At 52.6% G+C, this 137,560-nt stretch overlaps 8 protein-coding genes and 3 long non-coding RNA genes across 13 annotated transcripts; 3 read left to right on the forward strand and 8 right to left on the reverse strand.

Annotated features, from left to right (window-relative positions):
- Nucleotides 1-32,527: 32,527 nt before the first annotated feature.
- HOXC4 (homeobox C4) lies at nucleotides 32,528-92,458 on the reverse strand. Its single transcript, XM_052640486.1, has 4 exons — nucleotides 92,336-92,458; nucleotides 35,218-35,334; nucleotides 34,135-34,579; nucleotides 32,528-33,651 (listed from the first exon to the last, which is right to left on the reverse strand). The coding sequence occupies exons 3-4, from the start codon at nucleotides 34,571-34,573 to the stop codon at nucleotides 33,296-33,298; spliced, it is 795 nt and encodes a 264-aa protein (XP_052496446.1). The 5' UTR covers nucleotides 34,574-34,579; nucleotides 35,218-35,334; nucleotides 92,336-92,458; the 3' UTR covers nucleotides 32,528-33,295.
- On the reverse strand, nucleotides 53,245-54,611 carry HOXC5 (homeobox C5). Its single transcript, XM_052640493.1, has 2 exons — nucleotides 54,158-54,611; nucleotides 53,245-53,459 (listed from the first exon to the last, which is right to left on the reverse strand). The coding sequence occupies exons 1-2, from the start codon at nucleotides 54,609-54,611 to the stop codon at nucleotides 53,245-53,247; spliced, it is 669 nt and encodes a 222-aa protein (XP_052496453.1).
- Nucleotides 57,011-59,254, reverse strand: HOXC6 (homeobox C6). 2 transcript variants are annotated; one of them, XM_052640489.1, is made up of 2 exons: nucleotides 58,855-59,254; nucleotides 57,011-58,127 (listed from the first exon to the last, which is right to left on the reverse strand). In XM_052640489.1, exons 1-2 carry the CDS (start codon nucleotides 59,252-59,254, stop codon nucleotides 57,820-57,822), a joined length of 708 nt encoding a protein of 235 aa, XP_052496449.1. In that variant the 3' UTR covers nucleotides 57,011-57,819. The 2 variants fall into 2 exon arrangements, with proteins under 2 accessions (XP_052496449.1, XP_052496448.1); XM_052640488.1 differs by having other exon boundaries at nucleotides 57,011-58,151.
- LOC128048040 (uncharacterized) lies at nucleotides 67,408-81,692 on the forward strand. The gene is made up of 3 exons (XR_008199374.1): nucleotides 67,408-67,507; nucleotides 80,732-80,813; nucleotides 81,415-81,692. It is a non-coding gene; the product is annotated as an uncharacterized LOC128048040 (long non-coding RNA).
- HOXC8 (homeobox C8) lies at nucleotides 74,991-78,104 on the reverse strand. The gene is made up of 2 exons (XM_052640490.1): nucleotides 77,666-78,104; nucleotides 74,991-76,285 (listed from the first exon to the last, which is right to left on the reverse strand). The coding sequence occupies exons 1-2, from the start codon at nucleotides 78,099-78,101 to the stop codon at nucleotides 75,993-75,995; spliced, it is 729 nt and encodes a 242-aa protein (XP_052496450.1). The 5' UTR covers nucleotides 78,102-78,104; the 3' UTR covers nucleotides 74,991-75,992.
- HOXC9 (homeobox C9) lies at nucleotides 84,026-87,747 on the reverse strand. The gene is made up of 2 exons (XM_052640487.1): nucleotides 86,660-87,747; nucleotides 84,026-84,932 (listed from the first exon to the last, which is right to left on the reverse strand). The coding sequence occupies exons 1-2, from the start codon at nucleotides 87,195-87,197 to the stop codon at nucleotides 84,688-84,690; spliced, it is 783 nt and encodes a 260-aa protein (XP_052496447.1). The 5' UTR covers nucleotides 87,198-87,747; the 3' UTR covers nucleotides 84,026-84,687.
- Nucleotides 91,158-92,961, forward strand: LOC128048039 (uncharacterized). The gene is made up of 3 exons (XR_008199373.1): nucleotides 91,158-91,527; nucleotides 92,161-92,259; nucleotides 92,352-92,961. It is a non-coding gene; the product is annotated as an uncharacterized LOC128048039 (long non-coding RNA).
- Nucleotides 92,962-97,088: 4,127 nt separating this feature from the next.
- On the reverse strand, nucleotides 97,089-102,178 carry HOXC10 (homeobox C10). Its single transcript, XM_052639744.1, has 2 exons — nucleotides 101,339-102,178; nucleotides 97,089-98,210 (listed from the first exon to the last, which is right to left on the reverse strand). Exons 1-2 carry the CDS (start codon nucleotides 102,087-102,089, stop codon nucleotides 97,933-97,935), a joined length of 1,029 nt encoding a protein of 342 aa, XP_052495704.1. The 5' UTR covers nucleotides 102,090-102,178; the 3' UTR covers nucleotides 97,089-97,932.
- Nucleotides 102,179-102,535: 357 nt separating this feature from the next.
- On the forward strand, nucleotides 102,536-104,380 carry LOC128048588 (uncharacterized). Its single transcript, XR_008199397.1, has 3 exons — nucleotides 102,536-102,632; nucleotides 103,410-103,431; nucleotides 103,509-104,380. It is a non-coding gene; the product is annotated as an uncharacterized LOC128048588 (long non-coding RNA).
- Nucleotides 104,381-110,987: 6,607 nt separating this feature from the next.
- Nucleotides 110,988-114,189, reverse strand: HOXC11 (homeobox C11). 2 transcript variants are annotated; one of them, XM_052640373.1, is made up of 2 exons: nucleotides 113,497-114,189; nucleotides 110,988-112,212 (listed from the first exon to the last, which is right to left on the reverse strand). In XM_052640373.1, the coding sequence occupies exons 1-2, from the start codon at nucleotides 114,176-114,178 to the stop codon at nucleotides 111,980-111,982; spliced, it is 915 nt and encodes a 304-aa protein (XP_052496333.1). In that variant the 5' UTR covers nucleotides 114,179-114,189; the 3' UTR covers nucleotides 110,988-111,979. The 2 variants fall into 2 exon arrangements, 1 of the variants encoding a protein (XP_052496333.1); XR_008199366.1 differs by lacking the exon at nucleotides 113,497-114,189 and adding an exon at nucleotides 112,588-112,717 and having other exon boundaries at nucleotides 112,075-112,212.
- Nucleotides 114,190-130,786: 16,597 nt separating this feature from the next.
- On the reverse strand, nucleotides 130,787-132,372 carry HOXC12 (homeobox C12). The gene is made up of 2 exons (XM_052641436.1): nucleotides 131,772-132,372; nucleotides 130,787-131,025 (listed from the first exon to the last, which is right to left on the reverse strand). Exons 1-2 carry the CDS (start codon nucleotides 132,370-132,372, stop codon nucleotides 130,787-130,789), a joined length of 840 nt encoding a protein of 279 aa, XP_052497396.1.
- Nucleotides 132,373-137,560: the final 5,188 nt, after the last annotated feature.

A 137,560-nucleotide genomic window follows, 5' to 3' on the forward strand; every position in this document is an offset into this window, starting at 1 on the left:
CCTGGAAAATCCCATGGACAGAGGAGCCTGGCGGGTGACAGTCCATGGGGTCACTTAAGTCAGACACTGAGCAAAGAATAAACAAGTCCCACTTAATCCACTGCCTTCCCTATCTCAGTCTCTCCCCTCCCCAACCAACCCTTTCCCATTTTCCTCTTTACCCGTAAAGAGTGAGAGAGGTCACCCGAGCTGCCTTGCTCCGTCCCTGGAGCCCTGTGTGTTCTGGGTTCCCCTCCCCCACCGCTCCCGTGTCCTACAGCCCCCTTCCTCGACCTTAAGACGCCAGAGCCGGGAGACTGGAAGACCCCCTACAGCTGCCTCCGCCTTGCCCCTGCAGCGGCCCCACTGCGGGAGCCCAGGTCCCCAGCCCCCCAGCGTGGCCAGCCCGCCCCTCTCCCAGCAGCCGGTGCCGCTGCGCGCCCTCACCCCACGCTAATGCGATCTGGAGAGACCCGGGCGGGCGGCGGGCAGTCTGGCCGAGCGTCCCGGGCGGCGCTGATGGATGGTCCCCTGACAGTAATCGCGGAATGAGGACGCGCTGGCGACGCTCTCGCCCGAGGCCCCGCTGTTCGGTGAGCCCTTGAGTCCCTCCCTCCCCAGCGACGGCCTCCCGGGCGCTGTCCCCATCCCACTGGACTTTGGGGATGCCTGGGACCTCCAGGTGAAACCCGAAGCGGGGCTTTCCCTCCCCTGTCTCCTCCTCAAGGCACTGGTTTCTGTTCGGGGTTCATCCTTGGATCTACTGCTTCTGTGATTCAAGCTACCCATCTCCTTGAGCCTCAGTTTCCCCTTCTGTATAAGGGGAAATATGGTCCTTATAAGACTGGAAGGAAAGTGTTAGCAGCAAAGGAGGAAATGCTGTGGAAAATTATCACTTTTCCGGAAGTAGAAATCGATTTTTACTTTTTATTTCATGTTGCTCAGAATCATCTGGGCTAATGCAGGAAGCTGAATGAGAGTTGGGCGGATATTCACATGTAGACTGTATGTTCATACAAGAACACAGGTCACAGTGCTTAGGGCTGTCTAACAAGTGTATCTGAAGGTAAAACACAATAGTATCAGTGTTGCTTCCATGTCTTAAGAAGCAGGTCAGCAGAGATATTCCTTCTGAGGTGACCACCTCAAGGCCCACCTACCCATTTAAGCCCCAATCCTCTCCAGTCTTGGGATCCCCTTCAGTCAAGGGCTGGGCTGACTGAGGGCCATGAGGAGAAGATCCCGCTTGGGGAAATGTTCCTGGGCCACCTTCCAACCCCTTGCCACTCCAGGTGACCTTGAGCTCTAAGGCTCCTCTGCTTCCCCCACCCCAGGGTATCCCCCTCAGGCAAGGGCCCTTTTGAGAGCTGGGGGCAAGGACCCAGAACCGATTACCATTCTGAGAGCACACCCAGACGCCTCCTCACTCCCTTTTAACCTTTCCCTCTCGTAGGAAGCCAAATTGAGTTAGTCTTGAGTTTTGATTTAATTCCCGAAATGGAGTCATAATCTGTTTAGTGTCCTTTTTCCCAAGTCCTGAGTACTGAAGTGTGTGTGGGGAGAGAGGGGGAGTTAATGAGAGAGCAGCTCTGTGGCTTGTGGAGAACCTCACACACTTAACTTCCAAACACCACTAAACAGCAGGAGACACCAGGGCTGAGCTGCCGAAGGCCACTTCTGGTATAATGGGGATCAAAATGAGGATGACTAATACTTGTTGGGCACCTGGGAGTGCCAGTACTGAGTCAGGCACTGCCCGTAAATTTCACACTTAAGTACCACAGTTATCTTCCAGGTAGGTACCATGAATCCCTGGAGAAGGAAACAGCAACCCACTCCAGCATTCCTGCCTGGAAAATCCCATGGACAGAGGATCCTGGCAGACCACAGTCCATAGGGTTGCAAAGAGTTGGACACAATTGAGGGACTGAGCATAGGTACCATGAATAGTCCCAACTTACAGATGAAGAAACTGAGAGTGGTTAAGTAGCTTACTCCGCAGCATCCTATAGCTATTATGAAACAGCAGAGCCCAACTTTGAAACTATCAAAGACCACAAAGCCTGTGCTCTTAAGCCCATCCTGGGGTGACCCTGGGCTAGATACTCAACTGCTACAGGTACCAGTTCCCTTATTTGCATAATACAGATAATAAATGGAGGTAATACTATACTCCCTTCACAGAGATGTTGTGTTGATTAAATGAGGTAAGGTATTCACCCCATTCACAGGAAGCATTCGATTGAGTGCCATAAACTTTGGGGTGGGGTTGGGCAAGGGAAGAGATACAATGCAATGTGATGCAATGGGGTGACTAATCATCATACATTGTCACTGTTGATAACAATAGTTATCAGGTGTAATACTCCTGGGCACAGGCAACCCTACAAGGAAAAGATCGCTATGCCTGTTTTACAGATGAAGAAACTGAGTTTCAGATAAATTGAGTAAATTTCTTAAAAACCAACTGGTTAATAAATGACAGAACTGAGCTTATATTCAAACACTGGGCCCTTGGACTCCAAAGCAGGCAGCTCCCAGCGCCCCAGGGTCACCAGAGACTGGCCTCTTCTGGAGGAGGTCAGTGCTAAGGCCAAGAAGCCCAAGTTACATCTTCTGCCACCTGGGACCTACCTGATTTTCTCAGATGAACAATGTTTCTTTAAAAGAACAGGAGGAAAGTAAAGAAGCAGCTGAGACAGTTTCTCCCTCCCTCAAAGCCAATGTGGGGCCTCCCTCCCCTCCCCTTTCCTCCCTCTCTCTTCTCCAGTTTCCTCTGTGCTTAAGTTTGTGGCCATTAAATAGAAGAGGAGAAAGTTTGAGCCAGGCATGAAATATTTATCAGTTAATTACAATATGCAGATTCTGTTCCTGGGGGTGATTTGTCTTTTTGGAAATATAGGAAAAGATCCTGGAAACTTGTATCCTAATTGCTTGGCCTATTATTGTAGCAACCAGGTAGAAACTCCATTTACTATGTAACTACAGATTTTCCCCACGAGCTGCCTCTACCTCTGTCACTGGTGGTCTGGGGATCTTATACTTTTCTGATGAGGGAGGAACCTTGGAGGGGTCCATTGGTCCATGCCCCTGTTTTCTCTTGGCGTGGCCCCTTTCTAAATCCCAATAGTTATAAGAAATGAAAAGGATCAAAGTCTGAAATTCTGCGATCTCAAGTCAATCCTAAGTGACAGCCCCTTGCCAATCCCACCTGAAGCGATGTGGCTGCTGAGGGGCCCCCAAGTTGAGAAGAAGTTCTAGGCTGAGTACCCTTCCTGCTGTACTTCCCGTTACACACCGGAAAAGGGCAACATGGCAGCTTTCTAGCTCCTCTCGTGTCCCAGGGCCTGTACCTAATCCCTGGCTGCAAATTAGCATCACCTGAGGGGTTCTTAACAATCCAGAAGCCTGGGCACTACTCCAAATCAACCAAATTAGAATCTCAGGAAGTGGGACCCAGGCATCAGTATTTCTTAAAGCTCCCGAGGCAGTTCCAATGTGTGGCAAAAGATGTGGCCCTAGAGAGCTAACAGAAGAGAGTGGCTGCTGGTGTAGGGTGCTGCTTATCTGCACGACACCATCATTGTTATCCCTCCCTTTTAGATGCTGGAGGAGGCAATTCCTTCACTTTTATTGGAATCTGAAGAGCATCTTTTTCCCTCCTTACAAGAAGCTTGATATTAATAACCACCATTTATCAAGTTCCTGCTGAATGCTTGGATCCATGCAAATAAAATTTAATCTGATCCACACAACTGTTCCATAAGGTCAGTGGGTATGTCCATTTTGTGGATGTCTAAGACAGGTTAGGGAGTCTGCCTAAGGTCGTACAACCAGCCAGTGACAGAGCTGGGACTTGAATCCAAAACCCACGCTTTTAGCTACTCAGTTTCTCAAAGCTGGAAGGGAAGTGCTTCCTAGCTGGTATCTAGGGAAGGTCCTAGGGAATGTATTGGGGAAAAGGGTAGAGAGGGGCTACACGTGGATGGGGCATGAAGGAAAGAGTGGTGGTGGGTGGAAGAGGCTGGACAGGGTCTGTGGGGAAGGGCTGAGGTACCTGAAGGAGGGTGTGGGAAGGAGCTGGCAGTCGGAGAACAGCAGGACCAGGACTGCTGAGCAGAGCCCACCATCAGGACCGGGTGGCTGGGACAGGGAGGGAACTTGTGTCAGAGGAGGGGTCTTTGTGAGGCCCGAAGCAGTGAGGAATGCCCGCCATGAATACTAAGGGCAAGAAGAAGAGAAAGGGCCAGAGGGGGCTGGGTGATGTTTAGCTGCTGGGGTGATTAATGGGGGTGAACGGAGGGTGAAACTCAAACCCTTCGAACAGAGATGGTGGGGAATGGTTGTCCAAGAACAACAGTGCACTGTTTCGTGGAGAAAGCCAATGTCCAGAGGAGGGGCCGCTGGGGAGGATGCTGGGCACAGTTGCTCCTTCCCTTTTTTCCCAAGGTCTCTTTATTTGCCATCAAACAGTAAATTAAAATATACTTGCCAGCTCCAGGGGACTCTCTGGATGGGATTCCTACCTGCCTCCTGGCTTGTGAGAGACCCAGGGACGCTGGGGTGGCCTGAAGGAAGAGCGAGTGAACTTTGGGGTGGTGGCTGAGATGCCTCCACGGACCAGCTCCACTGGGGCAGGAAGCGGTGATGCGCTGGCTGGGCCACTGGCTTACCTGGGACCAGGCAGCATGGAGAGATGCATGGGGGCCGGTCCCCAATGGTGGTGTTCTCACAGTAGCCCTTGCCTCGGGGAGGAAGAGAGGACTTCTTTTCCCTGAGAGAGAGTCGGGGGGAGGGAGGTGGGAGGGCCCTGCTACCAGATGTTAAGCTGGGTTTGAGGAACAGAGGGACAAGTCATGGGAAGTAGGAAGTCTGAACCCCTCTCCTCGTTCCCTTACTTCTCTCTCTCTCTAGGTGCAGCTGGGGGAGCTGTCTTGCCCTCCCCATCGCATTTCCGCATTTCCGGAGGACAGGAAAGGCAGGAAGAGGGGATGAAGAGAACTGTCTCAGTGCAGAGGGAGGTGAGCTGCAGGCAGGGATTTAAAAGGAAATTCTCTGGACAGTTTTCTCTCTAGGCCATTACAGATGTGAAACAACTGATGGATCCTACTTCCCCACCCCCAACCGTCCCAGGGTGTGGTGCCTCCTACAGGGGAGTGAGGTGGGGGAAAGGGAGGTCAGGAAAACAGCCCAGCGTGCCTTCAAGGGTCCCCACAGGGCTGACAGAAGCCATCATCCCCTCAGGGCAGGGGAGGCAGACCACTCATCCCTGATCCCAAATCACTTGAACATTGCACCTGGGAGTCCTGTCGCCAAATCTTAGTTCCTGTCTCCACACAAGGTTGGCCAAGATGCTTTTCTTGTTGGAGTCTTACTTCTAGTCCCCACTCTGTCTTTCTAAGAGCCAAGCCTACAAAGCACTTTGAAATCTGAAGTTCCTGGGAGGTGGTTTATTGAGTGCAAATACTCTATGCGGTGCACCATGAAGCGATCATTCCACATGGAGGCTGAGTTCAAGGGGCTGGCCTTAGTTTGCTTGTTCTGAGGGCAGGGGCTAACAGAGGCTGCCCTGTGCTTCACAGGGGAGAAGGAAATCAAGGAGCCCACTGGAGGGCAATGGTCAGCACCAACAGTCTTAATTATGAATTAATAATTTATAATTATTCCCCACTTGCAGATAAGCACAAGCCCACTGAAATGATTTCCCAGGGAGGAATACAGTTGGAGGGGATGGGAGGGGGACTTCAATACAGCCATCACTTCCCTAGAGGCCCTTAAGTTCATTCCTTTGCTTCCCTAGCCAAACATGGAAGGCATTCATTAGCTTCCTTGGCCTGTTCCTCCCAACAACTATCCCCACCTCCCCCCCCCAAGCCACTAAACATAGTACCACACTGCCTCCAGCTCTTCCAAGGCCAGAGGGCCATCCATGCCAGAGAGACCTGAGAACTGGGATTCTGGACTTCCGGGAGTCCCTCTGTTCCCTGCTGCCTGTTCTGCTGTTTATATATGGGGTGTGGGAGGGGCTGATGTGGCTAGCCTCTGGCTCTCCTCCTTCTTCTTTCCATTCTCCTGCAGATTGCCTAGGAGCCCTCAGAGGGTGGCAGAAGACCTCTCCAACTCTATGCAGGAAGGGAAACAGGAAGCACCCCTTCTAGTGTGGATGCCCTTAGTTCCTGCTTCTAAATTAGAGAGCCTGATCCTGACCTCCTACGAAGATATCTGCTGCTGCTGCTCCGGGGAAGTCTAAGTCACTTCTACACGGCATCAATCATGGTGAAAGTGTTAGTCGCTCAATCGAGTCCCACTCTGTGTGACTTCATGGACTGTAGCCCACCAGGCTCCTCTGTCCATGGAATTCTCCAGGCAAGAATACTGGAGTGGGTTGCCATTCCCTTCTCCAGAGTATCTTCTCTACCCAGGGATCGAACCCAGGTTTATCTGCATTACAGGAGGCTTGTTTACCATCTGAGCCACCAGAAAGCCCAGCTATAGTGGTGGGGTCCAAACAGGGATAGGGAGGCATACCCAGCACCAGACCCAGCTCTCTGCTGCTCCTCTTCCCAACACCTACAACCCCAAATTCCCACTTTGGGGGATTAAAAAAAACTTAAAGGAACCTCAAAGAGCTGCTCAGAAACTCTCAGCTCCAGGGAATCTTCTCTCTCTCAGGGAATCTGAAAAGGAGAGATTGGTTCTTTTATGCATTCACTGCCTTACACCACGAAGGGGCCTTATCTTTTGGTCCTTAGGTGATCCTTGACCACCATCTCTGATGTGGAATCACCTTCACAGTACTGGAAGAAGGAATGAGAAGATGGTGGAAGTGCATAAGGAGACCTGGTATTAGAAAGGGTTTCCAATCCCAGTTCTAGAGTGTTCCCATCAGCTTCACCATGTACCTCAAATGTGCACGTCAGGCTAAATCTACAGGTTGAAGGGAGTTGGGACAACGGGAACTTAAAAGCACCCTTTTCCAAATCTGTGGTACAAGGGTGCCCTTGAAAAACTGCTACAGGCAAGGTGGACGGTCAGCCAAACACACTGGGTGGGCATCACACACCCACCCACCTCAAGCTCTCTCCTTCCCTGATCCCAGTTTTGGTCTCAAGAGGAGGATTAGTTAGGTGTGATCCAAGTTATCCAGATAATTAACTGTGGAAGCACGAGTTTGTGTGTGTGTGTTTTAATGCCACTCCTTTGGCCTCCAAAGAGGCCAAAAAAAAAATCTGTTCCCTAGCTCCTCCTACTTTCCATGCACCTCCTCTGCTTATACCCCAAATCCTAGTTCCGGAAAAAAATCCTAGAGGGGCAAACTTTCCTGATTTACCATTTTCCCCACCTGCAACCCTGTCCCCTCCCCCTCCCCAATTTTTTTTTTTCTCTCTTCGCTTCTTTAAAAAAAAAAAAAAACGAAGAAGAAGGAATTTTCAATAGTCCCACTTGTCAAGCGAAGACCATCTTTTAACCTTCAACAGCAGCGAAAGCCGTGTGAACTCTCGGTGAACCAAGATTGAAGTCATAAATCACGCGTACAAAGGCGGCTGCGGAGGCTGGCGCGGGCTGCTGCACCTTTAACGCTTTCTGGGGCTGACAGGCGGCGGCCCAGCTAAAGTTCACAGCGCCCGGGGAGGGCCCGGCCCCGCCTCCCCTCCTCCCGCCGGCCCCGGCCGGCCCCGGCCAGCCCTGGCCCGGCCCGCGCGCGGCCGCCCCAGCCCCGCCAGGGAGGCCCCTGAGTTGCTCCCGCAAGGGGAGAGGGAGGCGTTTTCCCTCCCGTCAGCCGGCTCCACGCCGGCCGGTGGATCTCCGTCCCCCGCGCCCCCCCGCTCCCGCCCCCCGCCTCCCGCCGCCAACTCAACCCACCCTCGTCCCTCCCTGCTTGCTTTATTTAAACAGGCAACTAGATCCACACGGACACGATAATTCAGCTGGTTTTATCTTTGGCATTTTCTGCAGGACCCCAAGAGAAAGAACTTCCACTCCCGTTCTCCCTCCAGAAGTGGCATCCTTCATCTCTGTCTGTCCAAGCCAATTATACAGATCCTTGGAGTTCCAATAGGGTCTGAGTCATTGGAACCGAGAACACCTGGCTGAAACATGCCCTGTAATTAGAAAGGATTTTTTTCTTTACCGTTTCTTTCTTTTCTTTCTTTTTAAAAGAGGTCTGGAAAGACCGCCCTTGACTAGGGTGGAGAAGCTGGGGTGAGGAAAGGGAAGACCATCACCAGGGCCCAGCTTGCGGCCTTTTGCAGACAGATCTCCCCAAGTCGGTCTTGCTTCCTTTCCTCGGCCTCTCGTCTGCCTCGCTGCCTCCTCCTCCTCCGTTCGTTTGGTCCTTCCCCCACTGTCTTTTCCTCTGTTTAATTAAAGTTCAGCGACTCCACTTGCCTCTCCTCTCAGAAAGCCGAAACCAGACAGCCCAGCAACCGCGGGCCGAGCGGTCCCAGCACAAGCACCGGCCCAGCCCGCTGGGCCTCCCCTGGCCCGCCTCCCTTCACCAGCGCTGATCTCTGAGACCCCGGTCCCTGGGCCATCCACCGTCCCGCAGGTGTGCAGCCGTCGGCCTGGGGGATCTGAATGCTGGGCCTGGGACAGGAGTATCCTCTTACTCTAGACCCTCATATTGCACCAGAAGGTTAAGAGGGTGGGTGGGTACACCCTGACTCAGGCATCCCGCTCCCCAAAACCCGTTGCTGACTAATCTGATATGACAAAAGCCCCGTGATGGATTTGGTATATGTTAATTCACAATGCCCTTTCCTCCAGAATTTAACTATAAGTTAATACACACCGGAAACCACGCGCAAACACGCTCGTTAATGGGCTTAGGTATTAGCGAGTCCTAACGATGCATACAAATGTGCTCTGCCTCTGTAGGCCCCTCAAGATTTATGGGCCTTGAGCTCTCTGAAGCTGTAAACAAGGAGGAAAAAAAGAGAAAGAGAGAGAGACTGGGGGCGGGGGGGTGGAGAGACAGAGGCCTGACTCACCCCTCCAGATTCTGGGAGAGAAGTGATCTTTGCAAGTGGATTCTTACCTATTTCCTTTCCTTGCAAGCTTGCTGTGTGGGTTTTGAAACTGGTCTGGGGGTGGTGTTTGCGGCTGAATGCTGGCGTGCGTGGGCAATGTTTTGTTTGTGTGCTAGGGTAAGAGCATGCCAGCCTACTGTGAATTGCTGTTCCAGGGCCTGACTATAAACAGGCATTTGTGGATGTATACCTGTGTGTGCACCATGCTAGGGGTGTGTGTGTGTGTGTGTGTGTGTACATGTGCACGTGTGACAGGCCTCCCTCTGGGCCAGGCTGCTGCTCCCCCCACCCCCAAACCCAGTGAACAAATCTCTAACAACAATCATAATAACGATAAATAATAACAATAAAAACAGTAGTTAACAGTCCCTCCCTAGCAGGATAACAATAAAATGCAAGAGGAGATATTTTGAGGAGGGGACAGGAGAAGGAGTCATGATCACAGCAACCCAGGGAGAAAGAAAGGAAGGAAGTTAGCTTCTTCCTATGCCCTTGTGGGGCTGGGTTTGGGAACCCCCTCCCCAGACAAGGTCCTCCCGCCAGAGGAGGAGAAGGCGAGCCTGCAGGCCGCTCTCTCTTGTTTCTCTTTCTCCGCTTTTGCTTTGTCTGATCGGGGAGGAACCCCACGTAAGAGGAGGGTTAGTAGCTCTGGGGATTCTTTGGAACCCCTGTTTTAAAGACGAATTAAAGCATATAGGGTCAGGCCCTACAGGAGCAGAAAGGAAAGAGGCGATGATCACAGCCAGGGTCCAGGCCCAGCGAGTGAGCTGCCGAGGTGCCCAAGCTGGAGTTGTCCGAGAGGACCAGCCGCGGGCAGAGATCTACGCTGAAAAACATCTATGGCCTTGTCGGAGAGAAGGGAGAGCTCGAGGCAAGACCAGGGAAGTTGCCTTCCTGGGGTCTTAAAAAAACAGAGTGAGAGAGGGGGACAGTGAAAAAGAAAGAAAGGAGGGTTTGAGGCACGCAGAATTTTCCTTCGCGGGCTTGGAGCGGAGAGGATTTCCATAAAGGAAGAGAAGCGCAGAGTCCCGGATACGTCCACGTCCGCCTCATTCTATGCAGGTACAATTTTCTGGTCATCTTATGAATTTATGTATTGGGGGGAGGATGGAATTAGAGGGGTAGAGATGCGACCTACGCTCTCTCGGGGAAGGAAGCCGTCCCACAGTTTCGGGTCTAACGAAATCCCCCTTTAAAAATAATCGTATGCAAAAAAAAAGAAAAAGAAAAGAAAATCAAAAAAGGAATACAAAAACAAATTAGCCAACTTCAAAAAGAGAAATAAGATAAAATGTTCATAACAAGTGATCTTTAAAAAATGATCATAACAAGAAATGATCATAACAAGAAAACTTTAAAAAATTTTAAGTCACAAACCTTAAAAGGGGTTTGGATTCTTTTTTTAACAGCCGGTGACCCATCTGGTCGGAAAAGAGACGGAGAAACACTTTTCACTGAGTCTCTTCTTTAAAGCCAGTGTAGAAACACAAAGATTCGAAAGAGACCCTCGGGCGTCCTAGCATTTGAGAACCATGCGGAGTGGAGGACATTGCCATAACCAACCGGGCAAAATAACAATAAGAGGAAAGAACTGCGGTCGGTGGAAGCACTGAGCGCGGAGCGCGCAGAGGGCCCAGGTTTGGGCTCCAGGCAGCCGCCCGCCGAGGCAGCTGCTCCGGGCGACGGGGCGCGGTGCGGGCCGGCACCGGCAGGCGACCCCGCTGGGTCTCAGCCTCCCCGGGTCGGCCTGCAGCCCTCTTCTCCCAGCCTCCGCGGCTCTCCTGGCTCTCTCGGCTTGGCTGCCCGGTCGGTCGGGGGGTTTCCTTGATGCGAGGATTTGGGGCCTAAGACTGGGGACAGTGACTCAAGCCAGACTCTGCTTCGTTTTTTCTCCCCCAGGCCTCTCCACTTGCCCAAGCTCTCAGCCACCGGTCGGCTGACTTAGAAGGGGCTTCTGGGCTGCTCCCACCAACTCCTGCCTGATTTCCCAAAGTCCAGCGACCTCCAGTCCTCTTTAGGGGGGAAATAGCACCACCCAGACACCTCTGCACTGTGTTCTCAGCAGGAAACTTAACGAAGAAGAAGAAAGGCGGCTTAGAGTCCTGTTTACATCTCGGTCTACACATCCCTTGGCGGCTGGAGAGTTTATTTATACCTCCCACTATAACTCTCTCTGTTTGGAGGCACTGGTGGCTCTATTGACAGACTGATGTCTAGAAAATATTGCTCTGTCTCGAACCATACCTAAATGTGCTGTGGTTGTGTTTACAGATTTATGCTTGAGGAAAATATAATTATTTCCATTGTATTTGTGCATATACAGTAGTTGTAAGAGCAGATTTATATATAGGAAAATATATGACTCTCTTCTAGCCATCCAGCTTTATGGACATTTGATATCCTGACAGATTTACAGCTCTGAGCAGCTATATAGATAAATGTATATCGTTGGAATTATGTATCAGGAGATATATACTTATTGATTGTGATATAGAGTAGTTAGAGCACTCACTTAGAGCCATATATGGCTTGGGAGATATTTCTATATTATTATCACTATATATAGGCATATCTATTTATAACTACATAGTTATAAAAATAGACATAAGTAATTATAGTCCTATATGTACATGCTGCTATCTCACGAGAGTTATAGACACTTGCTAATATAACTCTATAGAGATATCTGTATGTATATAAGGGTGTAATTATCTCATGATGTGTGTGTATTTGGGCTTAGGTCAGTCTATCTCTGTTCAGGCATATTTATACGCAGGGGCTGGGAGAGACTTGTTCAGGAAATGTTTTCAGAGGGCCAACAGAGCAGCTGTATCTGGCCAACTAGGAAACCAGCTAGCAGAGTTCTTTACTTATGGAGGGATGGAGTTACAGGAGGGTAAACAGAGCATGGGAAGTCTCCGGGAAAGGAGGCAAAAGGAGGGACACTGGGGCTCAGCAGGGATAGTCAGGGAGGAAAGAGGTAAACAGCGAGCACCCACTGAAAGTGGGACCAGTTTTGTGACGGGCTGGCATAGATGGCACGGAAGGGGAGGCAGTGAACTGTCCTACCACCCAGATGGAGGTAGGATGCCCTACCATCACCACTGATGGAGTCAGGGAACAGACCTTGAAGGGCCTTAGGTTTGGCTTTTGATGAACCAAAGATTGGCTACCATTCAGCCCCTCTCATATGCCTGGTGCCTTTCTCTTGAACCCTAATTTTGGGGTCTCTAAGAAGTAGGCTTTAGAGATGAAGACATTTAGGAGGGATGGAGCAGGAAGTAGGCACACTTTTGCCCCTGCTGCTCTCTGTTAATACGGCCAGGAAACCAAGGTAATGGGACCCCATACAGCTTGCTTTAGCCTGGGCCTCCTTGCTCCTGAGGAGTCTGGTGGATGGAGGGGTGAGTTTTTCAGTATTGGGCCTATTCTGATAGGAGTTTGGGGAGGTCCTCCCCACCCTCCTTCTCTGAGGCCTGGGCTTGGGCCTAATTCTCCTCCTTTGGGGCCCTTCTGATTTGTTGGTCCCCAAATTGGGATTCTTAGGGGCCCCTTTAGCTCTCTAATAGCCCTGCCTTGAGCCTTTATGAGGAGAATTTGACCTTAATGAGGAGGGAACATGGAACTGAACCTCTGTCCCTCACTTCTTTTCATCCACACAGCTCTCCAAGCAGCCCCTTCCGGATGCCACTGAGCCCAGGCTCCACAGTTCTTCTGCACCAACCATCCCCTGGGAAAAAAGATACTGTCAACCTCATTTCATTATTTTTTGAAAACCTGGGAGTTGCAGGCATGTTTGCTGAATGGTTTGCATGAAGGAGTTTCCTGGCTCTTAGTTTCAGCGGCCAGCAGGGCTTCCAAGATCTTTAGGACGCTGGAAGGGAGTGGAGATCCCTCAGCTGGAGTTAAAAGCCAAGCACCAGCCTCCACACACCCCTACCCACTAGATTGGAGCTTCAGAGCATGCACTCTCTCTGACGCCTGGCACAGAGGGGTTGCCCAATAGGTACTTGTAGTAAACTGAATGGCAACCAATTCAAAGGCTTTTGGCAGAGGGAGTCTCACCTTTCCCAGCCACTGGCCACCACAGGCTAGGGCATCTGGGTGCATGGACTGGAGCCTGGCTGGGGGATCACATGGCCGCTGGCCACAGTGAGCTCCGCTGGGGCCAGTGGTTAGTGCCAGGGCAAGAGAGTAGCTCCAGCCCTAAGATGGGAGGTTAGGGACTGGAGTGAGGCACCTGGAGCCAGGAAATAGGGGAGGGGGCAAGTCAGGCTCTGCCCTCTGCCCTCAGTCTCCTGATTTTCCAGAATCCCAAATATATATTAAAACTAAACCAGAGTCAAGACCTGGGCTGGGCTAGAGCTGCCAGTGGGCCTGAGAGGTCCAATGAGGAAACGCCACCTGATCTATTAGGAAATATACAAATGAAATAAACATAAATCAGCTGGAGGCAGTTAGCCTGGCTGAGGAAATGCCCGGATGCCTCAGCCCTGCTCTGTGGAGCTACCAAACTGATCAGAATTAATGTTTAAAAAAATCTGAGGTGGGGCTTCCTGGGTGGCTCAGTGGAAAAGAATCCACCTGCAAATGCAGGAGACGAGACATGGGTTCAATCCCTGGTCTGGGAAGATTCCACATGCCACAGAGCAACTAAGCCCGTGCACCACAAATGATCGAGCCTGTGCTCTAAAGCCCGGGAGCCTCAATTACTGAGCCCAGGTGCCACAGCTACTGAAGCCCCCACGCCCTAGAGGCTGTGCTCTGCAACAAGAGAAGCCACCACAATGAGAAGCCTGTCTATCACAACTAGAGTGTAGCCCCTGCTTGCTACAACCAGAGAAAAGCCTGTGCAACAGCAAAGACCCAGCACAGCCAAAAATAAAAATAAATAAAGTTATTAAAAAATTTTTTTAACTTTAAAAAGGTTCAGATTTTCTGCTGCAGTAACATTTAGGTTGTTTCATATAGTTATTTCTTAATTGTCATAATCCCCCTGCTTCCTTCTGGGAGTTGAGGGCAGGCAGTCACTGGCATGAGGAGAAGGCGATGGCACCCCACACCAGTACTCTTGCATGGAAAATCCCATGGACGGAGGAGCCTGGTAGGCTGCAATCCATGGGGTCGAGAAGAGTTGGACAGGACTGAGCGACTTCACTGTCACTTTTCACTTTCATGCATTGGAGAAGGAAATGGCAACCCACTCCATTGTTCTTGCCTGGAGAATCCCAGGGACAGGGGAGCCTGGTGGGCTGCCGTCTGTGGGGTCACACAGAGTCGGACACGACTGAAGCGACTTAGCTTAGTAGCAGTCACTGGCATGGGGTGAGAGAGTCAGGTTCAGAGATCCCCATCTAGTGAGGATCCAGGTCTGCAGGATCCCATCAAGGCTTGAAGCAGGGAGGCCCCTGCTTTGGTTTCTATTTCCTCTAAGAACCCTTAGAGGCAATCTGCCTGGGGTCTGGATAAGGGACTGGTCTGGAGAGTGGACTAAGTTAAACCTGGAATCTCATTTCTAGTCCCCCAGTTTTTGACAGTTTCCTCTGCAGACAATCTGTACCCCCACCTTCCAACACCTAATGCCCACCAATGGATTGTGGCTACTTTCTTTACGGAAATGCACAGAGAGAGTTGAGGGGCTGACATTTACATATGTTTGCCTAAGCTGGACTCTGGGCAGGTGTCTCTAGGCTCAGGCCAGGAGGTGGGGACGGTTTGCTATAAACCTCAGAACCTGCAGGGTTCAAATAACAGCTGTGTTTGGCCAAAAGGCAGGAAACAAGAGACCCAAGCAGTCAACTGTACATTGTTGAGCCTGGAGAGGTTGGGTCCCTTTACCTGGGCTGGAATGACTGTTAGCTGTTTCTGGGTCCCAGAGCCCCTTGAGAAGCTGATAAAAAACAATCTGCTCTGTCCCCAGCAAAGGCACATACACAGTGTGAACGGTCGCCAGGATGATAGGGAGCTGGGAAGACCAGGATCTCTGGGTTGGGTGTCCCTAATTGATATATTTATTTACCCTTTCTTTCTGTGACCCATCCCCAGTTGTCTGCTTGTTGTCCTCTCTGAGTCCCCTTGCTTGGGAGTCAGAAAGTTCCTCTCCAGGTACAAGCCCTGCCTTTCTTGGCACATCCCTTTTCCTGCTCTCCAGCCCGATCACAGGCACCAGGCTGAGGCCTTGCACGTTTCTGCAAGCTCCTTATCTGCTCTCCTGCAGAAACCAGGCAGCTGGCTGTTAACTGAAGCCTGGTCTCCTCTGCCCAATTACTCCAGTAATTCCTGAGGGTGGGGAAGTCTGGGGGCATCTTGGCAGAGTGGAGGCCTGGCTATAAGGGGACCAATTCCCATCTCTAGTGGAAACTTGGATGCAAGGAGCAAGTTGCAATTGCTATAATAATAGTCATAATAATAATAATAATTTATTTAGCATATCATTAGATGTGTATTTACTGTCTTCCCTCTGCTTTTTTACAAGTGTCTCCTAAGGAATTCTCACAACACCCAGGGGAGACAATAATAAGCTAATTACCACCCTTCAGCTCCCTCTCCTCCTCCCATCCACAAAGTCACCCTCTCTGAGATGGAGTGTTTACAGAACCCCTCCCCCAGTGATTTACACCTGCTTAACAGTCTCTCCAGTCCCAATTCTTCTCTCCTGTTCCCAGACTTTTCCATTCCTGTTCAGGAAGTTTCTCAATAACAAGGAGGAGAAGAGTTGTAAGTATTAATATTGTCTTCCTGACATCACAGTGATATTTAGGATAATGTGGGAGGAACCCAATTCTTACTTCTCTGATTGCCCTTTTAGGTGGCAGAAACTGCTTTCACAGTTTCTAGGCAGATCAGGTTAAAGAGAGAACATGTGCTGCCATGATGCCAAAACATGTGAATCAAGTGTAGGAGGATGGCCAGTCCTGCAAACATAGCAACATCAGGGGCCTTCAGACCTGTTCAGACCAGATCTCGGAGGTGCCAGGCCCCACATGCCTATTGGCTTTTTTGGCACTAGAAGCCACAGGGGCTTCCCTGGTGGCTCAGATGGTAAAGAATCTGCCTTCAATGCAGGAGACCTGGGTTTGATCCCTGGGTTGGGAATATCCCCTGGAAAAAAGAATGGCAACCCATTCTAGTATTCTTGCCTGGAGAACTCCATGGACAGAAGAGACTGACAGACTACAATCCATGGGTTGCAAAGAGTCAAATACGACTGACTGACTAACAATTGTTTTTTTCATCTTTTCACAGATTATAATTAAAACACAAACCAGACACATGTTTTTGGATGACAGATTCTAAAAGGCCCCCAGGAATCCCAGTAATGTGCAGAGCACACTCCTAGTTACTCAGTGCTCAGCCCCAACCCTGGGTGGAGAACTGACACTGCTGTCGTGGTAGTCTTGGTCAGAGACAAAGCGGCTCGGCCAGTCATCGGGATCCTGGGTGTTGCTGCTTAGACAGCCGGAACGCTGAGGGCAGCCCTCCACCTCTCTCTCCACCCAAGTACACAATTGCTCCTGGAAAGAAGCCAGTCCAGGGTGGAGGGTGCAAGACTCAGATAAAGTCAGTATCAAGGCAAACTGGAAAAGTTAGAATTGCACTTATTTTTTGCCTGTTAAACCCTAGGTGACACAGTGGCCCTTCTCAGCAGGTCCCCTAGCTCACTGGGTGTCTTTTCTTCTTTCTCTGGTCCTCGTGTCTTTCTGCTGCCTATACTTTCCACTGTATGCCTCTGGCCTTTCTATATCCCCAGTCCTATCAAAGCTTACTTATCCTGAGTCCCAGCTCAGGATCCACGGGGTAAAAGCCAGATTGCCAGATTAGGAAACCTTAACCAATGTGTGCACATGTACATCCTCCCAGGAAATTGTGTGCTTTTAGGTAGGGGTCTGCAGGAGCCATTGCCAGGTGGAAAGAAGTAGCTGTGATGATGGAATTTCAGATCCATGGCAGGTGGCATAGTACAGATTTGTGTGAGGGTGGTGTACGATTTTTCTTAAAACCGTATCATGAAAACAGCCACCCATCCTGTCTCTGGGGAAGACCATCTTTGCTCTAAACCTAAGGTTTCCAGGCTGCTTAGAAGAGTCCAGAATGCATTCTTCCTCTTTTATCACCCATTTTTGAGAGGTCAGACTAAGTTGGGGAAAGACTGGATTCCATGCAGTGAGAAGATTATGCATGAATTATCAGGGTCGGGGCTTCTGATTTGTTCCGAATATGGTAATTATTCATTCCATGACTCAGTTCCAATTCATGGGTAGTGTCCTGAAGCCCTCTCAATACTCATAACTATAAGAGCTTCCATTTATAGAGGATTACTATATGCCAGGTGCTTTATACTGAATTTGGTTTGGAAATGTAGTCTCAGAAAGGTTAAGTCACCTGCCCAAGGTCGCTTAGCCAGGTTTGAACCCTGGCTGTGTGTTTCCCCATCTGCTAGGTTTTCATAGTTCCAAATCATGCCTCCTGGGTTAAAAAAAAACAACAACAAACAAACAGAATATAACCAGGGAAAGGAAAAAAACATTTTTTAAATAGTCTGACATCCTTGGGACGTGCAGAGGTGGCCCTGTGAGGAGCTTCTGGCTTCTGCAGTGGCAGATCCAAGTGCACATACGCTCAGGATTCCCATCGCCCTGAGTTCTACTTTATTGGCAGTCTCTGATTTTTTCTTTCAGCATGATGACTAGCCTTACCGCTTAGAGTCCAACCCTTTCCCAAGACTGGAAATAGACCCAGAGTTGAGGCACCTCATCTCTAGTGGAGTCCTTGAGTTCCCACTTCCCCAGGCAGAGTCTAGCTTTCTTGTAAGGCTCAGCCAATGTGAAACTGAGAAGCATCTAGAGATTAATCTTCAGAGCCCCTCGTCTCCCTGAGCATCCCCGCTAAGCACTACTTTTCTGGTTCTAGCCTTGTTTGATAAAGTATCCCAGCGGTGCTTTTGTATTTTAAAGGATGTGATGTGCAGAGGACTGCACTTAACACCATGTGCTCTAACGGTGGAACTTAAGGCATTTCAGTGGCGGGATAATTGGGGAGGGGGAAAACAGAGCTTTCCCAGGGGCTTTATAGTGCATCACTGCATAAGGCTGATCCTGCATCTCATTATCCATTAACTTCAGATGAAAGCTATAAAATTGGATCCCTTTATTCTGATTTTTGAAGCTAAGCAGAGAATGGGCTGATATCTCTGTTTTTACCTGGCTGCTGGCATCCTCCAGACACCCTCCCCATTGTCCTGCCCCATCTTGTCTTTGCCTCCCTCCGCTCAGGGGCAGAGTCCTCAAGGGAGACAGCTCCCCATGGTGTGTCTGCAGGGGCCCTGTGCGGAAGGTTGAGTTGTCAAATGAGGAGACACCACAGCTAACACCCCCACTCCTCCAACCCCCACCAACTCTGGAATGAAGATGGAGAGTTTTCTGTGCCTGGTTTGGTTCACAGAGACACATAGTCCATCATTTGATTTGCTACAAAGAGTATTCCTTCCCTGCCCCCCAGCATCCTCTAGTTTTTGCTTAGAGTTTCAGAGCTGGAAGGATCTGAGTGATAACCTAATCGAACCACTTCATTGTAAAGGAAGGGAAACTGAGGCTCATACAGAGACCAGAACCCAAGCATTCTGATCCTCAAACCATCCTTCCCAGTATACCACCCTGTACCTGGCTCTCTTTGCATTTCAGCTAGATACTTTTGTAATTTCTTCCTCCAAAACCCAGAATTTGAGCTTGATTCCCATGGCAGAGAACAGAGACCGACCATCATGATAATGTGGACTTTCCTGTTTGGTTATGGCCACTTTTTTGGCACATGCCTTATCATACCCACACCACACTCCACAGTCCCATTGGAGCCCATCTGTGATTTCTGTGGAATTAGAAAGTGTTCGTCACTCGGTCATGTCTGACTCTTTGTGACCCCACAGACTATAGCCTGCCAGGCTCCTCTGTCCATGGACTTCTCCAGGCAAGAATACTGGAGTGGGTAGCCATTCCCTTCTCCAGGGGATCTTCCTGACCCAGGGATTGAACCTGGGTCTCCTGCATTAAAGGTGGATTCTTTACTGTCTAAGCCACCAGGGAAGCCCTGTGAAATTAGAGGGCCTCTCTAATAAACAGCGGAAGACCCTGTTTCTGTGCCACCGTATGTGTCAGTGCCCCTCAATCCACTCTCTAGAGCTGCCCAAGACCTGGAGAGGGGCCGAAGATCTCAGGGCAAAGAGCAAAGGGATAAGTGCACATTATATTTTGCCTCTGACATCCTACCTCCAGCCTCAGATAAGGAAAAAGGCTATCTTGAATAGAAAGTTTTTCCTTAATATATCATCAAGCCTTCCTCAAGCTCCCAAGGAAAAACTCTCATTGTCCAGTTCTGAGGACTGGAGGCAAGGGAAGAGGGTTGAACTTAGCACAAAATGCTGATGATATATAAGAAGAATTTGCCAGTCATGAACATTGTTAGACACCTGTGTTCTCTGAGCATATCAGGTAATTCTCAGCCCCCCGAGACAGTCAAGTTAACCTTACATGGTTCCTTCTAGTCCACAGATTCTGGCTGGAGACTTCCTTTCCCCAGTGTTTGGTGGTCTAATTCCAGAGTCCTCAGACAGTGCTTACTCAGTTTACCACTGGGCTTTGGCTCCGGAATACATTTTAAAATCTCATGTTGGCCCCAACCAACTTTCCCACCTCTAAGGAACCAAACAAAATTAAATCAATTCAGGAACAAAATTCACCAGATCACTTAGTTTGATGTGGGCACAATAGCACTGGACTAGGGGGTCTAGGGACTTGATGTCTGTTTTAGGCCTTGTGTCACCCCAGATTCCTGTGTTGAAGTCTTAACCCCTCAGTACTGGAGAATGTGACTGTATTTAGATCTGGGGCCTTTAAAGAGAGAATCAAGACAAAATGAGGACATAGTGGTGGACCTTAATTCAACTTGGCTGATGTCCAAGGAAGAGATTAGGACACAGAAAGACCAGGTGGACCCCAAGACCATGTGAAAAAGACCATGAGAGAGGCCTCTAAAGGATTCAGCCCTACCAACACTTTGGTCTTGGACTTCTAGCCTCCAGAAATGTGAAAAAAAAAAAAAAAGTCTATTGTTTTAGCCACCTACTCTGTGGGTAGTTTGTTATGACAGCCTTAAGAAATATGGTGTCTAGATGTGTCTCAGCTGTTCATTCACTGTGTGACTCTGGACAAGGCATTTAAAACTCTCCACACCTTAGGACTTCCCTAGTGGTCCACTAGTTAAGACTCCGAACTTCCCATGCAGGTGGTGCATGTTTGATCCCTGCTTAGGGCACTAAGATCTCACCTGCTGTAGGGTGTGGCCAGAAAATAAATAACGAAACAAAAAAACAAAAACCAAAAGCTCTCCAAATCTCAGTTTCTACATGAACTCTAAAGGTTCCTTCAATACCTAACATTCGTGATTCCACATGAAAAGAAAGTGCCAGTTATGATATACAGCTTTTACTGTCTTGCCAGTGTTATTTATAAGTAGACACAGCTCCAGATACAAGCATTCATGCAATCACACACAGCCTTGCATCACAACTTTTTTCTTCCAAGTGTACAGCCGCGAACACAGCCCTTTCCTCTTTTAGATCTTGGTATACATCCAGCTTTCAATGCAAAGCCTTTTGGGTTCCCTGACCCTCAGGTGCTGCTGGTGCATCTTGCACAAATTGGTTGAAATGAGAACATTTTAATCAGTTGATTGGTTTGGGTGAACATAGTGCCAAAGAGCCCCACTGGTTTCTTTCTGTTTAATTGATGGATCCTGTTTTTAAACTGTCAGAGTCTGCCCATCGTTTTTGACTCAGAATCACTGTGTGGCCATGTGAGGCCTAGTCAACCACCTGATCAGCTCGGTTCCATCACCATTATTCTTTGAATTGATTGGTAAGTTCACTCAAAAAAATCAAACCCAGACAACTGACAGCCTCACTCAGGCTCACAAAGAAAGCACTCTCAGTCATGTCTATAAGATGCCAAAATACCCACTTGGGTCAATCAATTCCCCCAAAATATCAGGCTAACCTATAGCTGCAGCACAGAGTAGGCAAAGCAATGTTCACTCATCAGCCTGCAGTGACTTGCAGTCTGTACGTGGCTAGCGCCCTTCTGTTCTCATCAAGCTGACTCATTAGAACAAAGAAGCACACGTTCATATGGACACATACATACCATGCCATACTACCTTTAGCCTTTGTCTTTCTGGGAGAGAGAGGATTGAGAGATAGAAACCTTGTCCTAGCAGGAGCAATGGGAAGCCCTTGGGACAGTTTCTGTTAGGTGCACATTTGCATGAATGTGACTCAGAGTGTAGCTTTGGCCAATATTTGGTAAATTTATAGGCTGAGAGGGAAGGAGCCAGCTAGAATGGGGCTTGGCCACGTTAACTGCTCATGTGTAAAAATGGCCCAAAATGCATTTGCATGTCTCTGGGCTTTTGTATTTGGCTTTTTGTATATTTTTTTCCATGACTTGCATGTTTCTGTATCCCTGCATACTCACATATGTCTGAATGTTTGGGCTGTGTCTCTGTGTTTTCCCACACACCTGGGTGTACATCTACTTGTACATTTGCATCTGTCTCTGAATGCTTGCATGTGTTTGTACATGACCTGTGTATGAGCGGGTGGATTTGCCTGTGCCTCTGTGCATATCTCCTTTTGGGTTTCTGTATAAGGATGCTATTACATGTATCTGCATGTCTTTAGAGATCAGTAACTCCAATGAGACTTCAGACATCTCTCAAATGCCTGGCAAGCCAAAGGTGAAATCTGATGCTGGAAATGGTTGGGCAGGCCCTCTGCTCAGACTCCCTCTGGCTCAACAACTATTTTCTTCCAAGATGAAGTCTGCAGAGTCTTCCAAGGGCCCCTTCTGGCTGCTTCTAGCAATCCAGACCTCCACAGTCCCCTCTCAGTCCATTTTTAATGGCCCTAAAGAGTAGAGGGGAGTTTCCGGAGGTGAACTGGGATTTTAAGAGAGAAATAAAAAAGGAAACTTCATCCTTTCCTTTCCATTTTCCTCACTTTCCCTTATTAACATTAATCAACCCTGAGCATGAGGCATAGGGAAGGCAGCTGCTCTACATTTTTTAGACCTTTCTCACACTTTAAAAGCAAAAAAAATTTGCTGACATTTTTCAGGTCAGTATGATCATCATACTGTAGTTAGGTTGTTAAAAATGATTTTACCTTTTAGAGATATTTATTGAATTGTTTACATAAGAAACAATGTGATGTCTGGGGTTTGCTTAAAAGTGTATGAGGACGTGTTGAGCTCAAACTAGGTGAAATCAGATTAATCATGGGTTGATCCCTGTTAAAGTGGGGTGATGAGCATGTGAATGTTTGATTATATTATTCTCTCTTGATTTTGTTTTGATATTTCCATAGTATGAAAGAATCACATTCTCACAGACATCTCCTATTCTTTCCCCACTGCACTCTCCATCTGGAGATGTAGCTGAAACTCTCATTATTCCCCCCATTATGTGGATGAGGAGGTGGAGGGCCCTCACCAGGTAAGTGATTTGTCTAAGGCAACTGGGAGCAGAAAGCCCTGACTAGAATTCCAACAGCCTGCTCCCCACCTAGGGTTCTTCTCATTGGACTGTGCATAAACATGAACCTCATGCAGTCATAAAACATAGAATTTGTGAATAAATCCCTATCAGATTAATGAAATTACTGAGGCTCCAGTTGCTCATACATTTGCATGGTGCTTACCTAGACAAGTATATGGACACCCAAGGGTTCCACATTTGCATCTGCAGAGACACATACACACCTCCATTCATACAGCTATGCGTCTCTCGGTTATACACTTGTAGATCACTTATTTTGAAAATACAGGAGGTTGTGCATGATGTCTATGGTAAAAAAAAAAGAAAGGGGATCAGATTGTTACCTCCAGGTGTGCCTGTTCTGCGTGCTCATATGAAGAACTAGGCTATCTGCATACCCTTTGTGAGAATGTACCAACAGAGGACTTGAAAGGAGTAAGTGTCCCTAAAATGAGATCAAGCCCAAGACCACAGACACACAGTGAGTTTTGTAAGGAGGGAAAACCATTGGCAAGCTGGTGCCTTGTGCCTCTCAATAAAATTGCAACTTCACACACAGGGGTACAAGATTTTTTTCCCTTTCATACATAAATATGTTCAGATAACTAAAACCATCACATATACTTTCATAAACAGTGTATGGCACCCAGCTACCTTCATGCACATGTTATACAGCCATGTCTTCAGAGGGAGGATTCCTGCACAGTGAGCACAGGTGCTGGAGTCAGAGGACAGGAGTTCTGATCTCCTGTCCACCACACCCTGAGCATGTCATCTTCAGCAAGTCACATCACCCTTCTTTGGCTCAGTTTCCCCCTTGGAAAAACAAGATTGATAGGAATAGCTAAGTTGCCCAGGTCAAACTATGCTAAACATAAAAACTATTTTTTTCTATAAATCTATATTTTACTCTACATATTCACAATAAAATAATGAATACCCACCAATAACATGTATAACATATAAATATTTGTTTTCATGCATGGCAATCTATTTATCTATCTAATTTTAAAATATGGGATAGAAAAAATGAGTAATTGCCTAAGATAACGCAATTCGAATACAGCCCGAACACTAGTGAAATGACGATGAGTCTTGGAGTTAGAAGCAACAATCAACAGCGAAAAAGATGTTCAATATAGTTATTATGGAGTGAGTTCTGGTTCTTCAAGTGTGGCCCAAGGATCCCTGGGGGTCCTGGATATCCTTTCAAGAGTTCTGTGAACTCTTTTCTTTTCCAATATATATCTGCATGAGGCTATGTACTTCATATACTTCAAACAGACATTGTATCACAACAACTTGAAAGGAGAAACAGATATGAGGATCCAATCACTTTCTATTAAGCTAGACATTTAAAAGATATACTTCAATGTAAAACAATGATATTCTTCTCACGAAATTGTTTTTTAAAATATTTTTTTCAAAAAAAGTTATGACATCCAATTAAAATTTTGTTAAAAGTTATGACAACATGTGACAGATTATCATTGTTTTAAAAGACTTTTTTTTTAAGTTCCAGTTTTCGTTTCTAGCAAGGTAAATATTGATAGGTATGACCCATATAAAAAGAGCTCTTGGAGATTCTAGTAATATTTAAGAGTATAAAAGGGTTCTAAGACCAAAAAGTTTGTGAACAACCGTCAGAGCCTGTTGCTGCTGGGGTCAAGAACCTAAGCCAAGACCAAGGCAAGTAGCAAAGCCCAGGTTAGGTTCTGCTCACCCTCAGGCTGCTACTGTACCCACGTCCTCATCAGTGCTCCCTGCCAAACTCAGTCTCAGCCTAAAGCAGTGTCCAAGTTCATCAAGAGCAGAGAAATGGTTCACAGTGCCCACTCTGGGGTCAGGCAAGTCTGATTGGAGTCCTGGTTCTGCCGATGGGGCATATCATTAGCCTCTTGGGCCTCACTCAGCTTCCACTTGTGTAAAATAGGGACACAACTTCCTTGCAGTGTTATTATAAGATTCAAATGAAATAAATTAAACACAGCACCTGGTACATAGTAAGCACTTAAGAAAATGCCTATTATTGTTAATAATAATAACAGCTAGCACTTACTGAAACCTTACTATATGCCAAGCACTCATCTAAGTGCTTTTTGTACATTTATCCACTTAATCCCAAGGCAATTAAGAACCCTAGGAGACAGTTACTGTGCAGTTGCTGCTGCTATTGTGGTGGTGGTGGTGGTTTCCCAGGCCCTGCCTATAAGCAGAATAGTGTAGATTGAAGGGTTAGATAAATGTTTGTGGTTTTGATTTAACTTTGACATGTAAGTGAGAGCATTAAGTGAGGAATCTGATCTTCCAGATATCTCTGACTCCTGCCTTCCTCTTACATAACCACCCCAGGCCTCTGGAGCCAAGTTGTAGGATCAAGAGTGTGTCCTCAGGCCACATGGCCTTCAGCCGAAGGGGCAGGCCTTTTAAAGCAGTGTATGAGGAAGAGAGGACGGCAAAAACCTCTGTCACCAGTAACATCAGTGATAGGTCAAAAAGCCTACTTCATAGGTGCTATACTTGGGATGTTATTCTTCTCTATCACTCAGAGCCTCTCCGCACACACGCACACATACACACATGCAGACCTTCAGCAAAATCACCTCCCATGCATTTATAAACAGAAGAAATGAATGTGTTGAGGTCCATGCCTCATGCTTGTTTTGACGGTGTACCTCTAGGCAAACACACATGCAGAGAGAAAGAACTGTATGAAATTATAGAGTGCAGAGAGAGACTCTCTCCCCAGTTTTCCCCCTTCCATCCTGACTAATTAGCAAAGATGCTGTAACAAAATACAGGCTTTCATCTCCAGTGTCTTTCTTAGATCAGGTTCCCCCAGAGACCATCCTGGCTGGTCTGGGTCTATCCAACCACCTGGAGTGGGTGGGGAGTTCAGTTGCCTCTTATTGTCATGGTAACCGAGTGGCAGAGCAACGGGAGCATGAATCTGGGGCTTTTGGCCAACCACCGATCTACAAAGAGAGAAGAGGGGCAGAATCCCAAGCAGGGCTGAATCTCAAGACAGAGCTAGAAGGAAGGGACGGAGAAGGATTTAATCGTTTCTACTGGTTTTCAACTGTGGGTACTAGGGCAAGGACCTTGGGATTATTCCAGTCTGGTGCTCTGGGATATAAGGTGGGCTCTTGCTACAGACAGGTCTAGCAGACAGAGTTCAAGAGTCTTGGGCTGGCATTATCCAGACTAAAATCCAACTGGATTGACTAAGAGGATAAGACAAGCTATTGTTCACCTTGATTAAGTTTACCACCCTCTCCATCAAGCTTTGAAGACCACATATTCCTGGATATGAGTGGAGGCAAGGAGGATGTGAGGCAGTCATTTCTTGGCTTCTTTTTTATTTTTTGGAAGACAGAGAAAAGAGACCCTTCCGTGTGTATAGTATGGACAATGCCTTGGCCTCCTCCATTAGATTACAGAATTCTGGGAGGTACTGAGGGAAATGCTAATTGCTCAGAAAATGAGTTTGCAATCAAGGGAAGAGGCAGGGGAAGGTAATAAAGAATGACCAGATAGAGAGGTTAGAAAAGGCCATCTCCCCTCTATGGTCAGAATATGAAGATATGTTCAAAATCCAGAGTCCAAAAAAAGCCCAGCAGAGAATTGGGGCAATAGTCTAAATAATTCAGCACCAAACCCTTCGACTACAGTGCTTCTGCCTGAATTTAATGGATAACTGACCCAGTAAGAGAAGAGACTGGTCCCTGGGGGCCAAGACTCAAACGGTGCAATTCCAGGACCCTCTCCAGCTGAGAGAATGAAATGAAAGGGACCGGGGGTTGGAGGGGTCTCAAGGTTTGGCCTCAAAGGTCTCTGGGCTCTGAAGTAGCAGAACAGGCTAGAGGCCAGAGGCCCTCCATTTGGGGGCTTCTTTGCTAGAGAGGGAGGGAGGGAGAAGGAGGGAATGAGGGGAGGGGGAGGGGCAGGCAGGAACAGATGCTTCCAGATCTAAAGGAATAATTTGAGGGGGGAAGGCAGGATCAAACGGAGGAAGAGGAGGTGGAGGAGGGGAAAAAGGAAAGAGAACAAAGGTGTGGTGGGGATTGGAGCCTCTTTGGTGGAATTTGGGTGAGACGGCTAAGCCAACATCTGCCCTGGGGCTATAAAAGCTTGTTCTATTTGCTGCTGGCCCAGGGGCCACTCTGGAGCAGTCAGATCGGTCCCAGAGGTGACCTGGACTGGAAGCTCAGCCAGGAACCTTTGAACCTCAAATGTCCCTCCCAGATTGCCGCCCCCTACCTTTTGGTTCCTCTTCTGCATTCTCAGTGGAGGGGGAGTTCCAGGAGGAGCACTGGAGCTGGGGGCTGTCCCAGAGGATTACTGGGGGATGAGAGGGCAGAGGAGCAAGAACCAACTGGAGGAAATACGGAATATAGAAAGCAGCAGGAACACTAGGCTTCCTTGAAAATGCTGAGCAGAGACAGACAGACCCGGATAGAACTTGAGGCAGTCACATCCCAAAATGGTTCAAAATCATCAGAGACCAAGTCCAAGAGAGGTTTCCAGCTGGGAAGCTCAAATCTCCCCGTTTCCCCTCTGAGCGGGGTCAGGCAGCAGAGGGATGAGGTGAGGTGTGGAGAAGGGCCGGTAAAAGCAGGAGCAAACGCCCATGGGGAATATTCCATACCTCCTCCGTTTTTTCCTCTCCCCAGCTCTTCTCTCCTCTTGCTGGAACTCAACCCCTGTTCTGTAACCTTAATTACCAAGGTCTGTTCCAGCTGAGTGGAAAAACTCCACATGTAGAAAGTTACAAACACTGTGTTCCTGCCCAAAGGGACAGAGTCAAAACAGAAGGCAGGCAGTCCTGGGAGTGGGGTGACACCTCAGAACAAGAACAAACTGGTTGGGGGCCATCTCCCAAATGACTCATTCCCACACCCCCATGGATAACCCAGCCCTGTCCCCTGTCCATGGGATTGGAGAAGGTGCCTCCCGTTTTGTAAGAGCCCTAATCCTAACCTGGCATTCAGAGACAAAGGCCAGGGGAGGAGGAAGGCAATTCTTCACAGGATTTGGGGCTGAGGTGCGGGGTGGACCCACTCTGGGCCTGGAATTCCTCTGACACAGGAGAGACTGTTGGTTTGATGACCTGGGATTCTTCGGGGTTTGGAAATGTTTCTTCTACTGACTAAGATCTCTCGTCTCCATCGGTCCCCGCAAAAATCTTGTGAGAGGGTCTCATTTCCTGCTTTTCTAAGTCAGAGAAAACTATCCTTTCCTTTCCAAAGGAAATAAAGTCTCCTTATTTGGTGGTGGGGAGTTGGTCGGTCGAAGAGCAACCCAGAAGCCCGCTCCATTTTCCACGAAAAAACGGAAGGTGGAATGGGGGAAGCAAAGGGAGCTTGGGCTCTGAAGGGTGAGTCCCGGGAGGTGGAGCGGAGTTCACCGCTCAGTGAACCCGCTCGGCGGGCCACGCAGCCCCCGGCCCCCGCCCCGCGCCCTATTGTCCTCCGTGAGAGCTGGGGGTCGTGACCCAGCTGAAGGCGACACCGCGCCCGCAGCGGACGCGGCGTGGAACCCCGAGCAGAAGCCGGGCCGCCTGTCGGCCTCTCGCGGTCTTTGTCGGGCTGGTCCCATTTCGGCTTCCTCCAGACCCTGGCCGCTGCCAGGAGGGGAGCGAGGACCCCCGAATGCAGGCAGCTGCTTTGTGCCCTGTTCTCTTAGGCCCGGCTTCCTGGGAAGCCAGAGGCACCTCTGGAAGCAGGAACCTAGGATTGAGCTGTTTGCAGAGCCTTCCACATGCTGTGATTTAGGGTTTCTCCGCCCCAAGTTCAAATATACTTCCCTCTCCCAAACTCTCACACTTGCAAAGACAGGGTCAGAGAGGAGTGAGAAGAGGAGCACTTCTTTGGACTGGACTCATTCCCATCACGGTTGCAGAGTGGATCCTACAGGACCCTACATCTCAGGGAATCTGGCAATTGCTGATGGGGACTGGGAAGTTAAAACGGTCCCTTTAGGTTTATTAGACTATGTAGCCCTTACTCTTTCTCAAACATCCTCTGAGACTCTTCCTACCCATCCTTGTCTCCCCTGCCTCTTAATTCATCAGTTAGCTGGGCCTGCAGGCATGGTTGTGGTTGTGGGCTTTGCTTCTGGAAGGACCCTGTTGTTCAAAGAAACTACAGAGCTGACACCAGAGAGAAGAGCAGGAAAATCCTGAGGCATAGAGGAGAGCCAAGCCAGAGAAGAGGCTCCTGGACTTGGGAGGCAGTGAGCAGACCTCGGTTTCTCTCTGCTCCCCAAGTCCAAAGGGGATCCGAGTTCCGGGAACCGTACAGATTTTAAGGCGGCTGAGAGAACCTTCCAGGTGTCCGGTTCAAACAGTGCACATTACCCTTTTTAATTCTCAAGAAGCAACGAAAACTTGGATACTCAAAGCTGCCACATGCTGCAGGAGAAAAATTAAATTGGGGCTAGTGAGATGGGATGCAGAAAAAGCAGGCCAAGGGGGGTGGTCAGTTCCATCAGAAAGACTGGTCACAGGCAAAGACTTTTTTTTTCCCTACTAAATCCCCTAAATGTTTATTTTGGGCCACTACCCATCCAGATAAATCAAGCTAACAGATTAGGAAGTTCATAAAATTGTATTCTTAGGTAATGATATCCAGAGAGGTAATAAATATTCCCGCTGCGCTGATGGCCGCTGAAGTTGGGGGTTCCTCCATCTCTTTTTTCCAAGCCTAAGAAGAATTTCTTGAAAGGGGAACATTTTCATAAAAATTAGCTCTCCAAAGTTGGGGTGCAGATAGAAGCTGTGGAAAACCATGAGAAGTGGCTTTGTGAACCACACTTCCCCAGGACTGGGCAGAAAGCTGAGAAAAAGATGGTAAAATTGCCCCAGCAGGCTTCTCCTCCCAACCATAGCACCCCCTTCAGAGTCAGTGTCTCCAATCTTAGAAAAGCAGACAAACCGTGCCTAGCAGAGGCTACCCTGGCCCCAAGCTCCGGAGAAACCCTTAACTGTTGTCTTCCTTAGCGGTCCCCCAAATACACACAGATACATACATCTAACAGCGGGAAGGCGTCCCTGGATTGCAATCGGCCAAGTCTGTGCTCAAAAAAAGCTAATGCATAGATTGCAGAGAAAACTTTGTAGGAAACTTCACACAAGCGGCAGTGAGAGGCCCTCAGACAAGCAAAGTTCCTCAATCCTTCCCCCCACCCCCGCCCCCACCCCCAGGCTCACTTTCTCCACTCTTTCTCTCCTTTGGGAGACAAGTTTCTTCGTTCCCCAGGTACACTCCTTGGCTCAGATACTCCATTTTTTCCCCAAGCAGAAGTTCACCGCTCCTGATTGGATTTCCCACCTTCCCTCCCCAAGACGCAGAGTTGAAATAAAAATTGAATGGCAAACAGAGACAGAGTTGAAACTGCTGTGCTCCTCGGCCCCAGAGCATATGAGTGCTAACTACTTACATGTCAAGGGGATTTTTGACCTGTGGGGATCTCCTGGTGCTTGGAGAGAAGGACCTTGGAAGATTGGTGTTGCCGGTTTCACCCCGTCTTCTTTTTACTTAGCCATTGGAGAGACACACACAATAAGCTAGCAGGCATTCATGCGCCTTGCCTCTCCCATTACTCGGGGCAAGAAATCCCCAGCCCCACAGAAGCTGTGGCATCCTGTCTGGAGACAGGGGGCTGAGCTAGGGCTGGCTTGGGAGGGTCGGAGCTGGGGGTGGGGGAGAGGTCAGAGGCGCTGCCGAATATAAAGGCGATAGGAGAGAAAATGCTGTGTCCTCCCCGTGAACCTGGGCTGCGTCTTCCCCACCCTCCCCCAGGCTTTCCCCCACTGTTCAATCCAACTTCAATAAAAGCCCCGACCCTCAGCTTCCCAGTGAGGCTGTAGCAGCATCCAGTGGGTCAAGGCAGCTAGAGCTAGGGGCTCAGGTTGGCCCCCTACACTGGACATCCCGCTCATCTCCGAGAGCCTGATCTCATTCCAGGTGGTCAGGTCCAAGGCAAAGGAAAGTTTTGGGGAAAGAGCAAAGAATGGAACCCACTGGAGGGAAGGCCAGAAGCCAAATTTTTCCAAAACTCAAATACAAGAGGGTTTAGTTTTATTTGTCAAACTATGGATGTCTGATGTTTCTGCTTTTCAGATCGAGAAGGACAGAGAGAGATACACAAAGAGTGACTACATGTGGATGTGTGAGAAGAGAAATTTAAAAGGAAGAGGAATTTAAAACGGAAGCTCCTAAAGAAGGAAAAATAAAAGAACTGTCCCAATCCTTTTATACTGCTTTTCTTGAACAAGAGTGTGTACCTTTAGCAAGTTCATCTTAATTTCCCTCCCCTGTGTTCATCCCTTTCACTTCAGGGAGGAGAAAGAATACATTCCCCTGAAACCAAGTGAGCAAAGTTAGGAAAAGATTATGAATCTTAATTTCCATTGCCCCCTATTTCCATCTTAACTTCCTTAAGGGATTGGAAAGACTTCCAGGTCCCCCTCTCACACCTTCCCTTTTCCTAAGAACAGCTAGACCCCCTTTTCCTGCCCCAAAGCCAATTGCATCAAGATGATGGGAGCTACAGTCAGATTTGGCCCCTAATTCACTTGATTACATAAAATCACTCCAGATAATTGTTGGCCCTGCTTCCTCACACTGTAGGCAGCATGTTTTGCTGTCCCCAGGGCACCATTGAGGGAGGGGAAAATAGACCTACAGGACCCCAGCACACACACACACACACACACACACACACACACACACACCCAGCAAGTGGTTCAAGAGGAAATAAATCCAAAGCATATCAAACAGATATTCATAACTTGGTTCCTCTGTTGCCTTTCACTCCAGAATTTGAGGAGAGAGGAGAGCGGTACCCAGGGCTTCCCTACTTATCCCAGATCTCTTCTCCCTCTCTCTTCTACTGCTGACAGCCCTCCATCCTGATATATGGATAAACTGTCGGAGAAGCTCACCAACTACCTCTTCACCTTCTCCCAACAAACAAGCAAAAATTCGAGCAGGCCTTGCTCAGAGCCTGGTCTCCAGGACTAGAATTCTTTGGAGACTTGACTTAAAGTAATCATTCAGGCAATCCAAATCAGTTTTTTTTTGTTTTTAGCCCCCAAGGAAGCAATTAAAAAAATTTTTTTTACAAGCAGGAAGCCTTGTTCCTCCAATCTCCAAGCCCTATGGAGACCTGGGAGGTTGTAGGAAGAAAGGTGATCACCCTGCCTCTCCGTGTGTCTTTTCTCAACATCTAGCAGGTCCACGATAAAAGTTGGGGGGGAGCGGGGAATAAGAGTGCTTCATTATCTCCAGGCATCAGGCTTTGAGGCCTACCCATGCAAGAGGGCCTCCCAGGCCTCTGGCCTCCACTTCACCCTTCTTTCCAAGTCTAAACAAACAGAAAAGCCATCCTGACAGGTCACTTTGCTGCTTTAGAATCACCAGCTCAAAATGTTTCTTCTTTTATGAGAACAGGCATGTTGAGAGGCATCTTCCTAATCCCTCATCCCCAAAGAATGCCCCAAAGATGAAAACTCTTCTTCGTCCCCACTCCCTAAACTTGCCTTCTAATCTGCAAATTAGGCAGGCCTACTCACCACAGGGAAGGGAGAAGAGGGGAGTCAGGAAGAGACAAAGGAGGCACCGTGCTTAACTCTAGAAAAGTGAGACCCCCAGGAGAGTCTGGCCCCTACAGACTCAGGGAGGGAGTGCCCTACTCTTCCACATCCCCTCTTCTGACGTTCTGCCCCAAACCTTTTGCTGGATCTTCTAAGGACCTTGGGAAACTGGAGTTGAGAGTTAAGATTTGTGTATTTGCTTAGAGTAAACTTCAGCAACTCTAGAGAGAAGGTGGGATGTTACCAGGCCAGAAGGAGGAGGGGGAGAAAAAGAAACCATCAGACACTGACGTAAAACTAATTCACATCCACTGGTTTATTATTGATCACGGGGCATTTCACATCGACACTAAAATTCTTTATTGCAAGTTTTACAATAATCAAGTAAATTCAGTCCAAAAACACAATAACCACGATGGGGGGTGGGGTGGGGTGTTCTACCTATAGACTGCCTCTCTGAACTGAAAGTTCATTTTTATTTTCTTTTGGCTCCTCAAACTGAACAGCTCTGAGAGGCTCTCCAGATGCATTTAGCTTTGTCTGCTGTCTTCCCCCTTATCCTCCCAGCTCCCCCCAACAATAATACAAAAGAACTTCATAGCTTTGTTCTCCTTAAAATGACTTCCCCCTCACTAACCTCCCCTGGTGCATTTTCAATGCAAAAGGCCTAAGGAAAGAGGGGGGAAGGAGGAGGAGGAGTACTGGCTTAAAAATCTCTTTCCTTTTTTCTTTTCCTCATTTCCCCTGAAATGCACCCAAACCAGACCATCACACCTTGCAATATATAATTTCTGCAGTTTTTTTCCCTTAAAAAATAAATAACCCCCCAAAATGGCCTTAAAAAAAAAAAACAACAACAAAAAACCAGCAGGTACCATGCTAAGACAACATCACATGCTTAAAAGGGTCCTTAACAGTGGAAAGGAGAGAAGGGCAGGGGGCTTGTTTATCTGTTTTGTCTGTTTGGAATTGACAAGGGGGAAGGTGGGAGGAAGAGAGAAAAGAACCAAAATATATATATATATTAAATTCTATAAATAAGAGTCAATTTGTGTGTGAGGGGAGGATGGGGGGCCTGGGATAGGGGCAGGGTGTGAGTTATGTTTTATAACCTGGTAATGTCCTCTGCCCGTTGCTGCTCCGGCGGCGTGGCGCTCTGGGAGTGGTCTTCAGAAGTGCCCGGGGTGGCTGCGGAGAGGGTGCTGGGCGCAGTGCCGGCCGGGGGCGCTGACCTGACTTTGGTGTTGGGGAGTCGGTGGTCCTTCTTCCATTTCATGCGACGGTTTTGGAACCAGATTTTGATCTGCCTCTCAGAGAGGCACAGCGAGTGGGCGATCTCGATCCTTCTTCTTCGGGTCAGGTAGCGATTGTAATGAAACTCTTTCTCTAATTCCAGGACTTGCTGCCGGGTGTAGGCTGTCCTCGAGCGCTTGGGTTCCCCTCCGTTATAATTGGGGTTCACTGAGGGGAGGGGGGAAGCAAATAGTGGGGTTCAAAGGCAGCAGGCTCCCCGCCCCCCACCCTCACCCCATCCTCAGCTCTGTTGGAACAGGAGGAGGGGGTGATGGAAATAAAGTCATCAAGCTAAATGGGTTATAAAGAAGTTGAAGGGAGCTGGAGACTTTGTAGTGTAATAAGAGGGGAATCCTCATTGTAACGACACTGAATTATTTATGCGCCCTTAGAAAGCGAGCATAGTTTTCACACATACATAACAGATCGTAGCACATGGCTCGGACTGCCCAGAGTAGCTAAGCCATAAAATTTATGGGGGATGTAATTACCCATTCTCGCTCGTAAATCCAGTTCAATTGTGCTAACCCAGAGTCGCTCCTGGAGAGAGAGGGGGAAGGAGAGAAAGGAGGACGGGGCCGGCGGGGGCCGAGGAGGGTGGGGAGCGCTGGGGAAGAGGGGAGGGGGAGAGCAAAAAGCAAAGTTGCCTACCCGTGCTAACGTGGATTTTTTTCATCCATGGGTAGACTATGGGTTGCTTGCTGGCGGCGCTGGAGGGATGGTCAGGGGCTGGCTGGCTGCAGGCTGGCGGGGCTGGGGACGGGGAGGCGGAGGCGCCTGAGAGAGGCGCCGGCTCGCAGAGCGGCTGTGATTTCTCGGGGTGGTGGTGGCCCGCCTGGGCCGGCCCGTGGCCTCGCGAATTGCCCGGCCCCTGGAGACTGGTGCAGCTATACTGGCGCTCAGGGTAGCTAGGGCGCGGAGGCGGTGGTGGGTACAGCTCCTGGTGGTGATGCTGGAATCCCGATTCCCTGGTCCGGCCGTAATATTCCGGACTGTGTTCAGGGATGTAGCTATTTTGCGAATATTCTTCGCATGGAGGAAATTTCGGATCGATGTAGTTAGAGTCCATCAAATACGAGCTCATGATCATTAATTTCTGGAGTGGAAAATAATTTTTCTCGCTTTGTCGTTTTTCTGCTCCATAAAGCCCTCCTACTAGCTAGCGACCCTGTAAAGTTACTTTCACCATGTGACTCCGCCGGCCAATCACACGGAGCAACCCAGTCCCCGGATAAGGAACCGAATCGCTTTATTCAAAATGTATCCAATTTTTTTTGTGTGTGGTGGTGGTGGTGGTGCTGGGGGGTGGTGGTGGTGATGTGGGGTTAGCTGGCAGGGGCTGGGGTGCCCCCAGTATACACCCCTCCGACTGACAACGCTCCCCTGCAAAAGGAGATGGGAAGCCCCCAGCTCCTTTCCAAAGCCTGGGCATTGGGAGGCTGTTGGGAGGCTGTGATTCAGCCCCCTCCCAGAGTCTCCCTTTGAACCTCCGGTGTACCCCTCGGGCCTCGGCTCCTGAGCTTTTCCAGAGGTCCTCATTCATGGCGATTCTGCCTCAGTCTGTGTAGGTCACGGGGCAGCGCCCCTCTTTCGCAGGAAGAGGAAGTTGAATGAGGACTGGAGTGGAGGTTGGATGGGGAGGGGCCCAGGCTGAGCCCAGGAAGCTGGTGGGCCTGTGGTACCCTCCCCATCCAAGGAGACCAGAGTCCAGCCCTCTTCTCCATACACACTCACCCAACCCTCTGGCCAGGGGGCCGGCGAGGCAGGGTCCCAGCTGGACCAGGCAGGTAGAGGCAGCGGGATGCAAATGATTCTGACGTCATTTCTGGAGGTCTGGGGGTTCAGCCCCCGCTGAAGAGAGACAGGAAGTAGTTGGCAAAAGCATAGTTCAGAAGCCTTGCCCTCCCCAAGTGCCCACTGACCCTCCCTGCCCAGCCCAGAGCAGAGGATCTCTTCCGCTGGCAGTTGTCTCTGCTCTCCTTTCTGCCTGGCCCGCTGCTTTCTGACAACTACCTCCAAGGCCGGTTCCCAAGGACTTGGGGCAAGGAGGAGAGCACTCTGCCAGGGGCCAGTCCCCTGGGATGGTGCCCAGCCAAGGCCCTGGGAGCTCTTCCTTCTCCATCCCCACAGAGGGCAGACCTAGCTAGGAGGAAGGCCTGCGTGAGTAGAGCCTGCTTCCAGCCAGGGATTGTATCCATGTAACACATGTGTTTACATGTAAACACGAATCCCCAAGGGTCAGCTCCAGGCTGCCTTCCAAAAGCTGAGGGGTAAGCTCACGAAGCCAGGGAGGCTGGGCGGGCCTTGGGGGTCTCCAGTCCATTCCTGCGCCCTCCCCTCTCTCTTGCCACCCACCCACAGGAATAGCCTTGATGGTGGGGTGGCAGGGCCATGGAGGAGGGAGGGGGCAAGAAGAACTGCTTTCTGACACTCCCCACCCCCCCAGCTAGGGGTGGCCACGTCATGCCACCAATACTAATTAACTGATCCCATAACTCAAGAGTTGGTGGGGGTGGCAGAAGGGAGAGCCCAGGGAGGGAGCTGGGTCCCCTTGTTGCACTTGATAACAATTATAGTTTAAAATCATAGCTTGCCGGGGCTCGGCTATATTTTACTTGATAACAATAAAAGTGACACATAAAGTTAACTGTTTATGTTTTATTTATTAGACTAAATCTGCCAGCGGTGGTAGGAGCGCTTGCCTCGTCGCTACAGCTTTTATAGGGCTGTAAAACGTCATAAATCAGTCTCGCGGAATCGCCCGCACTCTTTGTGTCGGCGGCGGCGCAGGGCTGGCGGCCGCTGGCTGCCTGCTCCCTCCTTTCCACGAAAAGTCGTAATGTGATTTTTTTCCCCCTCTGATTTTATTATTATGATCGCCGCTGTGATTAGTCAATCTACCTTTAATTCGCCGCCCTACGCTGCCTCCTCCCAGCCCAGCCTGGTTGACACTTGAATAAGTACCTTTTAAAACGGCATAACAACTATTTGAGGGTTTAATTAGAACATCTGCAATTAAGGGAATGAGGAGGGGAAAGGGAAAAAAATAAAACCGTTGTGAGAGGGAGGCTGAAGGCAGGAGATTCCCAACCTGTCTCTCACCACCTTTGGGATGCCAGAGAGGGTTCTCCCTTCCAAATTAGGGCTCACCCTGAGGCTGGAGAGCTGGGCCACAGCAGATGCCCCAAAGGACTGATTCCCCCTGCCTGGGCCGGTGGCCACCTTTCTTCCTGCCGTGTTCAAGCCCCCCACCCTCACCCTAGGCTCACCAAGAGCCAGTGCTCGGGAACCCCTGGAAACCTCTTGCCCAGAGGTCAGTGCCCACTCGGTGCCACTAGATGGGTGAGAGAACCGGAATTCCCTGGAGGCTGGCCACCTCTTAGAGGCGATTCTCAAATTTCCAAAGTTGGTTGAGAAAGAACTGCCCACTCTTATCCGGGATCCTCTGCGTGTGAAGATTGGCTGGTTTGGTTGGAAGAGGAGCTTGAGACTGTGAGAAGGTGAAGGCTGCTGCTTAGTTGGTAGTGATTCGGGGTTTATTACTGGTGCTGGGGGGTGGGTTAATTACAAGTTGTTAGAAGTGCCGAAGGGAAACCAATGCTGACTGCTGTCCTACATAAAAATTCTGAACCCAGCCCCAGCCCCCAACCTGGGGAGAGGCAGAGCTCCAAGAGCTCAGGTAGGGTGGGGGAAAGGTTGCTGAAGGAGAAAGCCTTCCAGCCCCACCCCCATCCTCCCTTCTAGGCCTGCACCTGGATCAGGCTGCCCCACCCTATGCTGGCCAGGAATAGTCTCACCTCCACCTGGCTCCCCTCCTCCCAGCCCTCACCGTCACCTTCTACCAGCCCTGCCCCCGCCTCAACTTGCTTTTCTTCCTTTTTTTCACCCTCTTGGGCTTGCTAGGAAGTCTTTTCCAAGGCATGGCCCATTTTACACCCCCACTCCCCAGGATTCTGAGCTCCTGCAGGTGGGTCGAGGGAAGGGGAGCACGAAACCCACTTTGGGCCAGTGCGTGTAGGTAGATCCAAGAGTTCAGATGCCTTCAACTGAATGTCAGGTCCATGTGCATTCATACTATTTATATTTATTGATGTATTAAGTGCCTCCTTATGCAGCCATAAATACACGGAGTTTTCTTTCCAGGTTTGCACAGCTAATTTGACATTCAGGTCCAGAAAGTGAAATCTGGGAGATTTCCCCAAATTTGTCCACATGCATCTACATCATTTACCAAAAAAACTCTCTTTGGGCTCCTATATCTCAGTAGCAAGAAAGTCACCTATCACATGAAGAAAACAGCAAGCCAGAGTCCACTACACAGATACACACATACAAACATTTTCACCTGGATATTACTGCGAGCATAGAAATAAGATCTCTTCTGAGGGCTCCTGTACTTAGCATTAGCTTAATGGGTTGGGGGGGCACTAAAGCAGCTCTTGTCCATGATGAATCCTTGTATCTCCTTTTGTGTTTCGCCCTCCTGGCTCCTCAGCCCAGGGATCTCCAACCCCTGCTCTGCCCTCTACCTCTCTCAGCCCCAGTTTTATTTTATTTTATTTTTTCTGATCACCTTTTGCCAGCCTCCAAACAATCACTCTCCGAATGCTACCCGCACCCCCCCCCCCATATTCTTTCTAAATCTCGATCTGGTTTCTCTTTCGGAAACGTGTTTTAGTACAAAGCGCTTCCCTTCTGACACCGCTGAAGAAAAATATGTGTCCATTGTGTGCGAGGCCTTATTGTGCCCGCATTACCATACTGACCGTTGGATAACCCATATTCCTCCCCTCCCCAGTAACAAGCTGCCGGCTGAGAGACCTCAGCGACTCCACTGATTCTCTGCTGCATTAAAATCTCACCTCTCAGACTCCCTGGATTTTCCTAGGGAGAAAAATAGTGAGAGCCAACTCAGGATTTGGCGGGCAAAGAGAGGGAAAATGAGGTGTCATTCCTTTCCCCACTCTCAGAAGGACAGGATGTGACTGTGCGCGCGCGTATATGGTTTTTGTTGTTGTTTTAGAGATTAAACATTGCAACACGTCTCTTTCCTCTTCCTCAAATAAATTTGACTTTTAGATGGTATACCATCAAGTAATTCATTCCATTTTTTTTCTCCAAGCAACTTGCAAACCCCAAAATAAAGCAAGGCTCCCATTTTCCCCGCTGTGTATATATGTATATATGTATGTGTTTTGTCCCCTTCTAATGCCAGCAGGCAGGGCTAATGTATGCAAAAGAATATGCAAATACTTAATTGATTTTTTCTTAAATCTCTTGTCAGTAAAAGTAATGAATTGGTCTAAAATGAATATAATAACCCAGACGTGTCACCAGAAAATACTCAACCTTTTTTTTCTCCTGGAATCGCTTATAGTCTCAAAAAAAAAAAAAAAGAAAGCAATCATGGAATGTTAATTTGCCCCCCTTTAAAATATTAAAGATGAATTTCTCCTGTTTGTTCGGAGACCATAGGCAGGGTCCTCTCTTGAATTTCCCCCTCCTTGCTTTGCCTTCCTTGGAATTCAATTTTCCTCAAATCTCATTTAAAGTGGCTTTTTAAAAAGTGGCCGCATTTTAATATTGGTTAGACAGAGTGACCTGCATTTCACCTCGGGTGTTTGACTTGTTCCAATAGGTCACTGCCATGGGGTTATTGATGGGGAAACTCCATTGAAATTTGTCTCTTCGCAAATGGCCTTTAGATCTTCCAGTGAGTTCAATAACTAGTTATAATGTGGAAGGGGAAAAATGAAGGCCCTGGGCTAACGAATTTGATGTTTCATTTTTATGCTGGAGAAATTGTTAGTTAGAGGTTGGGTTCCCCATCCTCTTCTTTGCTCATCCTGGCCTCACTGACCCCTGCTCCCTACTCTCATCCAAGGCTGCAGGATTATATCTTCTTTAAAACTGGGGTGGGGGTGTCCCTTTCTCTCCTTGATGAAAGCTTTAATTCTTATTTTTGTTGTTATTGAAAAATTCTGACAGTGCTGCAGGAAGCTTGCGCTGCTGAGTATTTCTAACTTGAACTTTCCTGTTAGAGGGGGGTGAAAGGACTTTTACTTTTAAAGCACTCTAAATGTGGTTTTGAAACATTTAGGAATTAGGCTGGCTTAAGGTAGCTTCCAGAGAGCTGACCTGGTGCTCCCAGAATTAAGAAGCCGATAGGAAGGTGGGATTCCTTTTGGGGTTGATGAGGGCATCTCAAGATACTCTAATCTGTTCTTGGCCTCTGAGCTTCCAGGGATTCATGGGTTGAGGAACCCTGGACTAAGGAAGGCAGAGACAAGAATAGAGGGAGAATTCCATGGAGCAGGCAAGAGAATCCTGGGTCTCCTCCAGAGTCAGAAACAGAATTCATTAATAGGGACTTGGTCCGGTAACTGCTTGCTGAACTTCATAAGGGTGCCTGGCGAAAGCCCAGTGCCCCCCAAATGATGCGTTTTCCTGGACAGAGCAGAGGGGAAATGAATGGGGTGGGTGATGAAGATTTTATAAAGTGTCCCCTTTTTTCCTAGAGTTCTTAAGGAGTGGGGGAGGAAAGGGCAGGGAAAGGGAGGAAAGGTCTTCATTTTATTCTCCCCAATTACAGCTAGGTTGGAGAGCTAGTGACTTCTCCAGAGAAGCCTCTGTGAGAAAGGGCTGTGGAGAGCTCTTCTTTGAGGCTGACCCAGCCATACCCAATCATTACCATCATTAACCTCAATAATAACAAGAACATCATTCCTTCACAAACAGAGCTCCCTGTGTGCCTTCTTTCCTTCCTCCAGAAACTGTTCCCTTTCCTTCTCTGGGGTCCCTGGGACCCCTAAGGGATCCAGTTAGCTCAGGCCCAGGTTTCCCCTTGATAAGCCTACCCACATCCCTTCCAAGCCTCCCTCCTTAGATAAGAGTCATTCCAAAGGCAAGCCTGGATTCCCAGGTTGGGGGAGTCCAGACGAGAGGAACATGTAAGTGCCTGAAACTAGGGTACCACCTTCCTCTATCCCCTTAAACCCGGAGGCAATGTCTTGGTGCCACCTGCACTCTCAGACAAACTTGCCTGGACAGATCCGGGCACTCCTGGGATCTGGGGAGCCGTTTTTCACTGCGTGCCGCAACCCCATAAAAAATGAGGGAGCCCAGGAAAGGCCCATCGGTCGGTTTCAGGATCCGGCCTGGAGGAGGACACACAGCCTGCTCTCCCCAGACGAGCGGGAATCAATAGCGATCTGTGATAAACCTCCCCGCAGCCCCTCGCGCTCCGGGCCGTGGCGGGCGAGCCCCATCCCCGGGCCACTCACCCGCCTCGGCCCATACCTTGGCCGCCTCCTCGGAACCCGGGACCCCCCCCAACCTCGGGCCTCGCCCTCTCCCCGTTTTAATTACGTGATTGATTTTCGCTTTGGCCGCGCCGGGACGCCTCTACCTTCAGACTGTTTAAGTTTTTCGGCTCCCTTTTTGCATTTCGGAGTCCTCTTGAAGGGCCGTCATTTAGAGACTGGCCCTCGGGCGGCTGGGTCGGGGCTGGGCTGCGGCCTCGCTCTACACTCCAACGAAATGGTCCTCCGGGGCTGGGCGGCGCGGCCCGCTCTGCAGCCGGCCCACCGCGCGGGGCTCCCACACTGCGCTCCTGCCCATCCGCTCTGCTGAATTATTTTGTGCTCCATTATTCTCTGATAGAAAAATATTCCGGGTTGGAGCACTCCACGCCTAGGCTCGGAGCCGGGCTGCTCGGCTTTTTTGTGTTGTCTCTTCACCGGCATGAAGTGTGTATGTCTGGGAAGGTCAGGATGGAGACCCGAGGAAGCGCTATGCCCAGGCTGCAGGCTCGGCGGGGAACTCCAGCCGCTACCCGCAAAGACCTGGCCCGGCTGGCGGCCCAGAGACGCCGGAGAAGCGGATTCGGCTGCAACTTTCCGCCACTCGGCCCGCGTGGAACCGCAGGGCCGGCGACCCCAGCCCGCAGTGGGCTGTTGGGTCTGATTTTCTCCCCACCCCCAGGCAGAGGCCCCAGCACTCCGGCAGCCCCAGCGGGCACTCGAGCGGCCTCTGGGAGGAGGCACCCGGGTCGGCAACACGCGGGTCATCCCTACACCGGAGGGACCGAAGGTGAGGCGAAGAAAGGGGAAAAGGGGAGGCATTTTCATGGACGGGAAGACCAGATTTGGGGTTGGGAGAGGACGGGGAAGACGCGAAAGTTTAAAAAGGAGCCCCTTCTCCCACCGTGGCTGACTTTCCCTGTCTCTCCTCCGGACAAAAAAAGAAAAGAAACCCTCCTTTTTCCTCCCTAAACTGCTGCTCTCCTGCTTAATCTCTCATCTATTGACAAGTAATAAACACTTCTCTGGTTATTCTCCCATGTCCTGTCCATTCTTTGATCTTTTCCAACGAGGCAAACCATGAGTTACTATTAGCCCTATTTTATGATTCTATTTTTCCCTCAGGGAGAGGAGGGAGTTGGGAATGTCTTTCTCACTGGGGAAGAAGTTCAGGGAAACTTGAATTGATCACAACCTTCTCCCCTGTCCCCCACAACCTGCAACACCCCAATCCTTGCTCCCCCAGCCCCCCTTCCCCCGCAGCAATGTTGCCGGGTAAATAAGAGTCCGCCTGCCTGGCTATTAGGATTCTGGAGACGTTGGCATCTGTAGCAATCATTAGTCAAAGCCGCGGAAGCCGAAGGAGCCGAGGAGTTGGACAGAAAAAATCTTGGAAATGATATACAGGAGCCGCGGAGGCATCAATCCCCGGCCGATAAGAGCTCGGCTGCCGGGAGTGCGGCAGCCGCTTAATTGGGCCCTGGGCACCAAGAACAATTGGCGAGGAGGCATTTATGGGTAGGGCAGAGACCCTGGCACCATTTGGGCACCCTCCAAAAATGGGAGACTTAAACATCTTTCCCCAAATTTCAAAGGCCCAGTTGTGTTGGGGAGACTCATGCTTCCCTCCCTCAACCTCTCCACCCTGGGACCCAAGAGGAGCATAGTCCTAGGACTCTTCCCTTTTCTCTCCCTTCTTAGCTGCTGTTCTGGGAGGTCCTGCAGGTTGGGGAGACTGGGCTGGGATTTCAAGTCACAGGGAAAGCCTGGAGAGAGCTGTGGTCCCTGGAGTAGGTTTTCAGGAGGCAGCTAACTCCTTTGGACTCTATTTGGTGGGAACCTTGAAGACAGCAACAGAATCACTCTCTTTAATAAGCAAAACAGCCAGAAAGATATTTGTTCCCTATCCCCAATAAAGACACTCACCTGATGTCTTTATTGACAGATAGAGAGATGAATTAAGTTTATATCCTTCTGGAGGGAGATCTATGCCCCTACATATAGATACATGTATTATGGAACCATCTCTAAATATACTTTCAAATATTTAAGTTTGCAGCAAAACTGCAAAGACTATAAAGATCTCCAAATATGTAGCTTCAATATGTAGCTATTTTATGAGTTGGGGCTTTTGCATAAATCTAGATAAATTTTTCAAAATAGAGATTGAGCAACACACTCAGAGTTTTTTTTCCAACCAAGGGGAAAGAAAAAGCTCACCAAATATTCATCCAGATATTTAGGGAGTGCTGTACCAATACATCCCAGCCTATACATCCAGCACTGTAGAGAGACTGGTAATGTGCACACAGAAATCTGACAGAGGACTGCTATGTTCACTGTGGATCTATAAATCTAAAGATCTATAAATCTGCATTTAAATGTGTAGTAGAGAGAGATGGAAAACATACATCCTATTATACATGGAGCGATCTATAAATATATTTTCCCGTATACAGCTATGGAAGTGCTCAGCTCTCTTTAAAGGCAGTGTATTTGCATCGAGCCTTAGGAATGAGGGAGATTCTCTGATGCTTGTGGGTTTGGGATGCCCCAACCCAGACTTCTCTGGGAAATGAAAGAGCGTAAACTGGAGCCTGTGCAAGTAAGTGCTAAGAGGGCCCAGGAATTCATATAATCTATGGCCTCATTTCCAGCATATGGGGCATTTCTCTGGCTATGGATAGGAGCCCTTATGTCTGGGCCTGAAAGCATCCTAACTTGTAGCCTGAACTGAGACAGAGGTAGAAGCCTCTTTACTTCTTTTCCCTTTAGCTCCCTAGCCCAAAGCTGGCAGAGACCCTTGAGAAGCAGGAGTGTCTTTAGGAGGAAAGGGTCATTAACATTACAAAATGGAGCCATTTAGATAAAATGCTTTTTTTTCTTTTTTTTTGCTACAGTTCAGTTAGTAGGGAGGCTGTGGGCTTTCACTCACACCCCAGCATGCATCTTAATTACATAAAACCCAGTCACTGACTGCAGAGAGTTTCCTCCATTCATATAATGCTAGACGATGCCTCAGTCCCATCCCCTCTCTTCATGAGCTCTCTCTTACACACCCGATGTCCCACCTTGTCAAGAAGGGTTTGGGGCTCAGGAAATGCATCACAGGGAGACGGCAGCCCCACAAGAGAGTAGTGGCCCCAGGAGTCATGGTATCTACCACCAGGGTCAGAAGCTGATTACCTTCCATGTTACTTCTTTTTTAACCGAGGGGTTGGGGGAACCAAAATCTGCATGGGCAAAAGAAAATGAAAGATGGTATGATTTTTAAATCTGGAATTTTAAGGAGAACTATGGCCATACCACCCAGAACATGCTGAATTTAGAGGGGTCAAATCACCAATGAGCCCTTTTCTTATTGGAGGCAGAGGATTTGGGGGACCCTGGACTTCCTTTGATTTTTCTGCTTTGGTTTACTGGGGAAAGGGAAGTAAGAAGGGCCCCAGGTGGGCTTGGGGAAGCGCAATCCAATCTAGTTGGCCAGTTTGGGGGAGAGTGATTTACAAAGCAAAAGCTCAAATGCTACTTCCTGAGAAGTCACCAGATCAAAACAACCTCCTCCAGGTTTTATGACCCACCACTACTCCCAACAGGAAAAGCACCCTCAATAAAGCCTCAGCCCACGCCCCCATCCTCCACCGAGAGGAGGGGGAGAGACACAATCCAAAATGAGGGACCTGACCCTTACTCTCTTCATTCACACACACACACACACACACACACACACACACACACACACACACACACACTCTGGGTTTTCCAGCTAGAAAATTAACTTTTTAAAGAAGCATTTTCTAGACAAGAATTTTCTCCATTATATGAGCAAAGAAGCAGCCCTGAGATATTTGGAGTTTGAGGCTGAAGAGTGGATTTGATCAGATAAGGATCTGGCCTCATGGTCCCACACTGCCTTCCAACCCCCCTACAACTCAACAGGCCAACAGGACACTAAAGATCACCGAGAGCCTGGCTGCCACCCTCTGTGGAGGCTGCTCCAGGGTTTGGTTTTCCAGGGAAGCAGAAAGGAAGAAACTTAACAGTTGCTTGGGTCTTGAGGGCGTGAGCGTGGAGGGGGAGGACAAATGGTCTTCAGGCTGGGCTGATGGGAAGAATGGGGCAGGACAGGGAAGTTAGTTTAAGGCTGGTTTACTGTGTCCCTCCTGGGCTTCTGACCTCTTTAATTCCATACTTGGCCACATACATATACTTTTGTGTGTTCAGGTGTGATGTTCTGGGCCGGGGGCTGGGAGAAATGGGAATCTTTCAAGGGCAGAACCTAGCCTCCTCTAGCTCTGTCAGAGGTGTGGCACATGCAGAACTAAAGAGATCCCAGGGAATTAAGCCCACACATTCCACCATCCCACCCCCCAATATGGGGCTGCACATCATGGCAGAGCTTTCTCTGTGTTTGAATCAGCTGTAGAGAAGTGGCCTCCTTCCTGTACTTGCTCCCCAGCACACCCAGAGCCTTCTGGTCAACCTTTCATTGTAGCTTCTAAGGCCTGGTCATCAGAAGCCGAACAAGGTCCTAGACAGCCCAACTTCCCCAAGTCCTAAATTTCATCTCCTTCTCACTCCCATCCCCACACAGTGGATCTTCCTAGCAGTGGAAGAAGAAAATGGATCCCAGAGTTCTATAGGCCTCAAGGACAAAGAGATCTCTATTACTTCAGCTCCTCAGTCCAGACTCCTTGGGCTCCTGGGGCCCTATCAAAGCAGTGAAGGGAGGTATCAGAAAAGGTACACCATTCAGGTTTACAAATATCTAGTAAAAAGGATGAGATATTCCTGGCCTCTAACAGTTAGCCTCTTCTTTAAATTGAATCTCAGAAAGCCAAAGAGCCCTAGCTTGGGGTCCTGAATCCAGATTCTCCCCCTTCTCCACAGCTAAGGGCTCCAGGGTCTAAAATCCCATTGAGGAGGAGGCTCAGAATAGCGCTTGTCTCTTCAGGAAAAGAAAGCACAGAACTCAAGGCCTGGACAATGATGTTTCCGCTGAGAAACTCAACCCAAAGTAATTACACAAAGAGAGGGAGAGGCAAAGAGACAGATAAAGTTGACCTGGATATTAGGAGGGGCTGAGGCAATAAAAGCTCTCTTCCCAGTGCCTGCTTAGAAGGAGCCAGCCACGCCCTTCCCCCCTTCTTGCCTTACTTTCATGGAATCTGGAAACTCCAGCATGGGATATCCACACTAGAGGTGAGGATTGGTCTTAGACAAGATTACACCATCTACCAGGGAAAAATAAGTTTGTGTGCCCTAAGTCTAGTTCATGAAAGAAGTCAATAGAATGGTAGGATTGAAGGTAACTTGGGAAGTGAGGGCCCAGTGGTTTCTGAGAAGAGCTGCCCTCCCTCTGGCTTTTCATTCTAATCCTTCCCACCTGGCCTGTGGCATTGTCCCCAAATCAGCCCCACCTAGAAAGCAAACTACCACAGGGATGCTGACAGAGCCCAGCTCAAACTGGGCTATCCCTTGACATCCCCAGAGGAGGTCTTGGAGGTCTGAGGGCACCACCCATCAGAACTCCTGCTGCTCGGTCAGCTCAAAGAGGGCAGGAGATCAGCAGGGAGAAGAGGAGGTTGCTGGTGCGGTTGGGGGCGGGGGGGCGGGGGGTGCCCGGGATGGTGCTGGAACTCAATCAGAAAACTAGCCCTGCAACAAAGCCCTGGAGACTGAGGGATGGGGGGTGAAATGCCTGGGTCTGGACCTGAAAAGCAAGTCAGTTGGCTCAGGGCCCAGTCCAAGTGTTCAGGAGACACAAGCACTCCTACCATACACGCACACTGTCTGCACCATCAGATGTTTTGCTTAGGAATAGTTTATCACCCATTGCTTATTCTGACCTGACCCATGTAAATATAAACACTAAAACCTACATCTTCAGTGGCTGTGTCCTTTGATAGCCATTGGCCAGGACAAAGCAGCAGCAGCAGCGGTGTTTCTTGTAAAAAGAATGGAAAGGAAGGGGACTTAAATCCATCAACTGTTTCATATGAGAGCAGTGAGGCAAGGGTCCTGGTTTTCTGTGCTGATTCCCTTTTCCAGACTTGAAGTTACTCAACAAACTAAAGGTACCAAACACAACTTTCAAAAAGTCTCCACTTTTGCTGCCTTCCCCAACCATGCCAGAGGCACTTTGATAAAGCTAGTGACTTCTGGAGCATTTCCAGGAAGAAAATTGAAAGAGATCGCTTCTAATCACTCCACCTGTGCTCAAAAGGATCGGAAGAGGAAAAAAAATGAAAAGGTGTGCAAGGTGTCTAGGGAATAATCACAGAATTTGAATTCAGGGCTGGAGTTTGCATCCACACCCACTGTACAGCCTAATCGAAAGGGCATATCTATAAAGTGCAGGGAGTTGGGTAGGATCACACAGGAGAACATGGGAGTAATGCAGAGGATGCCCACACAACTTCCAGTCCCAGTACAATTGAGATTGACTTCGAAATACAACTTTGTTAGAACTAGAGGACAAAAGCCGAGGACTCCTGAGAGCTGGGTAAGGGACAGAGGGAAGGGGCTAGAATATTCTCAGCATCACTTATTCCCTTCACATCATAGAGAGGGAGGACCCAGAAACTAAAGAGGGTGTGGGGAGGGAGGAGGAAGAAGAGAGCAGGGAAGGGTGAGACCCTTTTTGGCTGATTGGTTAGTGGAGGCCATGTGACCCTGCTTAGCACATTTCTGATTGGTTGCTTGACCTCTTCTAGGGTTAAAGACCTAGAAACAATATTAAAAGCTTTCCAGGTTAGTTGGGGCACCTGATGGACTGCCCATCCCCCTACTCTAGAGAAACCTCAAATTCCAGTGTGGGGGAGGGGTTGGAGAACCAAAAATTTCAAGACCTGTTGTACTACTACTTCCGTTTCTATTAGTCCTACAAAACAAAAGAAGAAAAAGAAAAAAAAAAAAACCGCTCTGGCAAATTATTTGAGAGGAAGGAGGATCTATTAAGGGGTGATAATTACATGGAACTTTTGAGCCTAAGAAACAGGAAAAGAGGACGAGGAAGCTATAGAAACCCTCCAAGAGATGCTATGTAAGTCTATAAGATAGAAACACGCTCACCCCGCTACACAGAGCTGACAGAACTAGGCCTGAGATCTCGCCAGGAGTGAGGAAGGTGGGAAGTCTTGCCTGGGTGTGGAACTTTGGCCCTGCTTAAATTCTTTATTGAAGACCATTAGATTTGCTCCCTGAGGTATTAGGGAGGCCAGAGGGAGGGGAAGAGTCAAGTTATAGACCAAGGGAGACTCCCATCTCCCTGCTGCTTGAATGGAAAGTTTCCAGAAACTCTCCAAATTGGACTGGTGGGGAGGAGGAGAAGGGAGGAAGGCCCATAAAGAACAGGAAAGTTAATTTTCCATTGGGCCACTGGAAAGAGTCCGTTGGGATCCTACCACTTTCCCGGAACATAAAGGTGTGGGAGGCTGGTGGGGCAGGTGGGTTGTGAGGGACTGAGAACCCAGAGGGGAGGCTTCTGGACTTCTCCACCAGGTTGCCTGTGCTCCTCACACAGGCGACAGTCCCCTGAGGGATGCGGCTCCAGCTCTGACGCCCAGTGCCCAGTGTCTTTGGGTCTCTGTCCCCTTTCACCCTTCCAGAGTCTGCCTGGGCTCCCTGCCTCTGCTTGATTGCCTGCTTCTGCCTCAGTCTCTTGGGCGGCAGGGGCTCAGTAACAGTGTCCTCTTCCAGTCACCCAACCGCACCTCTCCACACCGCAGGCACCCAGAGTTGCTAGCCCCCAAGGCAGTCAGTCCCTCCAGGAGGCTCACTCCCTCTCCCCATCCGCTCCCCTTCCCTTTCCCAAGACTTAGACTCTACACCCTCGAAGGGCCGCCTTTTGGCCCTGCTTCCGAATCCCTGGCCCCGTCAGAGAACCTGAGTTCCTAGGTTGTCAGGTAGGGTACACACTCGCAGGTGTGGAGGACACGTGCCTCCATGCCTGACGACACCTCTAGGAAGGAACATTCCTAGAAATTTGAAGGGAGCCCAAGCCTGAGACTGGCCCCAGGGCGCAAACCCATATTGGGTCCTGAAGGCTCCATCCCCCCGAGGCCACTCTCTCCTCAGAGCTGAGGGACTTCCCTGGCCAGGCTTAATAAAGATGTTGCCTCCACTCCCACACCCATTTATACTCCACTCACAGCAGGAGCCTCCTGGCCTCCCAGGCCTAGTTTTACCTCAGGCCAGTGCTGGGAACACCAGGAAAGATCTCAACAGCTAGAGGGAGAGAGAGGCATGAAACCATACTGGCCCCAGACTGGCTAAGACCCCCAGACTGTGGAGACTGGGACAGCTGCCCATTTAGGCCTGGTGGTGAAGAAAGAAAGAATGTTCGGGGACCCCCTGGGCTCCATCCTCTACCTTTAAAATGCTTCTGCCGTTTCAGGTCGCAGGCTCAGTGGTCTCACACTCTCCTTCCCTGCCCCCCTCCCCAGCTGCCGGCCCTGCCTGGACTCCGGGCCACTGGCCAAGGCTGAACTGGCCCCTCCCCAGGACAAAGGCCCCCGAGGCCCTTTGCGCTTGCGCCTAGAGTTTACACAGTCCTACAAACACTAAACATCCCTGTGTCTGCCGCTGTCTTTCTTCCCAGTTGAGAAGGGAAAGGGGGTCAGGGAGACCTAGTGAAGCTCTAAAGAATCCAAGTCTGTCTTTACCCCAGTTAACTTGCATTTGGAGGAACTAAGGGGCTGGGAGTGGGGAGGGCTGGTCTGGGGAGACAAACTCCCCCATCCTTCTACCTCCCAGCGGCTTCTTCTCTTTCTCTCCCACCATGGCCTGGGGAGGCCTTCTTCCCCTCCCCTTAATGAGTGGGAACTGCCTCCTAGCTGGAGCGGGGTGGGGGGGGGGCCATTAAGTAAATGGGAGAAAGGGTCAGAGAGAGAGAAAATTAACTTACAGCGTTTGCCTGGGATTCATTTGCGAAGATGTAACCTCTCTCACCATCATCCCCAGCGCCGTAATCCCCTCTAACTGCCAGGCCCTCTGTCCTAGCATTAAACCTCACCAGCAGCTGCGTGGCTGGACAGTTAAGATTATATATGATGTAAATATATTGTGGGTTTGTCAGCTCTCCCTACACCATAAAACTTGGTTTAATGACATCACGTGGTCCCCCAAGAGCCACTCACGGGCTTGCCTTCAGGCCATTCACATAAATAACCTCCAAAAGTTTCAAACTCCTAAATTCACATAGAAGCCATGCGTATTTCTCTAATGCTCAGTTACACTAAAAAGCCCTTTTGCTGCTCCTTTGCCCCACCCCCCACACCCCCCTTGCAGGGTGGGGAGGGGGGGAGGAGTGGATCCTTATTTATTTACTTACTTATTTCCATAAGGACCTGTCGCCTTCAAGGTCGTGTTGATATTTTTCTTCCTATTTTTTTTTTCCTCCTCTATCCTCTAATTGTTCAGAGTGGGCCGTGTACCCCTCTTCCCACTCCCCCGGGAAGGTAAGTCATGTTTCTTCCCCTTATTTCTCACTGCCAGAGGGGGTGGGTTCCAGGGTAGAGTGGAGAATCAGGCTCCGTGGTCTCTGGCCAGACCCAGAAGCCCCTCCATTAACTCCCCAGGAGCAATGCCAAACCCTGGCACTTGAAGATTGTCCTAGGAGGCTGGCTGGTAGGGGAACCACCCCAGACTCCAACGCAGAGGCCTCTGCTCACGGTGAAAGCAGGGGTCTGGGCTGCACGCACTCCCAGTGCAGGGGAGTAGACTTGTGGCCTCTGTCTAGGTTATGGTCGCTGATGCCGCTGAAGCAGAGGCTGGGGCCTGAGCACAGGCCTGCAGACTGTGACAGAGGGTGGAAAACGGGCTGGCACGGCTCTGTCTACCCACGTCCTCCAGCTCCTCCAGGGAAAGAGGCCCAAACCCTGTGGGGAGAAGGCATCTGTGCACCCTGCTCAGCAGGTCTGCCACACTGCCTCCACCCCTGGTTTTCCCCCTGGGGTGGTGCATCCCTCCCCCCGCCGCCAATGGGGAGGAAGCACAGAGCCTCTCCCCTGGCAGTCGGGGAGGCTGGGGTGGGTGCTGGTGGGTGCCACGGCCTCTTTCTTAGTTAACTGTTACCCACTGGAGACGCCAGTGCTTCTCCATGCTTCACTGCTCGCCCAATAGTTTTACTCAGCATGGAGAAAAAATTAAAATAACTCCCTGAAGAAAATCACACATTTTATTTGAGAGGAAGGGGGCTTAAGAGAGATGAGTTAGTGCTGGGCTGGGTTGACTGCTGTGAGCTAATGGAAGAGAGACATTACGGGTGCCCTAACCTGGTGAGTGCTCTGAGAAGACGAAGGGTGTAGCCAGGGGTGCAGTTCAAGAAACTTGTGTATGACCTCCTGTGTGTTAGGCATGGAGTGAGGCAAGGCTCTTGGATCTTTCAAAAAAAAAGACAGACTGGCAGCTTAGGCAGTAGGATGCAGAGGAGTCCGTCCTTATAATAAATCCAAGTAGCATCAGCATTAATAATCATAAATATTCCCCTTCCCCCTCCCCAGATCCTCTCTGCTCCCTCTCCCTCTTGGCTGCTGGAACAGCCGCCGAGCCCAGCTCCTGAACTGGCCCCTGCCCCCCAGTGCGGGGGGCCTAGGCTTGGCTCCAGGAAATTACCCCGTCGTGGGAGGCAGGAGAGGAAATGCAGTAAAGTTTTATGGACCCTTCCCACATTTGTTTCTCCCGTAAAGTACTTCTTTCCTTCATCCCAACCCAGGAGCCTGGGGCAGAGCAGTTCTGGGCCTAGGCCAGCCTCAGGCACCACCTGAATTCTCCACGTTTCCCCCTTCTCTTTAGCTCCCCCTCCCCCTCCACACAAAATCTCTGAGACTGAGATAAATGATGGCGGACCAACAGACGCGACTCAGGCACTGGTCTACGCAGCTCTTTTCCCAGCTAATTGTCTGCATAGCCCTAGGCTCTAGGAGGTAGGGAAGACAATCTGAACATTTCCGGCCAGGCAGGTACAAACTGCAGGTTGCCCCACTGCTCCCCCACCCTCACCCAAAGTTCACACACTTCCTCCTGCAGTGCCCCTCTACCAAACAGTACCAACTGTTTCTGAGCATCGTTTGGGAGACCAAATAGGCCCCTAGACTGAGAGCTCAACCCTTCCTCTATGTCCAGCGAGGTCCCTCAGGGACCACCTAGCCTTGAGAGAGCTCTTCGAAGGCCCAGGAGGGCCTGGGTCTGAGCACCTCGGAGCCATGGATCCCTGGTCCCTGCAGATTAGCTCTGGCATGCAATGCGTGCAGCTGCCAGTCTAGAGGCCTCAGATTCACCCAGTCAGGGTGGGAGTGGGTACAGAGGCCTGAATGCTTGGGACAGCCACACACAGCACAGGAAAAGGCAGTAGAGATGGTCTGGGTGCCCTCCCCTTCCCCAAGAGGTTCTTCTTGGAGCTAGGGTTAGGAAAGGAGCTCAGTTTCACCTGCCTCTACTCAATGCTCCTAGACTCTCCTAAAATTCTTTTGAAGGAGCCGCTTGAAGGCTGTGGGCCTCCCCCAACACCCCGCAGCCCATTTAGACACTTTTCCCAATACATGCCCCCCAAACAGAGAGGAGCCACTGTATCTTTCGTCCTGTTCTCTCTTTGTCTTTATTTTGATATGACAAAATATAGTTTCAGGAAAGATGTGGAGTTAATAAATAGTTGGACAATAGCGATGGGCAGAAGGACACCGAAAGTCGTGGCAAGGACTACTGGGCAGCCAAGAGCCTCTAGGACCTTTGTGGGGTCTAGTAGCAGGGAACCCCAATAGTTGAGCTAGCTAGCGGTCTGAGGCTGGGGGCCTGAGAGGGCATGCAGAGAGCGCAGGCTGGACAGGTTTCTGGGTTTTGGGGTTGGGGGGCGCAGGTTTAGAGAGCATAGGGCAACCGAGGGGGCCCTAGGCAGACTGTCATCTCCCCCTTTCATATGCAGATCATTTAAAAAATGAGCATTCAGTTGAGTGGCTAAAAAGAAGCACCCCGAGATGGTGCCGGGGTTTGCCAAGCACAACCATGCTCTCACCAAGCCGGCAGCCCGCCTGGCCCGCCTAAGCCGGAACAAAGGAGAGGGCGAGGCCGCAAGGTCCGGGCGTGGGGCCTGCCGCGGCGGCAGGGCCCACCTGAACCCCGGCGGCCCACGCTGGGGCAGGAATTCTGAGAGGCGGCCCAAGCCAGGTTCGCTCAGCACCAGCTCCTGTGCCACAGCCGTCTGGGGGTCCCCTGCGGAACTTGCCCCGGACCTCGGTGCTGAGCAGAACTGAGGGGAGTCCGGTCGGCGCGGGCAGCCCCGCGGGAACCTGGGGTCGGTGGGGATGCGCAATGCCAAGGGAAAGAGCTTTTGTCTGAGGTGGGGAACCGGCGCTCCAGCCCCCGTTCTTGCCCCCAAGATATCTAGAGAGGAAAAACCGACAGGGAAAGGCGCGGGACCGAAGCGGGCTCGGGGTGCTCTCGGCGGGCCTCCCCGATGCCTCTAGAGAGCCTCTTTGCTTTTCATTTTGGAATCTTTCTTCCACTTCATCCTGCGGTTCTGGAACCAGATCTTGATCTGTCTCTCGTTGAGACACAAGTTGTTGGCGATCTCTATGCGCCTGCGGCGAGTGAGGTAGCGGTTAAAGTGGAATTCTTTTTCTAGTTCCAGAGTCTGGTAGCGCGTGTAACTGGTTCGGGACCGCTTGCCGTCCGTCTCTGGAATATAAACCCCCCCAAGCCAGGAAGGGGTGAACAGCGTGCGGCACCCCAGCGTCCCCATCCCAGCCCCAGGCCCCCACCCGCGGCCAGAGGGAGAAGACGCGACCGCGGCCGGACAGGCCCGGCGGGCCGCAGGCGGGCCCGGCCCAGCCCAACCTGGCCCCGGGAGAGGAGCCTCCGCCCAGGCAGGAAACTTTCCGCCGCAGCCTTCACTCAGCAGCCGGAGGGGCTGGGGGTGGGGGGAGAGGGAGACCCAGGCTCGGACCGAACAATAAGCACCCTCGAGATCCGAGCACCGGGGACCCCCCTCCCGCCCCTCCCGAGTCGCTGGAATCCTCCGGAGCCGCAAGCGGCGGCGGAGCCGGCTCCGCAGGGGAGGGAGGAGGGACCGCGGGGGGATCCCCGCTCTGGAGCCCCGCGCTCCTCACCCTTCAGATCCCTCTATTTTTTTAACTCCCTCCCTCTCCCCCAAAAATTGAATATTGCCTTTTATACACGTTTTGTTCCTATGATCCAATTATGTCGTCGTAAATTTGGGCGCACACAGCCTCTAAGCCTTTTAGTGGACAGTTTTACGAGCCATTGATGCCTGGATCGTAAAATTTATGGCCGCAGGTTTTTTTTCTTTATTTGCCCCGCATGGCCTATAAAACCCAGGCGGACCCGAGCGCGCAAAATGAAGTCCTAAAGTTTACCGTGGCTCATGTGCAGTTTGGTCATCCACGGGTAAATCTGTGGCGCGGCCGGTGGCTGGCTCAGTCCGGCAGGCTGCCCTGTCTGCGCCTGCTCCTCTTTGATCTCCCCACTGCTCTTAGCTCGCTCCTCCAGCGCTGGGCGAGCCGCCTTCTGACTGTACATCCCGGGGTTCAGAGGAGCCGCTTCATCTCTGCCCAGAGCGTGTCCCGGAGCGGCTGCGGCGCTGCAGGCGGGGCGGTCGGGGTGAGCCCGGGGATTGGCAGCCATGTCTACCCCGTGGAGAGAGTTGGAAGGCGCAGGCGGTGGGAAAGTGATGCTTAAGTCCAATCCGCCGTAGCAGTACCTGGATGCCTGCACCTCTGAGGCCGATCCATAGTTCCCACAAGTTTGCATGTTATAGGCAGGGATATTGGGGCTCTGCTTATAGAATGAATTGGCTACGTAGGAGCTCATGGCGGGGAGGGCCCAAAAAAAATTTCTGCACCCTTTTTGATTAAGGGTGATTTGTGACTCTTTGAAGTTGAGGGGTTTTTTGTTCTCCAAAGTGCACAATTTATAGGTGGAGATATCTCTTTCTTTATCCTATGCGCTCTTCCCAAATAAGGGAGCCTTAAATAGAGTCACGTGACTCGAGCGGCCACTCATAAATTTGGCTTGATGACCTCCGGGAGGTTAGTGATGGAAGCCGGCGAAACGCATCTTGATATGTTGGCAAAGCCCAACCAAGGGGGAGAGGGAGTGAGAGAGAGAGAAAAAGAGAGAAGGGGGAGAAAAAAAAATGGTTCTTGGAATTGGGGGGTAGCCGGGACAACAAGCCCACAGCGACACCTGGTGCCTACTTGGGGGAATTGCATCCTGGCTCGCTGGCTGGCCTTCAGGCCTCTCAGGATTTTCTACCCTGTAGAGGAGAAGCTGGGTGCTGCTGCAATAAACTCCTGAAATGGCCTTTTAAATTGTATTTAATTTTAACAGGAGATAAGGCTTCACCAGGACGCGCAGAGCGTTTTTTGATAACGGATAGCCCCATCCTCCACAACTCCAGGGAGTTTCAATGTTCAAAAATGGCTGAAAGGAGATTGAGGTAGGAGAGCCCCAACCCAGACTGGAGGAGTCTTATCTCAGGTTCTCTAAATCAAGGGTCCAGGTCCTTTCCTTTGAGGCCCCGGAGCCCTGATACTACTGAAGAGGTGCCTATCAGGCTGAGAAAGTGAACCCAGCCTCTGGAGAGGTAGACAGGATGCCATGAGGAGTGGTCCTGGGTGGACAGAGCTAGATAGAGGGCTCCTGGGACTAAGATTGCTGGGGACTTTGGGGTGAGCCTGGAGGTAAGGAGCCAGGGGAAGATAGGTAGGCCTCCTCATCACACCAGGGACTCCAGAGTGACATCAAGGCAATTTTCAATTTTGTGGGTGGGTGGGTGGGTGAGTGGCTAGCTTCGTAGGTAAAGAATCAGACATAATGAACTGGAGGACTGCTCTGCATCCCTGTGTATGACCCTCGTGTGGTACCCATGCCAAGTATTTTGGATGGAAATATGTATGTTCATTGAGGGCATGGAGAAGCAAAATTCAAGCTTCCACAAATATTATATGAGCAGGGCAAAGGAAAAAGCCTGTTTTGTGCCCTTTGGGGAAAAGGCCTCTGAACCAGGCTTTCCAGGGACCTGGGTTCAGAAGGTCCAAGGGAGAGCAATTTCTGAGCTATCTGGAGGTCTCCCAAAGGACCTGGCTGGGGGCAGGGGGCTGGGGGTGGGGGTGGGCAGGGCAGGCGCCTGGGCCACCTTCACAGCCTGAGACCAAGGTCTCCGAAGCCATTCGGCCCCTTTCCGACCCCCTCCCCTAGCCCCAAGCTTTATTCTTTCCTGCCTGTCTCTCCCCAGGAAATCTCCGCCCCTGCCACGAGAAGCCCCCCTTCGGCCCCCCCGCTGGTGGAGGCGCTGGAGGGGGCGCTGGCGGGGATCTGGAAGGTCTGGAAAACTCTGGCGGATTTTTTTCCCTCCGGGAGACCCCCTCAATACCTCACCCCCTACATCCACTCAGGTTTCTCTGGCTGGGCTTAGGAAAGACGGCCTGAGCTGGGGAAGGGCTAGGGTCTGGCTGCGCTCCTTGCTGGCCTAGTTTGAGGGGAGAAGAAACAGTAAGGAAAAGACGGGCTGGAGAAGTAAGGAAGAAGGAATTTGGTCCCGGCCACGTCAGGAGTCCCAGAGCAGGCGAGAGCTCAGTTTCCAGGCTTTCTTTTCCGAGATGTCCTTGAATCGTTCAGGCCCTGCAGAAGGGCTCAGATCCCGGCGGTCTTCTTTTTCCCCTCGGCTCTCCGCCTCCGCCACGTTTCGCAAGAATCCTGGCGCGGGCCGGGGGCTGCCCTGCTGGCTCCGGCGCCTCCCTCCCTACTCCCGGGAGTGGGCGGGGGCGACCTGGGGCCTGGATGATGCGGCCTTTCTGGCCTTTGGGGGTCCGGGGTTCAGAAGCCGAGGACCCCAAACTACCAAAGACACGAAGAAAGGCCTGTGTGGGGCCGGCGACCAATGCGGCCAACCCGGGGTCCCACTCTACCCCAACCAAACCTATGCGGCCTTTTTTTTTTTTTTTTTGGTTTGAATGCGTTGCTCTGCGTGGGGAGCCCGGAGAGGCCTCCCAGCCCCCAGTGCGACCCCGGGGAGAACCACAAGGCCGGGATCGGCGCCGGGCCTGGCCAGGCGCGTGCAGGGGGCCGGGGGCTCGCAGGCAGACGCGGGAGCGCTCAGAGCCTGCTCCAACTTTCAGCCTGAGGCCGGCGGGCGAGCGAAGTAACAGAAATCCTGATATAAACTTTTAAAAATAATATCAGTTTTATTAAATATTCGAGAACGGATCCAGAGGTCGGATTTATACAGGAAGGTAACACGAGGGAATTTTTATTTTTTTTCTCCTACTGGCTAAACAAACGTCGCTCACTTTTTTCTTTTTGTAATTTTCCCTCTTTTTTTTTTTTTCCTTTTTAAGATGGGATTGGAACACGGACGGTGCTAAACATAAATATAAATACAGAGACCACAAATACAGCTAAAAATATTCACACAGAAACGGTCACAGTTTGTAATATGCCATAATGACCCCCAGGATTCTTTAAATACAATTCGCCTGGGCTGGGCATTTGCTGGGGCAGAGGGGCCGGGCGGGGGCTGCGGGGAGGCCCTGGGGGCTGCTGTGGGGCCCCGACGCGCCCTCCTCGGGCCTCCCACCCTCCCCGGCTGCGAGGCCGGGCCCCGAGGCCCGGGAGCAGAGGCCCCCGGGGCCCGGGAGCCGGCTCTCTGCGCGGGGGCGGAGATGGGGGGCGCCGAGGGGGTGGGAGGCCAAGTCCTCGTTTGGAGGGAGATCTGTGGAGTCTAAAGCGAGGTTCAGGGACGAGCCCCAAGGCCTGGGCGGGGGAAGGGGCCTGCAGACGAGCCGAGAACGAGCTAGCGAGGGAGCGAGGAGGAGGAGGCGCCTGGTGAAAAGAGTTTGTGCGGTGAGGGAGGGGGGCGTCCAGAGTTGACTCTTCAGGTCCATATTTGACTCCCTAATTTTGTCTCAGGGAGTCCAAACACATCAATTGTGCCAGTGATAAATATCGAGTGTGTGATTAGGAGGGTATGGGGGGAGCGAGGGAGCAGGAGAAAGAGGGGTGGCAGGGACAGTCCTGGTCACTCTTTCTGCTTCTCCTCCTCTGTCTCTTCCCGCTTTTCCTCTTTTCCACCCAGGCTGTCAGCCGCGGCCCCTCCGCCGCCCCCTGAGAGCGTGGACGTGAGGTTAGACTCTTTTTTCCACTTCATCCGGCGGTTCTGGAACCAGATCTTGATCTGTCGCTCGGTCAGGCAGAGCGCGTTGGCGATCTCGATGCGCCGGCGCCGCGTTAGGTAGCGGTTGAAGTGAAATTCCTTCTCCAGTTCCAGCGTCTGGTACCTCGAGTAGATTTGGCGACCGCGCCTCCGGTCCGCTCCATAGCCGACCCCTAGAGATCCGGGCACAAAACACACTACAAACAATCAGCAAGGCATCCTCTGCAGATGATCTAGCCTAGCACAGCCCTGACCCTCCCAACTTGGCCAGCACTCACGGGCCCCTCCGGCTCCAGCCTTCTCCCCTCTGCTCTGTCCCCACCCCCACTGGGGGTACAGCCAGGATCCTAACCTCATTCAGTAACCCCCGCCCCGGGTTGGTAGGTGTGTCCCAAAGAAAGGTGTGTGGGGGGTGGGGGGACAGAACCAAGCAGGAAGCTGTAAACTAAAAGCTGATTTTTCAGAAAAATCTCAGAACACTGGGGATGAGGCCCCATTATTTCTCAAGGTCTGGACTCCCCCATCTCCCCAAGCGCCCTAGCTCCTGGGAAACTTCTCCCCACTTCTCTGTCCCATTCTCCCCCCCTCCCTTCTCCTAGTCTGACTCGACTTTGGGGGGCTCCCCCACCCCCTCCCCTCATCCCCTGCCCTGTTCCTGCCCCCTCAACTCGCCTTAGAGCCCTCCAATCCATCAGGGGCCGAGGGGGCCAGGCCCCTGCAAGCAAGCAGGAGGCGAGCAGAGGGGGCAGAACAGGGGGCCCTGTCTCGGCGTCGGCGAGGAGACGAGCGTGATTGTTTTTATGGGGCCATAAAAAACTCTCTCCGCCCGTTCTTCTAGGGAAGCCGGTCATAAAGCCAGTTCAGTTTATTTAATTTATATCTCGGAGCTGTAAAACTCACCACTGTGCGAATTCATTCGCTGCATCCAGGGGTAAATCTGGATACTGGCTTTCTGGTCCTGGGGCGCAGTCCTGCCCTGCTCAGAACTAAAATCCTGAGCGATTGAGGTCTGTGTGTTATGTCCTAAGGTGTTTTGTCTGCAGTTTGAGAGCATGTCTTTCTCCTGGTAAAAGGAATTAGATCCATAGTCATACGGCCCTCGGCTGGAACTGAACACGACATTCTCCTGTGGCGAATAAAAGGGAGTCGAGTAGATCCGGTTCTGAGCCACGGCCGCTCCATAGGTCGAGAAATGCCTCACTGGATCATAGGCGGTGGAATTGAGGGCGACGTTGGGGAGGACGTCCTGGCCCCCGGCGAGGTGGCAGGATAAGGAAGGGTTAGTGAAGTAGGAATTCATCCCTTTGCCTTTACCTGGTCGGGCTATGATTTCTTTAATATTTATTTCTGTCTCCAGTTTGTACTCGGAACTAGATGGTTATAGGGACGGCTCCAATCCAGGACAGACAAAATGACAAAGTCAGCTGACCCCCTCCTAGCCAATCGCAAGCCAGATGTCAAGAAGGGGGAAAAAAATCGCTTCTGCTTCTGTTGATTCCCTAGTTGAGACTAAGTGTGTGCTTTGAAAGTAAGACTTGGATTTCTTTTAAAAATATATATGTAAGGGAACTGATTTGAAGGTGAAGGAAGGGTGAATGTCCTAGAGCAGGGCCTTGAGGCCCAGAAAAGGAGAGTTGCACTCCCAGGAAATCTCTCAGCCCCAGCTAACTTTGCTGTAATGTGGCCACAGGAGAAATCTGTGTATTTTCAATCTGATTTCATCTTTTATATCTGCCCTCTTCTAAAATTACACTTTGATTTCTCCATAGGAGGAACTCCTTCCCAGCTCAGGGGGTTCCCCAGCAATCTTACAGGAAATCTGGTTTGATACTCCAAGAAGCGAGTTCCCATCTTTAAACCAGTCTATTTTTACCCGAATAATTTTTAAAAAAAAATCAAGAATGGAAAGAAATTGCATAAAACATGGTGCTTAGAGGAAGGAGAGTGTATCTGAGAGTTGGGGGGGGGGGGCATGTGGGAGACTCCTAAGTCTAAAGAGGGAATGCTGAGTCTTCAGGGTGCAGTGGCAGAGCTGAGGTGTGCAAAGGATCCATGCATCTGCTTCCTCTCCCTCCTAGCCCTCCTCTCCCTCCTCCTGCTCAGGAACCCCTTTCGGGGAAACTCTTGCAGCATTTTTGCCTAAAAGGGAAATTGTATTTAAAAATACAATAGGAAAGGAAGAGAAAGAAGTAAAAGGTGGGAGAGAGAGAGAGAAAGGAAGGAAGAAAGGAAGAAGAAAGAACTCTGAGAGTCTTTCTAGACACATCAACTCCTGTTTATGTTGGTGAGAATTTATGATTTGGAGCCAGCCAGGGCCGTTGGGGTAATTCACATAGCATCCAGCCAAAGAGAGAAGGCTGGTGGGGCTCTGATGGACACAGAGACACAGAGTGTCTTGCAGCCTCAAGCCCCTGCCCAGGGCAGAAACCCCTGCCCCCCTCGGACGCTGTCCTGCCAAGGGAAGTTCCCCTGGACCTGAGCTCGGGGGCTTGGAGATTCCAGCCAAGGTTTCCTGGGGCGCTCTCTCCCAAGGGCCAGCCACACCTGGTGGGGCCAGGCGTCTCAGCAGCTCCCTACCCCCCATTTTCTTCCCACCTAGGGGCTGAGAAAAAGGAAGAGAAGGTTAGGAAAAGGCAGCTGAGTCCGAGGCTTCTGAGGAGCCGCAGTGGGCGAACGGAAACAGCGGAAGGTGTGCAGATGGGCTTTTTCCTCCTGACTAATCCAAACTTCTTTTGATATTGTAACATAGGCCGAAAATGCTCTGAGTTGACAAAGAGGAGGGTGGTGGGGCAAGCAAAGGGAACAGTGGAAGCTCATATTTTCCCCTCACCATTTTGGGGAGGGGGAGAAGTGGCTATAACAAGAACCCGGATGTCGCCGGATTTTATGATCTTTTCCTTCTGTGTAACAAAGCGGAGTAATCAATGGGTAGCAATAAAGCCATAAACGGGACTACACTGGGAAAAAAACTCGTTTATTCATCTTCTGTAACGTTAAGGTTTCCCTGGAGTGTCGCTAGGGGGGAAAAATAAAGTTTCGAACCCAAAAGCAGACAGTATGTAGGAGCTGATGGAGACAACATGTTAGTTAATACATGAACCTCGTAACAGGATGGAAGAGTCTTCCTGCAGGCAATATGTGTTGGCTTTTAAAAATACAGCCCCAGTCCTTCAGAGAGGAGAGAAATGTGTTGGTGTTTAGAAGGGCAGGGGGAAGGCCCCTATAATTATAAAGGCTCCCTCTCCTGGACCATACTTTCCTCTCCCCAAGGAAATGAAGGTGAAGTGTAGAGGAGGATTCTTAAATTAAGAAAGAAATTTTGAGATGAGTTGTCTCATTTTGGGGTGTCATGGCAGGTACACAAGAGACACCAGCATGAGTTGCTTTTCGCTCTAGAATCCAGCTGTCCTCGAATTCATGGCATGCCTGGGCAGGGGTTTCCAACAGCTGGCTGGGGCTCCAGGCCCCCTGGAGGGCAAGAGGGAGAGGGAAAGAGAAGTGGGGAGGGGGTGGAAGGCCGAGGGGGCTGAACTAAGGAACAAGTCAGTGCCCCTCTGGACACCAGTAGCCGCTCTCCGAGTTCCCAGTCTCAATTTTGCCCTAAGGATAGCAGTGTCACACGTAGAACAGGCCGGAAGAGAGAGTAAATTCCCTCCCCGCCCCCCCTTCAGAGAGAGATTGCTAGAGGGATAAATCATGTCAGTGATATTTCCTTCAAGATATTAAATTGTTGCAATGTACAACAAATTGAATGATGGAAGATAGGATGTCTTAATGAGGTTTTGCTTTCAATGACTGTTGATTTTCTATGTATTTTAAAATCTCTTTTATAGGTGGGTGGGGGAAGGAAGGACCTTGGGAGAAAGGGGCTTCTGGGGAAGCATCTGCTGCAGCTCCCCAGCAAGGATGCCTGGGTTTGTTTTCTTGAGCCCCTTCTAAACCAAGTGTGGAGAGGAAAAGGGTGCCTAAGTTGGGGAGAGTCCCCTTTGGGGCCTAAAGGCAGTGGGCGCGGGGGTGGGCGCCCTGAGGAGCAGAATGTAAGTCTCAGCCCCGGAAAGTTAAGTGTTTTATTACGTCCCTAAACAGAGGGCAGAGACTGAAAGGTCTCTCCAATTTATAATGAACAGGAACCAGCTGCTGGGGGGGGGGGGGGCGGGTAGGCAGAAATGCTGGAAGAGGGGAGAAGGGGAAGCAGAAACACAAATAAATTCTGCTACTGCTTCAAGACTTTCGGCAAAATTAGTTTCTAACACACTTTTCCCCCATCACCTTTCATTCCTCAGGAAAGAAGCCTTCTTCCTTCAGTTAGATCTTTAATTATGCAGCTGAAATTTGCTGGAAGGATTCGCTCCAAGGGGGGAGAGCAAGTCAGATGAGCCGAATCTTCCCTCCCTTGGATTATATTTTCCTTTTCTCATTTCATGTTAATTTTATTTTTTTGGCAAAAGAACGACTATCTATGGGGAGAAAGCTGGGACTTGGGTTTTTCTAAATATATTTATACTTTCCTGTTAAATTTGTCTGAAAACAATTATGGAAACTCATCAGCAGAAGCAAGAACAGATGTTTTATTAAAACTGCAGTTGAGCTCTTGTAAATACGCACAAGTCCTGGGAAGGAGGGGGGAGAACTAGTTCTTTGTTTCTATAAAACAAGCCTAGAGAAATCAGAGAACACCCCTTCATCAGGCCCGTAGGTCTCCGACTTGCTCTGCCCCTTCAGCCTCTGGAATCGGGAGGGGGGTTGGCGGCAAGAACGGATTTTCGCTTTCGGGGGCTGGAATCAGTGGATTCAAAAACAGAATTCAAAAAATACAGAAAAGGAATAAAGGGAGAAAGTTGCCGCTCCCTGTCCCAGCAACCAAAACACATGCTTTTCATGAACACTAATTATAGGAGAGAACTCATTGTAGGCACCCTGAGCCTAAATGGGGGGCAGGCATTGGTCGGGAGTCCCCAAGGGTTGCATTGGAGGCTGGACGCTGGGAGGGTTTCCCAGGGCAAGTGTTAAGGCTCCTATTCCAGCCTCATCCTGCTCCAGACTGGGGGCTGGGGGCCTGTGTATCTCTGAACTGGGGAGAGGGTGGCTGGGACTGGCCTCTGGCCCTGGAGGGGTTCATGGGTGGGCCTCACCTTGCCTGCCTTTGCTTTCCACTCTGCTCTGGGAAATATATTAATTTCTTGGGGAAGAATATGTGAAGTGAGAGGCATGAGATCTGGAATTTTTATTTGGGGCCAGTCTTCTCCAGAGGTCCTGCTTAGTTTGTGTTCTGCCAGTCTTCTCTCTCCCCAGATCCCCCAACTCTGTGCCGCTGTCTGTGACTCACCCAGCCTGACACACAGATACATATACACTCCATTCCTGGCTGCCGGCGCCACCAACTGCAGCCCGGCGCCTCCGAAGGCTGCTCAGGGACGCGGGCACTGGAGCCGCAGGACTCAGCAGTCGGCCTGAGTGCCTGGCTGCCTGGAAGCCTCTACAGCTGCCCGGCCCACCCCCTGGATCCTCGACTTCCAGGGCGGGAGAGGAGCGGTTGCCCCACTGGCCCCTTTTGTGCCACTGGGTGAGGGCTGAAATCCCCCTTGCAGAGAAAGCTGAGTTTCAATAATTGTTCAGCTCACCTCACAATAGCACTGTTTGGTTAAGGCTTTGCTGTTCTAGAGTGACTGCTCAGTTGGCCCGACTGGCTTATGATAGGATTTTTTTTTATTTAAAAATTAAAAAAATAAATCCTACTCCAAATGCCTAATGTTTTGTTTAAGAGATCCTTTGATCTCCACAGAATGCAGAGTAAAAGGCTTGCAAAGAGAATTTCCTAGTCCGTCAGAGAACCTGAACGCAGGGAACTGGGTCTGCTTGGGGACACCCCATCATAGCTGACCCAAGGAGCCCCCAGCTTCTCAAAGATCCAGTGGGGAAACTGTCTGAGCTCATACCTCTCCAGACATGCGTTGTACTGCAAAAAAGAATGCTCTTTCTCCTTTCAAACTTGAGGCATGGAGACACTTGGAGAAAAGTGAAATTTGACACACCCAGCCCAGAAGTGGATCCCATTTGGGGGTGCTGGATATTCTGGGGACAGGGCCCAGGATGGCTAGCTGAGTGGAGTTGGGGGGCAGCAGGGAGGCGGGACAGAAGAAAAGGCCAGATGGGGCATGTCAAGCTCCTGAGAACTGCCCCAAACACCTCAGAGGCCTGCGCTTTTGAGCTGAGAGGTTGAGAAGCTGCCCAAGCTGCTTTTGCTTTATTTGCAATTAAACAGAGAAGAAAGGTACCTGGAGGGGCTCAGCTAACTCACATCATATTTTCTCGTCTCCCTCTTTCCAGATTTCTGCCTGACCTTTCTTTACCACCACTCCACGTAATGCTGCTACCATTAGGAGACACAAACTCCTACACTGGCATTTGTTTGGCTTCTCTGGCGGAAGGTTAAGAAGTACAGTAGGTCTTCAACATCTCTGTCCCATCACACTCAGCCCTGAGCCCCTTTGGGCCCCCTCTGGAAGAAATCATTTCTGGCTTTGGGGGCCTGGCCCCCAAGCCTCCCACCTCTGTCCCAAGCAGCTGAGTATCAACTGAGGAGGGGGCACACAGAAAGCCTTCAGACACAGTGTCTCATCCCCATTGGGAATGGGGAGGGACTTCAGACCCTGAGTGACATTTCAGGGAGGGAAAGCAAATAGTCCTGCTTGGCCCAGGAGGGAAAATTAAAATCCAGAACACTCAGAATATTTTTGGCCTCCAGAGTGAAAACAAAGGATCCCCAATTTTCTGGCTTCTCTTATATCCCTCCATGCAGAGTACTGCTTGGATCCATTTTGGAAGTTTTTAGAATTGTAAAATTCAAGAACAAGAACGCAGCATTTATGACGTCACAGTGAGTTGTCATGAGGAAATTGTAAATGTCATAAAAGTTACTACATACAGCAAGAGTTTTCTGTGTGGGTTCCTTGCCTCCCCTCACATCCTCTCCCCCTACCTGTCTCCTTCTTCTTCCCCTGGTCTAAGTTTTCCCACTTGAAAATAAAATATTATGTTCTGGAACAATAAGCCAACAAGAAACACTGTCCTCATTTCCCTATAAATAATTTGATTCTTTATTGTTTGTAGATCTGAAAGAACCATTTAATCTGCGCTGGCGAAAAGAGGGAGAGAGATGGGGAGGGGGGAATTAATTTCAGAAAGGAGAGAATATTACTTACTTCGATGATACTCTTTCAGATTTGATAGCCAGGAGCAAAATTAGAGGCGAACAGCGGCCTCTCCGACTCTACACCTGGCGAGATTGGAGATTTATAGGATCTTTAGTGAAGGGGCAATTTAATTTTGTAGGATTTGCTTAAATTCACTGCTATTTTGGGGGGCTGAGGAGAAGGGAGGGTGATGAGGAGAGCGACATGCTTTATCTAGCCTTATGAATCCGCCAACATTAGCCTGATTTAAAACCCAACAACCTGTGTCTCAGGGAAAACTCCTGCAGAAAGGAGTGGGGTGAGGGGGATTCGGCTTTCTCAAGGAGTGTGGCCCCCTTAGCAGTTGCCAGGGGAAAGGAAAAAAAGCTGGAGGCCAGGGGAGGGCTGCTCTGTCTCTCCACTACCAGGACACCCGGAGGTTTATGGTATCCCCATAATTCCCCCAACCCTATAAACAGCTGCCCTATTTTAGGACGATTTCTGCTTCCTCCCCTCGGAAAGGGAGAGTGAGGGAGGTGGGAATGGCGGGAGCAGGGTGCCGGAAAGGGGAGGGAGTTCGGGATAGCGCCACACTTTGTTCTCCTGGGTGAGTTTGCTGTTTGGCGGGTTTCTGACGCAGGGTGGCAGCAGACAAAACAAGTAAACAACTCACAGACACAATAAACAGGGGCGGCAGCAGCACCATGGCAGAGGCCGTGGGCCGTGGTGAGGGGCACACTTTGGGGGTAATGTCACCCTGGCACTCGGGGCCACCAAGGCCTAAAAGCTCAAGGCTGCCCTTGGTGCGAGAGAAGATGGGAAAGAGCTGCACACCTCGCACCCGCGGCAAGTCTGGACAGGACATTCTGGGGAGGAACCTGATCGCCTAGGGAGTGGAGTTAAACCCCCGCCAGCTCCTCTCCCATCCTTACTTTCTTTCCTGGGGGTTTTAATAGACATTTATACCCCAGCCTCTGTCTTTCCTTGGGCCTGGAAGGGAGAAAGAAGGCTGGTTAATTCTCAGCCCCGGCTCACACTCAGTGCTCTAGGCTCACAGGCGGTCAGACCAAGCTTCAGCTATCTCTACGGCTTAGGAAGCAGAGAGGATTAAAATAAAGTCCCACCAGTAACCAGATCTAGGTTTTGGGGAACTTTGAGATCCCCTAGTCCGTTCCACATATGACAGAGGCAAAGCTGAGACCCCGTGAGCAGCCAGAGCGAGCAGGAGTGGGGAGATAGGCATTCACCGCACCCCCATCCATCTGGCTGGCTTTCTCCAGCGGCCTCTCCAGGCACCTTAGTCCGTCCACAGCCGCCCCAGATCATTGCCCAGAGGCTACCTTATTAACCACTCCAATCTTCTCTGCCGCCTCAGTGAGGCTTCGAACACCAGGGCCTAGCTACTGCTCAAAACTGCTCACAGGCATACCTCACCCACCAAAGTTTCCCACCGAACTCACTTTCAGCACAATTGGGCTCGCCTGCTCAAACAATCGTGAGTTGGGGAAGTCTGCAGGGAGGTGTGGAGAGGAAGCAGAAGGGAGTCAATCTTTCCCCAGCCCAGCTGCTTGGACAGTGAAGGCAATAAGGTCTGAGAAAACCTTTGTGGCATCTCTCGGTTACTGATACCCGCATACTCCGATTCCAGCACGAACACATTTTCAGCAGAGCACACACAGAGGGCACCCAGTGCCTCCTTGAGCCCAAGCCCATCTAGTGAGGGCTAACAAAATTTCGCACGCACATAAAATGGTGTTTGAGCGAATATAGGCATGGTAATACACAATTAACCACTGAGGAAACATGAGTCTGTATATATTCGTGCAGATGTCTGCGCCCGTACATTTGAGCCTCTATCTAATAAACGTATAAAGCCACCAAGCTTGGTTTCGGAACATAACAGCCAACCCAACAAGGCCGCCTTCTCCAAACAAGGTCGCATTCTTCGTGGGGATCACAACTGTCAGACCAGGGAGAGAAAGGGTTTGCTCTGCCCATTTCTCCTTAGCTAGGAGCTGGCGCATGAAATACAGCCCGTGGCAGGACTGACAAAGCCCCGTAAGGGACAGGCCCAAGGTACCCAAAGAGTGGACTCAGTGAAGACTGCTGGGGGCCCTGGGCTCAAGGCAGTGTCACCAGACCCTGACCCATGGACTCAGGGCTTCTGCACAGCCTTAGCTCTGGGTGTGCAGAGTCCTTGAGCCCGATTCTATTCTCAGCTGCTCTGGCTATTATTAGATAATCACAGCAGTGTCCTCCTGCTCTTAGGACCTTGTCCACAGGGAATTTGGCCTGCAAGAAGGCTGAGCGTTGCCACGGGTGGCCCCTTTTGTGCTTCTGTTTGAGTGCCATCGAGAGAGAGAAAGGAAGGAAAATTGAAAGTAAGGAGGGAAGGAAGGGGCTGGCGTTTGGGGCTGGGTTTTCCCCCTGGCCAAACTAGAAAATAGAAAACTAGGGCCAGTCACTGTTGCTAGACTGTCTCTGCATCCCTCTGGGTCCTGAGGAGAGTCTAGGGGTGAAATGAGTGGGAGCCTGCAGGACCCTGGCCAAGAATGGACAGAAAATCAATGTATAAAAATAATATATAAGGACATTTCAGGATGGTGTTGCTAACCCGACAACCACCAACCCTACCACTTTAAAATCTCACCAACCACTTTCGTTAGGTTAGATCCCTGTAGGCCGATAGTGATAACCCCAGCCTAGCCCAGGCCCACCCCTCCAAAGGGAGGTGGCCCCCTCTAGTATTCCAGGTGAATCCCCACTGGCCCGAGTGGCCTTCTCCGGAAACTGTTGTCCTGGGGTGGGGGGGGGGGCGGTGAACAAAGACTTGTCCCCCTCCCCCAGTCAGTGCGGCCATCTGCTGGGGCGGGGGCAGACAAAATACAGCGAAAGAGAAACAGAGGCCTCACCGATCGGCGGTTCCCAGAATACGCCAGGAGAAAAGCTCCCATTTTCAGGCCTCCGGGGCCCCTCCACTGGCCCACGGTACTCCCCTCGCCCTTTGCAGGTCTCACGGACTCGGGGTCTGAGCGGCCCCGGCCTGGCTCCCCGGGGCGTCAGCCCCAGGGCCGCGCCGGGGCGGCGAGAGAGCGCGCGGCAGCCGGAGCGGGCGGCGGGCTGGGCCCATTTGGGGAGAGCCAAGCGCTTTTCTCGATCGTAAACAAGGAACGCGAAATTAGCCCCTCGGCAGACGCCTCTGCCGACACACACAAGTCCTATTGCGGGGGGTGGGGGGAAGGGGGAGAGAAAATGCCATTTCTTCCCCCGGGAGAATACCTCCCAGGCCTTTATGTCGGCTGCGAAAGGGGAATTTTTGGGGGGGCAAGAGAGGAAGGGAAGGGGATTGTGGGGGGAGGGGAGGGAAGATTCACCGTCAACTCGGGCCCAAGGGGTTTGATTTGAATGCAGTAGAACTAAATTTTTAAAAATTTGATAAAAACAGGTTATCTCCCCCCCCCACCCCCCAGGCGACTAGTCCGGGTTTAAACAGGAAATCGAGTAGCGGTCCCCTCCCCCACTCGGGCTTGGCGCAGAAGCCCAGTCGCGCGTTTGGGAGAGGATGGGGGGGGGGGTGCTCTTGGCTCGGGCTGAAGGGGACTCTGGCCCCCAGACTCTCGGATCTCTCCAGAAGTATGCACTCTCCCCTCCCCCAGCTCTGGGGTGTGTCTGCCTTGGGTGTGTAAGCGAGTGTGTGTGCGTTGCCCTTTATAAACAGAAGCTCACACATATAGGGGCCGCCTCGGACCCAGGCCAGGGAGCAGGGCGGGGTCATATATCAAGCTGCAACACATTCAGGGCCACGTACATTTGGAAGAAATTAAGCCACTGTGTTATGAAACCATATGTATTGGGTTAAGACTATACAACACGCCATTAGCACCAATTATTAGGAAGATCCCCAGCGCCCAGGACCCTCCGGGCCGCCCAATTCTGAGTCCCGACCCCATAAGCCAGCCGTGCCCCAGCCGTGCCTTGGGATCTCACTACCTCTGCTCATCCAGGAGGCCTTGCCGGCGAGGCCTGGTCCCTGTCCCCACCCATTCTAGGGCCTCTTCAATTCCCACCTCCGCCCCAGACAGGGCAGATCACAGCCCAGAGCAGCCAGGCGACGCGGGTGAAGCAGTCCAGTTGGTATCCTGGGTGGGGTGGCCGCGGTGGGGGTGGAGAACGCCGGGCCGGGGGTCGCGGGGAGAGAAGGCAGATTGGCCCCCATTCTCCAAGCACAAGATGGCTTTTGAGTACCAAGTCCCCCACCCCCACCCATCCACCCGCAGTGCAGAGCACCTCCCATCTTTCCATCCGCTCGAGTGGGGGTGGAAGCAGGGGGTGGGCAGACGCTCTCCCCTCCGCTGACGCGCACCAGCCACCAGCCTCCTCCCTAATTGCCAATTAACAGGCCCCGCCGCCCGCCTAGCTGCGCTCTTCCTGCTCCGCGGCCGGGCCCTGGGCCCGCACTGCGCATGTGTGAGCTCTAGCGGTCGCGCTCTTCGGGAGGGAGGGGGCTGCGGAGCAGGGAGGGGGCACTGGAAAGTTTGTTTGGGGGTTGGGGGGCTGACTCTGCTCGAAGGGCATTGGTTACAGCTTACAGGTTCTCTCTTCTGCCCCGGATTTTGAGCTCCCGAGCCCCCTCTGTCTCAGTCCCGTTAGGCAAGAGGCCGCAGATCTATAACAGGTAAGGACAAGGTCCGCGCACTAGACCCCGGCCTTGAGCCCCACGCAGTCCTCTGGCCCCCTGACCCCCAACTTCAGCGTACAGTGACATAAGGACAACATACGTCCCCCACTACCATATTCCAATTTAACCCAATTTCTCCCCCACCCCCACTTTTCCTCCCCATAATTGCCACGCGCCCACCCTCTCGCCCCCTCTCCTTTCTAACCAAGACAAGCCGCTGCTGTCCTTATCTTGAAACCGCCACCCAGCTACGGACCATTAGTTACATATTTGAACCAATAAGGAAACACTTACCGGGCGCTGCTGTCACTCTCCCTCTCCCTCTCTCTCTGCCTCTCTCTCCCACTCTCTCTTTCTCGTCTTTGCTCATTCTGTGCCGCTGCCGAGCCTGTCTCAGCTCCACATACATATATATGTATATATATATTTTATAGAAATTTTAAAATAAAAAAGAAGTCCCAATAATTAAAAAAGCCAAATAAAATTAAGGAGAGATGCAAGAAGGGGGCAGGAGGGAGAGCTTAGGAGAGGGGAGGGGCGGAAGCATCTGCAGCTCCCTATCTCAACTCCTGCTCCCGCATTCCTCCTGCCCCTTGGGGGGCTAGAGGGTTGGGAAGGGAGAGAGGGTGCCCTCTACTCCAGCCTCTTCCCCCCGCCCCCCTCCCCAGGTGCTCCCAGCTTCCGGCAACTCCAGCTGGGAGGAAAAAAATTAAATGAGGGGAGAAAATAATTATTAATCAGATTAATTAAAAAAAATACTAGTAATGAAGGGAGCGCCCAGCGCAGGTTTCCCTGGCAATGGTTAGGCTCTTACAGGGAGGACTGTTCTGCGGAGCGCTCCGAACGGACAAACCACAATAAAAAGTTCACGTTCATGGATGGAATCCACATGACTTCTTGTGGCCAATCCAACTTGTGAGTCGATCGTAAACTTTTATTACTCAGCTGTAAATTTTCTGCAAACAACCGGGAATGCGATGCATTTGTGTAGCGTGTGCAAATGGGCGCCGCGGTCGCCATGTTTACCCAATTCTCTCGGAGAGGGAGCATCCCCCGACCCCCACCCTACCCCCACCCACCGCCCACTCCCCACGGGCCGGGTTGCTCCTGGCTAGCGCGGAAAGGGCGAAGGGGGGACCTGACAGGAGACAAGGAAGGATTCTGGCGCTGAGTCGGCTGCCTCCCTCTGCCATGCCGAATTTTACATATTTTCCTTAATAAATGGGGTATTAAGGTTGGCTCTGGGGGAACCACAGCTTTGCAAAGATTTGTGGCATTGGGGCAATGACGGCAGGCCCGGCGCGTGAAGGGGATGCTCAGCATACTCCTGTCATTTTTTTTCTAGGAAGAGAACAACATCCTTCCCATTGGGGCGTAGGGGAAGCCCCCCACTCCACCCAAGATGGGAACAGGAGGGGCAGGCCGCTGGAAGCCTCATAACCAAGACTGACCTGGCCGTGGTCTGAAGAGCGGAGAGGGTTTAGGCCTGCGGAGGCATCTTGGAGGGGGGGTGGGGGTGGCGGACGAGATCGGGAGCAGCCTGCAGAACTCCCAAAGCGCCCCTCATCCTCAGATTGTTTTCTCCCCACTCCCACCCCCCCAAGACCATCCCTAGGTCTCCTAAGGACAGCAGGTCTCCTCAGTTCCTAGGTTCAGATGGCAGCTTCCTCCTAATCTTTTTAGGATTAAATATAAAATTAAGGTCTATGATCGATCTTAGTTCCCAGTTCTTTTTCCTTTGGGTGCATGGTCATAGGAAGCTGTTTTCTGTCTGGTCAGGTGGCCCAAACCCATCTGCCTTTTTCAGAAAAATTCCAGTGTCTGGGCAACTAGGACACACCTTGCAGGCCCAGAAAAAAGTATCGATTCTTTCCTTGAATTGTACCTTCCATGCTAAACACCAGAGCACGGGAGACTCCAGACCCCTGATTTTGGCAATGAATCCAATGTGAGGAAGCCCAGAATAAATCCCCCCACAGAGACTATTTGCCAACCAGTCACCACCCAGCCACTCTCCCCAACAAGCTGGGGATTTGAAGGCCCAAAGCTCTTCTCTTGGTTCCTGAGTCATGTTGGCATGGGGACTTCCACGGCTGGGTGCCCCACCCCAACCAACAGGGGGTCCCCTCATCCCCTCCCCAAACTTCCTCCACAGTAAGTGAAGCAGTTCCCTCAGCCGGATGCAGGGACCTTGTTTCTTTTACAAACCCACCCATAAATTTTATAACAGGTAGTTAAAAATTACGACAAGGAAGCACTGGCCCAGCTTTTCACAATGGGCCTCGGGGAGAATGGGACAGCTCCGCGAGCAGTTCAGCGGAAATTTTACTTCTAGTCTGTGGCACAACCTGTCTTAGAGTTCACGTTAACTGGCACGGGGTGACTTTCTCCAGCACATAGCCGCTGGGGCATCTAATTTGGGGAAGCTGAGGCTGGGGAGGCCAATCCACTCTCCCATCCTAGGGTCCCCCAAGGAGCCTTTTAGGGCACTTATTACCTCCCTCATCCTCCTCCCCCAGATCCCCTACAGGCCCGCAATTCCCTTGGCCTCTACAACGAAGTGGGGAGGGAGAGACAATGCTGAGTGTGTGTGGTTTTTTTTAATCCCGAGAAACGAATTTGCCCCCCAACTTAATAGCTGCATTATCCTGTCTCTACGGTTGAGATTAGAATAATAAATTCAAGGCGAAATGAGCGAGATGCTTCAACTCAGCATTTTGAAAGACACTATTTTTCACAAATCACAAATAGCTTTCGGAAGCCACTTTGATTGGCTAATAAAAAAGTAAAGAATGGGAGAAAGTCCTAGCTGCTGCTGCCGAATGGTCCCCATTCTGGTAATGGGACAGCGGGAGTATTTGGGAGGACGCGTTTCTAAAGAGAGCGCATCCCCGCTCGCAATTAAGTTCTCCCATAATACGGGTTTTGCTTCCTTTTCTCTCCAAACGAGAAAACAGAGGCGGTGGGCACCACGGGTTGGGGGGGAGCGGGTGCTGTAAGAGAGGGCGGCTGAAGCTCTCTGGGTCTGGCCCACCCGATGCCTTGCATCTCAAGCGATGCTGGGCGCCAGACGCACCCCGCCCTCCGACGCCGGGCTTGGGGCCACGGGCATTGCTGCGCACGGCCGGGATTGAATGGGGCATTGGGTGTGGGGAAAATTCGGTGAGGTTCTTCGAAGGCATTTAGTGTAGGGTCAATGGCTACTGAGCCAAAGATTTTTTATTAATAGCAAGCATAATTCTACATTTCAAAATGAAACGACCCTCGCCGGCCCTCGGAGTCTGGACGCCCGTGGGAAGGCCTGAGGTCGGAGCAAAATGCTCTCTATTCGGGCCTCCCCGGCGGGCAGCCAGTGTTTCCCCGCAGCAAACGGGGTACCTGTCTGGCCCCGTGGCTGGCAGCTGGGACCCCAGGTTCGGAAAGATTTCCCCCAGAGCTGTTCAAAGCTGTTCCCGACTGCCTGCCCGCAGCCTGGGCTTCCAATCGGTAGCCTCGCTCCGGCCGCAGGAGTCCCCTATTAACGACGCCTGATCCAATCCTGTATTCAAGACCACTTTGCGTGGGAGCCAGGGACTCAGACGCGGGTGAAATTACACAAAACTAGAGTCCTCGACTTACTAGGCGTAAGTCTGGGGAAATCACTGAACGGGAGAACAGAGAGGGAAGGGAGTGAGAGAGAGAGGTCTGGCCTCAAAAATATTTCAGTCTTTGGGGGTCTGGGTTTTTAAGACCAGAAGATCCCTTCCCCTCCCCTCGTCCCATCTCTTGACTGAATCAGACGGCTTGTATATGTGGAATTTGGTATTATTTGACCAGAATCTTACTGGCATAAACAGATTTCTCTGTCTAGGACTCTCCAGGGAAGACTGAGAGACTTCTTGCCCCCTGAGTCCCTCAGCGTTCAACCCTTTATTTTGGGGAATGGGGAGTCCAGTGAAGACTCTCCTTACCCGGCTGTGGCTGGAGTGAGGGACTGTCCACTCAACGGGCCCACCCCCACCCGAGCCAATGACCTGAATTATAAGGGCAGGGCAGGCTGCCCAATTGCCAAGGTGAAGCTGAGAGGGCTTGAAACAGCCAGAACAGAGGCTGGAGTAAGTGCAAGCGGGCTGGGTGGCAGTGATGGCTCTGTGCTGGCTGAATTTGAATTTCAGACAGTGGACTCAGGCTGCTTGCCTTACCAGTCCCTCCACCTTTCCCTTCTCTCCTCTCCCCTAGGCTTGAGCTCCCTTATCCCCCACTCTCAGGCTTCTTGAAACCAAGTCCTCCAGACTGCCTTGAGCCTCACATCCTTCCCACCCTGTTTGCTTTCTAGTGCTGGGTGCTGAGTACTAAGGGTTGACCATGAGAGATCAGAAGGAGTCACACTGCCTCCTCCTTAGCCCCAGCCCCTAGTTGAAAAAGGCCTAGTTGCTGGAGGGGCATGGGAGGGGGAGCAGATTTTTGATCTGGGCTCAGCCCAGAGCCAAGAGGAAGAAGATGGATGAGTGGAGAAGATGCTTTCTTCCTACTGGGACACTGGCATCTACCAACCCACTTTGTTTGGAGCCAATGTTCTCCCAAGGGCATTCTGCTCTTCTCCTCCTCCTGTTCACCTCCCCACTTTCACCTGCCCTCCCAGCCCAGCCAGCCCTCTCAGCTCCTCCACTCCTCTCCATGTGGGTGCTCCCCAACCCCAAGTCAGATCAGTGGAGGAAACCTTTACTAGAATATTGAAAAAGGGTAAGGAGGGGAGGGGTAAAAAACGGGGGTACGATGGGGAAAAATCGAGCCAGTCATTACAGCTTCAAATATTTTTTCTCCATTTTTTTATTATGACTCACGTATACAATACAAAGTACTTCGACCAGAAACAGAGCTGCTGCCGGGACACAAAATCTACATTCATAGCTGGACATAAAGACGAATGACCAAAAATTATTATTATAGATATATGTTTAACCTTGTTTTTCTTTCGAGCACATTGCATAAACAGAGAATTCAAGACAGTTAACTATACATTCAGTGCAATTTAGTTCTACTCTACTGGGGTTAGAAGCACAATAAAAGCGCACAGGACCGGCGGGCTAGGCAGTCTCAGTTGTTGGGTTTTTCTTAGTGAAATAAGCAGCAACAAACGACAACAAAACCGCATTACAAATACTCTCAAAGCAGGATTTCTTCCTATAGGTAGTGATAAAATACGTTGGAGGTTTCTTTCTTTTTTTTTATTTTAAATTTTTTCTCTTTTTTTCTCCTGTATTAGGATTTTTTTTAAATTTCTCTTTTTTATTTTTTCAAGATTATTGCAGGTTCCCTTTAGGTAGTATGTTAAAGATTTACTATGATTATTATCAGTATTATTATTTTCATGATTATGGCGATTTCTGAGCGCTTATACCAGTGCAGCTCAGAGGAAGCTGGGCCCAACAACAGGAATTAGACAGCTGAAGGGGAGGAAGGCATGGGCCCGAGTGACCATGGGATGGCTAGGTAGGATCTGAGCGGCAACTGCAGGCAGGCGCCTTTCTACCCCGTGAAAAGGGAGGGGGGAGGGGGAGACCTCGTCTCCTTCAGGTTTCCATCAGGTTCGTAGAGAAAGTCAAGGGGGTCTAAGTGGGGACCCCCCAGGGAGGGAGAAGGGATATTCCTTGCTATCATTTTAAAAATGTCTTTGAACATCTTCCCTTTCTTTTCTTTCCTTCCTTCACTTTTTCTGTCCTTTGGGGAAAAAAAGTCAATCTAAGACACTAATCCTAGCATGAAAACAAAGCCACGAGTCTTCTTCAGCATTTTGAGGGTGCTCCCCTCTAAAATAAATACCAGAGAAGCAGGGAGGTGGCAGCGTGGCAAGAAGGGGCCGGGAGAAGGGGAAAGGGGGCCAGGTCTCAGACCTTAAAATCCAGGCAAGACTAAGAAGGGTGGGGGTAGGGAGAAGTGTGTGTGTTGGGGCAACGACTGAGACAGAGACTCGGAACTTTTCGCTGTGTCTCAGTCTCCCCCCTCCAGCCCCCAAACAAATAAAGATGGGGGGAAGTCCAAAGGTAATAAAACCAGAGCTGCAAGTATCTGACAGGTAGTTAGAGTTGTGAGTGTCATTCTATTCTCTATAAAAGCAAATGACAGTCGTAAACTTCTCAATTTATCTGCTACCATAAAATGAAACTTCAAGGGAGTTGCTGAAGGAGGGGGGGATGTCTCTTTTTTGCTCAGTCCTTGTTTTCTTCCTTTTCCTCCTCTTCTTTCTCCTCTTCCTCGTTTCCTTCTTCCTCCACCTTCTCCTCATCTCGGGCTCCGGGCAGTTTATCCTTGTTGTTCTCCTTTTTCCACTTCATCCTTCGGTTCTGGAACCAGATCTTCACTTGTCTCTCAGTCAGTCCCAGGGCATGAGAGACTTCAATCCGACGCTTTCGTGTCAAATAAGGATTAAAGAGAAACTCCTTTTCTAGTTCCAAGGTCTGATACCGGCTGTAAGTTTGCCTTCCGCTGCGCCGCCCCGGAGCTGGACAGAACAGAAGCCCAGTCTGGTTATGTTTGGGTAGGGGCTTGGCTTTCCCCTGTCACTCTTCCTCCCCTGAAATCCCCCCCTCTGGTTTCCCCAGTTCCCCTCCCTCCTGCAGAAAAGGCAGAGCAGGCAAGGGCAGGAAAGTTTGGGGGGGTTGTTTTGGTTTAGCTTCACCTTGGGAGGTAGGGTAGGGGTGGGGGCAGGGACTAGGATCTGTCTGGAAAGCGGGGGCTGGAAAAGGCCAAGGGAGCACTGCAGAGTGCCCCCAGGCCTGCAGTTCCAGGAAACTGGCCCTTGCAGCTTTGTTTACAAGTGCAGAGGGCCATTGGGTGAGCAGGGCTGGGGACAGAGCCTTTTTCCAAAAGGAAGGCAAAAGGGCTGGGGGTGAAGAAGTGGGGCTCTGCTCACTGCCCTTCTTCAGATCTCTCTGCCTTATGCCTTGCAAGAAGGAAAAATAATTGATCTCCTGGAATGTATCACTGCTTGGCCTGATTGCTAACTGGAGATCAGCAAATAAATCACGGGCCATCCTTGCTGGAACTTGTCGCTTTCTAGCTTCCCCTTTTACTTCGAAATTGGGCGATGAGGGGCCACCTTTGGAGGGGCTCATGACCTGAGCTGCCCTGAGGGTCTCAGGAAGACCCCACAAGCCTTTGATGGGGGCAGCTTGGCGAGGGTCTTCTGGACCTCAGAGCCCTCTAACCTACATGGCCTCCCTCCTTTTCAGTACTCTTTTTTTTTTTTCCCTTCCTTTCTGACTCCCTCTCTTCTCTCCAACTGAGGGAAGTAGAGCAAAGTTGGGGCAGTGGCCCTAAGGCTAATTCTCTGAGAGGAAGTGGTGGGTACCCCAGTGAAGTAGATCACCTGTCCTTGGGGTCCTGCCACCCCCTGACCCAGCCAGGGGAGGGAAGCAGGGGTCTTCATCCCAAGACAGCCTGGCCACTGTCCTGGACTGGGGCTCTCTGCCTTATGGAGAAACTGGCTTGTTCCAAAGGCTGATAACCTCAGGGTCCCCCGCTCCTTCCCAGCCACCTCCCCAACTTTGACTAGAGACGGTGAGAGAAACAGACAGAGAAAGAGGAAAGAGAGAGACTGACTGACTGACAAGGGGTGGAGAAACCGTTTTTTAAACCCTTTGCACCCAGATACCACCTTTCCCCCCACTTTTACCCCAAACCCCCAAATCTCCCAGACAAACCCGGTGCCCCACCCCCAACTGAACCTCCCAACCTCCAGAAACCCACTCAGGCCCGGGGGTGGGGCCCGAGACAGCCCCAAGCCAGGAGGGAAAGCGAGGGCAGACAAAAAGGAGGCGAGGGAGGGGGGGAAGACCCCGGAGCGCGGGAGACCAAGGGGGAAAGAGAAAAGGCTTCTCACCGTGGGGTCTCATCCATGGAAACATGAGGCTGGGAGACGAGTTTTGATTTAAGTGGCCTTGTCCTTCGCTACTGTTAGTGTTGGCGGAGGATTTACAGTCGGGATATTGCACCACGCTCGCCTCTTGCTGAGCCCCATAAAGGGACTGTCTGGGGAGCGCCTCGTAGCCATAGAATTTGGAGGCGTCTCCGTGGCAGCTCAGCGAGCACGGGTTCTGCTGGTAGCCCGAGTTGGAGATGCCCGAGGTGCCGTGGTGGAAGAAGTCTTGGACGTGGTGCGAGGCGTGCTGGAAGCCGGGCGCCGAGCCGCCGGGCCCGTACACCAGCGCATGGCTCCGGCCCACGCTCTGCGGGAAGCGGCAGTCGTAATAGGCCGGCTCCAGGGACTCGCCGCCTTTGTACTTGGAGAACAGGGGGTTGACGAAGTAGGAGCTCATGCTGGGCACATGAAAACCCGCCGCCCCCTCCCCTCTGGCTCCCGACTCCCCCGCCCGGGACCCCCGAAACTGCCCTCCCCCCGGGAGCGATCCCCAGGCCGGCCGGCTCCCCGGGGCGGCGGGCCGGGCTGGGCAGGTGGGGGGCGCCTGGGTGCCGGCGGCCGGCGGGGCGGCGCAGCTCCCGGGCTGGGCGCGGGCGGCGGCGGGCAAGCGGGCGGCGGCGGCGGCGGCGGCTCTCTTCACTGTCGGTAGGTAGAGCTCGCGCTCTCGCACTTAGCTCTTTCCTTTAACAGCCCAGGCGAATTCCTCAGACTCCCGGCGGTGGCGGCGCTTACACGCGATTCGCGTTCATCAATCCACGACATGAAGACAGGCGAGAGGGAGAGAGAGAGGGAGAGAGAGAGGGAGAGAGAGAGAGAGAGAAGGAAGGGAGGGATGGCGGGCGGGGGATAGAGGGGTTCAGGGCTGGGGGGACCTGGAAGAAGGGGAGGGGAGGAAGGGGGAGGGATGGGGGTGTGGTATGTGGGGGGTGGTGGTGAGCCAGCCCCAGCTAATGGCTGGGGCCAGCTTTTCCAAGGTGCGCATTCAGATTTGAAGGTGCCTCTCCTCCCTTCTCTTTTCCTTCCTCTCAGAGAGAGAGGTACCTGAGCCGGCAGGTCAACTCAGGTTACCTCAACAGGTATAAGACCCCCGAGGGGGCTGAATGCCAACCAGAGAGAGCGGTCCCCTAACAACCAAAGGTGGGTTCCCCAGGGGGTCCTTAAGTCTGGGGACTTTAGAAGGAAAAGCACATCTTATCCCCAGACACTTCAGCCATCAGAACCCTCTTGCCCCTATCCAGCTGCCCTGTCCTCCCTAGATTCTTAAGATGCCTTGTCAGCTGGCTGTGGGTAGTAGAGAGGGCCAGAGGCAAGGACACTCCACATACCCAGTCAGGGCTGCACTGCCCCTTCAGACACCAGCTCATGCCTCAGGCAGGAAGCCCGGGCAATGGCCACGAGCTTGCTGGAGGCTCTGAGAGCAAAGCCGCTGCTGGGAACAGAAGGAGAGGGCAGCTGTGGTTCTCTGGCTTCTGGCTGGGCTGATCCAGGAGGTTGCTTCTTAGGAGACCCCTTGAATCTGGGTTGGAGGAGTCTAAAGCAGGCCTCTTACTTGTCCCCACATACCCTAACCCCATAGGAAATGCCAGTTTGGCCTGGAGGGGCCTCCTGGCTTCACTGCATCCGCACCCCCCCCCCCAACTACCCCAGGAAGGCTGCCCAGGCCAGGATGTGGATGGGAACTGTCAACAGACACTCTTTAAATATTTACCCACTCTTCTCTGGGGGGTTTCCCCCATCCCCAAGACTGGGTAAATTCAAGTTAATGCTAATGGATAAAAGACCCTTATCCCATCAGCACCCTTCTCTGGCCATAAACATGTACAGTTACATGGACTGAACACAGACAGAGAGAAAAGGGAGAAAGAGAGCTGTGGACACTGTGCTCTGTGCAGGTGAATGAAGAAGAAGAATGATTTTTCTGGTCCTCCCCCTCCACAGTATGTAAGGGCAATGCGGGGCCATACTCAGGATCCACACATATTGTATATGCTCTCTTCCACCACAAACAACATCAAATGCACACCCACTCAACTATCAGAAAGCACCCCTGACACTTCACAGACGCTGTGCACACTTGTGCCCACCCAGACATATATGAAAATAAGACCTGATAAACACACATGCATCTTTCGCTCTTCGCATCATAAAAAAGAAAAATGCTACCTATTTTCCTTCCACATTTTGGAGTTTCAGGGTTGGATGAGGAAGGAGGCAGTTAGAAAATCAGATCTTTTTCTTCGCTATCCATCCGGAGCCCAGCTCTAGGGATGAAGGAAGAAATAAAAGCGCAGGGGAGGACGATGCAGAGAGAATGAGTCTCCCCCTTCTGTATCTAAATAATTGCTGGGGAAATAGTCACTCTCAGCCACATTCCCAAAGGAGAACCACTGGGGCCCCAGCAAGAGATCAGGATACCCTGAATTTGGAGGAATCCACCCCCATCTGAGTGAGGTGGAGACTGCTCCAACTCTGTGACACCACACCCATAACTCTGACCCTGGAGCCGCAGGAGGGGAGAGTCAGAGGGCCATGCCAGGGCTGCAGGGTCCAGGGCAGTGGGGGACATGACAGAGATTTCCTCTACTACCAGAGCACGCTGCAGCCTTGGTTCAGCCTCTGCCTTCTCTGGGCCTGCTCTGTAGGTTCTAAACTGACAGACTCTGGACTCCCAGCTTCTAGGTCACTGGGGACTGTCATAAATACTTTCCCTTTCCCTCCTGGAAAGCAGAGGCTGAGCAGGCCATATCCGCTCTGGGGCCTGCGCCTTATCTTTTAGGGGGTGGGGGGATATCTCAACATTTTATGGGCCAGTGAAAATCCTGCCACAGAGCTATCCTTCCCGGCCTTTGTGTCTTGGAATGCAACTGTCCAGAGTGTGCTTCATGCATCGCCTGCTTTGAGAGCCCACCAGTCCCCAAAGCCCCGACTGGACTTGATTTCCCCTTTCAAGGGTCCCTCGCCTTTTCTCTCTTTAGTTCATTTGATTGTTTGTTTTTTACATGTTTCTGGTTGATTTTGCTCCTCGAGCCTGGAAATAAAGGAACCGCAAGCAGCCATCCTTGCTGGAGCGTCTCCGTCCCTCGCCCCGAGGCCTGTACCGCCCTCCTAGGTATCGTGGATTTATGTTCGTTTGTCCGGGTCATTCTGCCTTTTCGTGTTAATTACGCGCTGCCTGCTTCGTGCTTATCTCCTGCGCAAAGCGGTTATTTTCAACGCCCGCCCTTCTGAGCCTCCCGAGTCTGCTGGGAGAGCGAGGACCCATCTCCTGCCGCCACTCGCGATTTATTTACACCTCGCAGGTGAGAGGATTGATTTGCTCAGAGCCAGAGGGGCCGGGCTGGGCCGGGGCACCCAACCTTTTAGTCGCTGCTCCTCGGGGCCAGGCCTCAAATGTCAGTGCGGCCAGACCGGCTGGGGGCACCGCCGCCGCCTCTAACATTGAGCAACAGCGCCACCTCGCGTCCACTTGCTCCAATGCAGTTCGGCCGAGAAAAAGCCAGCAGCTAAGAGCAAGCAGGTCCCCAGGCTTGACCCAAAGGTCGGGGATGGGAGGAAGGAGTTTCCAAATGAATGAGCAAGAGAGGGGTCCCCGGAAGGGACTCCCCCCTCCCCAGGAGCGCTGTTCTTTTGTTTTCTAAATCGTCGAACTAAACCTTGTCCACGGTTTTATACTATTTTCTCTTTTTGTCACCCTCCCTTCCCGCATTGAGACACTGTGCAAAAGGAACTGCCGCGATTATCCCCACAACCAGGCGCATTTCTGGCCTCGGAACACCGCGCACGCAGACACACGCACCGAAGCTCCCGCGACCGCCTGCCCGTGGCGCGCACCCTAAACTCCTCGCTCCTCTTACCCTGCCTCCTGCTCGGTACCGCCTATTCCGCCGCCGCCTGCAGGACTTTGGGATGGGACTCTGACTTCTCCCGGCTCTTTGCCCCCTGGTTTGTGGCCCAGCCCTCTCTCACGCGCGCTCTCTCTCCACTTCTCCCTCCCATCCAGTGAGGTCCTGTTCTCCGTGGGCCATAGACAAAACATTCCTATAATCCGATTTCAAAGGAAAGAGTGTCCACCTTATTTAAACCATAAAACAATTAAGCCCAGACGTCTAGCCAGCTTCGCGCTGCTGTTTTGTTCGGCCCCATTCAGAATCCAGCGCAGGGAGACAAACAGCGCCATAAAAGTGGCATTTCGGGGCCTCGGAAATGTACCTACTCTCTGCCTTCCCAAGTGGAACAACCTTCAGGGTTTTGTGATTCTGACAAAGGAGCAGAGGAGAGGTGGGAGGGGAGGATTAGGGCAGGGGGGCGTTTGCAAGCCCCTCTTTCGTCCCTAGCTTTCGTTTCTTTCCCTACATGTGTGTCGTGTTGTTGTGGTTTGAGTTCACAAATGACGATAAATAAAAATCGAATCCAATCCTGACCTGCAGGCTGGAGGTTGAGCTGATACTGAACCGTGGGCTGGACAGCGTGGGCCTACTCTGGATCCCACGCTCTGGTCAGGGCCCTCCTTCCTGCCCGGAGCCAGACCGGCTCAGGCGGGCCGCAGGAAGCGGGCCGCAGGAAGCAGGCCGCGCTGACGGTCGGACGAGGGGAGGCGACAGGGCCTTGGAGCAGGGGCGGGGTGGAGGCCCGGAAACACCGCCGAGCTCGGGCCGGGAGAGAAGCTTGAGTCCCCGCGGTCAGGACCGAGGGAGATGGGTGGGTGCCTTGTCCTCCGCGCGGGGCGCAACTGAGGCCAGGGTCCCAGAGGAGGAGCGAGGTAGCCAGAAAACTACATGCAAAGCACATTTCCAAAGGACCAAGAAAACAATCGCTTCTGGAATTGGGAAGTCTGTTTTTAAGCGGGAAAGAGGAGGGGTGCTTCAGCGACTGGGAAAACCAAACCGCGACTTTAGATTGTCTCCCTCAAAATATTATCAAAAACAAAACGTTCACCTCTTCCCACCTTCCTCCAGCCCCTGAAACTGGGCTATTTAATAGGAGGAGTGGGTAGGAGATTCAAATGATGGGAAGGGGCTGGTCCCTACAAGTGCCTCACCAATCCTGGAAGGTGATGGCCATGGGGGAAGCTGCTTAGGAATTGGGGTCCCCAATTATTTTCCTTTACTGTGGTATTCCCCAAGTATTCAGAGCAACACCCTGCACTCTCGCCAAAATGGGCAGCCTGAGATATTAAAGGGCTATATTTCAAGCAGTCTGAGTTTAATAGTTTCCAGATTGGGGGATTTCCGAGAAAGGGGGCGCTGGGCTGAAGCATACCCGGCAGCTTGAGTCTGCTTCTGATTAACAGATGAAAACTGCTGGTTCTGGGGAAGGCTCTCGGGGTGCTAGGCAATCGACCATCCCTACTGGGCTGTTGTTACACACACATATCCCCAAATCTTCGCCCCTGAGGTCCTACAGCCACCAGAGAACACCCCACTTCTGGCTAATCCCTGACCAGCTTCCTTTGGCCCTAGCCTTGGGATCTCCTAGAAATGCTGCGGTTGCTCAGCATAACCAGTCACCCCCAGATCAACATTCAAACTTCACCCCCAGATCAACATTCAAGTCAGGCACCAGAGAGATAGAGAGGTTGAATAGAAAAGAGAGAACTAGGAGATGGAGAGAGGAACTGAGAATACACTGAGAAATAGAAACGAAATCAAATCTTGATTGCGTTGGTGTTGCCATCTTTCTTCTCTCTCCCTCCTTTCCTCCCTTTTCTTTCTTCTCTCTCTATTCTCTCTCCCTGCTCTCTCTCTGCATCTTCTTTCACTCTCAGTGTCCAGTGCCTGTCCAGTTCCCTGAGGCCTGCAGGGCCTTCCTCTTCACTCTTCACCGCACACCCTGCTTAGCAGCCTCCCCCCCACCAAGACACCCCTCAAAGCACCGATGCAGCCAGGCAGGAATCCAGCCCCGGCCTGCACCCAGCATGCAACCTTCATCTTTACCTATCTCTTCCCTCCGATCTCATGTACTCATAAATTATTACAATTAATTACAGCCAAGGAAAACCATTCATGCCGTACCCCCACCCCCAGGGACTCCATCGAGCTACCAGGAGACTCACAGGCAGCCAGCCAAGGAAGGCACAGGCGGCACCCGGGCCTCAGCAGCCTCCACCACCACCCTGGAGCCTCTTAGCCCCATCACACCCTGCCTGGGGAGGAGTGGCGGGCACTTGCCCTTCCGAAGCAGGGGGAGACCCTTGCCTGGCTCCCACCTCCCCTAAAGGATCTAAGCACTTGTCTCCTCCACGTCAGAAGCCTGGGAGCGACAAGGAGGAGAAATAATGAGAACTGGATGCAGTTGGGTTTCTGGTTTTTTAAATGACTTCGATATATTAACACAGAGCTGTTCTACCATAACAAACAGAAGCACGTTACAGGACCGACTCTGAGGATGAGAGGAGACTGCTATGTACACTCCAGAGGCGCCGGCCTGTGCCGCTGGACCCAGCCTGCGGCATGGTCCCCGGCCCTCGCCTTTTAGCTCCTGGGCTGGGAAGCATACTTGTGTATGTTGTGTGTGTGCGCGTGTGTGTGTTTGTACAAAATCTGCACACAGAGCACCCCAGGCCTGGGGAACGATGGCCCGGACCAAATACAATACATGAAAAAAAATAGAAATATAGCGATTCAAGTACTGGCTTCTCTGAAGAAAGGAGAAAAAAAAATCACATTTGTGTGTGTCATTTATTTCAGTTGCGCTGGGAGAAGAGAACGCGGTTTCTCTCCCCGCCTCCTCCTCCTCCTCGCTGGGTAGAACTAACTCTAAAACACCAATTTCTCAACACTGAACCCTCCCAAATAGCAAGAGTTTTCCTTTTCCCCTTCCCTTTTTTTTTTTTTTTTCCTTTTTAAACCGATTGGCTTTTCTCTATCTTGCTCTTTCCTTTTTTCTTTCAGTGCTGTCTCCCGCCTGGGCTGGGGTATTTTGTGGGTTTTTTGTTTTGTTTTGTTTTTCCCTTGGCTGTGCGAGGCAGCAGGCTGGGGCAGGGTTTAGGATTGCTCCTTGTCGGTTTTCTCTTTATTCATCTTTTTCATCTTCATCCTCCGATTCTGAAACCAGATTTTGACCTGCCGCTCGGTGAGGTTGAGAACCCGGGCCACCTCGTACCGACGGTCCCTGGTTAAATACATATTGAAGAGAAACTCCTTCTCCAGTTCCAGCGTCTGGTACTTGGTGTACGGGCAGCGCTTCTTCCTCGTGGAACGGGCGTGAATCCAGTTGGCCACGGGGTTGCCTGGAGGGCCAAACACAGGCAGGGGTCAGTGGAGCCCCTTTCCAGCCCAGGACCCCTGCCACCCCATCCCCAGGCTCAGCCAGGCTCCCCAAACCCAATAATTGAACCTGAATTTGGACACATTTTGCTTTAGGAATTCCTCCCCCTTACTGGTTTTGCAATCTCCCCCCTCCCTATCTTTCCCCTCCTCAGTTTCCAGCACCTAAAACTATAGGAAATCGAAGCTATCAAAGCCTCTACAGTCTGGTCCTCCTCAGCTTCAAGAGTAGTAATTCGAGAATATCCTCATAAAAAGTCCAAATTCCCAACCGTTTCATAGGCCCATAAACGCTTCTCTCTCTTGTTTTTTATTTTTATAGCGAGGTCTCTCTCCTCCCCACTTCCCTCCTCCTCTGCCCCCTCCCATCCTCCCAGCCCACGACCAAGTCCTGAAATTTCAGCAGTTCTATTTCCTGACCCTGAGAGTCCCCAAGCCCCTCACTACCCTCTCCAGCGCCCCATCTCCGCTCTCGGAATTCAACCCTGCTGAGGCGAATTCTCAGGGTGATGCTGGGATGGGAAAAGCCTTTCTCCTCTCCCCAGGGAGCTGCTGGCCTTGGGGACAGGCTCCCCTATATCTTAGCTTCCCTCTTTGGCTTCCAGTGCCCCCTCCTCCTGCCAGCCCCAGGACAGGCTCTGCAGGAGCCAAGCCTCCAATTTCAGGTTTATGGGAGTAGCTGAGGGCAAGGAGGGAAGCCTTCAGAGAGGTATAATTAGGCCCTGGCCCCTGATGGGGCTGCAGGAAAGGATTTCCTGCAGCCCCCTCCTGGGTCTCCCCCAGACATTTCCTCACACCCAGGGGCTGCACCCCCTCCTCCTGCTGTTTCCCCTTCTATCTTCTTTCTGGCCCTGCAGCTCTCACCTGTCCCCCTCCCCCCCAAAAAACCTACCCTTGCCTTTCTCTGCAATACTCAGAAGGCTCCCCTTTCCCTGATTGGAGTGTGTGTGTGTGTGTGTGTGTGTGTGTGTGTGTGTGTGTGTGTGCAATTCTCTAATCTGGGGAGATGCTTCTCCCCACTCCTTCTCCCTGACCCCCATTCCCATCCCTGTCTCCTGCAGAGCCTTAGAAGAGGGCTCTCAAGTTTAAGGAGACTGGGACCCCTCTTCTCTCCCTCAACTCTGGAAGTCCTGATCCCTCCAAGTTCCCAGGCTGAGAAAGCCCTCAGACCTCTCATCCAGGGTTCCTGGGGGAGAAGCCCATGGACCTTCTGTTTTATGAATCTCTAGTGGAGTGAGGACCCCCACACTGCCTGGGAGGTAGGGGTGACTTTTCTCCTCGGGGTTATTTCCTCTCTATCCCCAGTGTCCTCCTCATCTCTCCCCCATCTCATCCCAAACCATAAAATGAACCTCGCCCCCACCCTATCCCCTGGCCCTGCCGGCATTTCTCCGAAAGTAGTGACTGAGCCAAAAACCCTGGGCTGGGGGTGTGGGAGCGTGGGTCTCAGGAAAGCCAGCTCCTGGAAGAGGAGCCCCCCTCAGCCTTCTCCCAACCTGGCTCCCTGGGCCCCCTTCTCAGACCTTCCTGCCCCTGAAAGCTCCCCAAGGTAATTCGCTTTTATTGAGTCCTCGCCCTCACCCCTCTCCCGCGCTCCCTGCACCGCTCCAAGGGGCTGTAATCCGCTCCCCCCGCCTGGCCTCCCCTCCCCTCCCGCGCGGGTTGTAAAGGAAAATTGCTCCCAACTTACTGGGGTCCAGGTCGGCCTTCTCCTCTTTGTGCTTGCTGCCGGCGAGGGCGTCCGCCTCGGGCGAGGGCAGGGTCTGCGGGGCGCGGTCGCGCAGCTCCCCGGGCGAGCCGTACATGTAGTCCGGGTAGCTGCGGCCGTCGCCCGGGCCGCAGTCGGCGCGGCGCCCGGGGTAGGCGTCCGGCTTGAGGGCGTAGTGACGGCCCCCGGCCGGGAAGCTGGGGAAGGAGACGGCGCCGGACAGCGGCTCGAGCCAAGTCCGCATGTAGCGCGTGTCGGCGCCGAGGTGGGGCTGGGGGCCGTACGGGTGGTAGACCACGGACGACTGCGAGGGCACGGGCGCCCACGACGTGCTGAACACTGCCGGCTTGGGCGCGAAGCTACAGGACGGAAAATCGCTACAGTCCGGCACCAAACCGCTGGGTCTGGCGGCGGCGGGGTGAGCCCCTGTGGCCGGAAACCTGGACGCTAGGAGGTCTTCATTGTCGTGAGAGATGAGCGAGTCCACGTAATAGTTACTGATGGGCCCCGTCGCCGACATCGTAACAGGGTTTTACATACATAAGATTATTGTATGAACTGTATATGTACTTTTTATCTGCTCACAGAACAATCAAGGCAGGTAATTATTTTTCCAGCCTTTTCCCCTCAGCTCATTGGTTCCCTGGCCCCCACGTGATCGTATTTACCCAAAAATACGGCGCGGATCAATGCGCAGGGGCTTTTTTTCCTGGCTTTTTTTTCCCCCTTCTCCCACCCCCTTCTCTCTGCTGATCCCCGCGACCTGCGTTTTCCTGGGGGTCCGCAACTCTGGACCCAAGGACCCGCCGCCCCTTCAGGACAACTCGCCATCTCAGCACAGAAGCCCCTGCCGGTGTCCACCCATAAGCAGATGGCCTCCGCCCCCACCCCGGGACAATTTCTTAATGGGGTGCCAATGCCAGTCCCCGAAGCCAGGGTTCCCGGACCCTCGGGGCTGAGCTGGGCGCTGGAGCCCCGCAGGGGCGGAGAGGACGGCCGAGGTAGGTGGAGGAACTATTTCTTGACGTAATCCGTCTCTGTCGGTCCCGACGCTCCCGCAGTCTCTGCGCGAGCCGAGATCAGCGATTGTCAGTTCGGAACGTGGCTTTTAAAAATGCGTTTTTAAATAGTGTGTATGTATGTATTTCTTTCTGGAGCAGCAGCAGCGAGGGAGGGAGAGTGGGAGGGGACTGGGGAAGCTGGGGTGGAGGGAGGGAAGGAGGGAAAGGGGAGCGTCCTTCTGCCACTGGCCAACTCAGCCCCCCAAATCTGGGGCAGGGGAAGCTTGGGGAAGGTGGCCCAAGGGTAGGAGGGGTAGGACCTCGGGACCTTATACACCTCTGTCACCAGAAGTCCTCTCTTTGCTTTGGCACAGATATGCAAACGTCTTTATTTTAAATTTATTGTCTGTATCTTTATCTTTCTTTGCCAGCCTGAAGAAGTGGAGAGATCTACACAACTTCAGTGGGTTGTCCCCGTTCCATCTTCCTGTTCGCCCTCTTTTGCCCTCAACTCCATCTCTGAGACATCCTACCCTCCCCCCCAAAAAAGAAGTCACTACCGGGGCTCTGTCTGCAGAGAGCCAGGGTGAGAGCGGGCAAGGCGAGAGAGCGACCTCGGTCGTGGGCAAGTAGCTTGTTTTTACGTCCTTCAATAAAATTTTTATGAGGATCATTTGATTGTTCATAAATGTGTCTTTCATTAAATAAAATTGTAGGCTGTTTTTGGAACGAAAAAAAGCTATGAAGGAATGGGAGAAAGCAATTTCTTTGGAGTCAGACACAGGAATTCTGGAGGGGGCAGTGTGATGGCAGGGAAGATGACACAACTTGGATTCCTCCCCCCTCAGTAAGTTGGTTGCTACCCTCCTCCTTGAATTTGGGGTTCATTGCCCAGCCCTCTGCTTTCCATCAGACTGTCCCATGGTGGTTTAGCAAAAGTGGGCAAAGGCAAGCAGGAAATTCTCAGTGTGGGTGCAAGAGAGGGGCAAGGAAGTTGGTGGGGGTGGGGGAGAAGAGCAGGTGATATCCCCAGAGACACAGGGCAGAGTGAATTTGAAAGAGGGGTGCAATTTCAGGGTCAGCAGGGAATAGTCCAGTCTGCGCCAAGGGAAACAGGCAGGAGCTGAGGCTAAGACATAGGCTCTGAGGCAGCAGAGAAGGACAAGGTTTCTCAGACTGGAGATGTCTGCTCTTCTTTTCCATTCCTGTCCTCAGGAGGGGACCAAACACCAGGGGTTGTGGGAGGGGGCGGAGGCTGCTTTTTTCCAGCATCTCTGTCAACCTGTCTCCTCTAAGGAGAAGGGCTAGAGAGAGGTGTTCCAGAGACTGCAATGTGTGCGTTTGGGAGAAGGGGGGGGGGTGAGGAAAGTTGAGGGGGAAGGGTCTGTCTGCAGCCCGCAGCACTGACCCCAGCCTGCCAGGCCCCCACCCCAGTCCCTGCTCCTCCCCTTCTCGGGTTCTCTCCTTTTCGGTCTAGCGGGGCTGGGATTTCGACGCATGGGGGGGGACGTGAGAAGTACCCGGCTGGGGAGAGGCGACCCGGGGCCTCAGCCTCTTCACCCTCAGCTCTGATTATCTTCTCCTCCCCCTCGACTGGATTTGGAAAAGTCAAATTACAGCAAGAAACAGAATATCTCTTTGGCCTTGATGGAGCTGGGTTAGCTGTCAATCAAAAATTCTCCCTCACTAGTTCCAAGGAAAAGACTGCAGGTTACAGTCCCCCTGCCTAGGCTTCCTCCAAATCCCCAGCGCCATCAGCACCTCCCCCCCAGCCCTGGCGGCGGGGACCCTGCCTGGTTCTTGGGTGGCTGCTGGCAATGCTGAGCAGAGCTGCGGAGCGTTCAGAGGGCCCGGGGCCAGACTGTGACCAAGAGGACATCAGGGGACAGAGCCTGAGAGAGACTGAGCCCGAGACAGTCTGCGACAGCAAGACTGAAGCACGGCGCCAGGTCCCCAGAGAGGAGGGGAGGAAGGAAGGAGGGAAAGAAAGAAGAAAACGGATTAGAATAAAAGAGGGAAGAAAGACAGAAAAGAGGGGAGGCAGGATGAAAAGAGAGGGAAGAGCAGGGAAAGGAAGGCATGCAGAGAGAGTCGGAGGAAGGGCGGCGACAGGCAGGCAGGACGGGGCAGGGCGCGGGCTGGCTGGCCGAGCAGCCGTGGCATTGTGCAACCCGCTGGCTGGCCGGGCCTTTGCCGCGGGACTGGCTCTGGGCGCGGCGGCCACTTCTGTCCGGACACAAAGGAGGAAGAGGCCTCCTCTCCTGCCCCTCCCGGGCGACCTGCTGAGGTGGGGACACCAGGCCTCCAGGATATAGAACCCTATCTCGGCCCAGGCAGCTATCCAGGCAGCTGGGAGCTGAGCCACGCTCTCAATCAAGGAGCAAAGAAGACAGGATGAAGGAGAAGGTTTCAAGCCCGCCGGCTCCTCCTTTTTGTCTTCGCCAGGGGACAGGGCCCATGTGTCCCTACCTCAGTCTTCCTAGAAGGAAGCTGCCCCCAAAGCCTCTCTCCTATGGGCTTCTACTATTTGGGAAAGCCCCCCAGACACAGTGGCTGTAAACAGATGCCCCTTTTTCTCCTACCCAGCTTGGCCACCACCTTCTTTTCAACTCTTGAGCAGCCTGCCCACCCGGCAGAGGCAGCAGCAGTGGGGCAGCCAGGATCACCAGGCCCACGCTCTCTGCTGCCATCAAATTCCCTGTGAGACTGAGGGGAGGTTGTCGCCTTCGTTTCAGAGCATGAACTCAGACCCTCCCCACTCAGGCACAGACACAGCTGTGGATCTGGAAGCAGGCCTCACCCATAGCCCCCTCCCCACCAATGCCCCATTTTGCCTGGGCCTTGCTAAGAGAGGCAGCCTGGGGGAGGGGGGCTGGAAGAGGCTGAGAATTCCTGAGTTCACCAGGCCACCAGGCGAGGTCCCTCGGGTTCCACAACTACATGTGGACGGTACCCCCATCCTCTGCATTTGGAGGTGGGGTGGCAGGTCAGAGCTCTGAAGCAGACCCTGGGGCTCTCCCCAAATCCAGACCTGGAGGGCACAAGGATGTGGGAGCACCAAGAAGGAGGAGTTTGTCTTCCCAGGTTCAGTTAAGCCTGCCAGGTTCCCAGACTCCCTCTCACCCCCACCACTCCCTTCAATTTTCCTTATCACCGATGGGGAGCCCGAGGGACTGGAGGCCACTGGGAGTCCCTGTTGGGAGATGGGAGGACTCCAGCTTTAGCTAGCAGCTGTGCATTCACTGTGGTTCTTAGAGCTCTCTTCTGACCCCAAAAGACGGCACTGGGCAGAGGAGAGCCCCTCAGGGGGAGGAGCACCCTGACTACATCACCTCAGACCTGGACAGCTGGGATCACAATCAAGCTAGCACCACCGTGCGCAGGACAGACAGACAGAAAGACAGGTTAGACTGATCCCCTCCCCTGGCCCTGCACCTCCCTTTTGGTGATTTAAATTCCCTCCGGTTCAATCCACACCGTCAAGTTCGGATTATATTTAAAACAGGCTTTCTCCCCGTCCCCCAGCGGGTCATTCCCGCCGCCGCAGGCAGGGCGCCCGCTCCCGGCTCGTCAGCACCCGCCTGCGCGGAGGAGGCCCTGTGTGCTCCATTTGCTTTCGTTTTCCTTCTCCCCCTGAAATGGGCTCAGTTCACCTCTCCGCTGCCCTCTCCTCCTCCCCGCCCCCTCCTCGGTTCCCCACTCCTTTCCCCCCTTTTCTCTCCTGATCCCTCTTTGTTGGGAAAAACACACCCACACACACAACTCCTCCTAGCTCAGGCCTGCGCTGGAAGCAGAAACTGAATTCTCCTGGCCCGCCGCGAGGAGACCAGCGTCTTGCCCCCACCCCAGGTGGGTATCCGGGATCCCTACACACCAGGAGTCCAGCCGCTAAGCCCAGCAGGAGTGAAACCCCCAGGGCCTGTGAACGTGGCCCTCTCAACGCCACGGCCTGCATTCCCTCCGGCCCCCTGCCCTGCGCCCCGCAGCAAACGGGGCTATTTCCGCTCCCCCAACCCGATCTGGTTTCCCAGCCTGGGGAGTGGCTGGAGGGGGAGCGGCCCCAGAGCTAGGGGTGCTCTCCGCCTGGAGCCCCCCGTGGTCCTGGGCGCCTGGTTACCTGATCTTTGTGTGATGTATGTGTCGCAAGGAAATTTGCAGTGACTTTGGAGCCCAGACTGAGGAAGCGGAGGTGGAGAAAGAGACAATACGGGTCCGAAGTACAATTAAGGAGCCAGAGCCGCTAGTCTCTTCCCCCGCCCTCCCTGCCAGACTAGGAGCTGTCTGGCCTCAAACCTCAGGGCAACCCGCGAACCTGGAGCCGGAAACTCAGCCCATGGCGGAGGGAACCAGACGTTCTGGCGTCCAGAAAGCAGGAGGAAAGCGCCCTCCAACTTGGGAGCCCAGCCACCAGCCCCACTGAGTCGCCGAGAATCCAATGAATGAAAGTGCACATTCCGACGAATTTTTCCCGATTTTTTTCAGCCTTTGGCTGGACAGCCTAGGGTTTAGGACGTCTCAGATGGACAGACAGACAGACAGGCAAACCGCATCTCCGGAGGCAGACAGACTCACAACATGAGTGTGAGTCTGAAATCAAATACAGGTTCAACATTCCCCAGGCCTCTCTGCCAGGCCGGGAGGGCGCCGATCTCCCTACCTTCTCTCCCCTCCAGGGCGTCCGGCAGAGACCCAGAAGACTCGGTCCCTCTGGCTTGGTCCAGTCCCGCCTCGGGAAGCGCCTTCGTTACCTGCTCCTCGGCTCCCCACGGCCACAGATGCAGGGCAGCCGCCTCCGCCGGGGGAGGGAAGCCCCGGCCACCGCAGCCGCCGCTGCCCGCCCTCCTTCCCTCCCTCCCTCTTCCTCGCCCTCCCTCCCTCTCTCCCTCCCTCGCGCGCCGCCGCTCGCGGGGCCCTCCCGCGGGCAACCTGTTCTGGACCAAATCCAGGTATCTCCGAAAGAGACAAAAAAGAAAAGACCTCTGATGTAGAAAAGAAAGAAAGACCCTGAACTGCATTTATTTTTCACGCTCTGACCATTGGTCGGCCTCAGTTCAGGCGTCCTGGGCCCGGCCCTGCGGCTGCAGAGGTGTGCAGGCCTGCTGCCTCGCCCACGCCGGCCGCCGAGCCCCGCGCGCTGCGCGCTCCACACTCTGGGCCGCCGCCCCCCGGCAGCCCAAACACCAAGCAGACCTCAAGGTCCTTCCTACAGACTCAACATCCGGTTGGCCGCCTCGCCGCTGGCCTCTCCGCCGGGGAGCCGGCTCCGCTCCATCTGCGGCCAAAGTCCTCACACAATCCACCTTGTCCGTGTTCTCGGGGCCCGGCCCGGACACCCTTCCGAGCCAAGGCGCCCGCTGACCACCCTCGGGCCGCGGCCCTGCCCGGGGCTGCACACCTCCTCCCCTGCAGGGGACCCACACAAAGCCCAGTGTCCCGACGCCCCCACCCGCAGCCCCTTCTCCCCGGCCCCGCTGCCCTTCACCTGTTCTCAAGAAGGGCCGCATCTCCGAGCCAGCCGAGGCAGGGCGGTGGCCCGGGCCGGAGGGTGCCGGGAGCCGAGGTCCCAGGGAGGCCACAGATGATCCGCCGCCTAAGCCGGAGCCCCCCGCAGCCGGCGAGAGATCTCAGAGACCAAGGCTCTCCTTGGCAAGCTCTTGCCTCTTCCTCCTTCTCCCGCAAGTCTTAAACACTTACACGCCGAGAGTTCAGCTCTATAAATCCTGCTCCTCTTTCCCATATCATAATTAAAAAAAACCAGTAGGGGAGGTTTTAACTTTTATTGCGATTTCTGGAGTTGGGCTGCAGAGCATATATTAAGTTTACGCTTATGCGCTCTCGGCGGGGAGGGTCCTTTAAGAAATAAAAATCCATCTTAATATCCACAGACGAGAGAGATAATTTTTTCCCTCCTCTTCACGCTGTTTCTTTTGAAGACTCCCCTCCAGTGAAGCGAATAAATAATCACCATCGCCTTAGCCATGATCCACGGCCCCAGGGCCCGGCGGTGGACCCTGGCCACCAGACTGGCCCTCACCTTGGCCCTGTGAGAATGCACCCCACTCCCCAGGATATTGGGGGGGGACACCCAGACCCATGGCTCTGTGGCCACCCCCCTATAAGCCCACCAGCTCTGAAATGGAAATTGGGGCTGAGAGACCCAGAGCACAGAAGTCGTTCATTGGTAAATTTCGGCCCATCAGGGACACTGTCTCAAAGCCAGGCACTCCTGAACACCCCGCCCCTGCCTGGGACTCCCTTCACTCCAGCTGGCCCCCGGCTTCTGACAGCCTGAAAACTCAGAGACTGCCAAGGGCTCCCAAACCGGGGAAGCCCTTGCCTGCCTCGCACCAGCTGGCCTTCCTCTCTGAAAACTTCCCCATTTCCCTGGGAGCCATAGGGCGATTTGAGCACTTCCTTCCAAGGGAAGAGATTTTTTTTTTCCCCTTACAAAGGGCTGGGGGACAGACAGAAAGACAGACTGACAATTTCAGCTGGGGAGAAGGGAGGCTCTATTACTATTCTCTCCTCTAATCTCCATGGGATCTCTTTGTATAAGAGAGAGAGAAAAATACATGAGTATGCACAAAAATATATACAGGGGATCTGGGAAAGCCTGGAGGAGGCAGAGATATAGAAATAGAGACCCACACGCATGCAAGGTTCAATATATCCCCCAGCAGACAACTGCGTGAATAAACTTCATGGATATACTGTGTTACAGGGACATGACTTTGTTTCCCTGTCTTAAAGTTTCTAATGTTTTAATAATCATAATAATTCCAAAGTAAGAGAACCAAGAACCTGTCCTTTGCCTTTTGACTTTCTCTTTCCCAGTTTGGAGCAGGGGTGTACCTCTCCATTTTCCGTGACCCTCCCCATTTTTCTCTGCAGGCAGAAAAACCTGTTTGGAGAGCCCTCTCTCTAGCAACCAGGACCAGAACTGAGCAACCAGAGTGGGCAAGGAGGGGAAGAAGCTTTGCAAAGTTGCACATTGCTCAATGCCCCTTTACTCCAGGTCCTCCCCTCCTCCCTGGCATCAGCCAACAACCTCTCCAACAATATGATAATGGTGGGCGCTGGCAGCCTCCGTTCACCCAGACCTTTCCACACAGTGCAAAGACAAGCAGCTGCCTGACAGGCACAGACACAACAGACCAAGGCCTACAGGCAACAGACAGCTAGAAAGAGACCAGAGCCAGATTCTTGCCCTGATGTTTCCCAGTAGGGTGTGTGGGGGGGGGTTTCTACTTGGACTTGATGATTTTCTTCTAGCCTACTAACACCCGAAATATGCCCTTCTCCTGGGGATGGGGCTATACAAGAGGAAGAGGAGACGGCTGAGCTGGCGCTCAGAGTTCCCCAGCTCCTGGGACCCCCCACGCACCCCACTTTTCTAAGAAGCTCCAGCCCCAGTTGACTGGAGGCAGTTTTTTTTCCTTGGGGGTGGCAAGTGGGAAAAGCTAACCCTTCAAAGACTCCTTTCTATTTCTGTGGTCTTCTCTCTTCTAATCATCCTGCCCCACCCTGCTACCCAGCTGAGCTGGCCCGCCAGGCCACCTCTTACTCAAATTCCTGAATTTCCTTGGAATTGGTTAGACCTCCTTTGTCTGTCTCCATCAGCTGGGCCCAGGAAACAATAGCTGCAGGAAAAACTCCTCTTCCTCAAGCACGGGGATTGGGACAAGCTGAGTGGACGGGATAAACTGGGGTTCTCCAGACTTGTTGTGTGGCCCCACTCACAGCTTGCCCTCCTTGGTCTGTACCCATTTCGCCCTGTCTAGGAGGGGGCCTAGGGAGCAGTCCCACTGGGGAGGGTAGGGGCGGGATAGGTGGGTTGGGGCCCTCGACGATAACCGACTGATGTAACTCAGGCAGTTTCTTGTTGCCGAGTTCAAAACTCAATCCCAACAACATGAAACTACCTAAGCCACAGATCAGCTGAGCGAGCAGGGCGGGAGATTCAGCTTTGCATCTATCAGGAGGAGAAGGGAAGGGGGTTGGGGAAGGAAGAAATTCAGCCCCGTCCCCCTTTCCGCCCCCACAACCTCCCTAAGGACTAGAGGGTAGACTTTGGGTGGCTGGGTGGGCAGGGGGTCTCACTGCCTCATCAGCTTCTGGTCTAAGCAATCGCTCAGGGAGACCCTGGTGAATGGGACCTCAAGCCGCCAAACCCCCGCCCCGCCCCCAGCACCGCAGTGGGGCTATCCCCTGCCTCTGGCCCTGGCCCCGGGGGAGGCTGGAGTGTCCTTCCACTCTCGGGCTGGGTCCCCTGTCTTGCCCTTCTGGCTCTCCTGTGCTCTCCTCCTAGGTTTCCTCTGATCCTCTCCGTCTCTCAGCTGAACTCTGGCTTCCCTTCGTCCGTGTGTGTCCGAACCACTCCAAAGCCTCTTCCAATCAGGCCACTTGCCTGGCAAAACCCCACAGCCAGAGCGAGTGGGGACCGAGAGCCTAGCTAAGGCTCACATCTAAACCAGCAGAAAGCAGGAGAACCTAAGCTTCAAGCTCCAACCCTCACCAGCCCATCCTCCTTCTGCCTCCCCCCAGCAGACGACCAGACTGAGCTACATCAAGACCCATGTGTCGAGCTCCAGGCGACCCTGAGTGACCGAGTAAAGAAAGAAGCCAAAACCCACCAATTTACTCCTTTCACTGCCGAACCCCAAGCCAATGGGTCAGGGAAGGGGAGCTTGTGGCCACTGCCCTCCGCTTCGAGCCGCCACAGGGCAAGCCTGGGCTCCCAGCAAGCAAAGATGCCCAGAACACCTTCCACCCTGCTCTGCCCAATGCGCGCTGGGCACCTGGGGACGCCGCTAGTCCCCACTCCGCCGCCAAGAGAAGAAGAAGAAACCGCTTCTCTTACCTTGTCGCTGCCTCCTCCTCCTGCCACTGCCCGCGCTTCTGCTGCTGCTGTCGAGGGGGGGGGGCTCAGCTCCTCATCCCCCTCCGGTGGTTAAGTTTATTCCTCTCCTTGGATAGGTGGGGGGCTCTTGGGGTTCCCCCCAGCAGCAGTGGGGTGCGCCTGGCCCAGCACCCCAGGCAATGGGATCCGTCTGCTCCTCAAGATTGCAGTTTGCTTTCTGCCTCTTTCCCTCCTCCAGTCACCTTTAAATGCATCTTTTACTGCAGCACCACATTATATTTGCAGATCATAAAATCCACCTCTCGCGCGCACCAAGACCGTCCTGACATTACTGTTTTATGACCTTGACTTATTGTGGTCACCTGGATAATATTTAAATCAACGTTATGGTCTCTCACTTACATTAAACCCGCCAAGAGACGTTCTAGAAAGGCTCTAGGAGATGAGTCGAACACAAAACACACACATCCACACACTCAGCCTCTTTGGGGGGAGGGTGTCGCTAAAAAAAAAAAAATACTAAAAAACAAAAAACCACCCATTTGAGGATTACGATTCTGGAAATTTATTAGGATTTTTTTTTTCTCCATTAAGGAAGCTACATGCAAAAGATACAACATACAGAATATCTTTAAATAACACAACTCCCAGACAGGGACAGGGTAATATTTGGGGGAGGGGCATTCTGTCTTTGCTTCTCTATGTTCTATTTTTAATTTAAAAATTGTTTTTTGTTCCTCTGAATGGAATTTCTGAGATGGCAGTGGATGGAGGATGTAGAGGTGCTGGGAGGATGGGAGAAAAGCAGAAAGCAGTACAAATACGGGACTTCAAGCAGATTCTCAGAGCGACTGGGAGGTAAAGACACAGAGAGGGTTTGGCAGAGGCGCTGGACGCTACAACAAACACACAAACACTAGCTGAACTTTCCAAAACGCCTATTATTCTAAGGAGGAAATGCAGCAAGGAAGAAGCGATTCTGATTCTGACTGTGCTCTGTGAGATTACAGACCTTCTCTGGTTGATTTTTTTTCCCCTATAATCGGGTGGATTCGACCTTAACTTTGCCTGGAGAACAGGATGCTATGTGTGAGTGCGTGCATGAGTGAGGGGTTGACACACACACCAGCCACACTCCCACCCTCATCTATGTGGGCACACCACACCCCACACCCCAGCACCCCATTTCTCATGCTTTAGGTGGACGCATCTTCGGAGCACGAACCATAGGTCCCTTGGAAGGAGAGTCTGAGGTCTTTGCCTTTTTTGCAGGCGTGTTGCATTTATACTCAGGGAGGAAAAAAAAATATACCACCAGGCACAAAGGGAGGAGGGGCGGGGAAAGGAAGGTGGGGGGGGGGGAGAGAAGGGAGGGGGAGGGGTGGCCCCCGAGCTCAGGTGAAATTAAAATTGGAGGTCAGTTCCCGGATCCGATTCTCTCGGTTCATTTTCTTGAGTTTCATTCTGCGATTTTGAAACCAGATTTTGACTTGTCTGTCTGTAAGGTTAATGGTCTTGCTAATCTCCAGGCGGCGCTCTCGCGTCAAATACATATTGAACAGAAATTCTTTCTCCAATTCCAGCGTCTGGTGTTTAGTATAGGGGCACCTCTTCTTCCTTCCGCTCTTTGCTGTCAGCCAATTTCCTGTGGTGTTTTCTGCCTTTATCTCCTCTGTTAAAAATAACATTATTTACATAAGTATCCCTGGAAGAGGCAAACCCTCGCAGCACTGCAGCCTCAGCCAGCTTGCTGTGGGGGCGGCTGACGGAGCCCAGGGGAGCTGCTCTCGCCCCACAGGCCTGGCTGGTGGGGTCCTCTTGGGTTCAGGGCTTTTAGAATTTCTCTGGGGTCTAAACTTACAGTGAAGAAAGACAGAAGGTACTTGCCTCCAACGTGTCTATTAAATTTAAATCACCCCAGTCCACCTTGACTTGGCAGGTTCTGAGTACTCCCGCTCTCTCTCAGCTTGCTGACCCTGGTGGGCTCTCTAAGCCCCACCAGACCCTCCCTCCTCTCTGTTCCCTTCCAGCTCTGGGAAAAAAAACCCAACCAGAAGGAAAGGTGTTTTCCAGGCCTCAGACTGGGTAACAGAGGCCACCCGGCTGCCCTGAGCAATTCCCGGAGAGCTTTGGCCCCTTTCAACTAAGGGCAGGGAGGTTGCCTCAGTCTCTGCAGCCAGAGGCCATTGCAGCCGTCTCTGAATCCAGAGTCAGACCCCCAGCCCTGACTCCCACCCCAAGTGACACAGAGCGACTCTGCCCCCACTGGATCTCCCATCGCCAGCCTTTCCTCTCCTGGCTGTTTTCCCCAGGAGTACCTGAGGCAGGGAGCTTGTGCAGGCAGCAGAGGTCAGGGGCAACAGCTCTGGGGCATGCTGAGGGGTCCTCAGACAACTGCCCTAGCCAGAGACCTAAGGTCAAGGGAGAGAGAGCCTGAGGAAATGCAGCCTCCTGAAAATCTCCTGCCTTGTCTATGCAGATATGCATGTGTGCATACGCATGTGCATTTCTGCAGCGACACACATTCCTCCTCATATGCACACACAGGGATATGCATATGTGTGTCTACTTATATTAGGAGATATTCTAAATATACTGTGTATTTCCCTTTCCCTCATGGATAGCTTCTTCCCCTGGCACACATTCTCGCTGAAATGAACCTCATGCAGCAGAAGGGACCTTGGCTATCTTTTCCAGGGAGAAAACCCAGAGTCCAGAGACCCGAGAGGGACACCAAGCAAAGGACTCTGCTGATGCCTCTGTGCTCTATCCCCCTCTATGCCCAATGAAACTGCCAGGTTCCTGGATCTTATCTTGATGGGGAGTGGGGTGGGGGCGCTAGGGGAACCAGGAGGCACCAGAAAAATGCAAACTTGAGGCTCTAGTTTAAAACACTTGAATGTCCTTAATTTTGCTCCCACCTCTGCACTTGCAGCCTCCTGCCAAATTGTTCAAAGGCTCTCCACATATAACTCTGTGCTATTGATTTTTTAAACTGGGGTTTAGGGGAAGGGGAAAAATTACAAGTGCGGAAGTCTGGCCCAAAGCTGGCTTGCCTCTGGCCTGGTGGAGGTACCAAAATGGGGGGATGGAGGCAAGAAGGGCACAGGCAGAAGGCAGAGAGGGATTAGTTGGGGCTGGAGGGTTTAGATGGTGTGGGGAATGGCAGGAGAGAAAGGAGAGTCTATCGGGCATAGGGGCAATTTGAGCTAGGAGGTGGGCTTGTTAACCTTGACTTTGCTTTTGGTGGGGCTAGAATGCAGCTTTTCCTATCCTAAATCTGCACCTCAACCAAGCCCATGGTGTGGGGAGATGGTATAAAATTAAACTTCTGTGCTGCACACGTGCCACCACCAAGGCTTCGTGGGTATGTGTGCCTCTCTCCCCCTCACCTTCAAGAAGACACCCGTGCCCATCTTCTGGCCAGGGTCTCCATGGGCTGATTTGCCAGGGCCCACCTTTGATTTGCAGAGGAGACCCAAGAGGGCGAGGCTCTGTCCTCACCCTCTGAAAGAGTGCGTGTGCCTGTATAAGAGGGCATGTGTGACTGTGTGTGAGTGTGACACAGGTCGCTGCCAGGGATGTGTGTGCACCGCATCCATATACAAAGCGCCACAAGACCCAGGCCGCCCTCAGTCTGCTCAGTTCTCACTATTTCATCTGCCTCTGCACCCAAAGAGCCTTTCTTACACACAGCCTCCAGCAGTCAGTGCCATGGGGAGCAGTTTATCCGCCCCCACCTCCTCTGCCAGTTGGGCCTCTTCTGATGCTTTTTGCTCCAACTTTTCATGGAAAACCCCCTCAGCCTCCCTCCACTGCTCCCTTTTCCTTTACATTTTCTCCAGGTGTCAGACAAGGGTCCTGAAGGCCCTCAGCTCCTTCAGCAGAAATGAATCTTGAACTCTGAGCTTGAACTCTGCCTAGGCTTTCCCTCGCCAACCAAAATCACAGTGAAATCCAACTAAAGCCACACTCCCTTGCAGGAGAAAACAGCTTACTATGCACACAATTTCCCAACCACTCATTTGTAGGCTGCTTTTGGAAACCAATGGGAAAACTACATTTTTAAAAATGCAACTAGAAAAAAAGGAAAAGAAAAAAAATTTCAAAGGGAAGACAAAAAACTTAACATTCCAAATGCCCTGTTCCAACGCCACAGGCGGCCTAGGCGTCTGGGGGAGGGAGGGACGCAGCGGGCAGCCCTTCACCTCCACCTCTTCCGGCCCCAGCCCTGCTGCCCGAGGCCCCCGGCCGAGCCAAAAACCGCAGGAGCCCAAACCACACGCAGGAATCAGATCCACAAACAACAAATCGCGCTTCGCAGGAAACATTTTCAACTGGGAAAACGCAGTAAAGCGAAATCCCCCTTCTCCCAAGCTTCCCTTAGTCTCTGGCCCAAGATCGCCATTTTAAGCTTTTTTGCAAGCTTCTGACCTGAGGGGGGATATCAGCCCCCCAAGACAACAACGTAGAGCAAGCAAACCAAAGGCAGCACACACCCAGGCGCGGTCACCCGCCTTGGGCAGCACAAGGCGCCCGCAGGCTGCCCGCGGTGTGCACCACCCCGGTCTCGGCGCCCACCGCCGCTGCCGGCCTTGCACCTCCACTTCGCCGCTTACCTTCCCCAGCCAAGTGACGCGCCACCAGCCTAGCGCTCAGCAGACACGAGTCGCAAGCTGGGGTCGCATTCCCAAGACCTTCCAGGGCCTCCTCGGCCCAACCCTCTCCCTGCCCTCGCCCGGGGCCACGAAGACCCAGTGCCCGAGCGTCCCAGCCGGACCACGGCCCAGACGGCCTTACCTTTTGCTTCGTTATCGGAGGTGTCTGGGCTGGAGTCGGCGGTTTTGGCCCGATCCTTTTCGCTCTCCAACGGGCTGCCTTTGGGGCCTGCCAGGTTCTGCTCGGTCTTGATCTCATTGGGACTGGGGGTCTGGCTGTCGGACTTGGGGGTCTCAGGGAAACTCACTTTACCCCCGAGCTGGGGAGACTCCAGATGTTCGGCGCGCGGGTTGAGACTAGCCCGCTGCTCGAAAGGGGCTTCGAAGTCGTTGGCCCCGGCACAGTGGGGCGGCTTGTCCAGCGCGGAGTAGCTCGGGCTGGCGCGATAGTAGCTGGGCACGGGCACCTCGTGCTCCCCGAGGCAGGACTCCTGCAGAGGGTGGGAGTAGAGAGCTGCCTCGGGGCCACTTTTCGCCCGCTTCTCTGCGCTGTACATGCAGCAGACATTCTCCTCCTTGACACTAGGTGGGTAAGAGCAGGAGGACAGCGGCCTGCCAACAGGTTGTTCCAGGCGGTAGGCGGCTTTGGGGTCGCCCCAGGAGTCCAGCTGCGAGAGGTAGGACGGGTAGGTGTTGAGGGCGAGGTTGGGGCTGTTGCCCTCGTCCCTCTTGGAGAGCGAGGGCGCGAGCCCGCAGCCCCTCATCACCCCGCAGTTGAAGTCACTCCCAGATTGCATATACATGCCTGCGCTCCGGCTATAGCGCTCTCCTCCGCCCGGCGCAGCCAAGGGCTCCGCGTATGAGTTCGGAGTTACATTGCGAGGGCATGTCATTTTCAGAGAGAGGGGTTTTTAAGGAGCAATACTACAGCGGAGGAGCTGACATCTTTTTTTTTCCCCATCCGGGAGGGGGGGCGGTTGAAGGGGCGGGAGGGAAAAGAAGGGGAGGGGGGGAAATATCAGCTCCATAATTATCCGCGCATTCGAGCCTCACCATGTGACGGCTAGACCAATGGGATTTGAAAATGGCCTTGATGATTCAGACGGCCGTGACGTCAGTGGGGTCAAGTTGTCGGCAGGCGGAGTGCGCAGCATGGAGTAACAGCGCCACCTAGCAGCCGCCTCGGGGTAGGGGCGCCGGAGCCCTTCCCCGCGAACAAAGGAAGGGCCCCCGGGGCGACGGGGGCAGGAGGGAGGTAGAGGGGGGTGCGGGGGTTCTAGGGAGAATGGGGTTTGCTTACCCGGGAACCAGCCTGTGACTCCTGGGGAGAGGGGGGCGGGATAAGGTGGGGGGAAATGCGGGAGAGAGTGAGAGAGCGAGGCAACTCAGGGCTCAAAACAGTCAAATTCAAATTAAAAGGTCAAGACACGATTCAGGTACTTCTTCCCCTCTCCTCACCTCTTTTCCTCGCCTTGGCCCCCGCCCCCACTTCTTCCCTTGGGATGGGAGTGGGGTGAGGTTTGGGGGAGGGCTTCTGTGGGCAGAAAAAGGGAGAGAAAAAGTTAAGGACTCCCGAACAGAACTAAAGTTTCTCCTCTCCTGCGTCCTCCTTCGTCGAGCTCCTTCCTTGGGGCTTAGGAGTTCAGCTCGGGACCGCCTGTCATGGAAGTTGGTTGAGTCGCCAGTTCCCTGCGGGGATTGACGGGGAGTCCCCAGTGTCCGGGCCAGGCCAGGGAGGGGTCAAGACGGCTTTAGGGCTGCGTGGGCGAGGGAGGTTCCGAAGGGGTTTAGGGGTCGCGGGAGGAAGAAGCCGGCAACCCAAAGCGCCGGCACCCCAACCGGGGAGTGCGGCCTGGGCCTGGCTGGGTGGGCGTCTCCGGGGTTATCAACTCAGGGGCTGCAAGGCTTTGGCCTTGGAGCTGGTTCGGCTGTTTTGCTCCGAGCCCTACCGGCCCTCGCTTTCCAGTTGACCTTGCCCCCCATGAAAACAGGGAATATTCCCAGAGATAAAGAGGGAACCCTCGGGGCCGCCTCGAGCGGCTTGGGGGGGAGTCACGTATCAACCGGGAAACGGGAAAACAGAGGCGACGAAACCCGACCTAGAGAAGTATCCTTTACGGAGCCAAGGAGCTGGGGGCATTTTTGAATGGAGCAGAACGAGACTATTTTTGTAATTGTTATTTTATTTTTTTATTTTTATTTTTTGTAATAAGGGGAAGCGAGACATGAGACAAGGTATGTTTCAAATAGTTCTTTCCGTTTCTTCATCGCCTTTCTCCCAAAGCGAACTAAACTCTCTACCCTTTCCTCAGGAAACGGAATCTGGAGAATATTTTGTCTTTCCGGTGGCCTCACGTTTCCCCCGGTGCCGAGCCTCGGGTTTCGATTTTCCAAAGGACTGGAGCCGGGGCGGGAAAGGGACCTGAGCCCCGGGCGCCCTGGCGTGGAGTGAGGAGACTGGATCGCTTCTAGGGAGGCCCAAGCCGGCGGCGGCTGCTAGAAGACGACTTCGGAAAGAAATCCGCGATTTTTTGCATCCAGAGGGCGAGAGAGAAGGCTCAGGGGTTCCTGAACCCCAGGAAAAACTGGAAGAAAATGTTTGTAATGCCAAGGGAGATTTGAAATGCTTTCGTGTTTTCATTTGCAGGGGTCGCAGTGGACTCGGTACAGGGGGTTGGCCCGGGCAAGGTTAGCCTGTTTAGGCCCCAGATGAGACTTGGCCGGCCGGGGCGGCAGTCAATCCAGGGAGCCATTTGTCCCACCACCCACCCCGCGGGAAACGCGGAGACTTTATAGCCACTCTGTTTGTATTATCTGCATAAGTCTTTCCCCACCAGTTTGATCGAAACTGTTCGCTTTTACGAGGACCCAACGAAAATTCCCCGTCATATTTATCAGCCGAGGATAAAAATTTAGTATGGGAACTGATATTTCCTCATTTATGGGGCGATGAAATTAAAGACCAAAGCAATTGAGAATTATATGGCTTTGGGGGGTTCCCTCCCCCCTCTTTCACGTCTCCTTTATTTTCCTGCCTGGTGTGCCTGTCCCTGGAGTTTGACGTCCCAGTCCCTTGCCCTTGCTCCCCATTTTGGGGGTCTGCTGGGCCCTGTCCCCCACACCCAGGGGTCACTTGACCACCTCAGGCTTTTCCTGGTCTTTCTCTCAGTGTTGGAAGCTGGGGGCTGGCAACATCATTCCCTGAGCCTCTCTGCCCAGGCCGGGCTGGTATCCGCTGGGGTTGTGGAAGGTTTCCAAGAGCCTTGAAGGGGAAGGGTGTGAGCCTAGCCCGAGAGGGGGCAAGGGAGGCGGCAGAGTGAGGGGGACAAACTCCAGATAACCTATCAAAAACATCCAGCCCCACGGCTTAACCTGGGGAACCAGCTGGAGGGAAGCAGACTCACTGGGCCTCGTGACCTGTCTCCCAGACCAACCTGACCCTGGTCCCAAACCCACTTCTTACCTCAACCCCGGGTGGGGACAGAGTCGCTTTCAGAATCCTCGGTATTATTCATGGAAATAATCCCCCCGGGGGAGAAGGAACTTCCCGCCTCCACTCCCACCTCCTCACAAGAACGAATAGTGTTTAAAGTTGAAATAATTAGAAGTATGATAAACATGGCCCATTAATGAAAAAAGAAATCAAATTCATCAGCCTAAGTGGGACCCCCGGTGGGACAAATGTTTGCCTTTAATTACGCAGGATAAACGCAAACCCAGAGCTGTTAAACAAGGACCCAGAGCCACAGACTTGAATAACTTGTTGGGTTATTGCAGACTTGGGTTTCTGCCCCCAATGGAGGCAAAAAGAAGGAAGATGCACGGGTGAGAGCGGGGAGAGGGGGCAATTGTGTGGGTCAGGGTGTGGGTCCTAGCCCTGCCCCCTTGGGCTCTGTCGAGCAGAGGCCTTTTCAGTCCTATAGTCCGGGCCTGGCGTTCAAAGGCATTCAGGCTGCCACAGCCACCCCGCCTGCCACCGCTGCCAGGCGCCCATCAGCCCAGCCCCACGGGGCCTAGAGCCTCAGGCCTGCACCCCTAGGGAACTGGATTGGGGTCCAGGAGAAGTCTGTGTTGCTAAAATTACTGTTAAGTCATTTACCCAACTTTCTGGGAAAGTGCCGCGTCTATGCCTGACTCCGGATTGCCCTCTTCTTGCCTCAGCTTAGGGATGCGAAAATTCAGGGCCTTCAGGCCACAGTGAGGGGGCTCAGGCTGCACCTATGTTTTGACAACCCCCCCACCCTCACCCTGAGTGCCCTGGCCCCTTGCGCCCTTCTTCCCAGTACCCGGACCCTGGAAAGGGCACCAGGGATGGGAGGTGGGCCTCCTGCCGCCAGTGGGACTGTGACCAAGGGAGAGGTGGAGGGTGCTCCTCACAGATTCCAGGGTGGTTGGCGGGTTCCAGAGGACAGGCTGAGGGCTGGGGCGCTAGGGGTCCCCACGTGGAAACAGAAGCAGGAAAAGGTAGTGCTCAACGAACAGAAAGGAACCTCGGCTGCTTTGCCCGCTCTAGCCTTCAAAACGCCCCAGAGGCACCCTGATTCCTCCAGGGAAAATTAGCGGAGTCTCCTCACCAGGTTAAGGAAGTCTTCTAGGAAATTCCAAAGGCGAAGTGAAACAAAAATAAAATGTCTCTCCATTTAGGATCAAATAATAAAATAATTATACAGTGTGTGTGTGTTGAAATCTCTTCAAGCGAAATGGAAAACAAAATCACACCAGCAGTGAAAAGTGCAGAGTTTTTTCCCCGCTTGTTTTGGAGGCCCAAATAAATCAATCTCTTCTCAAAACTTGAAGGAGAGATTTGCTTTCTTCCTTAACACCGACCGGGCTCTGCCCGGGCTGAACTGGGAGCAGAGAAATCTCAGGCAAAAGAAAGAGTGCTTAGAAGCTCCTCAGCACCCCCCACCCCCAAACAGATTTTCAAACAGGTACAAGAGGCAAGTGGGAGGCCGAGGACGCATGGAGGGGCCTCTGATCCACCCCTATCTCCTCGCCACACCGGCAGCCCAACCATCAGAGTTGCTCTCACATCTGGACATTGTACACGTTTGCACGCAGATGCTATGGAGGTTACCGCCTAGACATGTGTCTGACTAGGCGCTTAATTGTATGTACAGGGCCACACAGTCACTTTTACCCAAAAATGTACTCCCTGCGATTCCCGCATCCCGAAGTCTGATAACCAGCACAACTGCTTTCTTGCCCCGCTGAAGCCAGCTAGTTATTTAACTTTGCCTCCTGAATTGAAACCAGACAGCAAACACATCCAAGAGAAGCTTTAGGAGGAGGACGGATGGGAGGATGTCTGTGGAGGGGAAAGACTTGCTCCCCACTTTATGGTGTGCTCCCAAGTTACCCAGTAGGTCGGGTTTCCAGCCCGAGTCAGGTCTGCGGTCGGCCCGGCTTACTCCAGAGTATCTCGCTCCTCCCTTACCGGCTAAATTCCTTTTTGAAGATCTTTGTTTTCCGTCTTCCTCCCCACCCCTTTCTTTCTTTCCCCATCTTCTTCCTTTCTCGTTATATTCGCTTCTTTCTCTTTTTCTCTGGAATCCATTTGTTTCCTTCTCTTTTTCGGATTCTTTCTCTTAATTGTCGTCCTTATTTCTCTCTTCCTTCTTTACTATACAATTTATTCTTTACTCTTCTTTCCTCCTCAATCCTTTCCTTTCCTTTGACTTTCTCCCCCAGCTCTTCTTACTTTTCTCTGTTGCACCCGGCGCCCCGAGATGGGGAGAGCACCAGGCTCCGTAGCATCCCTCCCCAGCCCCGCTGCTCAAGCTTGGAGTTGACCTTCCCCCGCCTCCAGCCTTAACTGGCTCCTCACAAGGCGAAGTGTAGGGCTGTCAGCGGCTGGCAGCCAGGCCTCAGCAGTCGCCATTAGAGAAAAGGAAAAGCAGAGTCTGGGGCACGTCCTGACCGACTCCGATGGCTCCCTGAAGTGCCCAGCTCCAGGGCTTAGGTACCCTCAAGTCCATCACCCCAAAGGAACCTCATCCGCCAGGCCTGTCTTTGGAAAAGTTGCTCCGTCTTTGTAGTGACTTCCAGAGCTGAACATTAAAATAGCCCTTGTTTCAGTCAACTTGATATCCCGAGGCTGGAATTAGGGGAAATGAAGGAGTGGGGTTCCGTCAGTCCCATGTCGGGGGCAGATCCAAGGAATCACGAGCAGGCTTAGCAGCCCAAGGCCACGTCTCTACACAGGCACCTTTGTTCTGCACACTCCTGGACTGCAGCCCACTGGCTTTCTTCTTCTCTCGGTCCTACAATCGCTGCAATCTCTGGGCAGGCAGTTCTTGTCGTTTTGAATTCTGTCTTTCATCAAACCCTTTGTGGACTTTGCAGGAGGCAGGGATGCGGGTTGTGTGTGTGCAGAGACTGCCAGCTTGGAGGTCTGAGTCAAGGTTATGGGTCTCCACTTGGTGCAGCGGGTTGAGGGTGCACAGGGTTTGTGTGTGTGTGTGTGTGTGTGTGTGTGTGTGTGTGTGTGAGTGAGAGAGACAGAGAGAGAGAGATGCCTACAGGAGAACAAGAGGATGTGATGGAAAAGATCTGGTCCAGCTGACATCGTCCAAACTTTGGGGGTCTGTTAGTGTGCGTCTCAACAGCAGAGTGGCTGAGACTTTCCCAGCAGCCCCTAAAGCTGGGTCTAATGTGGGCCTCAGGAGTGAGTAATCCCTACCTTTAAGCCTTGTTTTGCCTTAGAGATGCAGCTCCAGACATTCCCCCCGACACACACACACCTTGGACCCCAGAACCTCTCTCTCCCCACCTTCCCAGAGATCCTGAGAATTCATTCCATGGCAAGACCAAAACTTTAATTTTTTTAAAAAAAAAGGGAGGAGGAATCTTGTAAAACTTTTATGCCAAACAAAGTTATAAAAACTTCCCGGGCGTTGCCTTTTCCAAAGGTTTATATGAATAATAAAGAGTGCAGTCGCGTGCACACAGTTCTGGCGGGCTCTGAGCTAGGAGCCTTCAGCAAACAGCATTATCCAGCCCTGGGGCACCAGGAAACCCCAGGGGCTGCCCCCTTGAGGGAATATTTGCTCAGAAAGGAATTACCCTGTAGATTCCGGAGAGGGGCGGGGAGAGGGAAGGGGTGTTGCCCTTGACTCCCTTGAAGTTCAAAGTTCTTTTCTGCTCTGGTGAGGAAAAATCCCCTCTGCCTTCAACCCACTCGAGAAATCAGCCTCAGGTAGTTTCTCCTTCTCTGGTTGAGGAAGGGTTCCGGGTGTCCCCAACTCCGTCCACCTTTCAGACACCTGGTCTGTAACCTTCTTGCTTGTCCAAAGCAGAGCTCCCCACCTGACCCATCTGGGACACCTAGAACCTGTGGGTTTTCTCTCAAAGGTGCTTGATGGGGCTTTGTGAACCTTCTTTCAAGGCTCCCTTGCATCACCATCCCCCAGCAACCCCAGGTCTGAGCGACAAAGAAACCCAAATCCAAGACTGGCCCCAACCCACTTTTCTTTTCAAGTCCCCCAGGTTCCCCCTGCACCCCCAAAGCCCATAGTGGGAGGGGGAGGGGCCCAGAATGCTCTCTCAGCCCACACCACTTAATACCCTTGTAAACTCCCACGTGCGCTATAAACTTGGATTTTTACAACCAACATTCCTCCTTAGCTCCAGGAAACTTTGAACTCGGCCTCGGGTTTATTTACTGGGGTGGGGGGAGGGGATTGGGGGTGCTGGGAGCTGAGAAAAGCAGGAGGAGAAGAGGGGGGAAATGCAGGCAAGGGGGTAATGGAATGGGAGTCTGGGGTGTGTTGGGGGAGCCGAAACTATCCACTGCGGGTTTGTTTACTATTTAGGGCGGAAGCGTTTTCTAACACAGGCCAGACTGGGTCGTTAAGGGCGAAATGAAACTGGGTTTAGAGGCGCGGGGGGGCGCTTTATGGCGGCGTCTAGACGAGGCTCTTTTGTTCCCAGGCAGCGCCGCGGCTGGAGGGGATTACCCGAAGAGGTTGAGCCCAGAGTGCCCCTGACCGGCAAGGGGGGCTGGACAACCCAGGGGCCCGGAGGTGGGTTTGTTTGGGGGACAGAGACCTCTTTTTTCCCCTAAGTTTTAGAGGGTCACCAAGGACTGGCAGGTTCCTGGGCTTGAACCCTAGAAGCTTTTGTTTTTCTTTCACTGTCACTCTGCGCCTTCCTTCAGAAATCCTTCTAGAGCCAGGGACCTTTTCTGAGCGTCACAATACAAGGAAAGTGGTAGCTTTGGATTTTTAATATTTTCCTCCAAAATCAGGAGCCATTTGGAGATTAGCATTTTGCTTTATAAACAGGTTCCTTCTATAGCGTTATCGTTTTATCTCCTTCCTATTTTATTGGAAACACAGCCGGCAGGTCAATATCCCTTATTACTGGTGGACAAACACCATACCTAGAGAAATCTCTCGTATTTCCGTGCATACGCATGAACACGTGCAAGCACACACACACACAGAGGCTCCTCAGCTGCATTGCTGCTGACATTCACTAAACACCGAGAGTGGTTACACACCTTGGAGGATACAAGCTCTAGATGTGCATGTGGTCAATTTTACTCCATACTACAGGCAAAAACGTACACATAACATTCCTTTTCATGTGCACCCATAGGCATCCCAACTTAAATATTTGTGTGCAAGCACATGAAAGGATTGTGGGGCTGTGTATAAACCCCAGTTTGCCAATTTCATCTCAAGACCTACATTTACAAATTAGAGATTCCGATACCTCTGTCATAAAAAATGACAGAACCTAGATGCGATAGTCAGTCCATAGTCGTGGTGCTTTTTCTTTCATTCAACAGGATTGTTATTGACCAAAAAAAAAAAAAAAAACCATTTTCTTTGAATTACAGAACAGTTCCAAAGAAAAGGGAAGGATGAGAGAATTGCTTCCGAATCTCAGCCCCCAAAGGACGAATTTGGAACAGAGACCACCAGAGTGCCCTCACTGAACACGCTGAAAGGACTATGGTTATCTTGATACAGAAGAAACACGCAGCAAATGTAGATGGGTGTGGCGACGGTCTCACAGGTTACCTCTTTCCCCAGAGCCCCACCCCAAGCCAACCCCTTACGAAACGAATCTCTGGGGCTTCCTGCTCTGGGAAACCAACGCATAAACATCAGGGTGGCCAGCCCCAGCCTAGGGTCTTGTTGTGTCTGGAGGAACTGGCCATTTGTGCTTGAGGGGAAGGGGCCCAGCCCCACCTTCCCACCCTCAGGCACCGGCACAGGGAGGAAAGGGAGGGGGGCCTGGTTTCCCCCCCTCTCCTCTCCCTCCCTCAAAACTGTATAATAAAAATTCCAATACAGTCTTCTCATGGTGGGGGGGAGAGAAAAAGGAAAACCGAAAACCCTACCCTCGACCCTACACATTTAACTGCGACAGACGGAGACATCTGGCAGGAGGGCGGTGGAGCCAAGAAAATTCCTATAAATTTAAATTCGATGATGGTTACAATTAACTCCACAACAAACGTGTGCTTAAACGGAAAACGTTTCTGGGCATTTGGACGAGGTTTGAGCAGCACGTGAGAAAGGACAGCTTTGAGACTCACTGTGGAAAGTCCTCAGCCTAAGAGCTGGAGGAAGCTACCGCCACACTCCTGCCCCTGCCCGTGGAAAGCAAGGAGCAGGCCCGCTAGCTCTGGCCTACTTCACCTTCACATGCTCTGCCCGCCTGCCTCCTCCTCCGCCTGGAGAGCCCTGAGGGTTTTAAGAGGAGAGGGGCTAATAAAAGGATCAAATAAAATCATAATATTGAACAGAATGAAATATCTTTATTTGCCACCAAAAAAAAAAAAAAAGTCACAGCAATCCCTCTGGGACAGGGAGCGAGCTGGATGGGGATTGCACACGTACACACACTCACGCACATGGAGATGGGTGATTCCAGTCTCATTCCAGGCCAGTCCTCCCCACACCCCCTCAGGGTAGAAAGAAATGCTTGTGAAATTTATTTACAAAAAATTCAGGCCCCAGCATAGGGGAGGCGCCCAATCCCATCTCCCTATTGCCTCTTCCACCCTAATCTTTTTAATTTTTTCCTTAACATCAACAAAAAAAGGTGACAGATGCATAGACTATAGCTATAAATTCATGGAGTGGGGCGCGGCTAGGAAGAAGATTAGGAAACCTCAATGCACCAATTAAGAAATTTCGAAAGAGGGTTCTACACCTTCAAGGGGAGAACAGCTAGGCTTGGGCGGGGCCTGGGCGCAGACGGAGGTAGGACACGAGTTTGCACACCTAACACCAGGTCAAAGGAACAGAAATTTCACAGCAAAGCGGGGTCACATTTAGCTGCCCCCTACCAATGGAGCCAGGTGGGGTAGGGATGGGAAGCCGGGGAAGTCTCCCCTCGCAGACCCGGTGTCCTAGCAGATCTTGTCACTTGGGCAAGGGAAGGCTTTTAGTTCAAGGATTGTTCAGTTCAGGCGCCCACGACTCTCGCCCCTCCCCCACCCAATCCGAGCAGCAAGACATGGTCGCGAGGTGTGTTTTCTTTTAAATAAAGAGTCTTGGCCTCGGCGCCAACGGTGTCCACTCGCCGTGGGTCAGACACTTTCCTTCACCCCCCATTCCACGCCCTGTCCCTGTCCCACATGGAGTCAGACCAAGGTGAAGGAGGTTGTCCAGAAAGACGTGCGGGAAACGGCAGTGGGGGCCAGCCCTGGCCACAGTCCAGTTTTCCACCCGCGGAAAATAGGCGAGTTAGAAAATAAAAAATAAAAATAAAATAAAATAATTTCCCCCTTTCCCCCCTCCCCTCAAAAGGGCCCAGTCTGCGGTTACAGCAGAGGATTTCCCGAGAAATACTGCAGCCGGTCTCTGCTTAGTTTTTTTTCTTTCATCCTTCTGTTCTGAAACCAAATTTTCACTTGTCGGTCCGTCAGGTTCAGCATCCGAGACAGCTGCAGCCGCTTCTCTTTGTTGATATACACGTTGAAGAAAAACTCTCGCTCCAGTTCCCGGATCTGGAATTTCGAATAAGGGCAGCGCTTCTTGCGGGTGCGGGGGGCGTCTGGAGGGGAGGGGAGGGGGCAAGTGCGAGGAGAGGGGGAGAGAGACACGTGAGACCCGGGCGACCCCAGCCCCCCGGAGCGGCCGGCGGGGGCCCCTCTGCCGGCCCCACCGCCGGGCAGCCCTCCCGCCAGGCCGGCCGGCTCTCCTCCCGCGGGCGCGGCGCTGGGCCGAGCCGCGACCCCCCTGCCTGGGGGGCAAGCGCGTCCCCCGTCCCGGGCCACCTCGGGGGCCAGTGCCCCCTCCCCTCCGGCGAGGGCCGTGGCTGTGGCGGGGTCTGCGGGAGATGCGCGCCAGCCTCGGCCAAGTGCGTCCCCAAGGCCCCCCGCCCGCTCAGCCGCGCTCCTCTGCCCTCCGGGTGGCTCTGAAAACCCACCCCCACTCCCCACCCCCAGAAATGTGGGGGGGACCGCGGAGAACGGGCGCTAAGAAGTGCGATCCGGCGAGAGTCACTGGGAGGCGGGGAGGAAGCAAGAGAGCAGGCAGCAGAGACACCCGAGAGCCGCTTCCGGGGCCCCGGCGCCCCAGGACGCCCGGCGGCCGCTCCTTCCCCGCGGCCGGGCCAGGCCGGCGCAGAGGCCGCGGGCCGCAGGGAGGTGCCAAGCCCCAGGCCTGGAGCAGAGGGGAGCCCTGAGCCCGCCTCGCCCCCACCCCCTGTCGCCGCTGACCCTCGGGTCGCTCCGGGCCCTGCTCAGGGACCCGCCAACACAGAGTTTGAACATTTCAAAAAATAGTTTGTTTTTTTTTTTAAAGAAGCAGAGCGGCCCTGGCTGGACTCCCCGCGCTCCCGCTCTGCTCCATTGCCTCTCTCCTCCACCACTCCCCCTCTCGGAGTTTCTCCCTGTCTTTCCCTTGCCCTCCCCTTTCTCCCCCTCCACCCCTCCCCTCCCTCCCACCCCCAACCCCGGCCGCCGGGCTCCCCATCCTTCCTTAAATGCTCCTCTAAGTTCACGATCAAAGTTAATATTGCCCGCGATGGTGGCGCTTTTAAAATTTTCACAGACCGAAGGAGATAACGGAGAGGGGGGGTTCACCCGGTTTTTCCAAAGGGCCCTTTTCCCTCCCTCCCCACCCCTTCTCCATCGTAAAAAGTCGAGTCGTTGGGAGAGAGGGCTTTGTAGGTTATAATAAAATCCTTTGAATGCTTATAAAACTCCACATAAAATTGGACTGACCCAAAACACGAGGCCGTCCCCGCTCCCCTCGCCTCCCCCCTACCCTCGCCCGCCCTCCCTCCCTAGCTCCCTCCCTCCTGCCCGCCTGTTTCCCGGCCGCTGCTACCTACTGGGGGCGGCTCCCTTGGCCGGCTCCTTGGCCGCCGAGTGGGCTGAACCGGACGAGCTGGGATTCGTGTTCTCCTCCTCGGCCTCGGCCTCGGCCCCCGCCTCAGCCCGGGACGCCAGTCCCGAGGCCGGGGGCGCCTCAGGCTCCCCTTTGGCCTCACCCTTGCCCGGGCAGGGGGGCTCGGCGGGCGGGTCGCCGCCGCCGCAGTAGGCGTTGTCGAAGAAGCGGTCAAAGGCTTGGGGCAGGACGCTGTTCTTGTTGACTGAGGAGTAGAAGCCGGCGGGGGCGGCGTGCGGGGCGCTGGGGTGGTGGTGGCCGCCGTAGGAGCCTTCGTTTTTCATGAGGATCTCGGTGACGGTGGAAGGAGGCAGGCACTCCCGGTGCATGAGCTCGTCGGCCGCCGCATAGCAGGAGGAGTAGCTGTTCCGGGGGTGCCACTTGCCGGAGGGCTCCAGGCCGTAGGAGACCTCTCGGACCGGGGGCACTTGGGCCGGGTAGGGATAGGAGATCTGACGAGAGGGGGCCTGGGGCAGGAAGGAGGAGACCGTGGAGAACTCGGGCACGTAGTAAGTGCAACTGGGCAGATAGAGGTTGGAGGCGCAGCTCCCTCGCTCGCCGAAATCGGCGCCCCTCTCCTTGCGCGACGGCGAGCAGAAGTTGCCCAGGTTGACCGAGTTAAACATCGTTCTCTTCTGCCGGCTCCAGATGGAGGTTTTGGACCAGGTCTAGCGAGGGGGTAAAATTTGGGAAGGCGAGATGACGCGTTATCCGTCTTAGTCTCTCTCCCCGAGCACGTGATCCAAAGTAGATATTGTCATATATCAGTTCGGAGCACTTCGCAGTCGTAGGAGGGGTTCTCTCTTAGGTAAGATGGGGACGTTCAGGCGATTGGTTTGCAAACACCGCAGAAACATTATGAAAATCAATTGCAGATTTGTATTCGTTTTGCTCTTGACACTCCCCTCCTCTCCATTCCACAGAGCGAGCAAAGGAGGAGAGAGAGAGGGTTGGGGTGGGGTGGGCGGTGGGATGGGCGGGGGCGGTGGCTAGGAGGGGGTAATTGTATTTTTTTCTAGCTGCTGCTCTTTTTTTTTTTCCCCAGGATTGGGAGAAGGAGGAGGGTTCTCACGTATGGGGGTCTTGCCTTCTCCCTGTGATCAGCCCAAGACAGAGGTGGGGATGAGGACCTCTTTCTCCGCTGCCTGATTCCTCCAGAGACGTGAATCTTTCCCCTCAACTCCCAGGGACTCTTACCTCACCAACCCGAAGAGAGTCAGTGCCTGTTTACAAGAGTTTGAAGAAGTCGATTCTTTTCCTAGCCAGGGCTGGTTATCCAGACTCGCTTTCCCCTCTGGAGGGACTCCCTGGAAGGGTATCTGAAGTTTCCCAAAGGTGAGGCGGCCCAGCAACCAGCCAGTGTCCCAACTTTGTCTGGCTTGCTGTGCTGCCGCCGGCTAGGGACTCAGATTAGTCATAAACAGTGGTAAGCAGTGAGCCAGCCGCCCAGCCGGTGCCTGGCAAAGTCTGGGAAAAACCTTCTCTAATGTTGTGTTAAATATTTAGTATGAGAGAGTGGCCCTGGGTGAATATTTCATGCCTGCCTTTATTGTCAATCAATGCACAGAAAGCTGCATCCACAGTGGCTTTTAAAATTTCAACCTCCAAGAAAAAGGTTGCAATGAGACTCTTGGGCGTATTCTCTGTTGGGGCCCCTTTGGATTGGGTGCTCAGTGTCAGCTTCTGCGCAGTAAAGAAGCCCAGTGTTGGGTCTAGGTAGGACATGATGGGGGATCTGGGTTTGGGGTTGATATTCTTGAATGATTTGGGTGGACAGTATAGATCTCTGGGACAGACCAGCAGGGCAGTGGAAGGGAACTGAGGACCCTGGCGGGCTGCGCAGGGCCAGGGGCCACTCCCTAGTGGAAACCCCCAGCCCCACTCCTCCCTCCCCAGGGGTTGCAGCCAGACCTCGGTGGGTGCCTCTTTGCTGTTTCTCAGCCCTGCCCTGCCCTCCTCCACATCTACCAGCCTCCTAGATGGCTGTGACCCAAGGGGTGGGCTCAGTGGTTCTGCCCTCCCTTGCCTGCCTCCCTTCCCTCTGGGCACCACAGGACACATCTGGATAGTTGAAAATCGGTTTATTGATGGGTTCTGGACTGGGTACCAGAGCAACCGTCCACGAGCAGAAATCAACCGTGCATCTAAAGAGGAGCCAGCAGAGTATGATCTATTCTGTTCGGGTCCGAGGGTCAGAGGAGGGATGAACTGAAGCCCCCACGGACTTAGTCCATGCACTCTTAGGAAAAGCCAGAAATGGCCCAAACCCTCTTTTAACCCCTAACTCATGGTTAAACTTGGTTTCCACTTAAAAAATATTATTTGTATTTGATTTTTCTTGATGAGTTACAGAGGCCCCAGTACCAGACAGGGAAGATACAAAAAAAAAAAAAAAAAAAAGATACCTTGACTCTAGATACAACCCCTGCAAAGTCATTCTTTCCCAATCCTCCTGCCTCCTCAAGACTACTTTAGTGCAACACCTGGGTTGGGACAGCCTTAACCATGGGTCCTGTTCTTGGAGTGGCTCTGGCATACCCAAGGGTAGGCCTCTGGCTTCCCTTTACCCATTCTTGGCTGGGCACTGCTTCCTGAGCCCTCCTTTAGTTCTGGCCAGATCTTAACTAAGGGCAAAGAGGAGCTAGACTGGAGTTTTGCTAAAGAGTAAGCTGCAAGAAAAAAAAAAATGTTGCTTTTCCTCTTTCCTCTACCCCTTTTTATAGGGTGAACTGGGGCCAGCGTTTTTAATTATAATGATGGGGAACTATGGGCTATGGCTTTTATGGGGTTCGTGCTCTCCTCATTAAACTCGAATTTATTGGAGGCAAAATGCTCCCCAAACAGTGATAGGAACTGGCAAGAAGGAGGTGAGAGGTACCCTTGCAGAGGTGTGGATGACGGCTCAGTCTCAGCCCGGGCTTTCCCCACTTCCCCCCAGGGCCGTGCTTCCTCCCCCATCCTGGCCTCCAGGGCGCTGTGGGGCCCAAGCCCCCAAGGCACCGCCAGGGCCGACAGTGGGGAGGGGGTGCACTTCCTGTGAGGAGACAGCTGTGGGCCTGAGCACTTGAATTTGACCACCAAAGTTTATTCCAGGGCCACCATAAAAGTGAGCCAGGCGGCTGCAAGGAGCTGCTGGCGGCTCGATTTCCTTGAAACAAAAAGAAAGGCAAGAAAGAATGTCAAAGGAGTCGATGTTCAGGAAACTGTGAGGTCTTCCAACAGAGGTTTCTGAACATTAATATTCGTCTCCCTAAAAGTAAGGCACAAAGTTCAAAAAAATGTTTTTTCTAGTTTTGGTCTGACTTTTAATTTTTCAACAGCTTAGAAAAAGTCCCCAAAACAGGAGGTTGCTACTGGGGTCAAGGAAAGAAGGCCGTGGTGGCTGAAGTCAGGAAGATACTGGTGAGCAAAAGTGCCCAAGGCATGGGCCAGTGGCCTCCCTGCCCAGTCCTAAGTCCAGGCCACCCTGAAGCATAGGCTAGCCACCTGCCCCGGCCTGGATCCCTGGGCATCAGTGCTTTCCCTGAAGTGAGACCCCAGATCGCTTCTCAAGAGCCTTGGGCAGCCTCACTCCTCAGAGTGGAGGTGGCTGGCTTTCCCCTCATCTCATGGGTGCCTATAGCCTCTCCTACTGGAGACCCAGATTTCACTGAAATCCTCCTCAGCGGGGCCATCCTGCCAGCCCCACTGAGGCTCTGGGTGGCCTCAGTCAGCACTGTCTGCCTGCATGGCGGCTAGCGGGCAGCTGCGGTCTGGGTAGCTGCCTCGGTACTCTGGCCAGGGCTGCGACAGATACTAGCGTCCTTCCCTTCCACACGCAGACACCAGAAGCGCCTTCAGAAAGGGGCAGTATCTTCGGAACCTAGCACAGCACCCCCCCACCCAGTACTGGGCCCCCCTGCAGCTTGTCCATCCTGAGCTGAGGCTCAGGAGAGAGTGGATTGTGGTGGGGGAAAGGGGCCCACTCCAACAGATCAAGAACTGGGAGGAAACCTCAGGTTGGAGCAAGGGGCCCCTTAGGGCTCTCAAGCCTGTAAGATCAGTCTCTGTAGAGTCAATAAAAAGATAAGCGATCAGCACATGGACTCCCTCCGCGGATCTGACGCTGCAGGGCAGGCAACGGTTGCATCCTTTTGGGCACAGCTCTCTCCGTTAGAGCAATGCCACTGATTTTAATAATCCTTTTAGTGTGCTTGGGGATTTTCAGGCCAGTGGTTTATCCTGCACCCCTAGACACCTCACACCTCCAGCCAGGGAACTAGAAAGGAAAGGGACTGTCAGTTCCCAATCCTCATCTCTCCTCAACCCAAGCCCAAGGTCCTAACTCTGGTCACCTAAGAGGACACGCTGCTCCGAGGTTCCTCTGGCCTCGGGAGAGGATGAGGGGAGGGAAAAGGGCAGCCCCTCGGTCCCCGCAGCCCCACCCTCTTTCCTCCGCGGAGGGATTGTCCTTGGAGGCTAGCAACGCGACCCCATTTTTCCCCATAAAAGTCCCATTTTACGAGCCAGTTTCACTGGCCCCCTCACCAAATGCTCTAAAATGAAGGAAATGTCTTTAAAGCAGTCTGGAAACGGAGTCACAACGACTGGACCTTGGTCTCCAAATTCAGCTGCAGCAGCACACACACACAAAATGCCTTTTCTGAGCAGGATTGCCCTGCCCGGCCACCCCGCCACCGGGGTCTCCGACCTCGCGGCGGAGCGGAGGCCGGGTTGGCCGGAGCCGCCATTCCCCGGCTTTAGCGCCTACTTAGGCTCGGACCCAGTCCGCGCAGATCAAAGTGAGCTCGCGGCATTTTTATGAGATCAACTTCAGTGGCTCTTTACTTGTAATCAGACGCCTGGGTAGAAAATGCAAAAGGGTACAGCCCATCAATCCAAAAAGGAAAGGGAGAGAGAGAGAGAAGGCGTGGGGTGAAAAAATTCAGGTGACACGTAGCAAGAAGATTTGGATCACCCACAAAAAAGACCCTTTGCCTACAGCAAGAATGGTTTGACGGTCTGTCCCAGCCTCCAGGCCCTACCATTTCTCCCTGATTTCAGGAGCCAGGAAGCCTGACTCGCCTGTGTTCTGAAGCCTGATCCAGAAGCTTCCACACTGTGGACCTGCCATGGGGGCCGAGTGTGGCCGCTTGCATTCCCTTGACCGAGCCTGGAAGTCGCCTTCTGCTCTAGATTCGAAGTATCTCCCATTTTGCTGCTCCCCTTTCAGCAGTCTCCGTGGTTCTTCCGTCACTACAGCCAGAAGTTGAGTTACAGGAAGATTTGCCAGAGATTTATCGCCTAGCCCCAAACTTGGAGAGCCTTGTCATAAACAGCCATCTATTGTCTAGACTTTTATCTCCGGGTATGGATCATGCATTATTGAGGCTCAGGAGACTCAGGCCTGACTATGTGGGATGTGTGTGCAGCCCCCCTGCCCAACAGGGGCTCCTGGTGGGTAGGTTTAGCAGGGGACGCAAATGTGCATGTGCCTTTGGAGCTAGGCAGGTTCACCTGAGTGTCCCAGGGTGGGAACTGGAAATAGGGAAGGACTGCCTGTGCCTGGGAACATTCTGGTACATGTACTTGTGTGTTGGGTGAGAATTTGTCACGGTATGCTTTGTTTCTGGGGCATTTTAAGTGTTCCTGTCTGGGATTTTGCGGGGTTTATTAACCTGCATCCGCTTGGCCTGTTTATGTCTCTTCGAAGCAGATCATCTGGTGTTTTTCAATTTTGGGCCCATTGTATGTGTGTGTGTGTGTGTGTGTGTTTAGCTTCTCAGAGAAAAAGGGTTTGGGTGATACCTTTCCAGTCCCTTTCCCTCAGATTCCTGCACCCACCCTAAATCACACCTCAGTCTCTGCCTTCACCACAGCATCTGGCCCTGCTCCACTCACTGCCAGTCCCTAGTCTCCCCAGTGGTTACCAATTTTCTGTGCCAGGCACAAAATACATCTTTGCAGGATAAGGTCTGGCTATCTCTGTCTTTCCCACATTAGGGAAAAGTCCCAGCTCCTAATAAACTCCCTCCCTTCCTAGGGCTCCCTTTCCCTGGGCTGAGGGAAACCTCAGAAAGGGCTTCCCCAGTCCATTCTGTCCTTTAAAAGTACTCTCCACAGAACTCTAGAGAGTGCCAGAGAGGGCCTGCCGCTCCCTCCCTGGGACTTCCTGGCTTCAAATGTCCTTATCCTGGCCACCTCCTCAGCCCCCAGAGCCCAGGCAGTAGGAGGTTTGCCCAGATTAAATGTCCATAGGAGAGACACTTATCACCTTAGAGCTCAGCGTCAGAGGCTGTTTTTGAAAGCCAGGCTCCTTTAACACCAGCAGAAATAATCAAATCCTCCCCCTTTGTTTTTCATTATCAGAACACAGGGTGGGAGGGCTGCCGGCAGCGGAGGCCTGGGAGCTCCCCGACCACCCTCACTGCTCCTGGCTGCTCCCACCTGGGCCCCAGGCCCCACTTCAGGTTCCAGAGAGCCCTTAGGTGCCCTCAACCAGGTAGGTCAAGTGGGAGGGGGCTGATCCCAGACACTGATTTTTCAGTTAAGAAGGGTGCAGGTGACAACCAGAAGGGGTTTGTGGGGCATCAGGTTTAACCAGAAGCCTGCCATCAGGACCTCCCTCCCTTGGCTATTAGAATTCCCATGTAATAAGCAATGATTAGGCCTAAAAAGGGCAAGGTGGACTCAGAGCAGGCAAAAACAGGAGAAGTCCTAGGGAGAGGTGAGTCCTTCACAGACACCTCCACGCCATATTCTCTCTCTGCCCCACACTCCTAGTGCTGTTCTGGTACCCTGGAGGGACCGGGCCAAGGATTCCACTTCAGGATCCTCTCTCTGGCCGCCTTTCTCCCCTGAGCCCGCCCGCTGCCCGCTGCCCGGGCCGCCGCGGCGGCTCCGGAACTCGCTTTCCCTCCGGCCTGCCGGCTGCGGCGCCGCCTCACTCCGCCTGTCTCTGCCTGACTCCTTCCATCCCTGCCTTCACACCCCGCCGCCCCCACCTCTCAGACCAACAGACATCGAATGCCCTTGTCTCTCCGTACCCAAGGCCTAGGCTCAGCCGGCTCAGCGCTCGCGGATCGCCGCCGCGCCACCGGGTCCTTGCGCTTCGCTCCCGGTCCGCCGCTGCAGCGTCCTTCCTTGCTAGTTGCCGGGTTCAGCCGCTTCTCTCTCTCACTTTCCCCTTTCTCCCCCACCCCTTTCCGCCTCTGGATGTGAGAAATAAATAAATCCAAGTCCCCTGCTTCATCAGACCTCCCCACTCTTGCTGCCTCACTTCCCCTCCTCCTTACCGAGTGTACCGCCTTGTTTTCGAAGGAAATCTGAATAGTCAGACATCTAAGCTGTAAATGAACTTTTTTTCCTTTGTGACGGCTAATTTTCTCTCCAGTTCTTACGTCCCATTCCGCTTCGCGGTAGAATGAAAGGGATTTAGGAGTCTGCAGTATTGGGAAGAGGGAGTGGAGAGACGGAGCCCAGAGTTACAGACGGTGGCGAGAGATACGGAAGACGAAGAGATACCGAGAGAAAAAGGCACTGGGGTGGGGAGAGGGAGGGAGGGAGGGACGGAGGGAGGGGGAGGGGGCCCCAGCTGGCGGGAGCGGAGCCAGAGAGAAAAGGAGAGAAAAGTTTCCCGGAGTCTTCATTAGTTGACTTCTGTGTCCACTGCTACCCCCAGCCGGCCGAGCTCACCCCCAATAAAGGAAGGAGGGGGGTCTTTATTTTTCTTTAAGGCCCCTAAGACTCCAGTGTTTACAAAACCAGAAATGCCACGGCCACGTCCTGGCAGAAAGAAAGGCTGAAATGGAGGACCGACGCCTTCCTTATAAGGTACGATGCTAACTTGACCTTCACTTTGTCTTGGCGCCCCCCGCCCACCCAGACCGCTGCAGGCTGCCAGGCAGCGCCCAGGCGACCCTGGCCGCTGCCTCCCTGCTTCCTTTCTTTCTCTGTCAAATGTCTCTCCTTTTCTTTCCCTCATCACTTCTTCCTTCCCCCTCCTCTCCTTTTCTTCCCCTTTTCCTACCCTTTCTTTTTTACCTCCTTCCTTCCTTTTTTTCCCCTGCTGTTCTTCTCTCCCCACCCCACCCCCCCTTTCCTATCACTCATTCTTTTGATTCTTGCCTCTGGTTTCACGGCTTCCCTTGATTCTCTTTCCTGGCCTCTCTGATGCAATCTCATTCTCTCTTCTTTCCTGATCTTTTGAATCTCGGGAACAGGAAATAATATTTTCAATACTTTCCCATCCCCACCCCCACTGACCTCCATGGCCCTCACCTGGCTTCTGCCCCCATCCAGGTATCCCTGAGGAAGAGGGTCCAGGAAAGAAGGCAAGTTTGGGATCAAAGGGGCTTCATTTTGGGCCCAGTGCCCACTTGAGGATGGCAATGAACTTGGAGGACTTTGTCTTCCTGTCACTGGCTTCACCTGCCAGGTCTCTGTGACCCCAGGGGTCTTGAACTGAGGGTGAAGCTCTTGTTTGGGAGGGTTATGGGGAGAGCAGAGACCACTGCTCTTGAGACTTAGGGGAAGGTTTAAGGAGTAAATTGCTGTTTGCCTTTCTCTGAGCTTTCAGCCTGTAAAATCCTAGATATTTCACTTAAGGCATTTGGGGAGGGAATTTAGAGAAATAGGGATTTGGAAATTCCCACACACATAAAGATAGAAAAGAGATAGATTTTTCAGGCCTCTCTGCTTTGCCTCTTGTTGCCTCCCAGGCTCCAACAAAGCCTCCAACATTAACTGTAATCATATCTTGTGTGGCTATAAAATAAATGATATTATGGACACCCCTATAATTATATCTTATTCTCTTACTTGTGATAATTACAATACTGGATGAGGCAGATCTATGCAGACAAAGTAAAGCCAAGGAAATATGCTGAAAAATGAAAGTGAGACTGTCCTTTCTTGAGTATGTTTCAGAATCTGTAAACTTGCCAAGGACCTCCGTGGTTTAGGAGTAGCCATCTTGTAGGGGATGGGTCATACTGGGAGACCCTACCACCTCCTTTTCTCCTGATACCCCCCTCTGCACAGACACCAGAGAGGATCAGACCATCAAAAGGAAATGCTTTCTCTCTCCCCCTACAATTATCCGGATAATTGCTTGAATCCTTCCTGGAATACTGCTGGGTAGTCAGGTTGAGATTTCACCAGGAAGTGCAAGGGACAGGGATTCCAAATGGGGGAAGCTGAGAGAGCCTGCGTTCTTACATTCCTAGACTTAATAGTTCTGTCTAGTGTTACACTGTTTCTTCAGGCGAAGATCTTTGTTTGCCTTCAGTCATATTTCTCCCCTCCCCCTCCCTTTCTCTCTCTCCACCTCCCCCTTTTGGTCCCGTTAAAGTAGATTCAGATCGCTCTCTGCTCTTAATAGATGACTATAAAAGTAAAATTAATTCCCCCCTGCCTACTAATATCAATATCTCTCTGTTCAGTATCCACATTGGTGAGAATAAACAGAATTAAGTGCTGCAACCCAAACCAGCAATTACATCCAAGGGTTTTTTTTGGGGGGGGAGGGGAATGTTTTGTTGCTGTTTTTGTTTGTTTTTTGTTTTCCTTTGGGCTTATCTAGGGGTGTTTACTCTGCTGAGAGATAAGCAGGGTATCTGTATTATTATTTTTACAAGCTCACTGGGGCCTGAGCCAGTATCAACTTGGTAGAAAAAGTAAGCTTGAAGCCAGAGAGCGAGCCTAAGGAGGGAAGAGAGCGCCAGACGGAGATGAAAAAGGACCACGCAGAGAAATGCGGGGAAAGGAGAAAGCGGCAGGTTCCTGAACAAACGCGGTGGAGGACAAGACAGGCACTCATGGACAGAGGTTTATGTATCTTTATTTTTTTTCTAATTTTTTAAAATTTGAGGCTTGATTTTAAAAAGGGAAAACTCAAGGAGGGGGGAGGGGAGAGGGAATTATTCGAGTTACAGCATTTCAGCCCTAGAAGGGAAAATCCCTGGATACACCGGATCCTCGGTGATCTCCCTCTCGGACCACCTCCTCGATCTTCGGTGCTACACGGCTCTGGTTCCTACATCGCTCTGGCTCCGACCTGCTGCTGCCCCACAGACCCCTGGGCTGGGCCCTCGAAGTCCCCCCTCACGGCCACCAGGGCTTCCTTGCTCTTCTTATCATCTCCATCTTTATGACGAGGCTTGTTAACAAGACCAGCGAGCTGGCCACGTACATCTATCTCCGCCGCTCAGGCAGGCTCAGCCAAGCAGCGGAGGGTGTGGGGAGTGGGGAGGCACTAATTAATTGATTCCTTTGGACAGTAAAATATGGCCGCATCTACACGGAACCCATTGACTCATAAACAATATCTCTGCTGGGTGTGAGTGTGTGGTCTCTCAAAGAATTTTTCCATAGGTATGTGTCAGATAGTCCCGGATTTTTAGCTACTAAAGAAGGACCCAAGTGGACTTAATTTTTAGGGGACCAAATCAGAATTTGCTCAGCCCCCCGAAATGCTTTAAGTTATCACTGCCTCTGGAAAAGCACTGGGAGTGGGTTTTGTTGAGAAAAACTTGGGTTATGGGGTAAAATTTCCTGGTTGCTTGGATAGACCTGGCCAAGATTGAGGTTGGAAACTGGAGTCCAGAAGCTGGGCAGGCCAGAGTCCTCTTCCTGGTTGGCTGGGCAGAGTGGGGCTGCTATGGGATTAGTAAAGGTCCCGTCTTTACTTCATACTGCTTCCTAGACTTGAATTTTGAAAGTAAATTTTTAAAAAGTTAATTCTCACCCTTCAAGGAGCCCTTGTATGGCCAGCATACACTCAGAACCTGTCTGTTACACACCTCTCCTGGCTGCTGCACTCTGGCAAACCGGAGTAACTGGATATTTACAGTAGGTCCAGAAGAACAAATGCTAAGATAGAAGGGATAAAGTAATTAGACAATGCTAATTCCATGCAGGCATGATTGTGCAGTTAGACCCTGCTGCAAACAGGACTTAGGGCTCAAAATATAGACCCTGACTTCAAACAAGAGAGGCAACAGTTAAACAGAGATAGGAGACCACTGATATAAATAATCCATGTAGATGTAGAGGGGGTTTTGAAAAGACAAATAATAGAAAGTTCAGAAGGATAGAAAAGAGCTTCTGCTGATGGGGAATGTCATTGCTAATGCTTGGGCTTCCTCCTGATACTGTTTTTAATATTGGCAGAGAAGTGTGTACTATAAATACAATACTATGTGAACCCAAAGTATGTACTTCAATGTATTTGGTACACATACAACATGTATGCAAATGTAATTCACAGAATATATTTTTCATGTACTCAGTTGGTATGCACTTTGTGTATATATAATAACATGATATATTTTCCATGAAGTTTTAAAATGTGGATATATTAATAATAAGATATACTATTAATATCTAGTATTATAATTATTATCTGGATGCATTGTCCATGTACTGATTTTATATGGCTTTTACAGTGTATATACTCATGTATCTAAGTTGGTGCAGGACTGTACTGTAAATGAATTTTTATACATGTAAATGAATTTTTATATATGATGGATGTACATGCTATATGTAATTTTTTTTCAGGAGGTGGCTTTCCCATACAATAGATGAGTGCCTACATTTGTATATTTTCTAGAGAAATATATTTTCCATTGCCAGAATGTACATGTAATATAGAGCTCTGTGCATTTTAGACTGTTTCAATATGTCGGTTATGTGGGCAGTATGTCCAGGCGTACATTTTGTGGAACATCTTTTCCCTGCTCCGAATGTGGACTATCTTTCACAGGGAGCTTTTCTAGCAAGAACTGCCAGTGAGTTCCATCCACACAGACCGGTCCTTGAAGTTCTCCACTCCATATCATGAAAATTGACAAACCAAAGGCTTGTCTCGGAGTACCAACGAAGCGACTCACGCTCAGAGAGAAGTCACCCCCAGGCAACAGGCTGGGTCGCACTGCCTAAAGGTTCTCTGTGTTTGATTTCTTCCAAGCCTCGGATGCCAGGCTCCTGCGGGGCGGCACAGGCTTTATTTAGGAGCCTGAGGCAGATCCGCCGGCGGTAAGGAGCCCGGCAGGAGGGCCGGCCGCCGCCGTGCGGACGCCGCGTGCCCAGCAGAGGGAGGCCATTTGGAAGAAAGGCCTGGTTCCCGCAGCCTGGCAGCGTGTGGGACTCAGGCTGCTCTTTGAGGTCACCCACAAACCCATGGAGCGTCTCCCCGGGCTGGGGCTCGGGGCTCATCAGCTGGGCGGGTCCGGGTCTTGGCGGTCTCCGCGGCTCCGGCCAGCAGGGGTCATCCCGTCATTCGCGAGGGCCGGCGGCCCTCGGGCGGCGACTGGCGCTGTTGGTTGGGCTGGCAGCTACATGGGGCGGCGGGGCCGGGGCTGGGAGGCGCACCGTATTTCCTCTCTGGGATCCCGGGCGCCCCGGATCCGAGGTCGGGTCAGGCGCTCGGGGAACTGGACCGAGGTCCCGGAGCCCTGTCCGCCGGGCCGGGGCACGGAGCGCTCCGGACTCGGGGCGGGGAGCGAGGGCCAGGCGCCCGTGACGGCCACCAGCTGCCGGCGGGTCTTTGTCTCGCTTGGAGCGGCGATCGCTAGCTCGGCGCCGGGCTGCCGTGGTACGGGGCTTTCGGTGGCGGCGGGCCTGAGACGCACGCTTCCCCGCGGAAAATCGGCAGCTCCTTCTCGACGGAGGCAGACACTGTAGGGCGGCCGGTCGGGCCAAACACTCGGCTTATGCGCGGCGGTGGGGTCCTCGGCCTGCAGCCCACCTCGCGCTTAATTACGCTGGGACCTTCGGCGCCTCCGTGTCCCCGCCGCACAGAGAGGGCTGGGGGCTCCAGTATGCGTTTCTCACACGGGTCGGGGGCCTACAATCCTCTCCTACTTTCCGGGTAATGGCAGGGAGGATGGGCGGAAGCTCTGGCCGGTCCGGAACCCAAGGTCCCGGGGGTTTGCTTTGTTCGAAGATGGGGCCGGCGGTCCCTGCTTGACTCTGGGTCTGTGCCATCGATCTCGCCGGGTTTCCGGCTGCATTAGCATCCGCAGAACCAGGGCTGCCGGGCCCATCTCCCGTCCGTTCGTCCGTTCGATAGTGGCTTAAAATACCCTAGCTGCGTCTAGGCAGCGCAGAGTGGAGTAGAACTGGGTGATAATCAGGGCCCAATACACAACTTATTTGAGTGGTATAAACTTATACATACACAACAGTGAAATTATTTTTTACCTGAGTTATCCAGATAACTCTCCCCTTTTCCTGTCTCTCAAGACCCAATTACAGACACAGGATGCTTTGTCTTAAATCAGTGGAGTAAATTGTAGTTTGAAGGCTTAAACCAGACAAACAATTGCAAAATAGATGCAGTCTTTGCCCAGATACAGAGCTCAACTGCACCCTGGGTTATTTAGGTTGCAGCTCCAACCATGACCTTCTGTTTGTCCAGGAGAGCCAAGGACTTGTTATTTAGCCATTGGGAAGAGGTTATAGTGTTTTTTTCTTCCCTGACAACTTCCCCAGTTATTGAGTCTCGGGGCCTGCATAGACAACACATAACAAGGAAACTTTTCTCTCAGATCTGCACTGTCTCTGGGGATAAATCAAGGGAATAAGTTGAAGGTCAGTAATTCCTGACCTCCCTTCTTTCCTATTTAGCCAGAAATGCTTTCTCTGTTAACTTCCTGTATAGATATGGCTTAAGAAGAGGGTAGTCTCTTTGGATTTAGGACCCCCACCCCCCCACCCTTTATTTAGACCTAAGGGTAGCAATCCAGTCCCTCCCCCCACCCAGCTCAAGGCTTCCAGAAGCTGTCCAGCCCCCATCCTCCAAACTCTGTGGGCCCTTTATATGAGTACCCCCAAAGTTTGGGATCTCCTTTCTGCCTAAACCCCTCAGATGCACACTCAGCAGGGGATTGGGGCAAAGGGAGGATGGGATTTGGTCTGAATTTGGTACTTTTTCTAGTTGCAGGAGTAAGAAAAGGAGGCAAGAAAGAGAAAGAAAGATTTCAGGGTAGGAGGCCTGGCTCAGGAGGCTGAACTCTGTGGGGGCACTTGCCATTCTGGAGCAGGCCTAGGAGGGTGGAGGGGGAATGTGGAGAAGACTCGTGACTGGAGCCTAGCTGTAAGAAAGGGAAACTTGGGGACCAGAGGCTCATGGGTGGTGGAGGCAGAGGGAGGGTGTCCCTTCATCCATAAGGAAGGAGTGAGGTAGCGGTGCAGAGGACTCGTGGGCCCAGCTGGGACTAGACTCTGGCCCAGACCAGAGCCCCTCTCTAGCATGACCTGAAGGGGACCACGGCTGACAGGGATGGAGCGTGTATCACCGGCTTCAATCAGTCTTTAGTACCCTGTCCAGTCATCTGACAGTGCCCCAGATGTGCTCCCACAGTGAATCCACAGAGCTAGAAACATACAGCTGAAGTGTGGACCTACCAGCCCCTGCCCTATACCCCATGGCACTCTCACCATCCCATCTCCTACCCTGGCTTCACTCCTGGGAGTTCCTGCAGCTCAGACTTTGTTTCTGTGGTCCCACAGGTAGTGTCAGCCTCCCCCAGGCTGTCCACATGATTTGTACAACCCTGTGACTCCTCAGATATCACTCTCCTCCCCACTCATCTACCATCCCTCAATTTTCTTTCTGCTAGTAATTGCTTGGGACTGGAGATGGCAGCTCATCAACAGATCTTGGTTGCTCGTATATTTTTGTTGCCCATGCAACCACTCTTCCTTTATTATTGTAGGTTTATTATTTTTATTATTCATCTGAGCTGGAGAAAATAAAGTGGGTGAACAGCTAGGAGGTTGGGGATCCCATTCTTTCTGGGCAGAAGAGACCATGTGTAGGGAGCCAGTTTAAAATTTTTTCTCTCAAAAAATCACATCATCATACCATCATGTTTTTAATTATTATTAATATGATGAAGCAACTCTGTACAAGGACAATATAAAGGGAAAACGTGCTAGAGACAGACATCCGCATAGGAGGGCACACTACAGAGAGCTGGGGAAGGAGGGAAAAAGGGCATCTACCCACAAGGGTCACTCTAGGTACTAGCAACAGACACAGATGAGGACACAGAGTAACAGAGACGCTCACAGAAGTTTAAAGCGACAGGAAGAGAATATTGCATATCTTTGTTCCCCCACCCCTGTTGGAGTGTTCTGGTCTCTCTTCTCTATTAAGCTGTAAGAGTCAGGCTGGAGTGGTGGAGCTCAAACCCAGCACCCCAGAGCCCAAGAGGTCACAGGAGGGGCTCAATGAAGGGGTAGATGGGTGACCTGGCAAAGAGGGCAGCGCCTCACACCCAGGTCCAGCCCACAGGAGAGTGCGAAGACAAGCTGGAAGCCTAGTGATTTTTGCAAATTTGTACATAGGTTACTGTTGGTGGGGAAATGTGTCAGGTACCCAGTGGGGGATGGGGGTATGTGATTGTACAGGCTACTCTGCAGGGCTGAATTTGGGGTTATGAGTCTGCCCGCTTGCAAATACAGTCAGGAGAATGGTGTAGGCCCAATGGTGTACTGGGCAGCTGTGCCTGTTTGTCCATGCTGCTGGCTATACAATCTTGTGCAGGGCCTTGAAGCTGGTGGCAGAGTGGGGGGCCCTGTGGATTGCCTTTCCAGGATGTGGAAGGAGAGACTCTGCCCAGGTGGGAAGAACTCCAAGCAAGCAGGCCAGTTTCAAACTGTCCAGGCTGGGTTTAACTCCCATGATTTCCCCCCACCCCACCCGGCTTCTCATTCTCTGCCTCCTGTCAAGGCTGGGTCAGCAGATGGGAGGTTGAGGGACTCTCACCAACAGGAATAAAAATGAGTGCAAGAAGGCAGACCAGCTCCCTCACTGCTTCTCTTTCCAAAGCTCAGCCTGGCATCTACCCAGATGGGGGTGGGGCCGCGGCGGAAGGGGGCTATGAATAAAAGGCTCTCGGCGGCTGAAGCCACCCTCTGGCCTACAGTGGGTTTTGGGGATGTGCCCTTCCCTCTCTGGTCCTCCTAACCCGTGGCTCCTTGGCCTGTGGGCGGAGGCACCGGATCTTCAGACAAAAGGCGGAGGTTGGGGAGCGGGTGGAGTGAGGGGTGGGTAAGAGAGAAAGGAGTTGGGTGGAGGGCTGCAGCGCCCACCTCCTTCATTGTCACCAGCCTGGGAAACCCGGGCTGAGCGGGGGGCCTCTGCGGCCGGTAGCCCCTTTTAGGGGCGGATTCTCCTCCCGCCTCGTAAATTATCCTGGTCCAGCCTCCGGCCGGCCGTGACCATGAACGCCAGCGGAAAGAGAGGATCTGCTGCGGCTGCCAGAAACTCTCTCGGCCAATCAATTCTGCGCTTCGCAGCTCCTTTTACAGCCTCCCGGGTTTCCCAAAGAGCCAAGTGGGGGTCCCTGGGGTGGCTACTGAACCTGAGACTGCGTCTGCTCAGCTCTCAATTCCCCTCTTGCGGCTTCCGGTCCGCAGCCGCCTGGACGGCAGGGAGAGTGGACGGCAGCACACCTGTCAGCGGATGGGCGCAGGGGCCTCGGTGCAGGGGGCTGAGGACCAGGAGCACGGTTGGTGCGTTCGGGTAGCCTGCTCTAAAGGGGACCTAAGGCTGATGATCGCCCCGTCCACCGCCAGCTCGGCAAAATGCGCATGCCTTCTCATCCCTTTGCCTGCTCCGCGTCCAGGCCTGGAGGACCCAGCCCCCAGCGGACTTGGGCACTGCTGACCATTCTGTTCTCTCAAACCACACTTCCTCCTGTTCCTCCACTTCCTCCTGCCCTCCCAGAGCCCCCCTGACCCCATCCCCAATCTCTGCTGATACTCCACTCTCGCTCCCTCCTCTTGGCCAGTCCTAACCCAACAACTGCAAGCTCTGAGAGCATTGGCCCCACTGTCCCCATCCTGGCCTCCTCCTGCAGGCAGACTGACCAAAGATCATGGAAGGAAAGTGGTGGGAGGGGCGTCTTAGTCACCTTGCCTCCAGATCCTCAGCCCAAAGCCTCCATCCCCGGGGTCAAACTAGCCCCTCCCCAGGGCCTCAGCCTTCCCTTCCCCTACCCCCTACCTGCAGCTGTGGGCTTCTCTCCCTGGCTGGGTTCTTCCCTTGCCTCTGGGACTTGGCAGGGTCTGCTGGGGGTGTGTGGGAGGGAACCACGAACAAAAGAGACAAGAGGACGTCCAGGGAGGACCTGCAAGAGACGCCTGGCATTCTAAGTGGGGACTGTGTCCCAGGCAGCACCCCCTCTTGCTGTCCGCCAGAGACAGGCTCAGTCTGGGACTGGCACCAGTGTCTTGGCCCTCTAAAAGAAGGAGAGAGCTTGCTCCCTCAACAGAAGTCTTTTCTTTTTCATTCTGCGGTTCTGAAACCAGATCTTGACCTGCTGGTCACTAAGATTCAAGCGGTCTGAGAGTTCCCTCCGGCGCTGCCGTGTGATGAACTCGTTCACCAGAAATTCGCCCTCCAGCTCCGCCAGCTGCAACTTCGAATAGGGCTTGCGCTTCTTCCGTGAGCGGCTGTGGATCGGGTACCAGGGTGCTCCTGGGTGGAGACGAACCAGCAGGGTTGACCAGAGGACCAAGAGATGACGAGCCCCGTACCCTCGGTCCTTGCCAAGCCCCTTTCACCTTGGCCTAACAACCCACGAGAGGCTCTTCCTCTCCTGTTTTGCAGACTCCCATCCCCACCAAATCCTCCGCCTTCATCAATCTCTTCTTCCCCTTTCACTCTTTTCTCCTGGCCTCCCCAACCCTACTTCTCAGTGCCGAATCCCAGAACCGTCTAGATTCTTATCCTCTCACTTCTCCTCAAACCTCTTCTCCAGGATATCCTGGCCCCTTCCTCTCACATTCTCCAGAATGGAGTCCCTGATCAGTTAGAACAGACAAGGGCTAGTGACAAGAGTAAACCGTATCCGCTGGCCTTTCTTTAAAAAAAAAAAGAAAAAAAAGTAGGGAATGGGGGCCTTCGGGAAGGTGGAAAGAGAGGCCCTGGGCAGGCAGGGATCATGCTCTGGGTCCCCAGGCCCCAGACCTGGAAAAGTGTCAGAATCCCCCGTCTCCGGAGCTCCCTGCCCCCTCCGGCTGCAAACCAAGCAAAAAGGGAATCTCCCTAGTTCTTTTATGGGGATATTTACATGTTTATAGGGCCCCCCCCCAATTCTTCTTTTTTTCTTTTTAAAGAAGCGCTTCCTCACCGCACAGTCTGTCACCCTAGGCGGCCCTAGCTCAGTCCTACACTGCCCGCCCGAGTGAGACGTCCCGTCCAGAGTGGGCCGAGGTCCTTACCGCTGGCCGCGAGCCCGCCACCGGGGTTTAAAGGCGATACCAAGCTTCCGGGGTCGCCCGCGCCGGCGCCCTTGTTGCCCTCGTTGAGCAGGGACGAACTGGAGTCGGATTCCAGCGACTGGCACGAGGGCGGGTCGTGCGGGGGCCCCGCGCCGCCGTCGCCACCGCCTGCCGCGTAGTCGTACTTGAAACCGAGCGCTGGCGGCCCCGACGGCTCCAGCGGCAGCAGCGCTGCCCCGGGCCCGACTCCTGGGCCGGGATCGCGCCCGCGCTCCTCACGCTTCAGGCCCCCGCCGCCCTCGGCGCACGGCTCGCGGTAGTAACCCTTGCTGTCCTCCACGCGCGCCAGCTCGCACGTGCGGCCGAAAGGAGGGTTGAGAGACACCGGGCTGCCGAGGTAGGGCTGCGGGTAGCCATTGCACGGCTCCGCCGACGGCCAGGGCAGCGAGCACACGTTGTCGCGGCGCGGGTAGGACAGCGAAGGCAGCCCGGGCAGCTGCGCCCCGGACGCGCGGAAGTTGGGAAAGTAGAAGGTGTCTCCCGTGTGGATGTTCACCAGCGGCCCCACAAACCCGGGATTCAGGAGATTATGCTCGCCCATTTCCGCGGGGCCCGACCGGCAGCTTCTACTTTATTGCTATCTGACATTAAACATAGTTAAACCTGCACCGGCCACCCATTGGCCGTCCGGCTCACGTGGGCGCCGCCGCCAGGGGGATGGGTGGGGACAGAGAATCCCCCCACCCTGCACCAACTCCAACTTCCCCCTTCCCCAGTAGAGGCGGGTAAGAGTGAAGGAACCATGGGGGCAGATTTATTCGCTGACTTCTGGTTTTTAAAAAAATCATATAAAACCTAAGGCAGAGATCGAGGTAATCGCCCGACACGGGGAAGAGGAAAACGCCACACCAAAAATACCCTCACACGCTTCTGCAACCTGAACAAGACCCGCCCCCCCCCCCAGATGTACTATCTTCTGGCCAGCAGCTGGCCAGAGCACAGCCTGTCCCTCTTTAATTAGCTCCTTTATTAACTAAAACCGTTGGAATTTACAATATATCCTCAATAAATTACTATTAGATATTGTGTCATATAAAGTTTACTGGCTGTTTAAGGAGACGGATGAGCCCTTTGGCTCGGGGTTTATTTACAGTAGAGGCGAAGTGGGGGTAAAGACAGGTTTTCCTGCAGCTGTCTCTTCCAGCCCTATCGCTGCCAGCTTCTTTTCTTCGGCTCTTTCTCCTCAGGAATTTGGGGAGACACGTGGGGTCCTCTCCTCCAGGAGGTGCTCAGGGAGGATTACTAATGCCAGGTCTTCCCCACTCTCTACCTGGGAGCCACCCAGCCTCACATCTTCATTCACTGTTAGAGGAAGAATAACAGAAGAGAGACGGAAGAAGCAGAATAAGGACTCTCCCAACTCAATGAGGACTTCCCCATCTGCTCTTGAAAACCCAGGGGGCTGAACTACTCTTCCCCATGACTTCTGTGGGTCAGAGGGGTTTCTGGGGGGGGGCTGTCCTCTTGGAGTCTTTGCAGCAAGAGACTCTGGGCTCCCAGCAGGGCTTGGCTGGCTGGAGAGGCCCCTGATTCCCACTGTGGAGGAAACACTCACACCCTAGAACGAGCCTAGCCTAGTGCTGGGACCACAGATAACAGCGTCCAGCCCAGTAGGTGTGCTGGGAGTGAGGGAAGGAACACCAGAGAATTATCTTCTTGGGATTTAAAATTATATGTATGGTGCTAACCCCAACAGCTCTTTTTGCAGAAGGCTGAGAACCTAATGCAGACCATTGGCAAAATTAATAGACATCTGGAAGCCACAATCTAACTTCAACCAAGTCCACAGACACACAGTCAAGCAGATTAAAATGAAAAGGGAAACAAACCTTCCCTTCGAAACAAGGTGTATTCTATTGGAATCTAGTAGACATAATACTCAGATTTCTATGCTATTATTTTGGGTTCTTTTGAGCCAAAGCTCAAAGCATCGCTTCAAGTAATACCAGGTGGGATTAATAGTCCAGCAAAAGCCTAAATATGAGAATACACCAGATTTAGAGAAAACTAGAGAGATGACAGAGTATGGGAGAAAGAAACCCACGTGGGTGAAAGTTAATATCTGAGAATGAGCGGAAGCCACAAAAGCAGACCTAAGCAGAAGATTCTCATCTCCCTCTTTTTCTCTATTCTGCAGGACACGGCAGAGAGAATGCAGATTCTTTGAATTCCAGAGCTTCTCGAGCAATTTCATATCCCAAACCATAGCTGCTCACTCCGACAGAAATGTGTCCGCTCGGGCGTCTCCCTGCCCGGCACAGCTCGCCGCTCTTAGCTCGGTACCCTCCGCTCTCACCCCGCTTCCTCTTCCCCTCCCTGGCCAGCTAGGCGGCCTGGCCAGGTCCCTTCTGCCCCCAGGAGCCCGCCCCACGCCGGGCCCACTTGCCGGAACCGAGGTCAAGCGGTGGGATGTCAGCCCCGCGCAGTCACCTCCAGTCAGAACCGCGACAGTCGGGGAGGCGAGGAGCGAGCAGAATTGAACTGGCCTTTTTGTGCCTAACTGATTAAGGGGCTGTGCGACTGCACAGAGGAGCATCCCTCAGCTGCGAATTCCACGTCACAGCATCTCCAATATCTTATTTATGCCCTCTTTTCAAGATGCATTAATAAGCGTTACTGAATATTTAATTAAATTTATTTGGGGGTTATTTTGGGTCATAAAGATAAACAAGGTGTGACTTTAATATTGTTGCTGTTTTCAATCAGAACATTGCGCCGGCGGCGAGGTCTCCAGGCCTCCAGGCCTCGCGCTCATCCGCTATTGTTGGTGTGGGGGATGCCGATCTGAGCTTTGCGGGATAATCACTAGTCCTTGATGGGGTGGAGGCTTCTCCCCATTCTCTTTTCCCTTCCCAGATGACTCCAGTCTCCTAGAAGGGGGTTGCAAGGAGAAAGGTCTTAGGCTTTCCCCACCCCTCCCTAGCTCGAAAATCTCAAGCTCAAGCTCGGAGCTCTGCTCGCTGTCCTCCGGGCCAGGCAGCTGAGCACGCGGAGCAGCGGCCACAGGGCGGCAGATGAAACGCCGCGGAAATGAGGATGGGAATGAGGACTTCCTTCTTCCAGACATGCAGTTTCTCCTAGTCCGATTTGGTCCCATCAAAAAAAAAAAAAAAGCCACCACTTCCCCCAGGTTTCGGACCCTGGCACTTGCACACACACACAAATCCCCTTCCTTCCGTGCAGCCGACCCTGTTTCCTCTAGGCAAGAGCTGCCGAGGACCATCAGCAAAATTCACATCCCCATTACCCTACTCCTCGAGGATCACTAGGATTATTACAGGGCTGTTAGGACCCCGGCAAAGACCCAGGCAATCTAGGCGCCCAGCCTCCTCTTGGAAGCCTCGGATCTGTACGGCTTTAAGGCTCCCCGCCGCACACGCCGCTCAGACGCCCATTCCTTAACCCCGCTCGGATTAAGAGGCTGCAGAGACAGCTTCCAGCCTGGGTCCCCGGGGCCGGCGGGAGGCTCGGGTGCGAAGCTAAATTCAGTCTCGGGGAAAGCTGCTCGCCAGGAGCCGACCCGGACTTGGTGAGAATAATTCTTAGGACAGCCCGAGACGCTGGAGAGCCGCTTCCAGCCGGGTTTAATGCGCCGGCACTTGCCAGCCTACAAGAAAAGCTATAACGGCCAGAGCCGGGCTCCGGACGCGCGTAGCGATCTGTGCGCCCAGCCTAATACACATTCATAAAATCACAAGAAGAGGTGGGCTGCCTGTTGGCCGCTGGACCACAGGTTCATGCTGCAGCTGGCCTGGCTCAACCATCCCCTCGCCTTCATTAACTCAGGGGTTAATTAAAACTGAAGACCAGGATGTGGTCCAAGCACTTCCTTGAAGACCCCCCCGGCCGCCCTCGTGCTTCTTCGAATCCGCCAGCGGCATGCCCCGCGGCCTCTCCCGACCTGGCTGTCTAAGCCTCGGCATCTTCGCCGGCTCTGAGCGGTTCCTCGAGTCTCCGCCACCGCCGAGCCGGGCGAAAGGAGTTATTACAAAATCTCTGCCAGCTCTGGTGGCACACGCAGAGCGGCTGCGGGTGGCTTAGGCCACCGCGGAATGACTGTGAGCTGCCTGCCATGGTCCGGCTCCCCTGCCAACCCGAGGTCGGAATTATTCCGTGCGGTGCTGCCTTCTCCCCAGTCAGTCGAGAGGCCAAGGCGGCCCAGTTCAAGGTCACTGCCTAGTCTGCACAAAGCGGTTCTGCCGCGTATGCAAATGAGGCAGGGCCTTGGGTCCCGAAGGGAGGTGAGCAGGAGCTGGGCTGGCCCAGAGAGGGGAAATGAGAAGCGGCGCGTGGGGAAGGTCTGCACCCCAGCCCGACCTCTTAGCTCTCTCTAGGTCATCCTTTTGGGGCATCTTGGGCTTGGGACAAGATATTGTCGGGTTCAGACAAGACTGATGGGTGGTGGTAGGGGGCTCAGACTCCTCTTTCTTCTGCTTCGCTAGCTCAGCCAGGGGTTAGAGCCCCCTGTCTCCCAGGCCCCCTTATGCGACTCAAGAAGATTGGAAGGCCCCTCCCCCTGTGCTGTCTTCCAGGGCTCTGCAGCCTGCAGGAGCAGTGTGTGAGAAGAACCTTGGGTGAGGGGCCCCAGTCAGGCTTTTAGGCTCACACAAACGGGCCCGGGGTCAGCAGTGCCCTTACCTCCTCCAAGTCTTCTGTGGCTCCCTTGGGCCCCCTCCCACCACAAGATCCCAGCCTGATTGCCACTCAGGAAATGAGGAAGGGGTCGGGAGGGGTCCCAGGCGGGAACATCTGGGAGACCATCTCTCCACTCCTCACCTGAACCTTCTTCTCTCATTTTCACTGTCTTTTCAGCGCGTGAATAGTTAACTAGTTTCGCGGCTCTGACATTTTCTCCCTCCGCCAGCAGAGGATCTCCTCCGCCTAGTGAATTACTGAGTGTCAGGCAAGGTGTGGGGACCAAGTTTAAAAAAAAAGCACCCTCTCCTCAACACCACACCTACAGCCGCTGGCAACGTAAGGGGAGCCCAGGGCCAGGGTCTCCGTGGACCTCGAAGCTCAGCATGGGGTGAGGACTACCTAGAGTGCCCTCTGTCACACAGCCAGCCGCTCCCTCTGACCATGGCCTCTGGCCAGTCCTGCTCAGGGGAAGGGCTGAGATCTGCTTGGGCTCTGCTCTGCCCAGCTACCCAACTGCTTCCCAAACCAAGCCTCCAGTTCCAGGCGGGGGCGGAGATGGTCCTGGGCACAGGCGGATTGCGAGGGGGCAACCGGCCTGAGAGGCCAGCTGGGGTAGGAGGATGCGCTGCTAACCCCGAGGCTGGCTGGGCTGGAAGAGCGGGAACGGGGGCCCACTCACCTTTGGAGACTGAAGAGGTTCAGAAGGGTGCGGGGCAGGGGATCTCAGCCTCCAGGAACCCTCTGGATTGCCCCCTCCCCAAGGCGGCCCGCAAGCCCAGCCGAGGTATCTGAGGAGGGCGGGGCGGAGGAGGCGGAGGCTTCGGCCAGCGGTAGGCGCGCGGGAGCCGAGTTGCAGAGCATCTCTGGAGAGGCCGCCTTTTATGGGCGTTATTAGCGCCCCTGTCTAGACTGCAGACGACACCTCTGTGTGTAAACAGAGGCGGCGGGCTCTGGCGGGAAGGGGGATGGCGCGTCGAGGGGGCGAGTGGCCCTCTCCTTCTCTGGCCACAGGAAGATCAAGGCCTTTTCCACCCTCCCCCTCTTCCCAGTGCTCCCTGCGATGTCAAGGTCAGAAAGATCTAGTCACGGTC

This window comes from Budorcas taxicolor, chromosome 5 (assembly GCF_023091745.1).
Source record: "Budorcas taxicolor isolate Tak-1 chromosome 5, Takin1.1, whole genome shotgun sequence".
In the NCBI taxonomy this organism is placed as follows: domain Eukaryota; kingdom Metazoa; phylum Chordata; class Mammalia; order Artiodactyla; family Bovidae; genus Budorcas; species Budorcas taxicolor.

Bases quoted from the DNA above. Each gene is read 5' to 3' on its own strand.
- HOXC8 (XM_052640490.1), bottom strand. From the start codon at position 78,101: ATGAGCTCCTACTTCGTCAACCCCCTGTTCTCCAAGTACAAAGGCGGC. The intron at 76,286-77,665 runs GTGAGAAGCCTT...TGTTCTGTCCAG, and splicing joins TCCATGGATGAGACCCCACG to CTCCGGGGCGGCGCAGCGGA.
- HOXC11 (XM_052640373.1), bottom strand. From the start codon at position 114,178: ATGTTTAACTCGGTCAACCTGGGCAACTTCTGCTCGCCGTCGCGCAAG. The intron at 112,213-113,496 runs GTAGGTAGCAGC...CCTCCCCTCCAG, and splicing joins GGCCAAGGGAGCCGCCCCCA to ACGCCCCCCGCACCCGCAAG.
- HOXC10 (XM_052639744.1), bottom strand. From the start codon at position 102,089: ATGACATGCCCTCGCAATGTAACTCCGAACTCATACGCGGAGCCCTTG. The intron at 98,211-101,338 runs GTAAGGCCGTCT...TATTTTTAACAG, and splicing joins CTCCGATAACGAAGCAAAAG to AGGAGATAAAGGCAGAAAAC.
- HOXC4 (XM_052640486.1), bottom strand. From the start codon at position 34,573: ATGATCATGAGCTCGTATTTGATGGACTCTAACTACATCGATCCGAAA. The intron at 33,652-34,134 runs GTAGGCAACTTT...CCCTCCCCTCAG, and splicing joins AAAAATCCACGTTAGCACGG to TGAACCCCAATTATAACGGA.
- HOXC6 (XM_052640488.1), bottom strand. From the start codon at position 59,254: ATGAATTCCTACTTCACTAACCCTTCCTTATCCTGCCACCTCGCCGGG. The intron at 58,152-58,854 runs GTGAGTTTTACA...GATTGTTTGTAG, and splicing joins GCGAATGAATTCGCACAGTG to TGTGTTTTGTGCCCGGATCT.
- HOXC9 (XM_052640487.1), bottom strand. From the start codon at position 87,197: ATGTCGGCGACGGGGCCCATCAGTAACTATTACGTGGACTCGCTCATC. The intron at 84,933-86,659 runs GTAAGTTGGGAG...TTGGCCCTCCAG, and splicing joins GAAGGCCGACCTGGACCCCA to GCAACCCCGTGGCCAACTGG.
- HOXC12 (XM_052641436.1), bottom strand. From the start codon at position 132,372: ATGGGCGAGCATAATCTCCTGAATCCCGGGTTTGTGGGGCCGCTGGTG. The intron at 131,026-131,771 runs GTAAGGACCTCG...GTCTCCACCCAG, and splicing joins TGGCGGGCTCGCGGCCAGCG to GAGCACCCTGGTACCCGATC.
- HOXC5 (XM_052640493.1), bottom strand. From the start codon at position 54,611: ATGAGCTCCTACGTAGCCAATTCATTCTATAAGCAGAGCCCCAATATC. The intron at 53,460-54,157 runs GTAAACTTTAGG...TTTATATTCCAG, and splicing joins CAAACTGCACATGAGCCACG to AGACGGACGGCAAGCGGTCC.